The sequence below is a fragment of the Centroberyx gerrardi genome, chromosome 9 (genome assembly GCF_048128805.1).
Source record: "Centroberyx gerrardi isolate f3 chromosome 9, fCenGer3.hap1.cur.20231027, whole genome shotgun sequence".
Taxonomy (NCBI): domain Eukaryota; kingdom Metazoa; phylum Chordata; class Actinopteri; order Beryciformes; family Berycidae; genus Centroberyx; species Centroberyx gerrardi.
In genome coordinates this window covers 16,587,446-16,723,105 of record NC_136005.1, presented here as the reverse complement: position 1 = coordinate 16,723,105, position 135,660 = coordinate 16,587,446, and the positions used below count along the sequence as shown (strand labels likewise).

Below are 135,660 nucleotides of genomic sequence, written 5' to 3'. Positions count from 1 at the left end.
TTTCACATCTACCAAATCACATGAGAGCAAGCTAATATCAAAGCATATCATCCAGAAGATAATTAATGAGAACTTGAGGCTGACACAATTCAAATTATTCAACAGTTTATTATTCCCACCCCACCGGTACCATAACATTGTGTGTGTGTGCGCTAAATATTATTGAAGTGATGCATCTATTCAAACAGCAGTCACCAATAGTGTGTGGCTACAGGTGTTTATGGTCCAGCTACTACACAGCAGAGCTGCTTTTAAGTCTTTTGGTGCAAATCCAAGTCAAGTCTCAAGTCATTCGACGCAAGTCCAAGTCCAGTCAAGTCTCAAGTCAAGTCTTACTGTAAGTCTTCATAATTGCAAGTCAAGATGCAAGTCTTACAGGTCTGTGAATGCTGACCATGCCCATCACAATGACATGGGACCAGTTCTTGTGTTTTTAGACAGTGGATAACACCATAGCAATGATCCCGTGTACAGAGATGGGAGTTCGGCAATTAGAGGGTTTTTATTTTACAACTTTAATTTTGCTGGTTAATTTGATGCCCAATGGGTTCAGAGGTATCAAACAAGGCAGAGTCCAGTTTGGGATGAGGTTGGGATATTATTGGTATGCTCGGTGATTGATGACATGTGGTTTTGCTAGTGAATGTCCCGTATCACAAACAACTGAATGATGACGTGGCGTATGAATTTGGCCGAGCGCCAGGATACTGTGCGGCGGCCGTATAGGATTTAGCAGACATTGATCTGACCGTATTTCTTATTGCAAATGATTGTAATGACTCAACTTACATTGGCAAGAACGCAAAAAGACAATCAATTGTTAAACTGAAGATCCAGATTCACTCGAGGCCGTCAGACGCGACAACCTCTTCCTCTATTCACAGCGATATTCTGGATGTGCGTTACGCGCGCCCCGTATCCAAGCTGCTTATAATGATTGCGCAATTGGGAAGGACAATCAGAAAGGGAGGAGAGCATGTGACGGCCGCGGAAAAAAGAGACTTACAGGAACTTCTTCACACAAATATTGCAATTATTTCAGACATTGGACAAAATGGACTACTTAAAACTCTACTCATATACATTTATTATTTTCTTAACTCAGCCACACAATCTAATTTCTCAGAATTGTTCGCCGTTTTCATCCCAGTGCTGGACCGGCTGGAGGCTTGGTGGCGTGTTTATGCTTCAAGGCTGTTAGACAACATTTAGGCCTATATCGCGCACACACACCTCTAAGAAGCATGTGACATTCAATTGCACATACATTAGTCTTGACTTGTAAATGCATGCATCTACAAGCCTACTCCAAATATAAATAAAGTTCTCCGTAATAGGCTAAATATTTAAAATAATCCAAACTCATTTTTGGCATTCAATCGGCGGCTTGGCCCGCTGTTTCTCCTCCACCAATCAGAACACGGCTTCGCCATTTCGCCAACAGATTATGCCATCATTGAATGGAGCTGGAGTCTGCTCTACCAATCAGAGCCTGTCTCAGCTGCACTGACGACATCACAATCAGAATTCTGACATGTTTGGTCGCAGCAGCTCAGGGCATAAAAGCCCAGCTGGAGGTCTTGAGCTTCATACCTTACCAAGGTATGAGTGTGGTAAGGTATGAACTCCCCTGGGCGCTGGTAAAGCTGATGCTTGGACCACGGCAAGATGCTGTCTTTGGGAACCTTTTTATATGGTCCTCATTTCAGACCAGTAGCTATTGGACGGTTGATGGGCGTGTTTGGAAACTTTCGTTTTTCCTTCTAGTTAATTTTGACAGTTTGGACGAGGTGGAGTGGCGGCTAGCGAACATGGTTTGTTGAAGAGCTGGTGGTTGGTACGAAGAGGCGCGGTTCGCCTCCTGCTGAAGCAAACCCGCCACCCAGTCCAAACTATCAAAATTAACTAGGAAGGAAAAAAAAAAAAAAAAAGTGTGCTGGTCCGAATCGGTTTGACGCAGGAGACATGGAAGGTCGGGTGAATCCTTTTGAGGTTTCTGGGGAGCTGTAGGCATACAGCAAAGGGGTTAATAGCCTTTGACACAGGAAATGGGCCAACAAACCTGGGAGCCAGCTTTTGTGAGTCCACACGTAGGCATGGGTGCCTGGTTAGGTTTTAAAGATGGGGGAGCAAACTTGGAAAGATACATAATTGGCGGGGGGGGGGGGGGGGGGGGGTCTGGGGGTCCCCAGGACCCCCAGAGTCAAACAGCCAAACTGAGTACAATTAGCTGATAATTAGCCTGATGAGCCACCGTCAGTAATCAATACAAACACATTAAACCATTAATCAAACCAATAACTAACAGCAGTCAACGTCGGACAACCTTATCATACTTTAGCAGTTACCTAGTGTTTCTGTAGTGGTGACAAAACATTAAAAAAAATATATACATATTAGCAGTTTGAATTAAACTGAAGCTCCCTGCGCTCTCGGGGAAAATATTACGCCAAACTCCCTTTAAGAAAAATGACATTAACAATTCCTTACGTGTTCGTAAAAACAACTCTAGAAACACAAGATAAAAAAGGCGTCATATGTAGACAGTCTTGTCAATTTGGCATCAATATAATCCATAAATATAAACTGTATTTCTGTACAAACTTTACATTTTGTCACCTCAACTCGCTACCAGCCTCCGTTGGTTAGCTGCGCTATTTTTAGTGGGAGAAGACCGTGGGAATGAAAGGTGAACAGTTTCAAAAATTAGATTTCTCACTGAAATAAGTGCTGGTTGGGGGATCAGATACACGCCGAATTAAACACCGACTCATAACACTGTTAATTCACCGTCTATCATGTGTGTGACGGTATTTGAGGAGTTTTTTCGGCCGTTACCAAAGTAACTACCCGGTTTGCTGCTTCCTGTTGGTGCTGGAGAGAGCGCACCTACCTTCCGATAATATTAAACATGTTTGATTGGCTGGCAAAGTTAGCTAACGTTGACTCGCAAATCGGTACAGCATTTCGGCGACAGTACAATCCTACTTTTAGCTAGTTTTAAAGTTTGGCTAGAGTCAGTGGGCCAAGCAGGCTCATTCAACATACGCTAGCCTATCTTTTCCTATGTTCTATTTTCAGCCAATGATCGCAGTTAAGCTAAATGGCATGTTTCTTACCTTTGTAACAGACTCCTGTGTGGATTCATTGACAGACTGATTGACAGCCAAAGCATGCTGTGGCAAACGATCAGCGACAGGTTTGACTGAACCAACTCAAGGGTGGTCCAAAAATTTGATTTTTTATTACTATATTATTAGTTTATTATTATTATTATTATTATTATTATTATTATTATTATTATTATTATTATTATTATTATTATTATTATTATTGTCAGTTGCTGAAAACAGTAAAATGATCATTGATATAGGCTGCTTAAATATAATCACCTGATTGCGGGGACTGTATGATGATACGTTTATTTTTAAAAAGACAAAAAGTGGGGTAGCAAACCCATAACTTTGCTCCCCCTAATTGAATAATGGGGATGCATTTGCTCCACTGCTCGGGCGCCTATGCACTAGGGGAAGGTTTTCCGTTGATAGTGAGGCAGTTCGCGTGTGGGGATGCCCAGTTGTTTCAGCAGTGCTGAGTCGATCATGCTCTCGTCCGCGCCGGAGTCCAGCAGCACGGCTATCTCCAGGTGTTGGTCCCGCCCCAGCAGGGTAGCTGGTAACAGATCGTTTAGTGGGATTCAGAAAAAGGCAACATGCTCACCAGTAACTCCCGCTCTACTGGCGAGTGGCAATGAAGTGGCCAGGCTCGCCGCAACACAAGCAGGATCTAGTGGAGATGCGTCGCTGTCGTTCCACTGGAGAGAGTCGGGTGCGGTCCAGCTGCATCGGCTCGATGTCTGTAGAGGAAACGGTGGATTCAGCTGCTGCGATCCCGGGTTGGGCAGTGACATTCTGCAAGAGAGACTGGGTTCTGCTGGTTAGTCTTTCCCGCTGAGGCAGAGTCAGACGAGCGTCAATACAAATGGCAAAGTCAATGAGGGCTTCGAGTGACGTGGGAAGCTCCCTGGTAGCCATTTCATCCTTTATATAGTGTCTGATAATCCATTCAAGAAAGTGTCATACAGAGCATCAGCATTCCAGGAACAATTAGCAGCCAACATGCGAAAACCTATGGCATAATCAGAGACTGACCTTCTCCCCTGGCGTGTCTGTAACATTACTTGCGCTGCCTCTCTGCCAATGACCGACCTGTCGAATACCTTCTTCATTTCTTTGGTGAAGGAATCCAATGAAGCACAAACAGGCGAGTTAGCCTCCCAAACTGCTGTTCCCCACTCCCTGGCTCGCCCTTCCAGGAAGGTGATGATGCAAGCCACTCGGGACCGGTCCGTGGGAAAGGTGGAAGGCTGCAACTCAAAAACCAGAGAACACAGAGAGGAAGGAACGAGTACCAGGCTCACCGCTGTAATGGCCCGGGAGGAGGCAGACGGAGCTCCTTGCTGGTAACTGAACAGGTGGGTCGGGTGCCAGAAGTAGTGTTGCCACAGCAGGGTTAGGTGGAGCTGTAGCCTGGTGTTGCTGCATCTGGGTGGCCAGGTTCTCTACGCTGCTAGCGAGAAGATGGAGGTTATGGGTGACGGTAGCCATATCTCTTTGATGCTGGTTCAGTGCGGTTCCCGCTGTGTCAACCATTGCGCACAGATGCTGAAAGGAGACAGAGGTACAGTAAAAGCATCAACTTTACTGGGAGGATTAGGCAGATCGTAATACAGTCCGTTCCAAAAGTCAATTCCAAAGGTCAGTCCAAACAGGCAAAGGTACAGAATTGCGAGGCAAAGAACAAAACCGAACTTACAGGCAGAGATCATAACAGACAGGAACAGAACTAAGCAGGCGGGAAACATATCTGGCAAGCACAAATGACGATCTGGCAGAAAACTGGTGTACAAAGACTGGTATATAATGCTACTGAGACTAATGAGGAAACTAGGAACAGGTGTGTGGTAAAACTGGTAGGCAGGCAGGCGATTGGATAACAAGATGATCAGAAGTGCAGGTAGGTGGAGCAGGCAGGTTGGCGGGAAACAGGACAAACAGGTGACAGGTGGACTGACAGGTGGGCGGGAACTACATGATCTACACGGAGACAACCAGAGCACAGACAGACACAGAGAAACACACAAAGAGAGGGAGAGAGAAAGAGAGGCTGCGGTCGAATTGTCTTTTTTTGCTTAGGAAGGTTCCTATCTGAGTGAAATGACCCGGAAGTATCTAAGTGGCAGCCATGATAAGAGCTGTTCGAATTCTCTAAATGCTAAGGAAAGGCGCTTCAATGCTTCCTTACTTAGCTTCTTTAGCATAGGATACACTGGACCATCCTTTACGAAAGGAAAGGAGATAATGCCGTCCCACAATTCCTTGCGGCAGCAACATTTAAAGCGACACACCACGCCGTTCACGAAAACAAACGATCAACATGACCGACAAGGAACGCAGATCATCATGCAAGTTACCGTTGCTTATTAAGCATTTTCCATCCTATGCCATACCTTGCTAATATGCTTATATGTTTTGAACTTTCAACAATATGTTAAACCCATAGAGGCTAACTATGAACGTTACGCTGCTGTTGTAAAATGATCAAAGTGAAGTTAACGTTGTAGCGTAACCTATGCTCAGTTTGCATTAGTTATTTCTTCATTCTGAGCGTTGTTGTATTGCCGGCCTTTAGGAATATCATTAATTAATTTTACTTCAGTCACAGATGCTGAAACCCTTGCCTTAATAAAGGCCTGTATCAGCCATAACAACTTCAAAGCACAATCAAGTCAACATTTCAAGGTGTTTACTGAGTTGTGTGGTGGTTCTTAAGCTATTATACGCATAGGCTTACAATCAGATCATAATCAGCATATTAACCATAACACAGAAGTCTGTCTTTCAAGAAAAAGGGATATGAGACGTTTTTAGCCAGATGATGTTTTTAATTCAACATGTTTGACACTTAAGAATGATGATATGTACAGTAGTAGATTTGTAGGCCTAACATGTTATGCCTATCTTGCATGAATTTAACAATTATTTTCATACAATCATACTAATTGGGATTCATGTCGATAAATATGAGTGGACAGGAGGGTGAGCGTGAGCGACCATTCTCAATGTGACAATCATTTCATTTCACTTTTGTGACTGGTAGCCTATATTCCTTTTTTATTTCAATTCCAACCTTGGTGATGAAGCAATATTTTTCATCGGGTTGTCCACGTTTATATAGCCTGCATGAAACAACACGGTAAGAATGCACGGGGTGAAGTATCTAACATGCGCTTTTAGTAGTCCATCTTCGGAACATAGAGACCCACGTCATTAACATCCGCCGTCGCATAATTACTTAGCCTAGTGTAAGTGCAGTCGGATTCTCTTAGCACCGCGGTTGTCTTTTCCTAAGCCCTTATGAATTCTCCGTCACATCTTTCCTTGACCTCATGACGTTTTCCAACGAGGTCAAGGAAAAGTGGTTAGGAATAGGAGTTAGGACGTATTTTTTTGACTATTTGACCGCAGCCAGAGACTAGATCGAACTGGAAGCTCTGGCGGAGTCCATGACAATAAAGTGCTATCTTATCTTTTCTTATCTTATCTTATAGGGTTGTAGGCCCTTGTGAAAGTCCACAGTAAGAGCTTTACCAGGGGTTCCAGGGAATGTGCTGGGTGCTGCCGCTGCTGCTCCTGCTGCTGCAGCAGTACCATTAAGCCAGGTAGTAGTTAGTCAGTAGTGGCAAGCAACAACACTGCTGCTGCTGCTGCTGCTGCTGCTGCTACTACAGCTGCTGCAGCAGTATAGGCCTAGTAGTGGTAGTTCCAGTACTTCTCATTACAGATATCTTAAATATTTTAAAGTAGCATTTTGCCTAATCATAATGTAATGAGAGATATTGTAACTAAGCATTTATGACATCTCTCATTACATTATGATCAACCAAAATGCTAATTTAAGATATCTCTCATTACATTATGATCAACCTAAATGCTAATTTAAGATATCTCTCATTACAGTATGACCAGTCAAAATGCTAATTTAAGATATCTCTCATTACATTATGACCAGTCAAAATGCTAAGATATCTCTCATTACAGTATGACCAGTCAAAATGCTAATTTAAGATATCTCTCATTACATTATGACTAGTCAAAATGCTAATTTAAGATATCTCTCATTACATTATGACCAGTCAAAATGCTAATTTAAGATATCTCTCATTACAGTATGACCAGTCAAAATGCTAATTTAAGATATCTCTCATTACATTATGACTAGTCAAAATGCTAATTTAAGATATCTCTCATTACATTATGACCAGTCAAAATGCTAATTTAAGATATCTCTAATTACATTATGACCAGTCAAAATGCTAAGATATCTCTCATTACAGTATGACCAGTCAAAATGCTAATTTAAGATATCTCTCATTACATTATGACCAGTCAAAATGCTAATTTAAGATATCTCTCATTACATTATGACCAGTCAAAATGCTAAGATATCTCTCATTACAGTATGACCAGTCAAAATGCTAATTTAAGATATCTCTCATTACATTATGACTAGTCAAAATGCTAATTTAAGATATCTCTCATTACATTATGACCAGTCAAAATGCTAATTTAAGATATCTCTCATTACATTATGACTAGTCAAAATGCTAATTTAAGATATCTCTCATTACATTATGACCAGTCAAAATGCTAATTTAAGATATCTTTTATTACATTATGACTAGTCAAAATGCTAATTTAAGATATATCGGTAACACTTTACAATAAGGGTCACTAAGTTAAGGGGTAGTTAATGCTTAATAAGCATTAACTAACCCTTAATTAACAGTTAACTAATGTGTCTGGTAATCATTTACTAATGGTGTTCATGTTAACTAAGGTATTAATTTATACATTATTTAATAGTCATCTTTATAAACTATTAAATAATGTATAAATTAATACCTTAGTTAACATGAACACCATTAGTAAATTACACATTAGTTAGTTAACTGTTAATTAAGGGTTAGTTAATGCTTATTAAGCATTAACTAACCCTTATTAAGCATTAACTAACCCTTAACTTAGTGACCCTTATTGTAAAGTGTTACCGATATCTTAAATTAGCATTTTGACTAGTCATAATGTAATAAAAGATATATTTTATTACATTATGACTAGTCAAACTGCTAGAGGTATCAAACACAAGGCAGAGTCCAGTTGGGGATGAGGTTGGGATATGATTGGCATGCTTGGTGATTGATGACATATGTGGTTTCAATAGTGAATATCCCGTATCACAAACAAACTGAATCAACGATGACGTGATGTCATCGCAAGCAACAACACTGCTGCTGCTGCTGCTGCTGCTGCTGCTACTACAGCTGCTGCAGCAGTATAGGCCTAGTAGTGGTAGTTCCAGTACTTCTCATTACAGATATCTTAAATATTTTAAAGTAGCATTTTGCCTAATCATAATGTAATGAGAGATATTGTAACTAAGCATTTATGACATCTCTCATTACATTATGATCAACCAAAATGCTAATTTAAGATATCTCTCATTACATTATGATCAACCTAAATGCTAATTTAAGATATCTCTCATTACAGTATGACCAGTCAAAATGCTAATTTAAGATATCTCTCATTACATTATGACCAGTCAAAATGCTAAGATATCTCTCATTACAGTATGACCAGTCAAAATGCTAATTTAAGATATCTCTCATTACATTATGACTAGTCAAAATGCTAATTTAAGATATCTCTCATTACATTATGACCAGTCAAAATGCTAATTTAAGATATCTCTCATTACAGTATGACCAGTCAAAATGCTAATTTAAGATATCTCTCATTACATTATGACTAGTCAAAATGCTAATTTAAGATATCTCTCATTACATTATGACCAGTCAAAATGCTAATTTAAGATATCTCTAATTACATTATGACCAGTCAAAATGCTAAGATATCTCTCATTACAGTATGACCAGTCAAAATGCTAATTTAAGATATCTCTCATTACATTATGACCAGTCAAAATGCTAATTTAAGATATCTCTCATTACATTATGACCAGTCAAAATGCTAAGATATCTCTCATTACAGTATGACCAGTCAAAATGCTAATTTAAGATATCTCTCATTACATTATGACTAGTCAAAATGCTAATTTAAGATATCTCTCATTACATTATGACCAGTCAAAATGCTAATTTAAGATATCTCTCATTACATTATGACTAGTCAAAATGCTAATTTAAGATATCTCTCATTACATTATGACCAGTCAAAATGCTAATTTAAGATATCTTTTATTACATTATGACTAGTCAAAATGCTAATTTAAGATATATCGGTAACACTTTACAATAAGGGTCACTAAGTTAAGGGGTAGTTAATGCTTAATAAGCATTAACTAACCCTTAATTAACAGTTAACTAATGTGTCTGGTAATCATTTACTAATGGTGTTCATGTTAACTAAGGTATTAATTTATACATTATTTAATAGTCATCTTTATAAACTATTAAATAATGTATAAATTAATACCTTAGTTAACATGAACACCATTAGTAAATTACACATTAGTTAGTTAACTGTTAATTAAGGGTTAGTTAATGCTTATTAAGCATTAACTAACCCTTATTAAGCATTAACTAACCCTTAACTTAGTGACCCTTATTGTAAAGTGTTACCGATATCTTAAATTAGCATTTTGACTAGTCATAATGTAATAAAAGATATATTTTATTACATTATGACTAGTCAAACTGCTAGAGGTATCAAACACAAGGCAGAGTCCAGTTGGGGATGAGGTTGGGATATGATTGGCATGCTTGGTGATTGATGACATATGTGGTTTCAATAGTGAATATCCCGTATCACAAACAAACTGAATCAACGATGACGTGATGTATGAATTTGGCCGTGCGCCAGGATACTGTGCGTCGGCCTTATAGGATTTTGCAAAAATACGGGAATATCACCTTCGTTTAGATGGTGAGCGATTCAAGGCTTATTTCAGGCTTTCAGGCTATGTGACATGCGGTGCGCTTGCAGAGTTCCAAAAAGTTTCGATATTTTTATCGCATATGGTCTCGCTTGAAAAAAAAGACACCTCGCATCGCGTGCACGACGCTCTCGTCTGCAACGCGGCCACATTGAAAATAATGGATTTGTGCGCGCAAAACACGTCACATGTGAACCGTCAATTTTACTGGGGGGGACAATTTTGCCTACTTTGAACATTGGGGGGGACGCGTCCCCCTGTCCCTCCCGCCGATTACGCCTATGACATTAGTCATTATTTGTGGGCGCAGATGAGCTAAAGCTATTCCGACTTAACACTGCTAAACCCAGATCGACACAGCCTCAAGTTCAGTAAAGTGGAGGTAACTCAACTCGAAGATGGGTCAGCCAAAACAGGATGGGTTTCACCTACAACTGACCTTTACTGACAACCAAATCCCCTTACTGCATCCCTCTGAACAGATTAAGAGTCAAATCCCCCTCCGTGTGGCAACTTGCCTCATTCTCTGACAAGACAAATGTGTGACCATGACAGCCAGTGACATAATAGGGTTTTGCGTGTCTAAGCCTAAGTGTATGAAGTCAGTGTTTGTATGCCTGTTTTCCTGCTGTAGGTGGCTGTGATTACTGGCCATGTCTTGATAGGATAGAGTTGCTAGTCTTTTGATGTGTCAGCCAGACGCCCAGAAGAGCTCCCCTGAGTGATTTATGAAGGTGCACACACACACACGCACACGCACACACACACGCACACACACGCACACACACACACACACACACACACTGCCTCCCTGCAGAGAGGCAGAGTAGTCGGCAGGACACTGGCCAGGCCTGTGTTGTTGGATGGTGCAGACTAAACAGTAAACAGACACCTCACTGGCAGAGCAAAAGTTTACACAACTGCCTAAGACCTAAAGAAACAAACAAAAAACACACATGCTCACATACCTTCCACATGCAACATAATCACAATTATTCATATTCACAGAAAAAGAGGAAGAAATGCTGCATCCTCAAATTTATTTCCATATTCATTTATAAACATAGCTCTGTAGAGCTGTGTCCTTAAATATAGACAACTATAATTTATTGAGTATCAAATGAAAATATATCATACATGATTATCTTTAGTTTGTCGAGAGTAATGATGTAATAAATAATAATTAATGGTACACTGACACATAATCTATAAGCCCTAAGTGGTTTTCACTTTATATTAAGCATGTGTCATGTTTAAATGTGTACAGTACATCTGTGTAATTCTTATGTGTAATGTCCGTCAGCATGGTCTATGTGGTGTGGGGTGTATAATAGTAGGATCTGGCTTTATAATGGGAACCTCTCTCTGGGCCCCGGCCCACTGCCAGGAACCCCAAATGCCTCTTATTGGCTGTTGGTTTAGCCGTTGATCCCTGGAAGTGGTGGTGGAGGATCATAGCTGTAATGGCGCTCACATAAATCACAGGATATGGTTAGTTTTATTGTGGTTGATATTTTTTGTTTTGTGTACATCTCCAGAGTGGCCTCAGCCTCTCCAACAAAGCTGAGATACTTCTTACCCACGCTTAAAATAGACCTCTAACTGTCTTCAGATAGGCCTGTAACTCAGGAGGCCACAACACAGATAACAGTCGCATCTACATCCTCACTGTTGGTTTTGTCTTACCCGTTGACAAGCCTCGTTCTTGTGCATAGCGGCGCCCGTAAACAAAGTTCCTCTCCAGTATTCTTCTTATCCATTCATATACAAACCCCCTACACACAGACACAGACAGACAGGCGGGCACACAGACAGAGAAGAGCAGAGATTATAGCTATGGAGTCTTGTGCTCTCTAATCAGAAGCAGAAGTTAGTTGCAGCCAAGGCAACCCAAATGGCTCTGGCCGGTATAGAGAACATGACAAATATGTGTTATTGATTCCTTTTTACAGAGTGGAATTTGTACTGTTAAGTTATTTTTCATTTTCTGAGTTCTCAGTAACTGTGCTTACATAACACATCTTGCCATGCTGTATGCAGCCCTCACAGTACAAGACTTACATGGTCACCCAAAGCAGATCTCCGTTTTGCGCATTTAGATATAAAATGAAGGAATTTCAGTACTTTCCTCTGACAACTCAAAAGTGAAAAGGGAGCAGAGCAACAGTTTTGAGTATAGAGAGATGTCATCCCACAGAGAGATCTCCTCCCATCAGGCCCACAGCTTATCCTGCATGTAGAGCTGTTTCGCTGTGTGGGGGCGGCAGATACACCACCCACCACCCCACCCTCGCTGTAATGAAAAGTGTTATGAATGTATGTGTCTTAATTCTCTTCTACTCATGTCTGTGGGTGGCAAAATTAGGGTGGGCTGTGCCGGGGCCACTTAAATAGAAAACCGTGTCCAGTTTAACCGAGCTGCTCTAAGCCGATTTTTTAAGGTCACATTGGCACCAATAGGGGATTAGTTTGGTTCAGATCAATGTCTGATTGGGATCTTTCTCTCCGCCATTGCCTCCCTCTGTCCTGGGAGAATGCAGCCAAAGTCTTGCGATTTGTACTTGGGGAGAAGAAAGGCTCTCCCCTCCCATGGAGGACAAAGACACACATTAGCTCAGTTTTGCTGTTTTTTCTCCTCCAGCAGTAAAGCTCCCAGCCAAAAGGATCAAACGTATGAAGACATGACCAATGATGGCACCCCTCCCCAGCTGCTGGGTGTACAGCTACTGTTCCAGTGTGTGTGTGTGTGTGTGTGTGTGTGTGTGTGTGTGTGCATGTGTGTTGTGTAACTAAACAGGTGGCCTCAGCAAGTGCATGCGTGTGTTGTGAATGTACGCCTGTAAACATTTTTGTGCTTATGAATTATGTCAGATGTGCAGCTATGCCTGTTGCACAGTGTGTGTATGTGGCAGTCTGCTGAACAAGTGGTGTTCACATTGGTGGAATGCCTGTCATGATTTCCCACGGGATTTTTAGATAGGAACCAAACCTCCACTAAGGTTGTTTTTATCTTCCACAGATTTAGAGAAGATCACTCATGTTGTTATCTCATCTTGTTTAGACAACTGCAACTCTATTACTGCCTCACTCCAAGTCACTCCAAGTCTCCAGCCTGTTCAGTATGCAATGACTAGGATTTTAACTGGAGCAGTTAGGGGGTTAAGTAGCTTGCTCAATGGCACCCGGACAGTAGTTGTTGAGGGAGGGGAGAGTGTTATAATGCTAAACCCACATTAGTTTAGACAAAGGGCTACAGTTCATCAGTGGGCCCAAAGTATGGAGTGATAATTGCTGAGATACTTGGAGAGTGAAATGTTTCTTTGTTCATCTATATCTCTTGGTAAAGCTCAATGTATCATTATCCAATTCAAGAGGAACAAACAGAGCGGACCATAATTGACGATGAAGCTGCTGGCTTAGTCAACAGCATTGTAATCAGTCTTCCCTTCTGTTCTCCCACCAAAACCAACGGCACTACCTAAATAAAAGACTCAATCAGAAATGTGTCAGCTCTCACTTTTCTGTACACAATCATATAATTTATGCCGGCGCGAGAGAGCGAGCATAAACAAACTGATTTACTCAGAAAGGTTCCCAGCAAAAACTGAAAACGAACACGGAGGAAACTGCAAACATCAACAAGATTGAATATTTGATAACAATATTTCTGTCAACATAAATATTGGCTCTGAATAAAATATTTACTACTGTAGACACCTCACTTTGAGTTGTGGAGCTGAATTACATTCCTCTTTAAATCAAACTTATTCTCTGAGGGCGGCTAAATCCAAGTACATATTTCAACTCTTGTAGATATTTTTCATCATCATTTGAAAAATATTGTAAAAGGGCAATTTCATGCATGTATGAATCATCGTTATCCACTTCCACAACAACCTCAAGTGACTTCCTAAGAGTGTAGAGGAGGTCTTGAGCCTCACTACATATAAAAAGGCCCGACTGCTTCCAGAATGGATTCTCCTCCCCTCTGATTAAAACCCATTGAGAGCCTCAGCAGCTGGGAGTGTTTGTCCCCTAGTACACTGGTGAGGGTTAGTTAAATTAGGGTCAGAGGTCAGAGGTCAACCCCAGCCCTGGTGTAGAATAGGTTTAATTGACACAGTGCCAACCACCTAAGGCATTCACCTGTAACCTCAACATTGGGCAGCCAGCCTCCTTACAAACTAGAAAATTGAAAAACACGGATACTGGCAGACGGTTATATCGTACGGCTGTGAAATATTGCTGCATGAGTGCGGCAGTTGCTCTTAAAAATATCTTTGACGCATTGTTCATAATTATCTGGAATGATGGAGACAGCAAACTTCAACCATAGACTGTAAAAACAGATGGACGTAGTCATTGTGACGTCACCCATTTGTTTCTGAAGGGCCGTTTTGAAGCCAAAAGATTTAACCTGTCAATCACTAGGAAAACAACACAGTTTTATAACCGTTATATCCCGTTAATAACATTAGAAGAAATGAAATTAAACTGAGACCATAACCTCTGGTCGAAAAAATGTATTGTCTTTATATTTTGAGTGAGAAGTTGGGTTGTGGTCCCATTGACTTGCATGGAGTTGGGCCGGGTTTGGTGTCTTTTTGGAGCCAGCCCCTAGCGGACGTTAGAGGAACTGTCTCCTGCCGCCACTTCCTTATTGGCTTCAAAATTCACCTGTGGTTTTGGTCGCTTGACTTTAACGTACCTTCCCTTATTAAAATGAACTGAGCAAACTCATCAGGACAGATGGCTTGACTTCATACATTCAGGGTTAAGTGTTGCAGTTTCCCCCTCTGGCCGTATGTTTGCTTCCATAATGTTGCACACTGTGGCATAGCCTCACTCAAGGCGGCCCAAAAGGACTTCCACAGCTGCTTGAAGTCGGAGCACTTCTAGAAACAGCAGCTCCTGCTTCAGGCAATCCCTGATTGGCTAATTACGTTAAGCGCTGATGTAGATGAAATGGCCCAAGAGGTCATTATGCGTGGATACTTTTGCAATCCTCACACAGCTGCAGGGCAGGGGCAAATGAAGCTCACTCTCTCTCTGTGTTTGTGTGTGTGTGTGTGTGTGTGTGTGTGTGCGTGTGTGTGTGGGCGAGCGGGTGAGAGACAGTTAAGAGAGAGGGAGAGGAAAACAGAGATGAGGCAGAGGTAATGTGATCAAAAAACAGAGATGGTACATTCAAGGTTGAGATGATACCCTTTCCTTAATTATCCAGACTTCACAACTACTGATAGTGAATATCAAAAGGTGTGGTGCTATCAGACTATCTCAGCCAACTGATGCTCAGAAAAAGTGTTCACAGTCCTGTGTGCTAGAAAAGGGCAAGGCAGGATCCAAGGTCCAGAATCTTAATTATCAAACTGACTTAGAGATATAATGACTCATCCAAATTTTCTGGACCTGATCATTATATCACAGTAACATCTTTTAATATACTGAGACAGAAACCTACATTACGTCATTTAGCAGATGCTTTTGTCCAAAGCGATTTACAATAAGTCTATTTTGTCCACAGTAAACCAATTGTGAATCACAGTCTTCATCAGCTTTAAAAGGAAATAGGACCAACTATTTACCAGCTCATCATTTCACAGTTCACCGTGAACCATTATCATCAAACTACATCAGCATTACTCACATACGACCCCCATAACTCTGTTGCCTGTACTCATTTGTGCTTTCTTCCTCATGATTGTAACCAACTGTACTCTAAAGGTAAAGATGTTACCTAGATGTCATGATCAAAATTTTAAGAATCCATTTTGGTCTGCCTGCTGGAAGTTTTTTTCCCCCCATTTTCTCACTGAAGGCAAAACATTCTGTTTGTTTTACTCCTGAGTAAGGTTTTTTGGTGTGAAAAGGAAAGATTGACAGTGCACCTGTGGGCCGTCAATGCAGGGTCGACCCTGAAAAAGAGAGAGGGAAGAAGAGGGGGAGTGGCTGCCCAAGAGGTTCCTAGGCTCTGCAAACCACTTCAGTTCTCACTTGAGTGCCTCTCTTTGGGCCTTCACCCACACAGACCCCCACCTAACCGCTTCAGATTGAAATTCCTCCACTCGGCAAGACCCCGCGCCCCCCTCCTCCCCCACCGCTCGGCACACACCAAGGGGCATTCAAAACGCATTAACACCAAATCAATGGGAAACAGTGAAAAAAGCAAAAAAAGAAAAAAAAAGAAAAATCTCCTTAGCAACATAATCTAGACGGCCTGACGAGAAGAGAAGTGAAAAGAAAAGAATAAGAGAGGGGTGGTGGTGGCGTTTAGGGAGGGAAGAAGAATTGGACACAAAAGCTGGGCACACAGACTGCAACAAAATTGAAAATTAACACAGAAGAAACTGTTCCTTTTTTCATGGCAGCACAATCAGCTACATTAAATCCTAGCCGGGCCCCTCCCTGCCTGTCTTCCCCAGCCTTTAGGTGGAGGCTCCTAGAGGCCCACAGACAACTGAGAAAGGTAGCAGAAATTAACCAAAGAGAAGCAATTTTCCTTTTTTTTCCAATTTTCTTTTTTTTTTTTTTAAATTAGACATCACTGATAGAGTTAAAAGTCTTTGCAATTAAGGTCAACAAATTTCTTTAGGTCAAACATGTTTAATTGAGAAGAATTATACATGTTTAATTTCTTCCTAATCTCATCTATTACGTGTTTGTTTTTAACCATCAGATAATGTCTATCCTATCCTACATGGTTTCAACATATTATTCTGAAAATATGTAATTCTCTTCTGTTCCTCATAATACTGCAAAAGCCATTTTAAAAATTAGATTGAGAGAGACTGAATCCTCCTGCAAATCAAACAGAGTAGCTACCTGTATGCAGACCTTATCTGCAAGTCCACAAACACTTGTTGGGGATTTAGGTTGTCTCTCGTCTAGCCGTTAGACAAACACTCGGCCCGGCTTAATGAGCTCATGGTCTATTTCTCTGGCAGCACAATGCAAAACGCTCAAGCATCTTTGAGAGAGAGAGAGACTGTTTAAGAGCGGGAGCTGAAAGAGAGGTGGTGGCTGGTGATTTCATTCCATCTGAGTTTAACTTTTGTTTCATAGAAAATAAATAATTAAATAAATAAATAAATAAAAATCACATGAAAGAGTTCTACTAATTTGCACAGATAAAGAATTGAAGCACAGATAATGTTGTATTTTAGAGTCTATACTCTCCAGAAATGCTGATGTGTTGATTGGTGTTTACTGGAGGGCAATTAGCATGGAGCAGGAACTCTGGCCACCAGCAGCCCTGTTAATGACCTCTGACCTTCACTACATGATCAGCCCATTGAGAGGTTGGCCAGCTTTAATTAGGAGGTCATTAAGAGCCAACCTCAGCACACCATGGGACCACATAAAGCCAGCACACACACTCCCACCTGCAATCAGATATGTAGACTCCAACTCGAATACAGTTGACTACTCCAAGACTCCACATATGGTGATGATGATTCAAATAATTTCAATTCAAAGTTTATTATTATGCAAAATACCGTTACCTGAAATTGTTCAGTTATCGACTGAACATAACATGATGGGCTTTACCATGATTTAGCTTATTTTCTCAGCCTCTACCCCTCACTCAAAATGCTGTATTTAACAACATAGGATAAAACAAAAAATAAAGAAAAAAAAAACAATGGCTACCCACAAAAACTTGGTCAAAAACTGGGGTTTCCTGGCTTTCTCTAGGTCTCATTATAAGGAGCAACAAGTTATGTGAATGGCTGAATGGCAGAAAGAAGGTAACAATCCTACCCATTTTGGCAGCGTCTACTAGGATGAAGAATAGAGGAAATGAAAATAGAAAAACAGGCAGAGGGGGGTGAGCAACAGAGAGCAGAATAGAGTCTAAAGAGAGGTGAAACAACAAAGTCAGATAGAGTATAAAGGTGGGAAAAAATAGATGACAAGGGAAGGAGAAAGAGTGATTCCAGAGCCCTTTTTATTCAAGCCTCTGATTTCACACTTGCACAAAGAGCTTTGGGGACGTTTCATCCTTTTCACGTTTCTTCTGCATTTATTCAGTGTTATTCTGCAGTGCGGTGTCTCCTATGGGAGAGGGAGCACTGCCTGGAGAGGAGTCAGCTCCATTCACAGCTTTATAAATCACCTCAGCATGCGCGGACCGTGGCCAATCGGCCAATTACGCCCCCCCGACACACCGGGGCTGATAAAGAAGGCCCAGGACAATGGGATCACAGGCCAGATAAACGACCCTTTAATGAAGTCGCCCACAAAACAGGCCAAAACCGCGCGCCCCACTTACGTATTCCATCATGCCGTTGCCCTCACATTTCCTCTTGCTCAGCCGCCACGGCAGGCACAGCTGGGGAGAGGGAGAGCGAGAGAAAGAGAGGCAGAGTGAGAGAAAAAGGAGAGAAAAATGACTCTGTGCTCTGACACTGCTAAGCCCCCCACCCAAGGCCCCTTTCAGACTTTTGGCCGAACAAAAGCATCTGTTGCCATACTGTGCCGCTCAGACCCCCCTTAACACACACATACTCAAGTCGGGCAAGGAGCCTTGCAAGAGCTAAAAAAGGCAGCACTGGGCCGTATGCAGCTGAGGCTGCTCACCTTGTGGCACGGCCTATTGTGCTGCCATACCAGGAGCTTCTCCATCCATCTTCGTGTCTGGGGGACAAATGAGAGAGAGAGAGAGAGAGAAAGAGAGAGAGAGAGAGAGAGAGAGAGAGCGAGAGAGAGAGAGAGAGAGAGAAACTTTGTATGAGAGAGTGAGAGAGAGGGGCACAAGACTGCAGCTGCAGAATGAATAGGAGAGGGAATGAAGGGATGAGGTGGGAGTGAGTGAGAGAGAGAAGGGGGCAGCTGCAGGGTGGTCCCACCCCTCCGTCCCTCCACCTCTACAGTGTTGTTTGGCTTCTCTTAGGATTCAGAACACAAACAACTTACTCCCCGTCCTACCCACTCTGAGCGCAGACTAACCCGACACTGACAGAACAGACAGGGGAGAGAGAGAGAACGAGAGGGACGTGCATCAGGAAGTGGAGAGCTGTATATGTTTACCTACTGTATGTGCACAAGTCAGTATGAGATGGAGAGGGAGAATTTCTATTATCTAGGTAAAGGGTACAGAAGAGTAAAGGTGAGATGGAGTGAATCAGAAATAGATTTATGGGTTAATAGACACGTGCACACACACATATACACACACATTATTAAAAAGAAAAACAAATGGCATAATTATGCAGTAGCTGCATAACACAAATGAGAATAAAGTGAATATCATTAAAAAGTTAATTTGCTGATTTATTTATTAAGCAAAGCCAGATTTGTTTACGTTTAATATATATTAGCATTCTAGACAACATATCTACAACTCAAATATGCTGTTAAGAATAAATGCCAGAAGTAAAAGGAAAGGTGAATAACAAAATAGCTTGGAGCAAAACAATAACCATTACCAAGCAGTTTTGTTCCAATTATTCAATGTCAATTTCTTGCTTTTTTGAGATGCTTGCAATTAATAAAGATTTGGGGTATTTATATTGTTCAATTTTTATATCTAGGAAAACAAATACTCATGAGTACCACCAAGATTTTATTTTTAACAGTTTTTGTTTAGCTGATTATTACAGATGTGCCGCATCAATCATCCCATCTTAGTAAAAACCAAAGCCTTGTGCTTCTACCATGTTGGCAACAGACAGCATGGAATCCAAAGGTTACCTACCACTTTTTACTGTAGATTTTCAACATAATGATAAATAATTATGCTAAACAAAATTTCACTAAATATTACGTATACGTATAAGTAGCAAAGTACAAAACTCATTAGTCATACTGCTTGTCATTCAAAAAAAAAAAGGGGAGACCAATAAAGTGAGAGAGTTATGGTACTTTGGTGAAAGAATAAGCTGATGATTACCACAGCTGCAGGTGCAGAAAGGGTGTCACCAAGTTCAAATCCCTCCTCCCACCCTCCCCTCGCCCTCCACGGTCGCCTCCCTGGAGCAGAGCGGCGGTGTCCAGTGGTCATCCTCTCCCTCATCAGACACTTTCCCCAGGCCGACCGTGAACCCTCTACCTCCTTACGCTAAACACCTCACTCCAGAAACCCACTTCTTTGTACTCTGTATATCTAACCTCTCTCCTGAACAAAACTTATTATGGATTACACAAAATTACCCTTTCGTCAACAGATACTTCTTTTTGATAAAGTGCCATAGCCTTACTCTAAAGGAGCCTTGAAATCCTCTCCTTTATCAACATGAGGCTTAAAGCCTTTTTAGAGAAGATCCTCCACTGAGGTTTGTGTGTTTTTCTGATTTATATGTAGATAAGGTCTTGTCCTAAGTTACTCCTACAGTATCATCATTGTAGAGATATCTTTTCTTTATCCACAGTTAAAGCACGCAAACATCTCTCACTCATACTTAAAACAAATTTACTCTCTTGGGTATTGTCAGGCTTCAGAATGAGACTTTTAAGAGTGTGTTTAGCATTCAGGTTTGGTCATTCATTCCCCCTGTCCCAGCCAAGAAATCTTTGTTTGGCCGCTCCTCTTCAAACCTTGGAGTGTCAGGAGGGGCGGGGGGATCGATTTGATTCTAATCGGACCATGAAAAGAACATGATCTAACTACTTTCAGGCCGGAGTATATTTAGGCCCACTCTTCTTTACGCTCTCTCTCTCTCCCTCTCCCCCACTTTATTCCGCACACAATGAAGCTGGCCAATTTAAAAAGCTTTGAATGTCTCGTCAATGACTTTGTGAATACAGGGGAGAGAGATTTGGAGAGGGAAAGAGAGAGAGAGATAGAGCGAGGGAGGGAGGGAGGGACGGAGGAAAAAAAGGGGAAAAAGAGGAAAAAAGGGCCAGGGAGCAGACATAAAAATTCCAAGAGTTGTTTAAGCGTGGGTGGGTTCATTTGCATGACAGCGCCATGTGAATAGGAGTGACCTCTTGGACCGCCCCAGCGCTAGGCCGAGCTGCAGCCTGACGTGCAGGCTTTGACCCAGCTCATTGACTCTGAATGGATACTCTGTCAAAGGGAGGGACCTTGCAGCTCTCAGCCGGACAGGCATCTGCAGACCTCCTGTTTGACACCCAGCTACCTCTATTTCTCTCCCTACCACTATCGCAGACAGGCGTGCACACCCACACACACACACTGACAAACACACACGCACAACCATGAACAGACAAACAGATTACAATTAAGCTGATCGCCTAAACTCTCTTATCGCTTACACTCAGGCCTATGAGAAGAGTCACAGACAAAGAGAAGACGTGAATAGAGAGAAGTAAACATTCATAGTAACAGCTAAAAGAAATTTAATTTGCAAGGACTTTTCTCTGCGTCTTCCTCCTCTCACACACACACACACACACACACACACACACGCACGCACATATAAGACAGGTGCAGCAAAGCTCTTGCACGTGCAGACACATCAACACGCTTCACTTGATAGCTCTATGATTTACTGCAACAGGCAGGTGAGAGGACACAGAGTGGACCAGGGGGGTGGGTGAGCGCTGTAGTCTGCATACAAATCTTAGTGGTCGCCCCCCCGCCCCCTCCCTCCCCTCTCCCTCCGGCTCCATTCAAAGTTGTGACTCTGTGCAAACACAAAGCTCAGACAGCTTACAAACACTCTCCATTTATCTGTTTGGCACAGAGCTCGGATGATGCAGGCATGAGCTCTTGGCCCTGACCTCGACTGTCCGGATACATTCAAAACAATTCTAAAAGGAGCCCGCCGCACTGGGACCCGCTGAACAGAGTGCTGAAATGAATGCTGAAATTTGGCATCTCTGCTGAGGAAACACTTGTTAAAACTAGTGTTAAAATTTGTTAAAACTGAATTTTCTCTCAAAGAAAAACTGTAAGGTGTTCAGTGTGATGGACCTTCAGAGTCACATAATGCTGATAATGACTGGGGTGAAGGGTCTTATGTGGCTTCACTCTGAGATTACTGTTTATCATGACTGCTTTGGCTCGGTTTTCAATTGTTGGAGTTTCAATGTGCAAAACTCGAAATGCAGTGAGTCAAAAGTCTTACTTTAACACACAAAAGGCTGTGCTTACATACAAAGTGTTCAAAATGCTTATTCCTTTACATGCAGTATACTAAATCAAATCAACATGTATTTTCAATCATGCCTTGCTATTTCCAACAGCATTACCCAGGTGAATAGCACTGCAACACAACTGCCTCACTTCACCACTACATAAAAGGTAGAAAGCCTGTAATGCTGTTTCTGACTATAGATTGTGGTTGAGATTGTGAACACAGTCATGGCCAGTGCCTTGGTCATGTGGTTACTGCACAACAGAGACTTTTATAGCACTTTTTATAGTGACTTTTAACAGTACTTTTGGTTACTATTCAATTTTTACTTTTGGTTTCTTTGGGTTACAGTTATTGTAAAATGCCATAATGTACAGTACTGACTTGTGTACACCTTACAGTGTTGTGCTACTATAGAAAGGGCCACAGTATATTGTACAATATTGTACATAGTGATTACAATAAATTTCAGTATAGTAATGAAAATCTAAAATACAATCTATCTGGGTGATTCAACCAAAATTGCTCAAATTAGGGGTTGGAAATTAGTTGAAATTTGTATTCCATTTCTCCCTGGACAAAAACTTTGACCAGACATATCTTATCTTATCTAAGGCATACACATCTACTAAAAGTACAGTGGAATTTCATATTATATTGTCAGAATTTTCATCATTCACTTTTTTTTTTTTGCAAAGTAAGTCACATTTTAATGAATTTTAAAACAAATTTAAACATCTAATAACTAAGATTAGTTAGTATTAAATTTGAATATATTGATTTCATAAAAGTATTTAGGAAAATACATGTACAACTACTTTATAACTAAAAACATTCAAATTTTGACAAAACAACAGGTGTTTCAGTAGTGACTGTACTCTTTTGGTAGTGACAACAGTATTTTGTTTGCAAGATGGAAACATATTCTCTACTTTTTTTTGCTTAACCTGATAACATGGTAATATAATCAGAAAATACATTTTATATTATGTATCTTTTTGATATTTCACTAATCTCTTATCAATAATTTCATCACATTCATAAACATATTGGAGTAGATGACATAATTATGTTAATTTCCTTGAAAGAAATCCATCATGTCACTACCTGTGAGCATAAATCAAAAACAGCTGCACAGGGCAGCAAACACAGCTATGGACAGTTGTACAGCTATGGATATAATACTTAAAAACGTTATAAAACTTTTTTACTTGATTAGATAAATTATGTGTTTGGTAATGACAGTTCTTAAAGCCACACACTGTTTTTCAAATTACTCTTAATGAATATCTAAAATCCGTTTTTAAATATTTGTCTGCAATTTGAACCACTTTGATAGAATTGCCCATAAATACAGTATACAGTATGTGTCTATATCTATATCTATACAAATCCAGAATAACACAGAGAATGGTCACTGTACATAATTTCAATTACTTTAACAATAGAAGTTGAAAACCTTTTGCTCATTGCTGTTTGGATCATCTAAATGTTAGAATTATTAGGATTATTGTGTACTTTGTTTTCATCAGAATTATTTTTTCTTTGAAAGCATGATTTCATAATGTTTCATTTTAAAATGCACCAATGACTATATTTCAGCAAGGAACATAGCCAGTGTTCTGATGTGAGGGATAATGTTTTGCATAATGTATTACCTTATTACAAAGACCTTTTTTTGTGCAAGTTATTTAGAATTCTGAGATCAACATTAGGAACATAGAACTTTGTATCAACAGTTTTGCACATTGAAATTCTGTTGTGAAAACTGAGTCAAAGCAATTGTGAAAAACGTCAAACTAGTGACAGTAGGAAGCCTCATTCTCCCCTCTGGCACCCATTTCTCCGGAGGGTGGCTCTGTGCTGCTGCTGCGCCTGATGACTCACAGAGCTGGAGGTTGGATGCAGCTGCTCACCAAACCCTAGCCAGTTCATGTGATGTCCCGAACTACCTAGCACACAATTACCCGCCTGTTGTATAATAAGCTCTGCAGGGCTTAAAACACTTCATGACTTTCTATGCTATTAAACCTTGTGATGCCCTCAATCCAGTGGCTACCCCACTGCTAGTGATGGGTGGAGGCAAAAAAAAAAAAAAAATCAGCCACTTCAAATGACATTCCACTTTGACAAAATATTTCCTTTTGGCATGTATGCCCCCGTTTGAGTTCACAAACAGTCAAACACCAATATTGGCTTCTACATGAATTCATAGTCATACCACACACTTTGCTTTTAAAAACCTAGTCTAAAATTCCCAGTGAACTGCAGGCACAATTTCTAAAAAGTAATTTTCCTTTTTTGCAGCTACTGATAATGAGTCAGGGAAGAAATAGACTCGACGCTGGTGGCAATTACACATCCTTGGAGCAGGTAATTTCAGAGGTTGACTGCTCATGAATTCATATCTTGAGCATTCCTCAGAAACAATTCTCCAGTTTCCTTTGTGTTCACTGTACATGGCAGATGACATTGTCACCCATGTGCACAACATGTTTCACAATCCTCAGACCAAGCTGAATTATTGATCACCAAATGTCAAAAATGAATATAGTGAATATAAAAAAAAACACTAGTTCTTCACAATTCATAAAAAGCTGACTTTTTGGAGAGTTTTTCCAAGTTAATGATGATATGGAAATGTGCATGGTAAAAAACCCCAAAAATCAGCATAGTCACCAACAAATTCACCAAAGTGAAATACTGCTTGGAAACTTGTCAGGTTAGATCTAAACTGAACCACATTATGCTTTCATCACTCAGTGTAGTCTCTTAATCCGGTATCTTCTATTTAAACACTCAGTTAACCCACTACCTTTACCTTGAGTTCACTTTATCCCACATCACTCCATGCATGCAAGTACTTAACCAATCTCCAACATGCAGCAGAGACAGACAGTGGATCAAAGTAAGCATGGGTTCTATTTCAAGTATACATGAAATTGATTGTAATAACTGTGCAAAGTCAGTGATGACACACTAGAACCTTCTGTATCTGCAGTGTATGAGCATGTCAAAGTAATCAATATCAAAATGTTGGAACTGTTTGAGACTGAGAAGAAAGTGGATTTTCTCTTCAGGAAGAGCCAGTACATGACTAGTTGATGCCGCCTTCAGCCAATTAAGATATATGAAGCTGATAATCCTCTCTAAGTGATAAAAAAGGAATCACAAGCCCTTACTGGAAGGAACACGCTCATGATTGTGGAAAATACGAGGAGGATTTCAATTACAGTATAGTGGCTGGTGCTAGCAGAGCTGAGGACTGAATATAAATGAACACTGAAATGCCAACAGCTTTAAAGATGATGGGAGCAAAAAAAGAGAGGAAAAAATCAGATCGATGCACTCTTCATTGTCCAAATGAGCAGAGTAAAGCAGAGTCTCAGAGAGTGGCTGCATCCTGACAGCCGGCCCTCCACCTCCCACAAACTTCAGCATATCTTCCAACGAGTCCCATTAGAGGAACACTATGCATAATGGCCTGAAAAATGTGGACATAATCTCAATTAAGAGATGTGTAAGTTTGCCTATTTGGAAGAGTGAAGAGTCACTAGCTTAGAGGGGCGCATGGCAAAGCCTCTTATTGACCTGAAACACAGAAACTCACAATGAAAAACAGCGATAAGGTTGGAGGGACAAGCTGCTGAGAGACGCTAACTGGCAACGATGAACATCAAAATAATGAAAGACTCGACTCAACATGACACTTTCCTTATCAATATTTAATCTGAGGAGGGAAATCTGCACAGAAAGAAAAATACATCAGAAATATTTATTATTTATTTTGATATAAACTCCCTCCTCTTCAGAGTCTTGTGCCATTTTTGTCTTCAGAAATCCTGACCCATGAGAGCCTCGGTCTGTGCTTATACACATTCTGTACATTTCTTAAGAATTGTGGAGAACAACAGTAGAGAAAAATCCACTTGAGAAAGAGAGGGACGTTAATTAAAATCAATAAAAGCAGCAGGTTGCTGGCTTCGTTTCCTACATGCTGCTTACAGCTAGTCCTGGATAAAAGACTTTATTCGGTGGAAAAGGTATTATTGGGCAGGTTTAATCTCTAATGGCCCATCAGACAGGAAAAAAGTGATTGGCAGGTATAAGGTACTGGATTATGGTAATATGCGGATGAAGCATTCGGTTTGTTTGCTTCTCCACAGTCTGATAAACAGCGGACAGAGAGATTGTAGCCCATGTCTATTCATTGCCTGCCTGGTGACAAAAGACACGGCCTGGCCACACATTCCAGTCTGCTTCCGCTCCAGCACACAAGCTCAATCCCAGGGATTTCCCCTTTCAAAGGGAGAACACGGCTACAATATCACCTCCTTTAAATTGAGCGAGAAACCGGTCGGGCAACTGGGTGGAGGGACTCCTGTCATTCACTCTTTGAAACACTTCCTGATTCAAGTTACACAGGAAGTCAGAACCTCTCTGTTCTGGGCTGAGGAGGGGTGAGAACCTATCAGATTTGGTTAAGGCTCTCCATGGGGGAGCTGATTGGATTCCATTCATAGCCACAGCTGTTTTTAATGTGTGAATTTTGCACAAATAGAGAGAAACACAAAGAGGCAAATTTTGACCAAATCAGTAGAAATCAATTAATCAAAATCAGTGGAAATGCTCTGCATCTTATATTGATGGGCACAGGTACAGATGAAATTTCCAGCCTAAGTCTAAAACATCACTTCTTTTAAACCCAAATAATGTAAATGTTTTGGTAAAAGGCCAATCATTAACGAAGATACAACAGCATCTTGATCCTACTGAGAAACCAGTGAGGGAGAGCAATAACAAGCCCTTAGCTTCAACAACTGATAACTGCTGCCATGAGAACAGGCTGGAGATGCTTTGCAAAGCGACCAATGAAATATCTTCACATTACAATAAGGATGGAAATTCAGGACTGTTTGACAACTCAAGCAAGAAAAGATTGAAATAAGGGCTGCTCTGTGTTCTGCGGCTTATTTTGTCGCTGTAATGGCATTTGCTTAGTCTTTTGGAAACAACAGAGGAGGCAGAGGGATAAATCAGGGGCTCTAACAAGAAGCTTTAATAAAGACACTTCTCTGGGAACTTAACCACGATCAGCGTCACTATCAGTCGGTGTTTATCTCGTTTTCTAGACTCGTTAATTGTGTGCACTATCAAACGCAGACACATACACATACTCCTGTGTATGCGTGTTGAGTGTGGACATCCAGACACTCATTGGCGGAGGGGCACACTTCAGTCTGGAGTGTCTGGTCTGAGCGGCTCTGTGAGACTGAGAACCGTCTCCCTAATTAGAGGGAGCCTGGTGCAGGACATCTCTATAGCCCATCGACAGGGCCCTCACTGGCTTTGTTCACCAGCCTCTTCTTGGGCCGGGGCTGTCACTTTACTTTTCTATAGGACTGAAGCCTATTGTCCCAAATAGTGTCGTCTGTTCCCAATCATCGAAAACATTTTTTTACATATATTCAAGGACAATGTATAAATGTGTCCTGCGTGTCTCTACTCGGCAATCTTGAAAGGGAGATACTGTAGTTCTATATTTAAAGAAACAGATGAGAGCTGAGAAGCATTTCCTAATCAATTTTTGCAATGACATTTCATGAAATGTCGATGTTATGTCATGAATCTTGACAGGCGATTTGGAGGAAGCGAATAAACTTCTGGTGAGAGGCACTTAAAGGGAATGCTTTTCTTTGTTTATCTGGCTAAGTTGTCACGGTCTTTTAAGATGTAATTATTTCAAACTCATTTTTGCATAGAAACCTAATTATTCACTGAGATATAAATTAGATTCCACATTCATGGAGACCATGAACCCCTAACTCCTGCAGGATCCTATTCACTGCAAGGCTCTTTCTCTCCGTTCTTCTTTTCTCTGGAAACCATGAGATGGAGAGTGGCCACTGCAGCTGCTATTCACATGAACGAGATAATTGTTAATGAAAAGTCATTGCTTGGCATTATGTTGTCCACAGGATCATTGTTCATTTTCCCATCGCCATTGAAATCTATATGGAGGACCAGAGTGTTTCCTTTGAGTTTTGGTATTCACGATCTGTTGCCTGGTAACTAATAAAGGGGCAAATCATCCACTGTATTGGCCAAGATGGGCCGCAGACTGGCCTTGCACAACAATGCAACGTTTGTAAAAAGGCGTTGATACAAGTTAATGACGCTTGTTCAACAAAACATTAATGGACTTCTTCACGGTATAATATGGCATGGGATGCGATGTGAATAAGAGGGGGGTGCTTCAGCACTACACTTTAACAAATTTGTGTGTTTTTGCTACTGGGAGAAGTTGCATGCATGCACGCGCACACACACACACACACACACACACACACACACACAAACAAACACACCTCTCTTTTTCTCTGTAATGCATACTTGCAAGCACACAGACAGACACTCTCCCTCCCTCCCTCCCTCACACACACACACACACACACACACACACACAAAACAACAAACAAGCTGGGAAACTTTGTTTTCCACTGAGAGGAAAAAATGTAACCAATCTTTAAAGAGAATTAACTTTTCTTTTATCCACTGTTATTTATATTTAATTTTCATTTTATTGAATAGGCCAGTGATTAATTGCCCATCAACCTGATTTGAAAAGGGGTGAATAGAGGAGGCTAACTGCTGAATTATGAAGTAGAAAGCACACAACATTGGAGAGAGAGAAGAGGCAAGTCAGACGTGGGGCCCTGAGAGCTTTATACATTTCTGAAATTCTTTTTAATCTCGGACGTTTAAACAGGAGTAATTTTGCAACAGCCCCATTTGTTGCACCGGCTTCTTAACCGAAGCGGACAAAACTGTAGTCCTGTCACCCCGAGCAGAATAAAAGGAATCAAAGGATTTTTCCCTTAAATGGACTAATTTTCTCCTTGAATTATGAAAGTAATGGCTAGGTAACAGCCTGTGCTCAGTACCCGACGGCTTAATGCCTCCTAAATCCTTCCACGTGGCTCCACTAGTCCTGGCAATTAGGCCTCATTATAGCCTCATAAAGGATCTCATTTGTGGGATTACTTAATAGACAATGAAATTTTATCGTGCAGAATTATGGAAAAATAATATTAGAGCTAGCATAGTGTGATGAGGGCGCGCGCCACGCATCATTCCGCCTGGTTTGCTCTCTCTCTCTCTCTCTCTCTCTCTCTCTCTCTCTCTCTCTCTCTCTCTCTCTCTCTCTCTCTCTCTCTCATATCTGAAACGGTTATCCGTACCATAACAACAACTCTGTGCGTCTTCCTTGTCATACGCTGGGTTCACTTTATTATAGCAATTACAGACTGCGTGACAGACGTGTTTGTTTTTTATCATTATTATCGTCGGGATTTAAAGAGTTTCTAATTCTTTCAAATACTGCAATTAAAGTCGTAGGAGTATGAGTGCACCGTTGCTCATTGGGGGCTCACATAAATAAGCTCAAGAATGGGGAGTATTGGATATAGTGAAAGTGTCAAAAACAGTTATTGACTTATTAGAACTTGGGATCCAAAAGTCAGTCAAGAAAATAATACATGGTTGTGTTGCACCTGAAATGTTGCACCATAAACCTACTGACGGCGCCTCTGTCTGAAGGTCCGAGGCGTTACTTGGCAGATGAAAGCAGAAGCTAAACCTACCGGTGACCCGCCTGGGGATCAAACTCGCTAATTATTGTCACAAGATGAGGGATTAACGCATTTCTGAAATAACTGCCTGTTTACCCCGTACAGACCCACCATAATAAACACTTTCTAATTGAATCCTAATCGCTATCAAATAGCCACAGCCCAGACTCGGCAGCAGTTCATAATTCTTTAATTGCTGGACGTGAAACCTTGACCAAGCGGACGCAAAGTATGATTAGGCTGCACAGCAATTAGTTCTTAGTCGCGTGCACAGTTTGGAGCCTTAAAGCGCATTTGCACAATTATCTAGACTATCGATAAAACTATATCTGGATGTCCCTCATATAGCCCGCTTTCAATATACAGCATTATGCCGGACTAATTAAACAGTAATTCCAAAAGAATAGGCTAATTCGAATTAATCTAAATTTTGAATCGGGGAAAAAACAGAATGATTAAATCCCAATAATTCACTTGCAATGTGTAAATCCTATTATATCATGGGAAATCCTATATAGTTTATTTCTATTTCAGTTGCCACTGCACCTGATCTAATGCTTTTATTCCTTCTGGTCCCATCACTGCTCATATTTGATCTAATTTGTTCAAGGCGGGTTTAAGCTCAGTGAAGTGTTGATTTGGTGATAAATGTGCTGATGTGTGTAGCGTTTACATGATAACAAGTATTTCCAAAATATCTTTGCAAACATTACAAACTATACTATTTCAAATTGATATTTGGCCACTGTCAGTTGGAATAACTACTGTGGTTACAGTTAGATGTGAATCCAGTTTGCACACCCTGAATGCCTATTTTAGCAGCAGCATGAATGACTGTGCAAAATTATTTTTGATGTTTTATTTTTTCGTTTTATTGGACATTGATGATGAGGCAGATATTGATTACAAAATGGCCCTGGACCAGCCTGTTACCTGTTTAAGAAAGTTCTGGAAAACAAACAAACAAAAAAACAGTAGTTGGTGATGTTTTCCTAATGTCCCAGACTTTTAGAGATTTTGGGATAAAAAGAGTAAATCTGCAAGTTGTGATTGGAGGGCCAGGGAGACATCACGTGGTTTGGGTCACTGGCAGTATAAACCCTTGGAGCCGGGTGCGCACGTGGGTGACGCTGCAGGGCCAGCCCTCTTCGGGGTCCCTTTTGTTGAACCATCAAACATAAGCACCTTTTGAGATCCCGAGGGGTTCAGATGAGAAACAGCTATCATCTTGCGCAAGGAGCGATCACTTATCAACGGCGCAGCAATGTCGAGGTCCTTCTACGTTGACTCTTTGATAATCAAGGATACGGTGCGACCTGGACCAGCTGAGCATCCAGGGCAAGACTTCCTTATTCCCATCAGCATGCACTCTCCAAGCGTGATGACTGTCACCGCGCCGGTGTGCCCATCCAGGAAAAACGGGACTTTCTGTGTTTGCCCGCTGTGCGTCACGTCCCACATCCACTCTTCCCGCAGCGGCATTCCCATGCTGAAGAGTCAGTTTCCAGGAGCGGAGGCACAATATTGTCAGAGAATAGCGCATCAGCAGTCTCCAGCACTGGCGCACCCTGGACATACACCTGTCTGCACGCCCACTTTCAGCGTCACAGATCCCCGGAGATACCACTGTCTTTCCATAGGTAAGCCACCTGTTTGCCACTAGGAGCACTCTTCAATACGCATATATTTGATTAGTCTTCATTTCGTAACGCACTTTAAAAAAACTCCGAAAATTGTTATCGCTCTGGTTTTACGCACCATCACGCGCAGGGCGATAGTTTGTGCCATTTGCATCGCTGATGAAGTGCAGACTTGTAGTGTTGACAATAAACTAAACGTTTGACATGAATCATGTTTTTCTCCAACAGGCGCCTCCGAGAGTAGCCACATACAGAATGGCAAGAGAATGCGCACGGCTTTCACAAGCACGCAACTCTTGGAACTGGAAAGGGAGTTTTCCACCAACATGTATCTTTCAAGGCTAAGAAGAATCGAAATTGCCACGTATTTGAACCTCTCGGAGAAGCAGGTGAAAATCTGGTTTCAGAACCGCAGGGTCAAGCACAAGAAGGAGGGGAAGGGCACCCAAAGGAGCGCGCACAGCGGTTGCAAGTGCGCGAGTAGTCACACAGACTATCCAAGGTCAGAGGACGAGGAGTCTCTGTCCCCGGCCTCTGCTTCGGAGGAAAAAGAGGTGTCACCCATCTGAGAGCAACACTGAAAGACTTCCCTTCCCACTGCTGGCACTTACTCTGCCCTGCTTCCAATATGGATTATGGCATCATGCAACCTCAGGGCCAAAAAACTCCTGCGTGAAGTATGAGAAGAAATGTTGAAAATGTCACCTGTTCTTAACTTCATGTTTAACCTACTGTAAAATGAGCAAATATTGTGAATAAATGTTGAAGTTTAACACCGTCGTGAAATATTTGGAAATATGACGTGATAGCCTGCTGTATTTTGATCCTTTAAGGGTTCTTACCTGCATACCAAGGTCTAGTTAATTATCCCCAGTAATTGTCATGAAGTGGTCGGTGTTGCACTCCTGTCATTGAGGTTGTGTGGTGATGAAAGCCCTTAGAAATAGCATAGGCCTAACCTGTGTGAAAACCTTCACGTGAATTTGTAAAATATGTATATTTGTATTTATTGTAATAAACATTGGCGAGTTGCACCTCAGTATTTATTTGTCAATCTATTTTCTGATCGACGAGACATATATTTATAATTTAATGACTGTTATTGACTATTATTATGTGATAGAATCAGCACTAGAGTGTAGAGAGAAACAAGAGGGACTTAAAAGACACCAGACACATTTGAATTTCTATTGCTTGAGATAGGAAAAAGTGCAAAGGTTGTTAAACATTGAGAAACTCTCTCTCTCTCTCTTTCTCTCTCTCTCTCTCGCTCTCTCTCTCTCTCTCTCTCTCTCTCTCTCACACACACACACACACACACACACACACACACACACACACACTGTCTCTCTCAGTATAAGTTAGGCTACTCCATTTATAAAGGCCTAATGAAACATAATGGTTATAGCTTTCAGTGATAACATTATAATAGGGCCTTTATTCATTATAAACATTATAAAGACATTATAAAAACTTACAACAAAGATTATTATAGCCCTCATATGTATTTCAACAAACACTGTGGCATTTTCGAAATTGCTACATTAAGACACTACACATTATGATTATTTTGTCAAATATATTGTCAGGAAGCGACACTGGCCATATATTTGAGGAATTTGGGGTTTACAGCCTAAATGTACAACAACGTCCTTTCTTTCCTCGACGAATGGACTTTGCATTTTGCATTGCACATTTTGCCACATTACTTTTCCTTTTTTCTTTTTACAAGTTCAGTGACAACTATTATTATCATCATTATTATTATTAGGCAATCATTAGTAGGCTATTGGTGTTATATTTAATAGACTGTTAAGACTGAAGTTCTTAACCTACTGCTGAGATTGGGCTTACTTTATTAAAACATTATATAGGGTAGCTACTTCCATTTACATCATATAGGCTATTTGATTCAAAATGGTTGGACTATATGAAAGTGTAGCTGTAGTTTCTCCTAAGATCTGACCACAAAAGGGTACCCGATTACGCCCCTGGGGAGCAGCCAATAGTCCATTAATGTTCGCTTTTGAAGAGATTTTGGTTGTCCAAAGCGAGTTTAATTGCGGTTTCGGTCCCACGTTGGTTGATTATGCTGCTATTCCTTCAAAACCACAGAACAAGGATATATAGAAGTGGGCAAAGGCTTTGACAGGTTAGATTGTCCTGCCTTGGGACTCGCATTTAGCTGTAGACCCCCGACGGCTGTGGGCTCAGAGGGCTTTGAAGAGACAGCTACAGGGTTCCTCCGAGCGACAGAGAACGATTTAGTCACTGTTTCATTAGGCACTATTTGAACCTTTCAACTTATGGTAAATTAAGGGGGCACACTAAAATGGAAAGACTCTGAGGAGGGATTACGTAGGAGGGGCCATTGGAAATTAGCTGACGCTTAATTTAACTCGTTTCTGTCAGAGTTTGGGATACATTCCTAATTGAGAGGGGAAGCAGGTGAAGTTTTGGTCCCACGCAGACCCATTCAGAGCAGAAATAAATGGTCTCCTTTCACATCCCGCTGGTGATCATATATTATTGAGGGAAAGCCACCTAATGAATATATATTGAAGTTCCTATTAATCGAATTAGAGTTCACCCCTCGCAGGTGTGAAAGTGAAAGACCACCGTCCCATTAAAACCGATTAACAATGGAGTTAACCGCAGTTTTGAGAAAGTCTCCCCCTTTTCAACCCCGCGGGACCTGACCTCAGACTGTCAGGCCGCTATAATGGGCTGAGGCTCATTTTGAGAATCGCTCTATTAGTCCAGATCGAAGAGCTAACTCCTCCCAAAATATCACATTTTCGAATGAATCTACTCAAAACGCGACAATATGTTTCTCCATTGGCTTTACCGCATAAAATGCTTCAGGCTGCAAGACAGACACTGCGGAATGTAAATTTCAGATGAGAGGGACTATACCTACAAATGCACGGTGGAACAAGACCACTCCAAAGACGTCAGGCCTTGGCTACCATTGAAAATGTGGCAATTACGCATGACAAAAGACAATTAATAAGAGCGCTTTTCAGCCGGTTGCAGCTGCTGTCTCATGCGGAGATAGAGGCTAGGAGAAACTGAAGTGCCAATGTGGAAAAGGGGGGAAACGGCGTTGTCTTTTTCCGAAGAGACCTCTGCTTTGTTCATAAATCTGTACAAGTGCAATATCCGTCCTCATCTAAATCCTGGGTGACCTATACATCATTACAGCCCGTGTCAGTGTGGAAGAGTCCTGGAAGAGGAGTGTCCGCTGAGATTTCCATGTAAATTCTGGAAATCATCACTGCTGTCTTTAAAACTTAATCTTGCAGGAGCATTGGTTACCACGCATTACATCACGACCGTTTGACGTTTTAGGCCTTGTTTGACACTTTAAACACAATTCTTTTGTTAAACCTTAAACAATCACCTGCATTCAGACGCTGATTTCTTATGGCTCTGTTGCAAACTTGTGATAAAGGCCTAATATCAACAAGCCACCGATTTCACTGTTCAGGATTAACTGGTCTGGCTACTATAGTGGAAAATAAACATTCATTTTGTGAATAATTGCGGGCCTAATTTGCGAACATCCTGTCACAGTCTTGAGGACTTAATTTCCCCCTTCCCATCTAGGCCTACAAAGTGTGTGTGTGTGTGTGTGTGTGTGTGTGTGTGTGTGTGTGTGTGTGTGTGTGTGTGTGTGTGTGAATAAGTGAGTGAATGAGAGAGAGAGAGAGAGAGAGAGAGAGAGAGAGAGAAAGAGAGAGAAAGAGGGGAGTATAATGGTTATAAATTAATCATAATAGTTACTTTGACAAGCAAAAGTCAAGTAGGCCCATTTCTCTGTGCATAAATAAGGTCAGGTACAAGGCAATGTTTTTGTTCAGAAACTGAAAGTGAAATATATGTTATATTGTCCTTTGTATAATTGGAGCCATGAAATGTGCTTTATAATAAAATGATTTCCATTTCTGTTCATTTATTTTGGTTAGGGGATTATGAGTTTTTCATTGTTTCAGATTCAGAGGTTTCTTTGTTCAGTTTGTAAGAATTCGCCTGTACTCAGTATGGTTTAAGGCGGAGATTAGAGTTACTTTGATGACTGTAAGTGCTCAGAGACCTTTTGAAAAGGCCTTTGAGTTTCACTCTGTAAACTGCTTTAGGTAGGCCAAAGATCATGGGAAATGCAGCTTTGGGGAGCTGCTGTTTTATAAAGATAAGCGGTATTTGCGCTGGCATGAGAGACGCACTGCCAAGACTAACGTGGAGACAGTCACATTTCAGCACGCTGGACAGCTCCGGTACGGGGACCGCCGCCCGGAGACCTGCAGCCTTTGGGAGTCATCTTCAAACGCTTATCACTTGTTTATGACTACAGTTCGACTGGTGTTTAGGCCCGTTATGTGAATTTGTCATAAGATCTCCCGAGTATATTCTATTATAAGTGGGAGACTGACATAACAAACAAATTAGATTATCGCGGTATTTCATTTGGGCCCGAAATAGCAACTTTTCCATTGCAAGACAAAGTTGATTTGCCAGGGACAGGTTAAACTCAAAACGGTTTTATTAGATTTTAGAAGTATTAAATAAAAGTCAGTGTATGACGTCAGTTTTGATACAGATGCATAGCAGCCTATAACTGTAACTCAACTTATCTCAGAAAGTCATGATGGCCAAATAATGCTGCCATCACTACTATTTTTATGCACTAGACATGCTTGAATTGTAAACCTGTTACTGTTGGATTCTAGGCAAAGGTTACAATAAAAAAGGTAAACCATGTGTCCTAATATTTAAAATAGGCCTACTTTACTAGCTCAATATACTATCAAGCTATATAAATTGATGTATCATAATTGTTGATTTTTCTCTGTAAATATATATGCATATGCCTGTATATATATTTATTTTTTAGATAATTGGCTACATTTTTCCAAAGCCCCCTGGTGGACGCTTTGACAAAGGATGGAGGCAGACGAACTGATCAGTGGATGAACATTCTTGGCAGGCAGTCCTCTCTATTTAATAAGCATTGGTGTGCAAACATCTAAACTGTATCATAGAAGTGCATCGGCATCTAACATGTTTACAACAAGAACACATACCGTGACTGTAATAGGCTGCCTCTACTGAATACAGGCACAGTGCAGAGATAACATCATCTCAAAAATGTCGAACCAGCAATTTGCATCAGCAAGACTAAGCCAACCTGTGTTTTGTGTTTTGTCTGGTCATTACATAACATTTTACCTCGCATAGGGCTGTACAATATCTGCAGCAATTCTTCCAGTGTTAATTTTTCAGTGACACTTATATGGAGTTGACAAGTTGTTGGAGTTGTTTGTCATATAGAGCTGATATGGCTCTGGGGCGCGTGTTCAAATCTAAAAGTGTTAAAGTAACTCTGATGGGTGTGCACTTATACAGTATAAACACAGGCATGGTTTTGCTTTTTACACTCTCAGAGTTAAATTAACACTGGCGATTTTGTTGTGTATGTTGAATGTACTCAAAATGCTGATGCAAATTGCCGTATAAGGTATTTTTCAGCAAAGTTTCCCAAAATCAGCGTTCTCGGTGTGCACCGTCTACAGCAATTTACCTGGATGGATATAATACACTGCATATAGCCTCCTAATAGTCTACTATATTATAGAATTCAGTTCTAGGCTAAGGTTAGGGGAAACAACCCTCAAAAGTGAGGGGAAACAAAACTCAAAAGTGAGAACCTCAACTAGTTTGAGGTAAGCTTGCCCTTCCAAATTTGAGTTCCTTTGTTTGGAGAACAAGGGACACTGTTCTTTTCGGCAACATGTGGAAGTAATTGCGCCGGGCGGCTGGAGCTGTGTGTTTCTCTGCAGCTGAAAGAGGGGAGGGGGGTGGGGGGCTCAGCCCCGGGGCTCTGCTCCACACACCGGTCCGATGCCCCGCTTCTCTGCCCTGAGATAGGTCATTCATACGGGCCCATTATTCTACTGTTGCCCGTCAGGAGAACCCCGGGGTAAGTGGGCTGGGGTAAAATAGTGGCTGTGAAGAGCCGGTAAACAGCTGACGCATGTGTGCCAGTAAATAGGGCCCCATTTGTCTTCTAGCCTATGCTGTAGAAAAAAAAGAATGCTTTCCATGATGTTTGTCTTTCTAATTTTGCTTTAGAGTTAATGTATGTGGAGATAGATAGATAGATAGATAGATAGATAGATAGATAGATAGATAGATAGATAAAACCTGTTTATCATGTGTGCATGTGGCTGTGGAGGGGAGACAGAGAGAGAGAGAGAGAGAGAGAGAGAGAGAGAGGCGGGTCGTGGTATATGACGGTGTTAGAGCGCCCTCTATGAGTTTAGGGCTTCAATGTTCCCAATTTCCAACTGGTGCAAAAGAACTGGACTCACCCACTGATTTGCCATACAGTATGCGAGAAACAAGTACGGAAAATAATTTGCCAGACAACATTGCTCCATAATTCAACATGCACATTTTCATTAGCCTATTAAGTCGATGGGTGATGTAAATCGCTAATAAATAGCATAGGCTAAAATCATAGGTAACAAAAGTTAGAAAAATTCTCCTTAAATACATTTTAATCTTAATTTCTTCGAAAATAAAACGTTGTATGCAGTATGGGCTCGTATCCAAACAAAACCCCGTGGAAATGATATTCCTTTCCTTCATTTCAGCAGGGAAATTCGAGTCTCACTGCATTTTCCCTGAAAAGGGGGGACTCTTATTTTGAAAAGAAACCCAGCGCTAGAAGGGAGGAGAGGGGGTGTCATTTCCTGAGAGTTATTTACTTTGAGCCAGATGATTAGTTTTTTTGGGAAGGATGGACTGTAGCATTGAATCAATTACAGGTCGCTGTAGCTCAAGCGCATTTGTGAAGGCGGCCGTGGATGCAGACAGAGGGGCGCACATATGCTCTCACAGCACAGGGTCTCTCTGAGGATTACTGCCGCTGCAAAGGACCCTTGACTGCGCCTTTTGGAGCGCTTATGCTCCCGTCCTATTGATTGTGGATATATTTAATCGAAAGGAATACAAAAAGGGGATTACAAAAGGTAATTGAAAGGTTGTTGGAATCCAAATAATGATTGAAACTGAATACTTTTTTATACTCCTTTAAAGTTTTGGGTGTTTTATCGATTAAGTGTGGGGGGGACTAAAACCTTTTAGCATCAGATAGAATAATTTATGTAGTTCTAATAGGAATTCAAATGCAGACATAATTGATCTACCGAATTATTATATTATCGACTTTTTTTATACGTCAATCTCCCCAGCCCTGGAAAAGTTTATTGAAAAGTTTTGTTTAATAATTTGAGAATCATCTGCTGGTCTGCAAGCAGTCTGCAAGTTCTGCATTAGGCAATGCATTATTTTTTCGGTAAGAATTGTGCTCCCCGTGCACCATATGGTCTCACCCCCGGACGCCGAGCAGGGAGATGTCGCTGACTCGGCTGGATGAAAGCGCTCGGTTTCGGCCTCACAGCTGGAGGTGTCACCTCGAAGACTGAGGCACCATTGTGGGATGCTGCCTGGCATCTAATGGGAAACACATTGGAAATTGTATTTCAAGTTGTTTTCTCTTCTGCTCGTGGAATGTGTGGAATTAAAATGGAAAATCAGCACTGGAGGCACTGGATTGGTCTGAGGCTTCAGAGCTGCAGCTGAGTGGACATGAAAAGAAGAATTAAGTCTGTTCGGGAGCCACGACGCATTCTTCATTAACTACCAGCCCTGCCGGGCCATCAAGGGATTTTGCATAGGAATACTTCTTGATTGTGGGCGAAATGTCACATAATTAAATCTTAAGGCAAAATTAGGCTCAACTTTAGCCTTACGCTGCAAAATAGATCATTCAAAATTTTCTTGAGTGCATTAGCGCTCACTTGGATGTCCCTTTCAGTGGGCTAATTGCATAATTACTATCTTTAGACTGTTTCTCTCTTCGCAATCATTCCCATGGAAATCAGTTGTTCACATGTGGGATTGAATTGAAGCATTTAACCATCCGTGGAGGACAGTAAGTTGAGACAAGCCATTATCAGCTGTTGCTCAAATGTATCAAGCCCAGCAGAACGGCACATTTGGTATCTGGCACATTTGTTGAGCCGCTTGCTGGGAGCGGGGGGACAAGAGGAGAGGAGGACATGCTACCAGTTTACTACTCCAGTCTTAGATTTACACATTGTGGCTGGAATATCCTTGGCAAGGCGAAAAGCCCTTACTGAAACGAGCTGTTTGAAACAAGGCGTGTGCACTGAACATGTCAAAACGGATTAGGCATTTTGTCAGAGGATTCCCACGCGAATATTTGCTTTACAGACTGTTGTGTGGAGTGGGTTCACTAATTATAGAGTTTCACCAAACCCAGGTTGGCCATGGATAATTAGCCTGTCCCGGATGAGCCAGAGCGAACAGCCACAGGGAGCTTCGTGAGGGCCAACATTTTGTAACAGTGGTTTATTGTTTGGGGACACTGTCCAGTGGAGATTCAAAATATCCATATTGGCTTTGACCTGCGAAGTTTCCGCAGTAGATTATGAACATGAGAGACAGAGAAAAAGTCCAACCTAGAATTTACAAGTCAAATATAAAACTGTATATTTTAAGTTCAATTATTCTGGCTGACACTGGATGTTTCGGAAAAAAAGGCTATCCTCTCGTCGAAGTGCTTAAAAGTATTTCCGATCGCCAGTTTTGCGCACCTCCAGACTGCTTAGGAGCTTCTCAGTCTGCGTGGCCCCTGATGAAAACCAGGGTCCGACATCAGACAGACAGATAGATAAATAGAAAGATAACACACACACACAGACCAGGGGAATGTCCTTTGACAAGACCTCCATGACCAAACCCAGCATGATAAGACTCGTTTGATGAGTTTTTAAGAAGCCTAGTTTAAATCTATATCTTCAATTACCGCGGATATTTCACTTTCCACATTTTTGGATTGGCCCACAAGAAGCTTTAACAGGAAAAAACAAATATTTACATGTAACTTTAATGAAATTAGAAGACCTAGTTCTGTGTGGACTGTGACCACTGAACAACGAAAAGTTAACAGTTTTTCCATTTGAAGAAAAAAACTTCAGAAGAGCGGCGGAGCAATTAACAGAGTATGTGATCCGAGGAGGCTTGATGCGCTCAAAAGGCGGACTGTGTCGCCCTCTAACGGCGGTGCCCCGCTTCAACTCCAGCGCATCTGGAGGAGAGAGGATGTGGAGGCGCCAAGCGGATCCAGCCCCGTCCAACAACCCATTCATCAAACGTCCTTAGAGACCAAACACACAGCATTGTGCTCAACAAAATGTGAACCCCCTTTTACGAAAAATAATTCTAGTAATCCTATGACAAACTTTAGATGGATGTAAATATCACAGAAGTCAAGAGGAATAGTGTGGAAGTGAGGAGACAAATACCACAAAAATACGACAAAGTCACTATAATCTCGCTGTTAAGTACCGCAGTTGCACTATAGGTCATTTTGGGAATATTATAGTGATTTTTGTGTCATAGCCTACCTGAGCTCTGTTATGAGTCAGTCCAACTGCATAGGCAGGAGATTAAGAAGCCGATAAGCCATTGATTTATTGATCAAATAGCAATGTTATCCAAATGGACTGACCGTGGAGACAGTGGTATCATACCACCGCGAAGTAAAAAAAAAAACATCGTGTTTACTCTACAAGCCTAGGCTATATGAATGACGTGCTTGTTTTCTTTCTAGGGCCAAACATCCATAGTCATGGATGGGGTGAAGACGTATCTCGTCTTTGGGGGTGTCTTGCTGGGGCTCCTATCAGGTGAGTAGCCTATTGCTTCTCTGTCGTGATCTATTCTACAGTAGGCCTACCTCCGCACATTTTTTGCGCAATCAGTGGATTTGTTGGTGCAATTGACGAATCCCTACATTGTGATAAAATCTTCCAGTTACCTCCGGACTGTCGCCACCAACCGTTATATCCAACGAAGACGAGTTTGTCCTCCAGCCACTGTCCGTGTTCAACATAAGCTGTACCGGTAAAAGAAACGTCGTTTGGGCTGAACCCCTGCCGGACAACACATTCGTTTACCCAGGATACTACACTTCAACTCTCTTCATCTACAACGCATCTGTTGCACATACCGGATATTACATCTGCAAATACGAGAGCCAAGAGGGAGAACTGGAGGACGAGGATGAGAATGAGACCGGAATATACGTCTTTGTCCCAGGTGAATACTAGTTTTTAAAATTTTAGGGCTGTGATGTGAAAAATGTAAAGGTAGTTCAGAATGAAATAATGAACTGTAGCCTAGATCTTTGTATTACAAAACAGTATTTCCTTAAAATAAGGGTACACAGGCTCATAATCATGCTCTTCAATAAAACCAAATCCCATTCTAATATAACACCATGATTTTGTTCCTCTGTTTGCCCCCCTAGACCCCCTGGTCCCATTTGTTCCTGAGGAGTCCGGTAACTTGGTTGTCCCAGTGTTCACTGATGGAGTCATCATCCCCTGCCGGGTGTCTGACCCCCACTCTCACGTCATCCTGAGGAGCGTCCCCAGCGGAGAGGAGATCCCCGCTCCCTATGACAACAAGATGGGCTTCTTCAGTGGCCTGTCCCGCGGGCAGTACCTGTGCGAAACCACTGTGAACGGCCAGACAGTCGCGAGTGTCACTTACACTGTAGAAGATACCGGTAAGACCAAGAAGAAGATGCGTGGATGCCATAGGATGTTTGGGATGTGTACCAGAGGAAAGCAAATGCATTCTTAAATTTTGTATGCATGTAACATTTTCTTCAACAGATACACCACAGCACCCGATGGGTGTGTTGTGTGAAAAGACCATAGAGTCTGGCTAGGGACTGCAGATGAAAATGAGATTCTTTGGCTATCTTTGGCACATATACAGAAGTCTTTATCAATATGTATTATCCCTATGATGTGAACTAATATAATAAATAAGGGAAGTAAAAGAGAGAGTCAAGCTAAATAAACAATTTTTCTGCATAAGGATATTTTAAAAAATCACAGAACGCTATTGAGCACAGCTGGTAACACTCCCAAAGTCTGTTTACCACTAGAGAGGGTTGCAGGGTGATCTCACTGCATGAGAGCCATGACATTATGTTATTATCACTGGGGGAGATGACTTCACACGCCTGTTGTCACTGTGTGTGTGTGTGTGTGTGTGTGTGTGTGTGTGTGTGTGATGATGGCATACAAAGCCACGGCTCAGAGATAAATGAGCTCATGGTAATCAAGTCGTCACTGTCCTGGGAGCCGTGAGATGACAGTGCTGATTTGTGCTCTCTGGTGGTCTCTCTTCCCCTCTGCAGAGATGGTGGACTTCCATGTGGAGGTAAAAGCCAGTGAGGAGACCGTGAGAGCGGGGCAGCCTTTCAACATCACCTGCGTGGCTCCGACTGGACTGGCCTTTCAGCAGCAGTGGCTCCATCCTAGAAAACAGGCAAGAAGCACATCTCTCTTTCTCTCTTTCTCTCTTTTTCTCTCATAGTGTTTGCAGTCCGGTTATCTCCTTGTCTTTCAGTGCTTTTCTTTTAATTTAGTCTCCTCTCTGAGCCTCTGTCTTGTTTCAGAGTTTCAGGTTTTATTACTCTTTTACTTGGCTCCTGTCCCTCTTGCACTAAATTTCCTTCTATCCCTCGTCTTAGTGTCTTTCCATGTCATTTTCCTACCCGGCAGCACCGAGCCTTAAATTAGTGAATGATGGTTTTGGACCCAAACTTCGCAGGGGCAAGTGGAATATAACTCTGAGGATGGCCCTTAGTGGTTACGGAGTACGTGTTGGGAAAGCAGGAGCTTGAATGTTTTGTCTTTATTACACGGACTCCTGCCAAACAGCCCTCGCTGTAGTTAACCCCGTTTGAAATAGTGAGACACCGACGGGAAAGGTGTTGGTTGAAGTTCCGGACAAATGGCTTGGAGGGAGGAGGCAGTTCAAAAGAAAAAAAAGATAGTAAATCACTTGACCCCAATGACTTTGGGATGTGTAGGACAGATGTGTGTCCCACTGAACCCCAAAGACCCCAGCAAAACATTTTGTGTGTTAGGTGTGTAAACTCCATGGAGGTCAGAGAGTACAAGATGCTGATGATTTTCTGTTTATTTATATTTTTAAGTAGATTTTGTGTGTGTGTGTGTGTGTGTGTGTGTGTGTGTGTGTGGGTGTGTGTGTGTGTGTGTGTGTGTGTATGTCCTGCCATAATCCCTACAGCACGTTGTGACAAACCGTCTGTTTTAGTGCATGGGATTCCTCTAAGCCCTTTTCCAGAGACAGAGAGGGCAGGAACGCAGGACTCCTGACTCCTGGCTTTGGTCTCAGTTGCAATTACAGCCTTTTAAAAGGCTCTGTGATCCTGATTTATTTCCTGTGGCCTAGCAAGTGTTTTAGACATCAGGCTTCACCAGCACTACACACCAGCTCCGATATATAGACCATAACTCTATACCTGCAAAAAGGAAAAAAATACAGAGAGAAGGAAAATCAAAATATCTTATTACCAAGACGTAGAAAGAGATAGGTTTTTTGTCGAGTAGAATCTAAAACTTGTACATATATTGTTCTTCCAGGCGGTGGGTGCAGTTCAGATGAAGCAGACTTTGCCTGACCGAGTCATCTACACCCTCAGTATCCCACAAGCCACCTCTCAGGACAGTGGCATCTATGAGTGCTCCGTCACCCATGACACCAGTGGAGAGATCAGAGCGAACAGCGTGGCTGTCACCGTCTTTGGTAAGTCTCCCCTCTGTTTGTCCCATCACAAACTCTTCCTCAATATCTTCATGAAGTTGCAGTATTGCAATAATTTGAATGAGCGCTCATATCTTTTAGTTTCAAGTCACTTAATCCACATTTATTTTATTCTCATCATCATCCAGTCAGGTAAATTTGTCATGGTTTCCCATATGTGCATGAGGTGCTTTTAGGGGTGCATGGAAGTAGTTTTCTACCATCCGACAGTAAAGGTACACCTCTGCTTTCAGCATCAGCTACTATGTTTTATGGGATGGCTTCAGCAGATGTGTGTCAGGCTTTCATTTCTCCTCATCTCTCTCTCTCTGTCACTGTTCCTCCACCTCAATCTTCCTCTTGCTCCACTTTCCCTCTGTTTTTTTGTTGTTTTTCATCCTCTCATCCTCACTTTACTTGACTCCCCAGCTGAATCTATTTCTTTGCCCCTTTTCCTCCATGACCGCCCGCTTACTCTTTTCTTATTTTCTATTTCTCTCTTCAGAGGAGAACTCCTTTGTGACCCTGGACCACAGTGGGATTGTAGCGGTGGAGTTTGTCAGTCTTTTGGAGGAGACAGAGTTTACTATCCTCATTGATGCCTTCCCTGCGCCCAAGGTGACATGGCTGAAAGATGGCACCACCATGCCAGAGAACTACTACTTTCTCACCAAAACTAGCCACCTTGAAGGAAATCGGTGAGGCTGAAGATTATGATTTTTAGTTTACTTAAATTCACTAGTGAAGTTCCATCTATATCTTAGTGCTTGCTTAGTAGGTGAGTTTTGAGTTCTGAAAGAAGTTTAAAATCCTTAACAAAGGTGTGTGTTGGTTTTCATCTTGCAGGTATCAAAGCATACTGACATTACGGCAGCCCCTAGAGAAAGACAGCGGGAATTACACCATCACAGCGCTCAGTGGCTCTCGCACTGCCAAATTCTCCTTCACCCTCAAAGTGAAAGGTAAGATAGATAGATAGATAGATAGATAGATAGATAGATAGATAGATAGATAGATAGATACAGTTTTTTAAACCTGTTGATTTTGTATATCTGTGACTGAATGCTGTACATGTGTGTTTTGTCCAGCCCCCAGCACAGTGCTGTTCCTGCCCGCCTCGGCCCCGGTTCTGCTGCCCCAGGAAGAGGAGATGGTGGTGACCCTCCACACTCCTTTCACCCTGACCTGCCGGGGCGAGACGGAACTGGCCTGGGGAACCCCGGTCTACCTGTCTGAGCAAACCCAGGAGGACAACAGCGGCCTGTTTGTCACCACCATCACTGTGGACAACGCCACTGCCGCGCACACCGGCCTCTACACTTGCTACTACAACGGAGGAAACTACACAGAGGAGATGGAGGACAGCAGCATCTACGTCTACGTACCAGGTATGGAGTCCACAGCAATCATGTGTTTGTGTGTGTTTTTCTGCATTTTGTTTTAGGGTATTAGTTTGGATCGGTTCTGTTTAGATAAGAGAAAACTAACTTCTCTTACTCCAACTCAGATCCAGATGTTCCCTTTGTGCCCTTAATGGTGCCCTTTGGCAACCATGTCCTGTCCAACCATGAGGAGATGGAGATCCAGTGTCGAGTGTCAGATCCCAGTGCTAACGTCACCCTGGTCAATGTTGACGCCCAGCAGCCTGTGCCTAGTGTGTATGACAGCAAGAGGGGCGCTGTGGGAATGTTCACTGCTGGAACCTACGTTTGCAAGGCCCTCATAAACGGAGAGGAGCACTACAGTGAGGAGTACATCGTCCATGGCTGGGCAGGTGAGTGTGCATGTCTGAATGTGTGTGTCACCTCGCTCGAAAAGAGGCATTGTACCTCTCCAATTTGTCCAGTGAACTAGACCTGAAGGCTGACAGGGTTTTTGACCTTGTCTGTTTTTGCGCGTCAGGCGGTCCTGAGCTTCAGGTCGAGCTGACGGCTCAGCGGACGGCTCTGCTGGTGGGAGACACCATCACGGTCAACTGTGTGGCTCGGGGGTCTGAGATTCTGGAAGACCATTGGAAATACCCCGGCAAACTGGTGAGGAGCACACACAAGTCATCCCATGCAGGACATGAGGTCTTATTTCATTTCATTTGATAGCATGTTTCAGTTGAAGTCCCCCAGAGGTTCCCATCCTATTGCTGTCTGGTTTATAACTTGAGGTACCTGATGTGTTCTTGTGTTTGACAGGCTGATCGTGGCATCAAGTCAGTGCATGAGAATAAGATGGATCAGGAGATCCTCTACACCCTGACAATCCCTCAGGCCTCAGCCAAAGACAGCGGCATCTATGCTTGCTCCATCACGGATATTATCAGCAACGAGAGCCAAACCAAGGAGCTTGCTGTTACAGTCTATGGTATAAATCATTTTATCAACCACAAAGTTATAGTTTGTTTACTTGGATTAAATAGCGTCTGACATAATTTCATAGACTATTATATTGCCTGCAGTGATGAATGAATGCTGATTGGCCGTCGCCATATGAATTGTGGTTCTCTCTTTCTTAACAGAGAGTGCGTTTGTGTCCCTGTGGCCCGAGTTCAGCTCCCAGGAATCAGCAGAGCTGGATGAGGTCAGGGAGTTCAGAGCCGACATTGACTCCTTCCCCAGCGTCCGTGTCACATGGCTCAAAGACGGCCTCCCGCTCAACGATGTGACAGCGGAGATCGCCGCCAGCCTCCGGAAGCTCAGCGAGACCAGGTGAGACTCCCATCACTCAGTGCGCCTCCAAGCTACACTGTTTAGCTAATGACAAGCTCAAAGGAACATTCCCACTCATCAGCTCATAGGCAACCTGAACTCCTGGGCCTATAATTAGGGTCTGGTGCTATTGTGGCACTCTGCTACTGTGTGATTATGGCAGTTGCTGTTATGGTTGTGTTGTTTTGCGTAGGTACCAGAGTGTTCTGACCCTGATCCGGGCCAAGGAGGAGGACAGTGGGAACTATACCATCCGAGTGGAAAATGGAAACCAGAGCCGCAGCCACAGCTTTAGCCTCCAGGTCAAAGGTCAGAGAGAGGAATGCTCCAAGCCCTTCATTAAGCTTTACTTTTATCTCCCTTGGATGCTGCTCTCACAACCTCTTACCCTCTCTCTCTCTCTCTCTCTCTCTCTCTCTCTCTCTCTCTCTCTATGTCTCTCTCTCTTTCTCACATACACACACACACACACTGTGTTATACTAACTCCTGTCTGTTTGCCTGTGTTACAGTGCCTGCAGTCATTGTGGATCTGATGGACCTCCACCACGGCTCAGCCACAGGCCAGTCTGTGGTGTGTATTGCTGGAGGGCAGCCCACTCCTGAGGTGGAATGGTTCATCTGCAAGAACATCAAACAGTAAGTCCAGCCTTCTCAGACAGTTTCCTTCAGTACATCATTAAACTGCTCAGCAGCCAAGCCATGTCTCAGGACCTCTCATTGGACGTACTTGCAGAGTTATTAAACACTGCATGGCTCCGTGTTTGAATTGTATTCGCATAATCACTGCCTGATCTCCGTTTCATAACACAGTTTCACAGAGCAGTGTATAATTGTATCACTCGTCTTTTGTCCCCCATCCAGTTGTGCCAATGACTCATCTCAGTGGGTGCCGCTCCCTCCCAACTCCACCGAGATCACGGTGGACTCGCACATCGACCAGGACAATCATCTGGAGAGCCAGGTCATGTTTGGTCATCTGGAAAATACACTGGCTGTCCGCTGCCTGGCCAGGAACGACATGGCTGCTGTCAGCAGGGAGGTCAAACTGGTGTCTAGCGGTAAGCACGCACACACACACAGACACACACACACACACACCTCCACACACACACACCGTTCATCCAACATTCACGTTTTACACTGTTGTTTCTTTCCACCTTGTTTCCTCTTAAGTTCCTTCCCTTTCTGACGCTCAGAGTGCGAGAGGCTTTGTAAGTGACTGTGTTAGTGGCTGAGCTGGTGCTGTCAGTGTTGTAGCAGCTGTCAGATGAAGTGTTTGCGGTGAGACAGCTGATCTAGCAGCCTGTGCATCAGCCATGTGGCAGGGACTCTTATTCTGACGGCTAAGTCGGAGAAGCCAGACATGCTTAGGCCATTTGGCCCTTCCAGCTGAGCTTCACACCCCCCTCACCCCTAAACCCCTGCCCCCACTGCTCCCCCACCCCCTTTGTCCCACCTAATCTCCTCAGCACACCTTTTGGTCCTGGTAATCTGGACACCCTACTGGTTCCAGTAATTGTCTGTGAGGCTGGCATGGGATATTTCTTATGCAACACTGTAAAGCACCAGTGAATTAACGTTATCTATACTCAGATGCATTTTCATGACTTGTTTCACCACATGCATTTTATCAAATTACCATACTCATTATGTTGACAAAAATGTGTTGCATCCATCTTGTGTGTATGACCGGTGGCTCTCCTCCTGAACAGGCCCTCACCCTGAGCTGACTGTAGCTGCTGCTGTGCTGGTGCTCCTGGTCATTGTCATCATCTCACTCATTGTCTTGGTTATTATATGGAAACAGGTACTGCTGCATCCTGCCCTCAGTCTCACTCATTCACTCTCTCACCTACTTATTCACTCACTCACTCACTCACACACTCATGCACTCACCCACTCTCTTAACTCATCTTATTTTCTCATGGATTCTTTCACTTTTCTAGGAGGATGAAATTTGCTTCTCTCTCTCCGATTAAGAGCAAGCCCTTCTTCTTAGACTTATTGAGGACTGGATAGCAAAAAATGACACAAAATGACAAAAAATGTATCAAAAAGCTCCAAAATAATGCTTTTCTTATGATGGGATGTTAAGTTTTCTACTAGTTAAGAAGCAAATCATTATTATGGAAAAAAATCAATTGTATGGTCTGATTGTATTTAGATAACCAAATGACATGTTAAAAAACGTACAGAAAACAACTTACTTTTTCCCATAATGGAACACTGTGCTTTCATTCAACATAGAAACATATCAAAAGTCACATTTGAAATATCAGAACCCGTATCTGTATGGCATCATGTCCAACAATAACCAGCCTAGACTTGATACAGATTAATTAATCAGCTCTCTGCCTTGTCCTCCAGAAACCGCGCTATGAGATCCGCTGGAGGGTGATCGAGTCTGTGAGCCCTGATGGTCATGAGTACATCTACGTCGACCCCATGCAGCTGCCCTACGACTCCAGATGGGAGTTCCCCCGTGACAGACTTGTGCTTGGTGAGTCAATTTAATGCGCTGTGCTAATGCTGTGGTCTTGTCTCGGTGGCGGTGTGGCCTCCCTGTAGCGATATTCTGGTCAGGCTGCGGCTGTGATGTCTCACTCTGCGTCTTTGAAGTGGGGCAGTGATAAGCTCATCTGGCCAGGGGCAGTGAGAGGAAGGCGGCTGGGGTTTGCCGGCTTGGGTTTGGTTTGACTCATTGATCAAAGGGAAACTCAGCCACTGGAGAGGTCGCAGATGAGAGGGCAGAGGCATCCGAAGTGCGCGGATGTGTGCGCATGCTTGTTTGCGTGTGTAATTTTTGTTTATCCTCCATGTTAACTGATCCTGTGCTTCCTATCTCTTGTGTTTCTTAGGTCGTATCCTGGGCTCTGGAGCCTTTGGGAAGGTGGTAGAGGGCACGGCCTATGGACTCAGCCGCTCCCAACCTGTCATGAAGGTGGCAGTGAAAATGCTGAAACGTAAGTTTAACAGATTACAATTCATGGGAACCATTTATAAGCCACATTGCCGACAGTCATCTGAAATGTTTCGTGATAAAAGACTAAGTGACAAAATTAAAGCAAATAATACACCGGATGGTCTTGACTGACTGGTTGGTTGATATGGTCTGATTGCATGTGATGATGGATTGACAGCTGTGGTTGAGTGATGGCCTGTGCTACACTTGTTTTTCAGCCACAGCACGCTCCAGTGAGAAACAGGCGCTGATGTCTGAGCTGAAGATCATGACTCATCTTGGACCGCATCTCAATATTGTTAACCTTCTGGGAGCATGCACCAAGTCAGGTGAATAATACACACACATACACACACACACACACACACACACACACACACTTTTATGCATAGATAAACGCATACAATAACTGTTTATTTTCAGTTTACTCATATTTTGCCACTCCCAAGCATTTTAGTCACGACACTTTACAAAGACACACGCAAACACAACCACGAATGCATGTGTGGACATCCACACGTGCATACACTCACACACACACACACACACACACACACAGGCACATATGCATGGATGCAGTTCAGATATGGCAGTTGAAGACATTTACAGCTCTAACAGCCAAAAAAGGTTGACAGTCCTGTCTTAACTGTTGGTGGGTGTGGTATTTTAATAGGGTTTTTATGGGAGAGCGGAGGCTTGCCCTCTTGACTATGCTTTTAGCCTTTACGAGCCTCTGATAAGATTAGCCTGCAGACTGACGCCCATGCATGTGTCTTTATCTGCTGTGTTGTTCCCAGGCCCGATCTACATTATCACTGAGTACTGCTTCTACGGAGACCTGGTCAACTACCTGCACAAGAACAGAGAGAACTTCCTCAGCCTGCACCCAGAAAAAAACCCCAAAAAAGACCTGGATATCTTCGGCATCAACCCTGCAGATGAGAGCAGCAGGAGGTACCGGATATATGCTTCTAAACATGCAATCATGACCACATGCTGTCATATTTTAAATGTTCTAATTTCATCCACTGAGTTGAATTATAATTTACAAAGGTTCCTCATAATTCAGAGATTCAACATGGTTAAGGACTGTTAAGAATAAGGGCAAACACACATTTATGCACAAATATATAGATACAGCCATTATATATGCTCAATTCACTCCCCCTTTGCCACTCCCAAGTATTACAGTTACTGACATAACACTACACAAATACACACACACACACCATCACCCCCTCACTCCGTAACCCCTAACCAGTAACTGTATCCCCATCTTCTCCATGGCTGATGAGGTTGTCTGGCGTCTTCTCCTAATCTAATCTCAGTCTGAAGTGATCTCAGCTTTCAGGCTAACTTCATTATTATGGAGGCACCTGTTAATTTCGTCTGCCCAGGCATGCATGGTGAAACAGCAGCCGTCTCTAGAGCTCATCTGTGTTGATGGATGACTCACAGTGACCACACCTCAAAATGACCATAACATGATTCAACCCTGACCACCATGTTAGCCTCAACCGCATCCTCCTCTGACTCTCAGCCAGAGACAGTGAGGGGATTTAAGGACACACACACACATACACACACACTTAATAGGGAACTGAATAGCATTGTAACATAGTAAATGCAAGTTAATGCATTGTCACCAAAGGCCTTTTCTGTAACACTTCGTCATCCTCAATATTACCATAGCACATCACCTCATTACCAACAGTATTCCTCTCTCTTTTCTTTGCGTACAGTTATGTGATCCTGTCCTTTGAAAGCAAAGGAGACTACATGGACATGAAGCAGGCAGACAACACTCAGTACGTGCCCATGCTGGAGATGAGCAATTCCTTCAAGTATTCTGACATCCAGAGGTCCAACTACGACCACCCGCCCTCCCAGAAAGGCTTGAGCGGTAAGCACACACAGTCTGTGATCTACCTGTCTCAACACAGCGCTCTCTTCTTTACAATCTTGTCTCTCTGCCTGTCTTTCTCTTCATTTTATTCACTCTCTCCTAAGGGTTATTGGTCTGTGCTTGCTTGGCTTTAGTGCTTTTAGTGTTTGACTCAGTGCTGGTTGAGGGGTACACCCTTGTCAGCATTTAGGCCTGGTACAGCCCTGTAATTATATGGAGAGGATAATTGCAGCACACACATAATAATGCCCGGTTTCTCCCTGCCATTAGGAAAAGCCAGGTTTGAGCAGCCAGTTCTATATTTACTATACATGACAAACATACACTCTTGGACTGCCTCATGATATGTTTTTTTGTATATCTCTGTTTTCTTCATCCAGAGAACGAGTTGGACAACCTGCTGTCAGACGACAGCAACGAGGGCCTCAGCACCACCGACCTGCTCAGCTTCACCTACCAGGTGGCCAGAGGCATGGAGTTTCTGGCTTCCAAAAATGTGAGTGAGACAGCTAATGTCCTCAGATAACACTATGTCGACTGGCTATGGAGGGACAGTAAATATACACTACCAGTCAAAAGTTTGGACACGCCACATTTTTCTTTATTTTTACTATTTTCCACATTTTAGAATAATGGTAAAGACATCAAAACTTTGAAACAACAGGAATGGAATTATGCAGTGACCAAAAAAGTGTTAAACAAATCAAAACTATCTTATATTTTACATTCTTTAAAGTAGCTACCTTTGCCTTGAAGGGAGGGCAAAGGTTTTGGAAAGAAATTCATACATAGGCATCAACTTCACTATTTATATTTGTCTAAGAAACAAATTTCAAGCATTTAAGCATAAGCCTTTAGGTCAAAATGGCTTTAAGATAATGAAAAACAAAATTTTGTCCAAACGTTTGACTGGTAGTGTAGTGGCATTGAACTGTCGATGACGAGGTGCTTATGCTGAAAGCTGAATATTCCCCTCTCCGTTCATGCACAGCATAATCACTCAATGCTTGTAGTGACCTTAGAAACTGCAGGGATAATGTTTGTGACTTCCAGTCTCCTACTGACCAAAGACAAGTTGGTGCCGCTGGGGTTTCTGACCTCTGCGTTGGTATCCATCACATAGTGGGTTGGACACCACATACATTTTACCGCCTTGTGTTCCACTGGTTACCGCTGCACTGATGGCAGGTTGTGGATTTGCGCTGTGTCCTGCATGATGACAGCTGTGCTGGCCAAGAGGGCTGAGTAAATCAGCGGTTGTGTGATAAGCAGTCCTGTGTAGGCTGAGCCCACTCAGGAGAGAAGCCAGCAGCTGAATATAGCAGCACAGCCAGGCTAGAATTACCAGGCACAGACACACTGCAGCCAGAAGCCATTCATTCAGCTTCATAGTTATTATCCCTGAATATCCAGTGGTCACAGCCATCCCTCCAACTGGCATGTTTACACAAAGACCGTGCTTTATAAGGCAATATGAAATGGAATTATAAATGAACCGAACTGAAATGAACAGAATACAGAAATAGATGTACTCAGTGCATGTGGGAAAGAGCTGTCAAGTGAGTGAATTGAAATTTATCACTTTGGGAATGAGTGAATGGGAGAACTGGGAGTTGAAAACAATTGTATAAGATGCAATGACCTGCTAATCACTTTTTCCTGTGTCTCTCTTTTCCTCTGTGTAGTGTGTGCATCGGGACCTCGCTGCCAGGAATGTCCTCCTCTCCCAGGGCAAGATAGTGAAGATCTGTGACTTTGGACTGGCCAGAGACATCATGCATGACAACAACTATGTCTCCAAAGGCAGCGTAAGTCTCTCTTCATAAGACTACTACATGACATACTGTATTTTCTGCTGCTAAAGCACTTGTTTTGCAAGTGTTTGCCCAGTGTATTTGAAAGTTTCCCCTATGTTTCTTCAACACACAGACCTTTCTCCCAGTGAAGTGGATGGCACCAGAGAGCATTTTTGATAACCTGTACACCACTCTCAGTGATGTTTGGTCCTACGGCATCCTCCTCTGGGAGATATTCTCCTTAGGTGAGTGTCTACTCATCACCAAAAGTCGTGTGATAGGAATTGGGGTGCCTTCATATATGTTAATAACTTCTAAATCGAACTGAGTTTGAGACTGGAGTTGCTTGATGCACTGATGACAATATGTTTTGGTTTGCAGGTGGCACCCCGTACCCAGGCATGGTCGTGGACTCCAGCTTCTACAACAAGATCAAAAGTGGATACAGGATGGCCAAACCAGAGCATGCACCTAGTGATGTGTATGTGATTGTTTACATTGTTCTTATATATGATGCTGTGGACAATGACTACATTCGTTATGAACAGTTGTTGAGCATTACATAAAGTTTCCATGTCAAATGAGGAATGCTTTGGGCTGCAGACTGTAAACTTGGTGCAGTTTGTTACTGAGCTGTGATATACAGCGCATGACAGGACTCATGGCTTAATTACAAGGTGCTGATCTCCTCAGGACAGGTTGTACTGTTCTGCTCTGCGGTAACACTGCTTGTTTTTGCTTTTTGACTTTTCCAGGTATGAGATGATGATGAAGTGTTGGAACAGTGAGCCAGAGAAGAGGCCGTCCTTCCTGGGTCTGAGTGACACTGTAGCTTCTTTGCTGCCCTCCAGCTACAAGAGGGTAAGTCTCCTTCTGACCTCTGACACAACTGGTTGTTCTATGGATTCTTAACACCTGCTTTCTGATTTACCACCTCCTCATTCTTGACCCCATGGTTGGACCATCACAGTCTGTTTCTGTCTTACTTTATTACATTGCCTTGTTGATGGTCATGTCTTTTTGAGACCCCATCTCTGTATTTTCTCCAAGTAGCCGTTCCTGGCGTTTGTGCTTGTGACAATTCTTGGTTTTTCATTGCATTGCCAGGCAAAAAACAGGTTGAAAATAAATAGAATATGCTATTAAAATAGTGAGGCAGTTAATTAAAAACCCCACTCACAATCTCCAGCCACTTCCCGTGCCAGTGCTTTCAGAGTGTGTCACTGTATTTCCGCAGCATATAGCAGAAACACTACCAGTGATTAGAGTGCTAATGCACCAGCTGGAGGTCAGAGTGGCTGGCCTCAGCCTGGGTAATGACGCAGCCCCAGGTCTCGCCTCCACCAGCCAACCATAATTAGCCCATTAAACATCACACCACACATGGCACATCAAACCGCCTTTACCTCTCCCTCTTCCACACAGTTTTAATGGCTAGGGAGAGAGGAGGAACCGGCTCCTGTTTTAGCACCTCAGGCTTGGATGGGATGTGTGGTTTAGTTTGAGTCTCACCACCCAGCTGGCAACACAGCTAGTGAGAACTCACACACACACTCACACACATGCACATATACAGAGCACACATGGACACACTCAGTTTACACTACAGCTAACTCTGTTGCTGAGAAAATACTTCAGTTCTCCTGCAGCTCTGCGGAGTCTCATTTAGAAAAGGTTCTTGCTCACACATTCTGCGCTTGCACCCAAATCTACACCGATCTACACTTTTCTCCAATTTTCTATGATATATCAAAAGCTGAAACTAATTTCTATCATTAGCCAGTTATAAATGAGAGACATTATTTATTTTTTATCATTCCTTTGAATCCTTTGAAATCATACAGTGAAATCTAAGATTAAGTCAAAGGAAATCTTTGTACGTAAAGACCAGAGTGCACATCTGCGTCTGTGCAAACAAGTAGTGGAAGGCAGTTTACCCACCTTTTCATTTGTCAAATAGAGTTTAAGACCAACATAAATCTTGACATTTCTTGTCATAAATTATAGTGTACATAGTAAATAGTATACAACTGATGTAAGTTATATGAAGATGGGGTCTTTTGAGGAAAAAAGCCAAAGTTAATGCTTTTCTGAAAATATTGATTTTTGTTTATATTGGTGGTTGTTTGCCTTATGATGATCACCAACTGGAGGTCATAGTTTACCGACCTTTTTTTTTAACACAACGTCATTGCCTCTGATTTCTAAAGTATCCTCCTGTCTTGTGCAGTCTTATGAGAGGGTGAACCATGAGTTCCTGAAGAGTGACCACCCCGCAGTGACTCGGGTGTGTGTGGAGAACGACGACGCCTACATCGGCATCACCTATAAGAACCAGGGCAAGCTGAAGGACAGGGAGAGCGGCTTCGACGAGCAGCGCCTGAGCTCCGACAGCGGCTACATCATCCCCCTCCCCGACCTGGACCCTATATCTGATGATGAATACGGAAAGAGGAACAGACACAGGTAATACAAACTGACCTCCCTTACGTTTACCTCCACTATGTCTGTATTATGGCACTAACCTGGGTTCCCTGTGTGCCATGCAGCTCTCAGACGTCCGAGGAGAGCGCCATTGAGACGGGCTCCAGCAGCTCCACGCTGGCCAAGCGCGAGGGCGAGACTCTGGAGGACATCACGCTGCTGGACGAGATGTGTCTGGACTCTAGTGACCTGGTGGAGGACAGCTTCCTGTGACGGCTCCGCAACCCGTGGAGCTTACTGACACGACAAGGAAGAGGGGTGTAAGGACACGGGGAACTAGTTAAAAGACCTGTAAATCAACCAAAGACCCTCTTCACTCCCAGTCCCCCGTCCTCCCTTAAGCCCCTCCTACACCTCCTCCTCGACAGCCCTTCCAAAACCACTTCGCTGTTTGGATGAGTCTGTGGTGATATGATGGTGCGCCCCTGACTCCTCCTGGGACACCGCCCCCCCGTGTTGGGCTGGAGGGGTTAGTGAGCATTGGTGGAAACAAAGACATCAAGGACTTGCATCAAGAACCGCGGTCACAGAGTCTGTTTGGAACTGTGTTGGATGGGACTGAAAACACATGAAGAGAAAACAGAGCAAGATTGTCTTTCTAATTTGCGGAGAGCATTATTCTATCGGGCATTCTTATAACAGCAATATAAGCAAGAAGGGACGGATCAGACGTGTTGGTCAAAGACTCTAAACGAACACCACAGTATGTCACTCAGCCATATTGAACCACTACAGATACACTATTTAAACTAGCTAAGTCCAATACTAGCAACGCGATCGGTAGGAAACTCAAGAGAGCGTCTCACTTCACACTCACCTACCTACAGGATAAGCACCTGATGCTGGTACAATCAGTAGCAATACTTTAAATTAAAAGCACAAAATCTGGACTATGTGTATTTTTTGTATGTGACCATATTATGTTGTCAATGGCTAAATAAGTGCAGCAATTCAAATTTATTTTTTTACTTCATCATTATGTAAACATGTATTATTTGTGAATATTGAGTAGAGGTTGACCATAGCTGTTTGAATGGAGAGTGCGACTATCCGAATATGGCTTTTAAGTTGCATGCGTCTCTGCAGTTTCTTACTTTGCCCCAAATACACTATGTGTTCAATTTGTCCCTCAAAAGACCTCAATCATATCTTGTCATAGGCCTCTGCTAAAGGAAAGTCCTTGTGTGATTGTAATGTAAATAGTTCTAGAGTGGTTTTATAAAGAGAGAATTATTGGGATAAATTTCAAGCATTTTATATTAGCACATATTAAGCTTCTGCACCCTCAGTCAACCCTGTGAAACTAATGTTTGTGACAAAGTGAATTCAAGCAACCTTCCCACAGCAGGACTAACATGAAATATTGGCCAAAGTAGAGCATAGTATACAATAATTCTTGATTAGCACATTAACCTAAGAAAATGTCTATCTCTGCTTTGAACATATGCCATTAATAGTAATAACGGGTTTATCCACTAATAAACCCGGGGAACTTCAAGAATGGATTCAGAGATAAAGTCAGTTCATTATGAAGGATCATCTGACTTAATTTTATAATTGTATTGATAACTTTTATGAGTCTCAAAGACAAGAATGTCAATAAATACGGCAGTATGGCATTCAATAAGAAGTTTACTACCAAATTAGAGGACACCATCCTGTGTTCTTTCTAACCAGGAGTGTTAACTGTATCTAACAGCAGTGTTTTAATAGCTCATGTCCTCCAGCCTCATCTTTTATCTATAGACAGAGTCTAGTAGGTTCTACCTATAGTAAGACACTAGATGGACTAGACATTCATGTTGACCTGATGTCATACATCAGTTTTGTGTAGACTTTGTAATCCTCCAGTATCTTCCAGCTACTGTACCAGCTGTGCCACTGCCTCTCACTCACTCTTTCTGTCTCTACTGTTGACTGTGATATAATCTGCAATCATTTTAAAACTTTTGCACTTTTTTCCTATTTTTCCTTTTTTTGGATGTTGCAGAAGATTTAGCTAGGTTGAGCTAAGAAGGTCTTAATTTTGGCTTTAGTTGACTCCCTGTCTATGGCAGCGGGGGTGTGAATGTTCCAGAGTGCTTCAGAGGAATGATGTATTGTTGATGGTACAGTATCTGTAATTATAGGTAATTACACCCAATATGCTGATGTTATCCTTATGTTTCAGTATGCGTTATGTACATTCAGATGATTTATATTTCAATAAATGATTTATAATGTAATAAATGCCTTATTCTCTTACTGTCAAAGATTTTAGTAATACACATACACATGCACACATGTAAACATGCTCAAATGCATTTGAAACATGTTTGAAATGAAAAAACAACAACAAAGATTATTTAAAGAAACATTATTTACTGTGATCTTTGTCCACATAGATAACAGTAAATAATGAGGATCCAAAACATAGATCATCATAGATATATGCCATCACCACAGACAATTAGTAAATAAATGGCATTTAAACCTATATTAAGAGTACAAAAGCAATGCCTTCTCCACACGCACACGTGCACACACACACACACACACACACACACACACACACACACACACACACACACACAGTCATTGATTTCATAAACAGCAAACACTATAAAACATAGTAACAATGACTTATAAAATCTTAATCACAATATTCCATTGTTGCAGTGATGCTCTCCACTGTCTGATCATTGCAATTGCAATCTAAAAGATTACCATTAGAGGGCAGTAACATCACTGTGAGGTTACTAATTAGTTTGACCACAGACAGCACAAACTGCTGTATTGAGAAAAAATGTGCCACTTCAGCATCTCCTGTCAGTGCTGTGGTGGCGGTGTGTGGGGTTGAGGTTGAGATTATGTAATGACAATTCAACCAACTGAAAATCCCAAAAAGGCTCCACATCATTTGCAGAGTCTAACACTGTCATTGCCATTTGTTTCCACTAGAGGGAGGTAGTATCTAGAAAATACTATGTGCCTTTTTGTTTGGCATATAGGCCTGGGAGAAAAGCGGTTTGAAGCCATTTCATAAGGCAATGTTGATGTTTCAAACTTGCCAGAGCTTTATTCTTTCTGAATAATGAGTGACATGATGTTTACTAGAAGATAATCATAGAAGAATCATAGTTAAATAGATTATGGTAAAGACAAACTGCTGTTTTTGTCAGTTAAAAATATTTTAATTACATCAATATATTGTCCATCATTCTTATAATTTCTTCATCTGCACATTTCTACAGTTAAACATTTTTTTTTATCTTGTATTCGTCGTACGCTATCTCAGTCTTGTTTTACAGGTTTGCTTAGCTTAGCTTTGCTTCAAATTTCTTTCTATTTGCTCAAACCGTTAAACCCCTAAGGCAGACCTATGTTGCTACAAAGAGATGTCAGTACCTGATGCATACAGCTACAAGGGAGAGCCAAGAGGAGCTTGCACTGTATGTGTGAGTTGGACTGGTAATGATAGTCACTATTCCAAGAACTGTGCTTGAGGGTGCTGGTAAATATACCTGCTCTGCTAAGGAACAGCAGTTGAAAGTTTACAATCAGTTTTTCACACAGTAGAAATTCTATAAACTGCTGGGGTAGGGAACTGCTATTAAATGTCTCTGCAATGGGCATTTGCACCTGGGCCAAAAATGAAAATAATTTTTACATTGGGGCTCAGTGAATTAATTGAGAGTGAAGCTGTCGGTAAAGCAGGCAGTAAAGCAGAGTGAAGTGTTTTCATGGGCTGAATTCCACTCAGCTAGTAGGGGCCTGCAGAGGGCACTGAGCAGGGGAGACCTCTATTACGTCTAAATATGACAGAATAATAATTTTTCAATGTTTTGTATTCATGTAAAAAGGAACAACTGTGCCAGGAACCGCTCCCTGGGACCCTTTTTTCCCAAAGAAAAATAAAATTCCTCATGGTGTGCAGGTCATAGGGATGATCCCTCCATAATGAAAACAAATGCACCATGCAATGAACTTTGCTTAACGTGAGACAAGCATGCAAAGCATTGTGCTTTGCAAGATAGGATGCAGCAATAAAATAACTGTAAGTTTGACTGAACTGCTGTATTTATGGATGTTTATTCCAGAGTTGTGCATCCATCCAAGATTTATTTCCTCAATTACATCCAAAGATTTAAAGGCCAGCCTCAATCCAAATGCAATAAAAAAGTTGCTCTGTCATCATATATCAAAACATGCAATTGGAGACATATAAAAACTGCCAGCATACACAAGAAATTAAAAAACGGAATTGGAGACATTTTTATTTATCTGACTGCTAATACTCACAGGGAAATCAAAAAATGGATTGGAGACTTTTGGAGACAGCCAACACCCATTTTACACCACAAACACACACACACACACACACACACACACCTACACACACGCACGCACACACACACACACAAACACACACACACACACACACACACTTAAATTTAATGCTATGCAAATCATCCTCCTCACAAATGCTGTAATACTGTAACGATAACATTCTTGCTAAGGGAGTGGGGGATGAGACAAAGAAACACATTAGGCTATTAACTGTGTCAACACGTTTATTTATGGGGTGATGTGATGTGCTGCTGATGTGGTTCACCGAGTTTGTTTCATTTCTCAAACAAATGCAATGAGATGCACAGGACAGTTGGTGCCCTGGAGTGTTACGGCCTCTGTCAACTGGTGTCAAAAGTGACCTGAAACAAATCTATAGTAAACTGCTGGGCAAGTTAGCACAAAGAAAAAAAAACATATAGTTGTTCTGGTTGACCCTACCTTACCTTAGGAGCAATTCATTCTTTGAAATGCTAATGAGGGCTGAATACCCGATATGTTTTGTAAACAATGGACCGGCCAATAACCTGTGGTGCATTTACAAAATGTTTTGAGAACCTAACTGACACTGGATTCGATTTAAAATGAAAAATAAAGATCTCTTTTAACAACATGGAAAGACTGAGCGAGACCTTACCAGATCATAACTCATGAAAGAGATTGCGCGAAATTTGATTGTATCGTGTTTTACTTTATGAGAGTGAGAGGGAATCTGATTTTGATATATTTGGCTGGATGAGTGAGTGTGAGACAATTAGATTAGTAATCTCTTTGGTTTGTTTGATATGTAACATCAGTCTCCTTTGTGAAACTCGACGCCATGCGGCCGACCATGCGGTCTCCATACTCCGCTCCGCTGGGAGAGTGCGTCCTGGGCTGGCCGGTGTTTGGACAGCTCTACTGCAAAATGGATTTGTCTCTTGGCCCCAGTGTGTCCTCAAGGCCCGTATCCCATTTCAAGCCCCTCTCTGCGGACCCGTGCTTCCCAGGCTTTTGTTTAACAGGGGGCATCATATCCAGATTAAACACCACCTCTGTAAGAGATACCGCCATTGATTTGTCACACGAGTGCAGGAAAATAAACAGCAGTCACAACAAGCGAGGCAACAAAAGCACTACTATTACCCTTTAACCTCCTAATCTGCCTTTCCTTTACCTGTCCTACATTTGCTGCATCATCGTGTGAAATTATGTTTCCAGGAAGAAAAAAAAAATCACACTATGAAACACACAAATATGCACATGCACACACACACACACACACACGCCAAAACACCATTGATCTCTGTTGATTTGTAGCTGTATAATTGTATATAGGCCTTGTTGTGTTCAACTTGCTGCAAGCCAGTAGCCTAACCTAAGAAAAACTGCTAACTCATGACTGTGAAGAAGGTTTGCTTTCAGTATCATATGAGACTGCTCTACAGGCCTCCAAACCATCTTGTGTTTGGTCTAGTCTTTGCTTCAAAAATACATGATAGCCTACAAGAAAAGCAATTAAAATAAAAGTAAGAAACAGGCTGATATCTTATAGTTGTTGGAATATCAGATCTGCCCATGTACATAGCTGATATTTCATGCAGGTTCTTATGGAATTATCACTTCCTAAATGTCACCTCTTATCTTTTTACAACAGACATGTGAATATGTTTGCTCACCTGATTACTATCATGTGTTGTTTGCTAAATTAAATGGCCACAAACTGTTCTTCTGAAGCTGTGCTGCGGATGTCAAAACAGCCAGAAGTCTTCTGTTCTTTATTAGTCCCATGTCTGTTTAGGGGGAAAGGGCAGCAGTCACAGAGCAGGCCAAGACTCAGACCACAGGTAAGAATCTGTCTGTCTTGTGGAGGACTTGACATTTGTTTTCAATTAAAGAAATCACATAGAAAAGAGGCTAGAGTTCAACTTATTTTGTATATCTTTCAGTCTAATCTTTCACTGCTCTTAGGTGAATACTTAGTGATTCAAAATGATCACATCAACCATTCAGGATTTACAAAAAACAAGTTTATTTTCTGTTTGGCAACCATATATTTTTGAAATTATAGTTTTATATCAATTCTGTGTGCCCAGATGTCATAAACCTCAGCTCATAAAATTTTAATTCAATGTTCTTGGGATACCATGGAACTGAAATTAATTGAAATAGAGGCCCCCCCACAGCTCAAATACCAGGCCTATAGGGTTTTTTTGGTCAACAATTATTTATTGATTTATAGGCACCAAGGGAGCTATTAAATACATTTGTAAATAAGTAAGATAAGGTTAAGTAAGATAAAGCAACATAAGAAGATACAGAAACACAAAGGTATCATCGAGAGCTAATAACAAAGGCAGAACAAAATTAAAGAAAAAACATAAATACAAATTTAAAAAATAAGGTTAAAAATGGAGAAGGGAGAGGACAAGCATGTAGAGACTGCAAGACATGAGTAAAATAAAAAAAATAAAAAACTACAGGGTTTGACCAAAAGATCATTCCTTTGGTCTTGGTCTGGTGGTGACTGTTGAGGACACAAGACACCCTGCTATTCAGTTCCATGGTTCCCTACACCAATCCAGCCACATAGTGTATACTTAAACATTCATGTGCCCAGTATGCCTCATATTACAGTATTTCCCCAGTTCTGATGGATGGTTGGTACTGAATCAAAAAAGGACTGTATTTTTTCTAACTGGTTTCACTTTGCCCCGTCTGCCCTCTGCCACTGTTAGTGGACAAATAAGCCAAGCAGACTGAAACAAGCGGACACACCCAGGCAGCGGGGTCACACATCCTCTGACCTCTGCCTCCACAGTTACCCAGCTATAGCTAAGACCTCATGCCATTTGCACACTAACCCTACCCCTACCCCCGCACCCCCGACCCCACTCCCCAGAGGACACACAGGCATCCTGGGAAGATCTGGACAGAGTGAGAACTGTTTTTTTTTTTTTGTTTTTTTTTGTAGTTGCCCCTTTCCCCATGTTATGTCTGTGGGTCTTGAACACTGTGCCTCATTGTCGCTTCCTGGGGATTTGACCTGGATCCGAAAATGTTTACTCAAAGCAATTCTGCGTGTGTGTGTGTGTGTGTAAAAATCGTGTTTTCTTTGCGTGCTACTGAGCCTGTGTAGTAGTCATGTGCTTTTCTGAATTTGTAGCCATGGCCTGGGGATGACACTCTTCTATTCATGTGATCAGTGACAGTGGGCTGTCTCAGTGGTCTGTAGGAGCCTAAGGCTTAGGGGGGATGATACACTCCTTTCATATGCCAGACTGACAGAAATATACTCTCTGGAGTCGCCAGCTGACCAAGTGCATTGTCCCTCTCCCAGATTCTTTCAAACCATGACCATCATATGCCCTCTGTGTGGTGTGAACCAAACATATAACAACTTCTCAGCCAGAGCAACTTCATCCATTTGCCTTGGGTGGTTTAGGACTTTATGAACTGATCTTGGTTGTGGAGATGATTTTCAATCCTGCAGAGTGACCTGGCACATTAGACTGCATGGCAATGCCAGTCATGCTGCAGCTTTAGTGATTTAGCTCAGGCAGCGCTCAGGCTGGGGCTCCGCTCATCAAACACATCGTCATTCTTCCCATCCACACAAGGGAAACGATGCAAAGTAACACTTGAGTATCATTCAAGTCCTGGTTCTATAGCTCAATAAGAATGGGTAGAGATTGGCACTAACAGTAACATGGTTAGGGATTTGATTGCTACTGAGGCCCTGCATAACCAAAATGCATGGTACTGTACATCAAATGGCATATGCTATTGTATGTGAAACATACAAGTTCAAAACATATGAACATAAACACAGACATAACATGAACACAGACTTATCTCTCTCACACCTGCACCTGTACCTGTACTTGTACATTGGTCTAGATAACTTGTGTTTTGTTATTATTGGAATCTTTTTTTAAATATTCATCCACAACAAAACTAATGAATTTAGTGGTTTGCAGGGTGTCAATTATCCTTTCACAACTGTAAAATTGCTGAGCGTTTTGCTATGGTGGTTGATCTATCATTACTTAAACCTTGACATTTTTTTTTGTTGTTTTTTTTTTGTTTTTTATATTCATGCCTCAGCAGTCATCCAAAGCAATCTTAATGGTTAAGCTTTGATGGATAATCTTAGTGTAAAAAGTCCATGAAATTGTTTAGGCATCTTTGTTACGATGTTCATTTACTATCAACTGAGTGTTGTCACTCACAGATAAACACAGCCTGACTGGAAAACCACTGTGAATAACTAGATCAAATGCCCTGGTATTAGGAGTCAAATTCTTCTTCAGCATTTCTGGGGTCATTGTGATATTGGAGGTGTGTGTGAAACTGAACTCAAACCATATGCATATTTGGATACCAGTTTCTTGCAGTTTAGCAGTTTAGAGCGAAAGAGAAAACGTTTCTTTCTGTATGTGTAACGCTGCATGTGTGTGTGTATGTGTATATGTTTGTGTGTGTGTGTGTGTGTGTGTGTGCGAGCATGTGTGCATTCAAGTGTGTAAGACAGTTCTTTACCAATCATCCAGTTTGGCTGTCACTTGGATCTGTAAACATGTAGTTTTGCAGCAAGGATCATTCTAACCAGTTGAGCAGCTCCTAATCCCTCCGTGATCCACAAACCGATTAACTCCTCCACACACACACACACACACCATTTTCTCATGGACTGTTGACTTTTTCCAGGGAAACCGAGACTCCACCACTTGGATCTATTCAAGAAAGAACGTGGTATCCTCCTTTTCACCCAACATTCAACAAGGAAAAGGTGGTGATGTCAACCCAAGTGCACTGGGATACATTGCAGTTCAAGGGACACTGGCTTTAAAATTTTTAAGACAGCAAGTCACCAGTAGAAGATCATATACATAAGACTCACTAAGATGCAGGTCTGATAATAAACTGTAATATATGGGAAAACAAATAAAAGCAGTTTTTTACCCTTAACAATGTTTCCCTTTGACATAAACTGTGATTATTGCACAAGAATAACTGGGGCATATGCATGAATAATCATCTACCAGTGTGGGTGAAGGGTTTGCAAGTGTGGATAATGAATATACAGTAGGCTGGACTATAATGTCTTCCCTGTCTGTGGGGAAAGACCGTGAAATTTCCCTTCTGTTTCAGGCTAATTTGGCTATCAGCTACGATTTAACTGACAAGAGTCACCGCATACTGTACTTCAGTTCTGACATTCATTTTCATACTGTAATGGGTGGTTTAATGCTCAGAAGAAGTTGCTGCATTGTATTTATATTCCTAGGTTGTTATACTGTACTTACACTGGTTGTGTCAATATTGGTATAGGCAGACTAGGCCTGTAGGGACTGCTGCAGGGGCACTTTTACAGCTTATTTTCACAGGCTGCTTTTCACCTGTGTGTTCTCGAGTTATTTAAAACAAAAACAAAAAGCCAAGGAGGGAATTATATAATTATCTGTCTCCGGTTCATATCCGAGCAACCTGTCTTCAGCAAAACATCAAAACATCAAAACATCCATGGCGGAATAAATCATCCAGCTAACACAAAACTGCTTCCTCTCTCAAAGTCACAGTTTCAATAGCAATATCTCAGTCATAAATGCGTCTAAAAATGGCCTCCCTCCCTGGGAAACTGGACTTGATGTGTGCTGGGTGATACATCACTGACAGATGGACCTCCCCGCTGTAGATGTGGAGTATCAGACAATATTATAGTGCAGAAGTGTCAGACCTGGCACTTCCTCTCTCGTGGCTCTCTGACATGTTCATTGCAGTCTATTAGTACCATGCTGATAGTTTTATGGCACATAACAAACAGGGCATTCTATTTGGCAGAGATGGCAGTAAGTTCATGCGATATGCACAAAATTGAAGGAAGTGCCAAGTTGACAATTCACACCATAGAGTACTACAAGTGATATGTTTTTTTATTGCGACCTCTCTATTTAACCTCTCTTTTAAAAGAGAGGTTCCGAATGTGGGGTCCTGGGAACCGCGAGGGGTCACAGGATCACCAGGAAAATGAAAATTAATTTTGCTATTTTTCCATTTATTAGAAGTTGTGTGTATACGAATGGCTACTATGATCAAACATTTCACTCTGTCCATTTTTGTTTTCCCACCTGCGCTTTCAAGGTTAATTAGTACTGCACTCTCAAATTAAAAACTAAAATTATAAATCTTCTGACATGGCTTCTTCTGACATACAGTACTGTATATGGAAAACTTTGAGAAACTTTGTGTTAAAGAATGTCATCTAAACAGTATTTTGCCTCCTACAGTATGCTTTAATGGTGTCTATCTACTGTTTTTTTATTTTTTTTTTCAATAATGTTGCCAAGAATGGCCCTATCATTCTTGTCCAAAAAGAGAGAACAGCAAATATTGTTGTCTGGTATTGATGTTGTTTGTGTTCATGTGATAGCCCGCAAAGACTATAAAGTTTCCAACTTTCTGTTGTAAACAAACTCTTGCCGCTTCGTTGGTCTTAGCGGATGTATAAAACAGATTTGATACTGTTTAGACATGGTGGGGGAACAAAGGCTAGTTGTGATATGAGAGTCTGGTACGGAGTTGAAGGCTCCTAAGGGGTTGTTGACTGAATCACATGCAGTGAAGTTATAACAAGCTTCAGTACCCTAACCCAACCCCTCTCCCTCTCTACTTCCCCTTGTGCCTTATTGAATAGTGCTATTATATTACCCATGTACACTTATGATGCCGCTGTTACTGATGGGCTTGCTGGCCGGTCTGGTCTTGACGGGTCAGGCATGGTCAGTCTGGCCAGTTCATCAAAAGTGACAGCAGCTCCTGTGCATGTAGGAGCTCAGGTTGGACTCCCACGGAATCCGCTGCTCATAGGGGAGTGGGCATGGACAATAGAGATTAGGGAACAGCGTGCACAAATCAGACAGGTTCAAATGTCAAAGAATATATCTTTGACATCTTTTTAGAATGGGTGCAAGGTCCAACAGATACTATATATAGTTTCACTGTGCACCACTAGGCACAACAAGCTGATACCATACAACAAAATTAACCCAAGAATGCAAATTTGTCATACAATATTCAGAGGTCTACCTATAAGCCTCCATTCTACAAAAGCGCACTAGGTAAACATCTTAAAAGTTAGTAGGTCACAGAAAGCATCCCAACCACAATTCTTCATTCAAACTCCTCAGATGTTCAGTTTGCAGGTCTCAATCACCTCCCCATTTCAAAGGCTTCACTAATTCTATGCCGTGAAACCTTAAAGATCCAGTGCAATGGTTTCACCTCAGTCAGGAAAAGTTTGATGTTGATGTCTAACACAATGAACATCATTTTTTTCAGTTTTTGATAGTTAGACGGTACAAAGCTTGTAGAACTGAGTGAGAGCCGAGCCTGCCTTATGATTGTGCCTCCACTGCATGACAATATTTCTATTTTTGGGGAACAAATATCCAGTGTTGGAACTTCGGCACCCAGCAACTACGGAGGCACAGAGATTTTGGTTAGTTTGGGAAGTAGCTGGCTGGGTCTGACAGACTATCGGACACCTGATTACCTATGCATGCTGTCCAGCATTCATTAAAACCTGGGTGTAGGTGACATCATTTATACCAGGAAGTAAATTGGAATTCTAAATCATTCTGTTGACAACCAGAGGGAAAGTTTTTCAAAGGGTGTTAGTCAAATTTCAATGCTGACAGTTATAATCATTTGGATAACTTTACATTAACAGGTCCTGTGTTATTTTAAAATTATACCATGAAGTTGAGAAATGCAATTTTCATTGCACTGGACCTTTAAGGAACAAACCTCATGTCCTGCAGAATTAAACTGTCCTGCCACTGGGTATTTTTCATCATGATTTCTTATAGTTTATTACTTTTATTTTCAGATATTATGACTTTTAACTCCCTTTTCATTTTGCCAACGTAATAAAACCCACAAGAACATCTCAAAACATACACAACATGCTTATTCCCCCTCTGACTTTTTTCTCCCTGTATGCAGATGTAATAAGCCATCCCCTTCTATCATAGCATTATCCATACAATTATTGCATGGGAAATTCCCTGGAGGGAGACTAGACAAGAATTGTTGATGATCCACTTGGCAATCTGTTCTTACCAAACTGTCTCCCAAATCTATGGCATGATTATATGCAAATACTGGCGGATTAGAGAAGGCATGGCCCACACAAGAATCACCTGATAAAATGTGCCAGTGCTTCTGGACAACATTTTTTGATTTGCAGAGAAGAGGCAGAAAAGGTAGCAACTAAAATGTTACTTTGATCTTTGGAGGGAGGGGGTCTGGGAATTAGTGACCCAGCCCGCTCTGAGTTACAGGCCCTCTGCATACACTCTTTAAGTACTGTGTCCTCATGACCCTTTCAAGAAAAAAGACTGTTTCTCAAACAGTTCATCTGTACGGTACTGACTCTCAATAGCTGGCTATAAGGCAAACCTTTCTTCAGGCTGGATGATGATCAAGATAGTTATGCTTATCAGTTTTCTTGCGAAATACAGATGTTTGGAGTCAGCTCAGTGTTACTAGCCTAAACATCCAGAAAAGCCTCTGCTTCTCTACCGCAAACATTTTATAGAGAGCATTCTTGAGTTGATACAAACCTTAAAATCCTCTAATTGGCCCTGAATGCCCTAAAAAAATGAATCTAAGCCAACATCTCAATAATGGAGAAAATGTGGGGGTTTTTTTTGTTATACACATAATCTTCAGATTTTCCCAGAAATTAATTGGCATAATTAGGCACACATAGGCTCACCATAATGACTCTTTGGCTTTGTAGAAAAAATACATTCTCAAATTTAAAGTACTAGTTTTGTGAGTCAGATCCACCAAAAAACTTGTAGGTGGTGTTCAAAAAAATAACACAAAGCATCTAATCCCTCCTTGTGAGGCACGTTTGTATAAGCTTGCAACATCCACAGTATAATAAGGTTTCATCTTGAATATCTTTGATAGCACTAATTTCATTCAGTGGTGTGTCTTAAATAGGAAGGCAACCCAAACACCAAAGATTTAATATGGCTGTGAATTATATTTGAATACTTGATTGATTGATTGATTGATTAATTGATTGACAGCTTATGTGTCTCACTACCTCCCAGTGCAACCAGACACTGATGATGGCAGAGGGCTGAAACCTGTTTGTCTGTTGCTGCTGCTGAAGGCATATTAGTGCATATATTTGGTGTGCCGGTCATTTCTTTCTAAATTCAGTGGTATGGACACACACATCATCATTCAGCATGAAGATGACTATTATGTTACAACTTCCCTCTCACTCGATTTCCTTATCTTTATGTTTCTGCCCTCCCTTGCTCTCTTCCATCATGTGTATACACACACACACACACTCACAGTCATGTGAGAAGTTTAGTGATTAGTGTTTTATCACCTTAGGCACTTGTTGTGTGGACTGAGACAAAGTCAGAGCTGTGTTTTTGAGGTATAGAGGGAAGAAGACAACATAGAATAGAAAATAGAAATAGAAAACATTAAATCTTATTTTGTCTTTTTGTGGCTGGAGATGGCGCACTGATTAAAGAGAAACCACTAAATTTCAACTTTGTTTATGCCCTTCGTATTGTTCAGACTCCATTAATATCTCCCATAGTTAGATATAAGAGAGTGGGGATGGTCCCATTCTTTAATATATTACAGCAATGTACAGGTATGTAGAGACAAATTAGAAAAAAAAAAGATGGGCATGGTGACTGTGACAGTATCCAGGATGATTTTCTGGGAACAAGGGTACATTTGTAACTGATATCAGTACTGTATCACATAGCACATCTGTTTGTTTGAGTTCACAAATTCAATAGCTCAAGGCTATACATTGGTTTGGCACCACCCACTAGTCTTGGTTTTCTACCTTTCGGAGGTAGCCGTTCTCATTAATAAATAATGTTTGGGCTATGCAAGTGAAAATAACACATGAATTATTTTATTAAATTTTTTCCCTCTTCAATAGCTTCTGGAGCCGCACCTATCATCCCCTCTAACCCTTTAAAAGTCATACTAGAGGAGATTTTCACAATACCAACAATAACAAATCTGCAGCAAAATATTTTCAGGTGTCAAGTGGAACTTTGTGGATTTGACTACAAAATGAGGTATTAGCACATGTTGATCAGACAAAAATAATTCTCTCTTACCCTAAAAGACATTTATGTAAATGGAAAAATCAATGCGTGATAATTTATGGGTCTTTTACAGGAGTTAATGCTTTGAGGTAGTTAAATTGGAGATTTGGTTTCAGTGCGTGAGCCATCTGAGCCTTTAAGAGTGGTCTGTGGTGCTCAAGTCATCGGAGCTGATTCTGGAAGATATTAGATGGCAGAAGAAATCTATTCAGCCTTGAGTGCATGGTGCATACCTTTGAGTAAGGTGTGGCAGTTTTCAAATATGAGCAGCATGTTTTACACAAACGCCTTACCTGTCCAAAACTTGGTGATTCTCTCGAGTGGGCTTTGTAGAAATCATGAATAAACAGAAAAAGAGCACACACACTGAGTGCCGCCTCTGTCGAGTTTGATTTCCACACACCAACAAAAGCAATGTGCTGCTCCATGAGTTTTACAGGATGTGACACCCAGGTTGCTTTCATACCATCCACTGGGGAAACCATGTCAGATGGCAGGAGTCTTGTCTAGGAATAGAATAATTCAATGTTAAAAATGATGATCCTAAAGATGTAATATCATTAAAAGAAATCTGTGTTAACATATGTGCAGGACTCCTGTAGGAGAGGTTACAGGAGGGGTTTTATCACAAAATTCAAAGCCAAAGTCATGCAAAAATGTGGTGGTATTCTGAGTTCTCTTTTGATTTTTTCCAATCTCCCCCTTATGAAGCTGTTTGACTTTTCTGTCCCAGGCTAATCGCACCATGACCAGCTTGAAAGAAGTGAGCTGCAAGTGAAAATGTATCCCCATGGATATTTTGTTTAAATAATGTTTTGTTTTGTCTCAAGCAAGTGACAAAGCATTATGTTTTCTTTTCTCACCAAAGCCATTATTCGGGGTTTATGGCCGTGTTTTCTACTAGTGTTGAAATGAGCACAGGTGTATGCTGTTTAAGAACAAAGAAAATGAAGACAAAACAAAAATACAGCAGAAGCTTTATTAACTAACTATAATGTCACTTTACACTGTTACATTTTAATTCTGCTCTGAGAGGTAGACATTTCTTCAGAGCTGTGATGATGAAACACTGAGATGTTTTTCAGCCTTGAGTGCAGTAGTGCAGTAGAGTGAATACACAGATAAGGGTTATCCCCACCTTTTCCCCTAGACGTGCTGAACGCACATGTTCCAGGAGAATGTGCACTCAAGTCATCTCAGTTACATTATGTCCTGAATATTCAAATGCAGTTGCAGTGAAAATGATGAAATGAAAATGTAATATAATAGGGCTATCCATGGATAATTGTGTATCTGTGACTTGATCTGTCTGCCTGCCTCTGAACTTCTTGTTGGGAAGTCCAAACAGGTTTATGGACCTCCCTCTAACGTGTGTGTAGCGCGTGTGCGTGCCCCGCTGCCTCCTATAAACATGTTGTTGACGCCAGAGTCTCGGTGATACCTGTTTCCCTCCCTCGACCCCCTGGCGTGCCCCGGCAGAACAGCATGTTTGTGGATAGGCGACAGCGCTGCTGCGGACTGTAGCCTAGCATCACTGTGCCTTTAAAGACTTTTAAGTGCGCCCGTATCGTAGCCCTCAGTCAACTTCCCACAACTCAGACGCACTCGGCGCAAGGAGTACCTCAACCATAAAGGCACAGGCTCACCTTTACAGCTAGACCCATGGAATTATAAGTATGGAATACCACTGGATACTGTTTTCTGTCTGTTTACAGTTAACCTTCCATCCAGGTAAGCTTGCTGAAAATTAACACTCGGTGCATCAATTTACAGAGGCAACTTGTTGCCTGCTTTTAACTTTGTCGTAATGTTTGGATATGATCGGCTACCTTTTGGTGACCAGAATGATGAAGTAAGGTGTTGCTTTGAAGGCGTAGTCCTTATTACAAGTCCTTATTATATTTCATTAATTTTAAACCATTTGGCTACCTTTGTTCAACAGTGCTTGCTCCGTATAAGCTACCGCCTTTTTTTTTGCTTCATTTCTTCACAGTTTTCTTGTTCTAGCAAGTGGTGTAGCCAAATGTAGGCTGTTGACAACCCAACCTTAAGTCACTGAAACCTAATGAGGAAACTGGATATTTGTGAACTGGGTGCCAAGTTGCGCTCCTCTCAATAATTCATTTTTATTCTGAGGGCAGCGAAGAGCAGCATTCGCAAAAAGTAATCAAACAATGAAGTAAACAGTATGGTCGTGTATTAAAAGATATTGGGCTACACAGTTTTACAGACTTTTTTTTTGCTCCTGTTACAGTAAACTCGAGCAGGTTCATGCGGTTTTCTTCGAGGCAGAGCGCGGAGCCGCTCTCCAACTGTCATTATGGAAATAATGATAGTTCCTGGGAAGCATGCAAACGACCAGCTGATTTATCTAAGGCTTTTTTGCATGTACTAGCACGATGTCTCATTTTTGGAAACATTTTGTCACATTTGTTAGACTGAGCAGTGTAGACCAATATGTTTTTTTTTCCCACAATCAGGGTTGGTTTAGTTTTCTTGGCTAACTCTCTGGGAATGGTTAAAGCCATTGACTGGAATGTTTAACATACATTGCAACTTTTATGGCATCAGCTCTGGAGTCCACCTGCAGAGGCCTGATCCTATTAGGAAAAAAAGATTTTGACAGACAGAACACGAAAATGTAGAGAAAGCCATCCTGGCAAGCCACACCACCATGCAGGTTAACCAAAATATGCGCTAAACCTCACTGTCTTGCTGTTTAACTTTGCCCCTCAGCGGAGCATCAGTCCTGCTGGAGTCAGGTGGACGTTATGTCCATGGTATATTTATTTTGATTGGCTGAATAACATATACTTTAAAATCGATTTAGGGGGGTTGTTGATATTGAAGCCAAGTCATTATCATGAGGGAATGCTGCAGGCACACAGGCTTACCTGTCATATGATGCAATAACGCATGGCATGAAGTTTGCCTCAAGCCTGTTTATGTATAGACCTCATTCTTTTCTTGTTTTCTTTTGCTATTCTTTCATTTGTTACCCTGATTACTTAAACAAACAACAAATAATGTTTCCCCTCCCCCCATCTCATTAGCCTCATGTTTACGTTAAATTTCACAGAGGTTAGACAAATATTTAGGCAGACAGGCAGAGGCTCTGCAAACACAGCAGTCATTATTATTAACCATATTAACACTCTCTAAATAGTCTTTGCAAGTTGTTATGCCACCACAATCTTTTCACAACATTGTCTCCTTCAAGACTTCAATTTACATAATGTCTTGGGAGGGAGGGGGCATATTATTGACTTTATACTTAAACTAAATGCTTCAATGATTTTTTACATCTTTATTTATCGAAGGTAGGTTTGTTGAGCACGCATGCTCTTTTTCAGCAGCACCCTGTTTCACACTCATGTAGTCACACGCATTTACAACACACCCACAGTCTTCTGCTGTTGATCAGCTCTACTGGAGAAAGTGGGACTGGAGCACCTTGCTCTTGGGCACCTTGGTGGTAGTTTTTGAGTGAGGGGCAAGCATTACTCATTCACTTTCCCCGCCTAAATTTAACCAACTGATCCAGCAAATTGAACCTTGAGGCTACCTCCCCCTCAGAAACTGCCCACTCAACAGCACCCACCCACCAGTTCCAAGTCATGCTACACGCTCATTTCTTTTCTTTGCACTATTTAATGATTGATGAAATGCTGAAGAATAAATTCCCGCTGTAATATCAGCCCTGTTTATGTTTCTTTACCTGAGAGGCTTCTGTGTCCAGAATTGATGCGGCTCAATGGCCTTGCGATTACAGTGATCTGCTCGGATGTCAAGAGGTTGAGGGTTCAATCCCTGTGGTGTCACACCAAGCCTCTTTGCTTGGCATCGTAAAGATAGTCTGGATTTAAGGCCTTCTAATGCACTTGACACTTGTGGGGTTTCATGTATTGAAACATCCTGCACTCACAGCGGTGAGGAAATCATTCAAAGAGTTACACCATCTACCATTTAGATCCTATAGATGGAGCTTGTCTCACTTTTAAAGTTAAGACTTGTCAAAAAATGTTTCAAAGCCTTCAGTCTGATTTCAAAAACAGTTCTTTATATTTCAGAGCACTTACTTATTTTTTCAGTACACTAATCTATAAACATCAGCAATCTAAAAGTACTACATTATCCTGTGGCCATGATCATGCATTATCTTTTCAGTCAAGTGCAATGAACTTCTTAAAATATTAATAACTCAAATGGGTTTATCATGGTTTTTTTTATTTTGCTATACAGTAAAATCCCTTCTTGTCTGCCATTTTCTCACAACTTGCCCCAATTATGTTACAGGCAACACCAGGCCCACTATCACCCCCATCGACCCCCACTTTGTCGTGCCGCTCAACGCACCCTTCAGCCTGCGCTGCCAGGGTGAAAAGGTGATGCACTGGCAGCGGGAAGACCGGCGGAGGGTGCGGGGGGAGCTGAAGAGCGACGGGGTGTCCAGTCTGTACATCTCCAGGGCGCAACCTGTCCACATGGGCCGCTACTTCTGCCTGGAGGAGAGCTCAGGGGAGCAGACCTCCATCTACGTCTACGTGAAAGGTAGCTGCTGCATCTGTGTGTTTAAGCGTGCTACTGTGTGTGTGGGCATGTGTTTAATATGAGTGTGTGTGTGTGTATGTGTGTATGTGTGAGTATGTTATGTGTAATTATGTGGGTAAATGTGAGAGCATATGTGATTGTGTGAGTGTGTGTGTGTGTGTGTGTGTGAGAGATAGAGAAAGAGAGAGAGAGAGAGAGAGAGAGAGAGAGAGAGAGAGAGAGAGAGAGAGAGAGACTGCAGATTACAGCAGGGGGAATCTGTCTGTATTTCTCTCTCAGTTTAACTACTGGTAGCCTAGTTGTAATTACAGGGAGCAATATGTGCGGCTGTGCTTGTAGATGAAGGTGATAATAAGTATGACAGGTACAGCAAATAGCTATTTATTGATTGATGAGAGATTTGCTTTCTTCCTCTGTGCCTCCACATCTCTTTGGCTTAATGCCATAACTGTAGGCATGTAGACATGTTTGCATGGTATAACGCACTCGTTGCACGACATCAGCCCCCAGTCTGTGTTTTAGTGCGTGTGCATGGGAATGAGAGTAAAGGTTTTCAGGTATTTTGACACTGATACCAGTTGCTTAGGTCTTTGACATGGAATTACTGTGCCATCACATAGAGATCATTCATATATTCAAGGCCAGTAAGCACTTTTACGGAATGTGCCGATTATTCACTCCACAGATACAGAATCTACCCAACAAAGGCAACAAGCAGTAACTACTTTTTGTGTGTTTGAAAGGTTGAAGATTAGGTTTAGATATAATGTCAACAAAAAACTCCATATTCCTCTACTTCACTATTCAAACAGTTACTGCCCTTTGACCTTGTAGGGTAGACATTTCTGTTGCTTTGACTAAGGCTAGGTGACATACCACCTTTGATGTTAGATTGCATTTTTGGCAGATCCTGACAATCCCTTCAGAAAATCGATGGTGTTCAACATCCTGGCCCGTGTGGGAGACACCGCTTCCATTCCGTGCCTGGCAACGGATCCAGGTCTGGTCAACCTGCACCTAGCGGCATGTTCCGGTGGAGAGCTGGCCTCTGGTCTCCAGTATACCTCCAGCCTGGAGAAAGGCGTCAATATCTACAGCACGCAAAAGTCATACGAGGGTTGCTACGTCTGCGCAGGAAGACTTGGGGAGGCCGACGTCAGATCGCATCACTATGATCTGACAGTGAGACCAGGTAAAAGGGTGTGCATGCCTGTGCCTGTGTGTGTCTGCATTTGCATGTGTGTGTGTGTCTGTGTGCGCATGTGTGTGTGCGCACCAAAACTGGCCTGTTTTAAAACCCTTTTCTGTTACACACCTTACCTGAAGTATCTACTGCACACAGATTGATAAGAATATTAATTAAATGTGCTTTTGTTTCCTTACAGTCCCTGATGCCCCTCCTGCGATTGAGATGCAGGCGCCCAAAAGGATTATTCTCACCCAGGGCCAGAAGCTCTCCATCTCCTGCAGCACCACCAACGTCAATGGAGACATCAAGCTGAAGTGGGTCTCCCCACCTGGCTCGGTGAGAACCCGTTTCCCTGTTCTTCGCTCTGTGCTGCGCTGTCTGGATCTGATCTGTCTGCCTTGGAGACAAGCAGTGCACCATAGAGATTAAGGTGGAAAGTTCTTGGTGGATTCATTTGTAGATATGAAGCTATAAGAAAATCTTACACTTTGAGTATTGTTTTAAAGATTTGAATGGGAATGTCAAGGGCTATGATGAATTCAAAAAGATATTTCACTTATGAGTTCATGAATAGTAAACCACTAAAATCAGCTGTCCTGAGGATTTGTAGCCACTGCCTGTGTTTTTTTCCAACTCTCCGTTTTGCTGGAATGTTAGACCTAGTTTACAAATTATACTTTAAATACATTTAGGAACCACTGGGACATTGACTCAGTCATAGTTAACGGAAAACCTTAGCTGGGTGTTCTTGCACACTGAAAAACTGACCATAATGATTAGACAAACCATGACTCCTCGGTGCAGTGGTGCCAACTTAGCTGCTGCAACTAATGACAGTTGAAAACCGCTGGTCTTTGGTGTCCCAAAATGCTAGTGTGAGTGTGTTAAGACAAGTGTTGCTTTCAGCCACTCATCATAAACAACTTTGTATATAAATGTATATAGACTGATCCATTTTCAAAATTAAAAATGGATGGAATATTTTTTTTATAGAAAAGGCCTTAAGCAAGCCAACAGCAATTGGAATTTACTGTACTGTAATTTCAGCAATCTATCAACAAACTAGCAGCATTAATTTGGAAGAGTTGATTTCATTTTGGAACAAAACCTTTTTTGCATAGCAAATATAGACAAAAGTAGCATTTATTTTGGCTTGTTTAGATGATATGTTTTGTAACTTAGGGTAGCCTCCTTCAGAATTTGTTTTGGTTTGAATACAGTGAAGAACAGTGAGGGTGGAGGAGAGAGACGCAGCAGCAGAGTACGGCTGTTCATATGGAAGAGTGTGAAAATCTTCTATCCTGTCCTGAAATTGTGTGGGAAGATGATAAGATGAGGGTCAAAGTTTATGCTGCCTAAGCTTCAGGATCTTGGCTGTATGTGTATGTGTGTATGAGTTTGTGTGTGTGTGTGTGAGCGTACATGTGTTCGCATGCCATGTAGGCGCCCGTGTGTTTGTGTGCGCTCACTGTATTTGTGTGCTTGGCGAGGATAGACATGCAGACGGGGTTAATCTCTAGAGATCTCTGGGCGTTGACAGGGTGCCGTCTGGTATCCACAGCAACCAGCAAAGGTTGACAGCGCTTCACGTATCCTGACTGAGCCCTTCACTCACGTGCGCAGCGCCACCCTGACCATCGCTACAGTCAGACCAGAAGACACTGGGAGATACCAGTGTGAAGCTCAGAATGAGAAGGGGGTCAGCTCAGAGTCAGTGTGGCTGGATGTTTATGGTAAGTACATGTATAGATCTCCTACATATTAAGTTTCCCATGGTACATAGATATTGAATGTTGAATGTATATGTAGTGCAATTCAGTATGTGTTGTTGGGTCTTTCATCATCTCTTTGTTGTCTTCATACCATGCGTGTTAGGATGTGCTGTGACCTTCTGAGTTGTTGATAAGTCTCACACACCTGTGCCGCCAAAATCATCCAGTCCAATAATAATAAATCTCACTTCCCTTCTCTAAACCATTTGAGAATATGTCAACTTCTTTGTTTTTCAGCTAAAGGCTTCATCAGCCTAACCCCCACAGAGAACAGTACCATCCACGTGCGTTCAGGGGAGAGCCTGTCCCTAAACATCGATATGGAGGCTTACCCAAAACCGCATTCCTTTTCCTGGAGCTTCATGGGCCAAGCACTAAAGAACACAACTGACCATGTCATCACCACATACAACAATGCACACAGGTACACAAGCGCACAAACGCACGCTCGCTCTGTGTCTGCTCGCCCTGGGCGAACCACGCTGATGAATGTGTCCATTACACCCTCTCACTGAAATTTAACACCTTTAGTTTCGAGTTGGCCTTAGGTCAGTGGAGGTGGCGGTTGCACCTCACTGTGACAACCAGCCTTCCCTACAGCAATATGCTACAGCGACACACGTCACAGCTGCCTGAATAATACAGTGGAAATTCATTAACACCCCAGGGTGCTCTAGTGAAATGGAGTTCAGTGCTTTATAACTGTGAGAATACAATTGGCTTAAAGGGAAGTTAACCATGAAACATCTGCAGTATGGCCTCCGTGTTGCAGATAGAAACCTTCATTAACATTTACTAATGCTGCATGTTCAGCATAATGCATTTTTAGCTCACGCTTCATGTTAACATATTCTTACACAGGTGTTTGTGATGAGGCTTTTTTTTACTCTTCATTCAAGAATTGATTTACAATTTGATACTTGCATTGAACATAACGTAGTATGTTTTCACTATGATTGAAAAGCATTCATGCCATTGATCCTAAAAAGTAATTTTGATTTTGTTGTTTACATGTTCAGGTACAGCAGTGAGCTGAGGCTGGTGCGACTGAAAATGTCAGAGAGTGGAGTCTACACCTTTCAATCCTCCAATGGCGACGCAACAGCCAATCAGTCATTTACGGTCTTTGTGATCAGTAAGTTGTAGCATAGATTTTTTTTAAAGGTTTTCTGTTCCCTGAAGCCATATAGTGAATTACTCCACATAGCATAAATCTTTAGTGAGTGACATGTGGGAATGGGTTTTGTTTACCTCTGTTTGAAATGAGGTCCAGCTCTCCACCCCCGCCTCACCCCGCAGTTATCTATACCCCCATCAGTGTTAAAAATAGAACGCGTTGAATTATAATCCCTTGTACTTGTCGTTCACTGTTTCTCAGCTGACGTCTTCTAACATTCACCTGTCCTTAGGTAAACCTGCGATTGTATCTCACGAGGGCCCGGTGGACGGACAGGTGCGCTGTGTAGCAGAGGGGTTCCCCGCACCCCAAATCACCTGGTACTACTGTGAGCAGCCGTACATTAGGTGAGATCATGAGACCAACAACAGAATCAGACAGTGTCCTATAGGCTCAAGCAGTCAAGTCTAATTAGGGAAGTGAAGCTTCACGTTACAATAGATAGTACAGGGAAGTGTTCATACATACTGGTCAGCGGTCTTGCAAATACAGCATCATTGGATAAAAAAGAAATGAAACAAACACTTTTGTGGCCAAAGCCACAAAAGTGAATCAAAAATGGCTTTGTGCCATGTACTGACTAACAAACAGGAACGATGCTGTATAGCGATCCAACCAGTAGAGTTATGTTTGCGCAATGAATTTCAAAGCTTTCACGCCAATACTTGTATTCATGGTAATGAGATAAACATGTCAGTGTGTTGCACTACATGCAACATTTGGTCATTTATTTTGTGATATTTTAGCAATTTTAATGATATTTTAGGCTATGAATTTATTAATTTATGAATGGATGAATTTAGACGGCTTTTTATTTGGCACCCGCCTTTATTTATGCATACACACAACACTCCCTGACTACTGTTAGAGATCCGGCAACCATTCAGGATCTGATATTTATTGGAGGTTTAACCATATTTACTTTCAATGCAGGCAAACTTTCAGTAGATCTATGTGAAGCGCATCTTTCTACAATGCCACTTCATTCTCCTCATTGTCCTAAATAGCATTACAGGAAGAAGCAAAATAAATGCAAAATATATATTCAAATCCTTCACCCACAACAAACAACAAAGGCCTTAAGGTCCTAAAGGTCATGCTAGAGACACATTGGATATAGTTATTAATGATGATGGTGGTGGAATGTTGGATTGTGGGATTTGAATGGGCTGACTTGTGATTGGTTGACTGTGATGACATGACTCCCATGTGACAAGGGATTGGACAGAAATGACTTGTGATTGGCGGGAGCCCGGGACATCTGCCTGGATATAACTGGCCTGACACAGTACATTGTGTGTCAAACATAAAGCATATTGTAGGAGGAGCACCTGGTGGCCATAGCAACACCAATCCCAGGCAGCACAGGCAATGAATCATAAGTGATTATCCAAACATTATCCAATCATTTTTTAATTATAATCAAATCTACTTAATACTTACAACATACAGGAACACAAACATACATACACCAACAGAAAGGTGGCGAGGTACTTTAAGGTGTGATGTGAGTGAGCCTGTGACCTGACAGCACTTAGAAAGCAGCTGCTATTTGCGCTATGGTGCTGTGAAATTTAGAGCCTTGGGCTAATTTTACTCATTGCCATTTATCAGCATAGAAGGAATTCCTCAGCTTTTGTGTCTTTTGAGGAAACCAACATAACTGCTGGCATCATACTGAAACATGAAGACATTGAATAGAAATACGCAATGTGGTGAAAATCCATTTACTTAGGGGGAAAGAGAGCGTGTGAGTAGAACTTTGCCTGACGTTGCAACCACTCCTGTCATTAACGATGGGCTCTGCGTATTGTGCACTGGTATGTGTGTTTTTACAACTCAGGAGGAATGTAGTTTGTACAGTGAGAGGGAAGAGATAACACAGAGATATTTGATGAATAGCTTGATGATCCCATCAGCCCTTTGTCAACACTATAATTTTCCACCTTAAGGTGTTCCCAGCAGGTGAATGCCACACAGGAGGAGCAGGACGTTGTCACCGTCACAGTGTTCAGTCCCATGTTTGGAAAGACGGAGGTGGAGAGTCGAGTGAACGTCAGCAGGGGACGGTTCCATACTCTGGAGTGTGTGGCTACAGTGGAAGGAGAGCAGGCCTACACCCTCTTCTCTATCAGTGGTGAGTTGAGATATCACACACACACACACGCACACATAAATACATTAAGATATGTAAGTAGGGGGGTGTTGGTGTCAGCCTGTCCCACGTTTTGTTGCTAAATTGATATATCATGTGTTAAACCCCTGATAGAAGAAACACTGCTGCTTACAGTGGGAATTTCAATGACCTTAACAGTTCTGTGTGTGCCCGTAACCTTTTAGTCACCTGCTTATGACTCCCTGCTCAATAGACATGGAAACAAGGTTATCTCCCCTCTTTGCAATCCCACAACTCTGCAAACCCATGAGGTTTCTTCAAAATATTTACCAAAAGCATGAGTTTGACATGGATTAACCCTCAGATAAAGACACGGGTTTTGAACTAGGGGTTAGGTTGTGTAGGGTTCTATAATCTGTTATGTAAACATTTGCAAGGAGAGATACCTCAGTTTTGATTGGCTATGATAACATGTCGCCACTTACAGATAGGAATTAGCATTAGTCCATTGTTTACCTTATGACCACAAATCCTCCCTGTTATAACGGCTTCTCCATCTGCTGTATAATGCCCTCAAAGTGGTGTCAGTCTAGGAATTGAAAGTAAAGCAAAGTTGTTTTTGCCTGGGCCTGGAGGCCTGGGATGGTGCGGGAGAGGGGGTTAGGGTGGCCACAGCGGGTATGTGGGCGAGCATTATGAGAGAGGAGTGTGTGCAGCCAGGCAGGACAGGCCTTTGGGAGCATGTGCCCAGGCTTTTTGTGCTTCACAGAGTAACAGCAGACCAGGCGGAGGCGCTGAGAGTGTGGAGCGCAGTAGGAGTCCTGGCGGTGTGGGGAGTTCTGGGGCTCTGGGAGGCTTGGAGGTGTCAGTGAGCTGCAGCAGAGAATACAGAGAGCTTTAGAAACCACTGACAGGTTTACAGAGGATTAGTTCCTGCAGACTCTGCATTCTCAGATTTGAAGTGGAGAGAAAGCTCCTTATCGCTAAAGAGCTTATTACACCCCACTGTACAGAGGAGCAAAACAATAAGGCATCACAAACAGCCAGACACAAAGGAACAGAACACTGATTATATATAATTACTCCCTGCCACAGCTGTATAAGCAACAGCAGTATAGTAAAATACTGTATCATCAAAAGGGATATTAGCCAATTACTTGGACAAACAAGGTGCAGAATTTGTAACAAAGGAAAAATGTTCTGAAACAGAGAATACTATATATACAATTAAAAGGATTACTTTGTTGTGATTAGTAAGAGACAGTGAGCTTCACCATGACTTAATGCTCTGTAGCAGTCCCTTAATGCCCCTGCGCAGTGTCCTTTATGTAAACATGCCAAACCAATGAGAGAGGCTGGGGCTTGAAACAAACCACACATTCTAAAGGTAGCCTGTTTTGTTTGATAGCATCAATTTCCAATGCTTTTGTTGCATGCTGTTTTGTTGTGGTTACTGTTTCTGAGACTTATGGTGCTCACCGTTATTTTCCTTTTGTTGTCTCCATCTCCATATATTTCTCCCTGTAGAGAGAACCGTTCCCCATGAGTTGTTCACTCCTCTGCTCATTGGCTCTGTGTCAGCAGCAGCCATCCTCTGCCTCATCCTTATTGTGCTGTTCTACAAGTACATGCAGGTAAGACAGCTCTGCACTGAAACTGCCTGCATGGCACACCCTCTTTCACTAAATATTGATGCATAACAAGCCAAGAAAGCATGAAGTTTTATCAAACGATATTGCTATGTTTTCAAGCTGGTGAGCAACACGTGGAAGCCCCTTAACTTAATTTGTAATAGTGATTTATGCTTCTCTATTATTCTGTCTATCTTCTTGCCAGAAACCCAAATACCAGATTCAGTGGAAAGTTATCGAAGGCATCCATGGAAACAACTATGTGTACATTGACCCCACCCAGCTACCGTACGACCACCAGTGGGAGTTTCCTCGAGACAAGCTGCGTTTTGGTGAGCACCCTTACTCTTATCACTTGCTGGAGTCACCTATATATCAAATGAGCAGGGATGTATACTGTTTCTAGGCCTCCATAATGCCATTAATCCATCATTTCTGACACACGACTGCACAGAAAGGTATGTTTTGGTTGTCATGTTTTAGGTGTAAATCAAACCCCAGCAACAGAACGATGTTGAAATAAATGTGGTTTGTCTCACTAATGGAACCTAACAGTGCAATCACAATGACATCATCTCTGCCACCCTCAGGGCCTTTCATGGTGATTGATAGACGCTCTGTTTGCTGTGTATCTGGTCACAACATTAAGGTTTTGCCATGTCTGTGGTCATCACGGACTAACCAGTTCCACTGCTCATTAATGAAGAAACCCCACTCCCTCATTGCAAACACAATATTGTTGACATTTTATGGGTGTTGTTTTCACCAAACCATCTTAAACAGGATCCTGCGTGTCCTGGTGCCTACGCTGCCCGGGGGCTCAAACTGGTGTTGTCCTAGGAACCCTGGCACGGGGCCAGGATGTGGGAGGGAAACAGGATGGGGAATAACAGTTTTGTGTTGATCTTCTTGTCTTCAGGGAAGACACTGGGATCTGGGGCGTTTGGTAAAGTGGTGGAAGCGACCGCGTATGGACTCTCCAAAGCAGATTCAGTCATGACCGTCGCTGTGAAAATGCTCAAACGTAAGCATTAACCTTGTCAGAACACATGCAAATGGAAATAAGATGAACAGAGCATAACAATTTGACTATATCTATTTGACTATGTGATGAATGTGCACAATTTCTGGTAAGAGCTTGTGAATGCATAATGAATCATTTGCCTGCCGGTATTTAGAGTGGTTTAGAGATAGGCAAATATCGTGTGGATATTTCAGAGGTGGAATGCACGCTCCAGCCAAATCAACATAGTATATGCACCTCTTTATTTTAATTGCCCTCCAGCAATCACCTTTTTTTCTCTAGTGAATGCCAGAACATTAAATGTAATCACAGTCAGATTGACATGAGTTCAGTTTACGCCTAATCCTTTTTGACATGCTGGTTGTGCTCCGATAACTTTTCCGCAGCGAGCGCCCATGCCACAGAGAAAGAGGCACTGATGTCAGAGCTGAAAGTCCTCAGTTACCTGGGAAACCACATGAACATTGTCAACCTGCTGGGAGCCTGCACCGTCGGAGGTGAGGGGAGCTGCGGTGCCCTGAGTGTATTCACAGTCTCATGAAGCAGGAGACTTCGGAAATGGTTTAGAGAATTTAAAAGAAGATGAATTAATGTTGCTGCGTCACTGCTGTATCATCAATGTGTTTCAGCCATGTGTGTTTAGTTTGTGTGTTTGTGGTGCTTTATTTCACTATGTTACTGATGCCTTTTGATATTTTGTTACTTAGGCTGTTTAGTTTGGTGTGGTGTGTATTTGCGAAGAGATTCTCATGAGACATATTTGTTTGTCTGCAGGTCCCACACTGGTGATTACAGAGTATTGCTGCTTTGGTGACCTCCTTAACTTTCTACGCAGGAAGAGAGAATCCTTCATTTGCTCCAAGCTGGAGGAAAACTGCTACTACAGGAATGTCATGCAGCAGAGAGACACAGCAGGGTCAGTTTCTTCTCTTGTGTACAAAGAAGGGACAGGGACGGTAGTTTATTGTGTTCTGCCATATTTTGCATACCTCAGAGGTGAACGCCTGCAAAGATTTTCACGTTTTTTATTACTTCAGAGCAGATTGTGCTTGGAGGGAAGTGTGAGGCACTAAACACGCTGAACAATCCTACTCTTTCTTGACAGAGCAGGAGACAGTAAATGCTTCTGAAAGGTGAAAGCTGATAGTATTGTGGTGTGTAAAATGGAAAAGAGTAGTGTGGAAGAGAAAAGAGACTACTAGTATTTACTATCCAGAACGTGCGTAGGAGTCGGGTGTTTGGACGGCAGCATGCCTCTGTGTGGCTGTGCTCAGCTGAGACCAGACTGCTCCTTTCCTCTTCACAGTGACAGCAGGAACGGCTACATGACCATGAGGCCTTCTGTCGCTGGCGCGCCGCCATCTAGCTCATCCTCTGAGAAGAGACGCTCACTACGCAAAGGCAAGCTAGTCATTCATCAAACTCGACAGACTTGAAATACATGCTGTTTTTACACAGATAACAGTTTGAATAAGGATGCATCCTCAGTACAGTAATAATAAAAGGTCTTTGTTGTGTTTGTCTCTCAGGTGGGTCCTACATCGGTGTAGATGTTGTGAGCGAAATGCTTAATGAGGATGGTCTGTCTCTGGACACTGAAGACCTTCTCAGCTTCTCCTATCAAGTGGCCAAAGGCATGGACTTCCTAGCCTCCAAAAATGTAAGTATCTATTTCAGTGTGCAGATTGTAAATGACAAATACACCGATTGATCATATGTTTAAGACAAAAAGCTGGTGTGAAGTTGCTTTAGTGAAGTTGCACAGCCAAAAAGCAGACAGGACTTGGTTGAATGAATTGGACTGCATCCTGTCATTCCATCATCTTTTTTTTTTTTTAACACAAAGCATGGATCCTATTTCCACGGCTAGTAAACGGATCTAAAACGCATGTTTGAGCGTGCTGTTGAAAAATTGATTAGTTGTGGAGGCAAGCAGATACTGTGCCCAGCAAGCCCATGTATCAGTGTCAGTGTTTGTGTGGTACAGATTCAAGTGTGGAAATTCAGTACCACATTGCATAGCCTAAACCTTGTGTTGCTTGCCTGCTTAAGGCATATATTATTAAATGGTACTGTACATAATGTGCGTCGTCAGATATTACAGATAGTGATGTGCCTTGTTTTTCAGTGCATCCACAGAGACTTGGCAGCCAGAAATATCCTGCTGACTCAAGGAAGAGTGGCAAAGATCTGTGATTTTGGCTTGGCTCGAGACATCACCACAGACTCCAACTATGTAGTGAAAGGCAATGTAAGTCTGCACCAGTGATCTACTACTGGAGAATATGAGATGAGTTACAGTACACATACATGGAAATCCCTCATAATGCCTCCTAATCCCGTATCTATCCACCGTAAATACTCTAACAGATATTGCAGCCTATTCTCTAATCTAATGATTTAAAGCACAAGAGACAGGTGTATTGCAAATTTCTATCTCTAAAAGAAATAGTTGTATTATCTACTGCTATTAGTTGGAATGGTACCAAAATTTGAATTTTCAACAACAACTCCTCTCAAGGTTCAAAGCAATAGTTCACTGGTGACTAAAATTGTGGGAGTTCTGCAGTGGCTTCATTTGTATTGTCTGATTTGTTTTATCATTTTAAATACAGTAACTTAGAAACTTGTAAATTGGTAGCCTAAAGACAGAGCATAGTCTACATGAAAACTACCAAGGGTTCTGGCTCTAGGCATGCAAGGACAAGGTATGAAATGTTTTCTGACAGGCGATGAGCTCAATGCAATCTGTCACATGAAAAGAGTGTGTGTGTTTTTGCATTCTTTCATAAGTCTCAGGTGTGGGCCTTGCAGATGAGCTGCGCTGTAGGCATTCCAACTATTCAGATCCTTAGGAAAATTCTGTGTGCATATCTGAGGTTGGGAACAGTGTGTTCGTTAAACAATCCATGATCTAGTGTATCACTCAGACGGCAAAACATGTCTGACCCTATAGCCTCAGTGAAAGGGTTTTGCTTTGAGATTGGATTGAACCTTTTTGTACTGATATACTGTATACTCCTTTCAGGCTCGTCTGCCAGTGAAGTGGATGTCTCCAGAAAGTATCTTTGAGTGTGTGTATACTTTTGAGAGTGACGTCTGGTCCTATGGCATCTTGCTCTGGGAAATCTTCTCACTAGGTATGTCTGCCCATATAGTGTGTCCCTGTGTGTGTGTGTCTGTTTTATTAAGCTGCATAATGTAGTTATGTCTTTGGCTCATTGACTGTCTCCACTTTGAAACATAGGAAATAGCCCATATCCTGGTATGCCTGTGGACTCCAAGTTCTACAAACTAATAAAAGAAGGATACAGAATGGATGCTCCAGAGTTTGCACCCAGTGAAATGTGAGTTTTATATTTGTGTGTAAAAGAAACACGTCGTGGGGTTGGAGGGCTGGAGGTGGTGAGAGTATGAAGGGAGATTTGAATAGCAGCCCACTCTCATCCTGTTTCATTTGGCTTTTAACAAGCATCGCTAAAACTGGGGACATGTTCAAATTCTTAAGTGAAATAGAGAGTATAAAAACACACAGACAAAAAAGAAGAAGATATAGACAAATTGTAGGCAAAGAATGATAAAATAGCTTTGTGAATGGCGGGCTGTGACAGTATATGCTGTTCTACAGGTATCAGATCATGAGGTCCTGCTGGGATGCCGACCCCTTCCAGAGACCCCCCTTCAGGAAAGTCGTGGAGAGGATTGAGCAGCAGCTGTCAGATGCCGCTAAGCATGTAGGTTGCACCACTTTGGTATTATATACATTCCGTATACAGGATTTAAACAGGACAGGACATTCCCTAAACATAAGTACAACTTTGTCCCACATTTTGCCCTTATATCTCGTAAATGGAAGGCAAAGATGATGAAGAAGCGAGATGTGTGACTGTTCCCTGTTACTGTAAACCCAATTGAAATTATAGCTGCTGCGCAGCAGTGTCGGGGCCGGGCATTTTGAGGAGGAAGAGGAAGAAGAGGAGGAAGAGGAAGAAGAAGAGGAGGACGAATGAGAAATATGTGAGGGTCCATCAGCAGAACTGCCCGGACCATAATTATCTTGACTTGCAAAATTATCTTTTAAATTGACAAAACATCATATGTGTAATTCATGGCACAATTCAAACGGGATCAAACAATTATTTGTCTCTCGCCGTTGACTACTGTACATATTTTTTCCGAAATAAGGTCCCATGGTGGTCCACCGGAAGGGGAGGGACTTAGGCTCTACTAAATATGCTGTGACTGTCACGTGACACCACATCCACTAACGCCCCACTTATTCTCATCTTCAAAAATAAGAAAACAGGCCATTCTCCATGGTAATCAGATAAAAGATAAAACCGACAGGAGTGCTCACACATGGGAGTAGCTGATGTGACATTGTTAATGGTTTACCTTTGACAGCCCTTTCAACTCCTCAAGTCTCTGCAAAGAAGACAGAGAAAATGTTAATGTCCTGTGCCACAGCCAACTGTGGTCGTGCGTGTTTAAACATGTCTAGGACAGGGTGAAAATTCCTGTCACTGTCAGTCATGTCGTCAACACACACACACACACACGTCCACACATACGCGCACGCACACACACACACAGTCCTCTGAAGATGCCAGATGAACCAAGATTCATTGACAATAAGTTTATTTCATTCTGAAAACTCCCATGCTTTAGTCCTTGGTTTGGCTCTTAACTTTACTTGCTCCTTGTCATTTCATTCGCAAATAATTAACAACTGTTTATTATTGATGTTGTTCTGGGATTAATTGCACAGAAATAACCCGAACTAACCCTAACCCTAACCAACCCTAACCCTAACCCAGACTGATTAATTGAAGCAGTACTTTTTCTTAGTACAGTCTGGGTGTATTATGACTGAGTTCCTGAATGAATAGTGTCAAGCGCAGAGTGTGCAAATATGCTAGGTGTCTGAATTGCTTCTGGTGGGGAGATAGTGTGAGGTCAAACCCAGAGTCCACTCACACACAGCCAGTCCTGCCCTAACCCACCTCACACCTCTGAGCCCTCACTCACAGCAGCTGATGTGCTCGTGGGCTCAGCTGAATGGATTTAACGTTGATGCATCCAAGTGTCTCTACTGTTCTCACGACTTTCCTGTCACACCTCAGCCCAGGGCGCAACAATGTCATCTGTTTAGTTAGTAACAGCTTTGTCAGTGGTTATGGCATAAGCAGAAGTGGGAGTAATCATGAAGGTTGCACACTCTCTATTTAAGGTCCAGGTGGACTTTCATTTTCATGACACCCTGAAGAAGGCATAGTGCCGAAACATGTTGGTGATCTAAAATAAATAAATATTTTCATATGGAGAGAAGTGTGCAACCTTCATGATTACTTACTCTGACTTTGGACCGTTGGTTTGCACCTTTTTATGGGTGTGCGCTCTACTGCTAAACTATAAGCAGAAGTGGAACATAATACCAAGCATTACAACACTGTAAACAATATCCATCTTGACAAGTCATTTAGCCTATTATTGAGTCCTAAAATCGGAATTTTCTTTAAAAAAAGTGAACGAAAGCTGCCAGTGGGGTTAGATAATTTCACTTGTTTCCAATGCAAATCAACTTGTTTCAAGAATTTTCTAGAATCAAGTGTCATTTTCTTGATAGTAGTGCAGTGATCTGCCTTATTCTGAGTTGTTTCAAGATACTGACAGTCATTTCTAGAAAATTCCTGAAACAAGAGACACTGCATTGGAAACAAGTGGAGTTATCTCACCTCATTGGCAGAATTTTTCCTCTTGTTTTAAGAAAAATATTTAGAATTTTGAATTTGAAGGCTGAATATGAGACTAAATGAATTGTTAAGATGGATGTTTTTTGCAGTGAAATTTTAGAACATCGCTCATTCTCTTTCGCTCTCTTTCTCTCTTGCTCTCTCTCTCTCTCTTTCCTTTTCTTTAGATCTATCTGAACTTCAGCTCCAGGATTCCTGCGACGCCGGGAGCCAGGGAGGAGCAGAGTACCCAGAACGCAGCGTTTCACCGTCTCAACCCGGTCGGCAGTAGCAGTACTCCGACCCAGCCCTTACTGGTCCACGATGAGGTCTTCCTGGAGGGGATAGGCCTCAGAGCCCACCGGGTGTAAGGACCCACTCAGTCCAGCCGGCCGCCCCGCAAAGTGCCTGTAAAGTTCCGCCACAAACCACCCAACCACTACACCCTCCCACCACCCCAGTACCAATGGCGTTTGTTGCCATCTATTACTGCAACCACACAGAAAGAAGGACTGCTCATGATCACTATTACTGCCTACTGATTACAGGGAGGACAATTGGACAAATGCTCCCCTCATCATGGGACAGACCTGTTAAGGCGCTGGGGTGTGGAGGGACAACTTTTACTCTAAAACTGTCATACAGTCATATAAACTCTCCATTGCTAAAATACACTGTTCTAAGCTTTGGTGTTTTCAGTTTTTCCTATACATTTCATACTACTTTTTGTTTTGTTGCTTTTGGCACTCAATGTATAACTGAAATATTTCTTTCTATCTATTGGAGGTTTTTCTTTTTACATTTTGTGTTTGTTGTTTTTTTGTTGTATTTCTCTCATGAAAAGTTATGTAGCATTTTTCTTACGGTTGGAGGACTGCTCTTGTGATTGTTGGAGGAAAAAAGCACTCGGGCACTTGAACTTCACATCATTCCATACACCACACGATGCTGATGTAGCTTTCATTTCTTTTTTTTTTTTTTTTTTTTTTTACACTGTTTTATTGTCAGTATTATTACCACTAGTTCAGCTCTGTGTTTATATGAAGGAGATACTTTTGGGGGCCAATTTAAATTGAGATACTGAGATACTGGTAAATAAGCTAGACAGCATGGTCAGACATGCTTAGAGTCCATAAGTGCTCCAAGCTTATTAGGAGATATGTAATTATTCCTGCTCATTTTATTTTAGACACCACTACCTGGACAACAATTAACATACTTTACTGTCTTTACTGAATCTGATTAGCACATAACAACATCTATCAATACAATGGCTCAGCCCATGATTACGTTACACACACAGTTGTCTTTACAGGCTGATAGCAATGTCTCAAATTGATATGGTATAGACATGGTACTTTAGCTTTGCATTTATGCACTTGTTCACTGTATATGTGTATATAACTTTAGGTAATGATAGTAGTTGTTGCAATGATATGACGAGGTAGGCGGCACCAGAGTTATACATTTCACAAAGAATACATTCTGTGAAACCTGTAACCCTGAGGAGCATTAGCTTTCGTCTTAGATTTGCTATATAACCAGGTAATGCAGGTGTATAGTTTCACATTCTGACAGCTGGACTGCAGGAGAGTTCCACTGTAAATGTGTAAATAACTGGTTTATATGGTTTCTCTCCTGCCACATCCAGTGTGTGATCTTTGTTTACATGAGACAGGTACTGCCATTTCTGAGATATGTTTTCTTGACTTTCCACCTTCCATCCCATGCTACCACCGTAGTTCTCTGTTGCACAGGACTCGATCATGGATAAAATCAGAGTAATGTTGGATGCTCATTTGAAATGCCATTAAGTGGACTGCAGTATGCCCCTGAGACGACAGCCAGAGGAAAGCTGAGAGTTTGAAAGGCTCTCTATTCAGGTGTCTACACTAGGCTAAGATCTAAAGTGTCTCAGTACCCTGTGGGTCATCTCATTGTACTCTGGCCAGTAGCTGGTTTCCCAGCAGTCCTTCTCTTCTTTGTATCCAGCTGTTTCCTCCATCAGAAGTGGGACTTCCAGCACCTCTCAGCCAGTAGTCTGTATCAGTCCAGACCATTATGATTTTCCTCTTCCCACAGGTGGATGTTGTTGTGAAGAGCACCAGGAAAGTGTCCTGTTTGTGTGTATGTATGTGTGTGTGCCTGTGTGTGCGCGTGCATGTGCACACATGTCTAACTGTATTTTTGTGCATGAATGTATGCTTGCAGAGTAAAAAGAAATACTGTTAAGAGGTGCCACTATTAAAGACTCATCAAATTGTATAGGCTACTAAAATCCCACAGTCTTATTGCTCTGTCTTTTTGTAAATATGAATGTGCGTATATTGTAAAGTAAAGTTGATGCTTTTGAAGATGTTTTATCTTAATGAAGATATGGTACATTGATGCAAAATTTTATTATGCTGTATTTTCTGATGCGTGCACAGATTGCAAACTGTAGATGAAACTGGAAAAGCTGCTTGTGTCTCTGTCACCATGGTAACTTAAAAGGAAGAGATTAATTTTGGCTAGTGTTTTGAAATTCATCGTTTCAAGCCTAATGCCAATTCCCTTGGCAATTGCCACAGCATGCTATGTTCTGAAAACAGGCTGAACTGTTCTTAATAGTCATATCTGAATATCTGTTAATATTCAAAGCAGTATCATTAAAAGTGGTATTACTGCATGTTACAAGTTTAACCCGGAAGTGATCTCTCAGAATAATCCATTTTTCAATTTGGACATTTTATTGTTTCCCTTAAAGCTAAGAGGTTTGTTTTCATGCATTTTGCTGCATATTTATTAAATCTGAGGCTATATAGTGTTATTGTGTAAATCTGATATGTGTTGCTATTTCATGTGTCAATGTAAATAAAATTGTGTATATGGAATTCACAATGAATTACTCATTACTTTTTTTGCCCCGTTTTACACCCATGTTCATATAAATGCAAAATGATCAACATACTGTGATTTTGTGCAGCTATGGCCATATTAAACAGCTTCTCTTCATCCTGTTTGGAAAAACATGCAAATCTCTTCATGCCTTTTACCTGACATATGACACGTCATTCATTATAGCTTGCAAGCGTGCTGTCAGCCATCTGTGTGTGAATCCTCTGAGCAGGTTGTTCCCTCAGGCGGCTGTCGCAAGAGATTCCTGCTCACTTGCTCAGATCGTCTCTACTGTACTGCGGAGTGGAGGTTAACTGGATCTGAGGTTTGCCAAACACTAATGCACAGTACAGTAATGGACGATACACTATCTGATTTTTCAGCCCTTCTTCCTACTCCACACCGGGCCTTTGGCTGCAGCCCAGCAAGGGACATCTGGTCGTAAGGGGAAAGCCATGAGGACAGCAGCTCTCAGAGCGGCCCCGTGGACGGCCCGGTGCACGACTTTGCGTGGGCAGAGTCCATTGTTTCAGCATCTAACTGATAAGAGACAGGCAGGAAATCCCACCATTGAAGCAGAGTGGTTGAATGAGCATGTTTGTGAGTCAGACTTGGGGAACTTTTTAAGGGAAAAGAAAGAGAGAAAGAGAGGTGAATCTTTGTAGTAGTAATAAGGTCAGCAGGCAGCGCAGTGTAGACACTCATCACAACTCATTACATCATAATGTCAGAGGACTATGGACTAAGGTTTTGAAAACATTAAATGTCGCACATGCTGTACTTGCTAGAACAGGTTGTTCATAGATTTAACTCATTTGCAGTCATCAAATGTTTACATGACATAAAATGTTGCCTGTAGATGAAACTCCCATAGCATTTTAATGTCAGTGAAATATGTATCAAGCCTAATCAAGTACAGCTTCATCACTGTCACTGATGGCTGTAATAAACATAATACTGTTATTTCCCTGAGGAACAGTCAGATAGCTTTCAATCACAGAATGGTTAAGTAGTTCAGTTGCTCCTTCCATCATCATACACCAGTTGAGTGTTTACAGGTTATGGATGTTTTTTAACTCTGATGTACAAGATAAAGGCCAACCAACCCTTTTCTTCATACCTTTGACAGCCGTACTTGATTGTGTAAACAATTTTAGCTCCAAGTTTTCTTGAGGGCTAATAGGTGTGCACTCTACTGACAAATTAATGTCTTCAAAAGTATTAAAATGTTCTTGTTGAAGACAAGCAAGCACAAGAACCTTATAGACACAGGCATCAATATGACGTTTATACGATTTTTAAATTGGCTAACAGACTACAGCCATTATTCATCTCTTGACACTTATTTCTCTCTCCTCTCAGCCATCAGAAAGGTGGGGATTTGAGACATAATCTCATTCCAGAAGAGTAGACTCATTTATTTTCTGTTAAATAAGAAAATCGTAAAATTTATGATAGTGTGCGCATTTAATCCCTGTGTTTTATGCAACAGCTCCCCTGTCAGAATGCCTGCAATTGCTCAACTTGCTGAGGCTGCTTGCTGTGGTTACACGTTTGATAAGCCTGTCACCTTCCTTCCTATACTGTTTGTGGTAAATCTAGCAGTTTAATGTAAAACAAACTCATCTCAGGGTAAGAAAGAGAGAGAAAGGGTGGTTTACTGAGGGCAATACAAAGATTAGAGGACAGCAACTGTGGACAGGTACACGGTTTTTCTGGTTTACCATTGCATCGTCTGTCTGGGATGCAAGAAAACATGATATTGCAGCACATACCCACAAGCAAAACTCTCCGAAGCTTTTGTGAAACTGCGTCACCACAAAATCATTTAGAGATAAGGAACACTTAACAGTACCTTCGGGGTCTCTATTCCATTACCTTACTGGACCAGGTCAGAATGTCTTTTCTCGGCATCATGTGAGTGTGTGTGGGCTTCATGCTTTGCCATGTGATGCTTGAGCTCCACCATGTCATTTTCAGTACTATGTAATTAAGATAGCATCAAAACCTTTAGTTAGAAAAAGAGGTTTTCTTATTGTACATCAGAACACATTATTACCATGAATTGCTACCCATTAGCCTCCCTCAGAGTTGGTGAGCTGAATAACAGCACTCTCAAAGACCGTGTCCTACCTCAGCCTGCATAACACCTTCAGTCAAGACTCCTCTTGGAAGAATTGCTAAACTGGTAATTTGGGAATGACATATTTTACAGGTAAATGAATTGTGCATACTACCCTATAGAGAATCTCTCATTTATTTCCAGTGCTCACTTTTTAGCAGTTAAACGTTGTAGAAGGGTGAGAAGGGGGTGCAAGGTGGATGCCGCATATGGGCTAGTTTGTGGGTCACCACCACTTCCCATATTCGCCAAGCTGCTCAGGAAACATGCCCCCCTGTGTGGGGACTGGCAGGGTCAAGGAGGGGTGCTGCTGTGGCCCGCCAGCCAGACGCTCTGAGATACAGAGACCACAGTGGGAGTAGGTAGAGATGGTTGGGTGGGGGTGGGTAGTGTGAGGGGGGGGGGGCGGGGGGGTGCCTAGAGATGAGGTGTGGAGGGGGGAGGATTTTATCTAAGGTACACTGCACTTCCTCATGCGGTAAGAGCTAACCTTCTGTTCCCGGCCCTGTGTGGCAGGTCAGCAACAGGCTAACAGTCCCAGGCAAGCATAACTCAGAACAGCAGCAGATGGCTGGACGGATTCTGCGGTGGATATAAAGTACTGAGACTACTTTTTGAAAAAACTTTTTCATACTTTGATTTGTAATGATCTATAGTGTTTGCTCATAGTTTGGCAGACATCAGAGTCATTTGCAATCTTGAGTTTTGTTAAATTGCTTGAAAAAAGTGGAATATGAGTGACAATTTTACAATGTTTGACTACAGTGTTATGAGGAGACTCATACACCTGATCTCCTAGTGTCAGTTTACAGACTGGGAGAGCTAGTTGTGTTTCAGTTAGGTGATGATTAGACATGTCACCATCCTTGTGTGATACAGGTAATCATTAATCTGACCTTTCACTATTCACCTCAGGCTTGATGTCATATTGTTTGTATAAACACACAACGGGGCACCATGGGAACCCCACTGTCTTTTGTAATCGGTTCATATTTCTGGGTGTGAGCCTATCATTAGAGATTGGATTAAAGGATCACTTATAACTGGTATGAAGATTGTGTTGACAGTTGTAATTCATCTCAGGGAAATGTTATGATGCATAGTTTTATGGAGGTTATATCTTTACTGTTATCCAGGTGTGTCACCCTTAAAGGCCTAAGTTACACAAGTTATTACAAGTAATAATGCTGGGTTAGGTTTCAACATACAACCTTCCAGACGTGAACGTATATATATCATCCCATTAAAAAAAAATCTTCATTGTATGTTTACTGTAATTTAAATAATTGTATTATTTTTCATAGCTTTAACAATGCAGTTCCACTATAAGCAGTTGTTCTTTACTGAGTTAGGAGGAACACACAGTAGGGGTGACGCAGGATGGATGGTCCTGGTTCTGGTCCTGGTTTTGAACCTTGTTTTCTGTTCAATAGAAGCAATTTTGGACTCTCCTGTGAGTTTTTCCAGAGCCTCATTGTGCACTGGGACATTCCATCGGGCATGGGGATATCACCTGTCCATTCATCAAATATTCAACTGCTGGTGCAAGGCTCACATAAAACAAGGTATTCAGTTTCATTTTAATCTCCAATTTCCTTGGATGTGACATACGGATCATCACTTTTACCCAGACAAACATGCCGTTCATACCATTTCATAATCTACAACACCTTTTTGTAATTTAGAACATATTCCAAAATGTTGATTGAAAAAAAAAAAGATTTAAAAGACTGAAAAAAATGATATATGTGTATCGCCATATGTTGCAACAGCTCTAGTGATGAGTGCACTGGACTGTGGAATTCAAGCAAGCTGTTTCTCATGGTCCCTCAACCCCTTCACATATGGTGTAAATGAGAGTGGACGCACAAGGAAAGGGCCTCAGAGAACATGCATGGCTGGAGTCACGAAGCCAGGCTGTAGAGGGCTTTGGCCGGATGATATACTGTATATGACCAGCTCTGCTTCACCTTAAACCCCACTCTGTAACAGACTTATGAGCATGTGAAATTGCATAAACAGCAGCGGTGTGACCAAGTCAACTGTGCTCAAGTCCCAAGTCAGTCTAAAGTCTAGAGGCACAAGTCAAGTCCCAAGTCTAAATGTACATTACCAAGTCAAGTCCAAGTCAAGTCCATGTCATTAATGTCAAGTCTCAAGTCTAAATGTAGAACACCAAGTCAAGTCAGGACAAATCAAAATATCTAGGACTTTTTTCAATACAATATTGCTTTAATAGCATAAAAACATGGTAAGAGCATCATGAGTTTGATTTCTATAATCAGTTTTAACTTCAATAAATTCAATACAAATTCAGAAAACAGAATTTAAATTCAGTTGTCTGGTGGAACAAATCTTATCTCAACTTTAGTAATTTACACAAGATCTTTTGTCAAGACTTTAGAAACCTTTTCAAGTCATCAAAGTACATGCCAAAGTCAAGTCCAAAGTCACCAGAAGCCAAGTCAAGCCAAGTACTCTCTTCATACATCAAGTCTTGGGTCTGACTCAAGTCCAAGTCATGTAACTCGAGTCCCCACTTCTGATAAACAGTGAAACTCATATTCTTCTTATCCATACGCCTTCACCATAAGGGCAGTGTGAAGGGGCAGGGATCATTTTCACCCATTTTGCGGAAACGTCAGGTAGAGATTCGACAAAAGGTGGTATAGAAACAGAAGAGCGAGAAACAGGGTTAACACACAAATGGTTACTTGCCGCTAACTGTACCATTCCTCTTCTGACAGCTGTCATATATCATGACATTTAAGAAAAAGCATGGTGCAGCTATCAGTACAGTGTCAAGATTGTCAGACTATGTCTAGCTGTTTCTTGAGGAGCGCAATTATGTGTCTCGTCTGTGTTGTCAGACGTCATTCAGGGAAACGTGTTTGTTTTGGTGGAGAGAGGTGGTGACATTCCCTGATGAGTTTGGTCAACACGGCCAGTCTCTTCCTTTATTTAAGCACTTGTAGCTGAAGAAGATGATGCCATATGCCGAGGTCAGTGCAAGCCCCTGGGCAGCTGCTCTTGTCTCACTACCTTTGAATAAATAGATAATGACAGATACTGACAGATTTTTCTTCTCACAGGGCATCCATCCAAACTCTTAGACAGGGCAAAAGAAATAAAAAAATGAACAGCCAAGCTCCCTGTAAGTAACAGTGAAGGATGAGACTAGGGCTTTCAACACGTTATGACCATTCATTATCATCACTGGGTCTTTGGTTGGTATGCTGAGAGTGAGTTATAGCGAAATACAGATCTGAACAATGTTCTGGGGAATTTGTCAACCATAGCAAGCAAGCCGATACATGTCTGGGAAGAAACAACAAGGAATCTGTTTTCCAGATATTTCCCAATTATTAAACAAACTTCAATTACTAGATAACCACAAGGACTAGGCTGTGTCTGTTTTTGGGGTTAGCGGTCAAGTCATTAAAGTGGGATCCAGAGGCAGTCTGAGTCTCAAAGCCAATGCCAGTACAGGAAAAGCATAGTGTCAGTGAAGACTTGCCCATGCCACTTCGGGTCTGAGAAAATCAGTTACAGATGGAGATGTGAGGAAGGACTGGGGTTTAACTCTGTGATCTGCTGTTTACATTGCAGTTCCAGGATCCATGGTTAACCTGTTGGATTTCCTGTAGGTTCTGTCATCTGCGGCTGATTATAGTGCTTTATGTGAATGTTTGTGTCCATTGTTATTCTATGGAACCATGCTTAACAGCTATTTGAGGATATTAATGCTATTAAAGGTTAGGGTTAGGGTTAATTAGTTTAGAGGTCACCAGCCAGGAAAGGCAGCTCTCTGCTTGCTGCTATAAAACCGGTCCTGATTAAAACTCTGTTTTAGTTTAGTATAATAGGAATTTGGAATATACCAATAACAAATCCAGTTAACCAGTTTTAAGATGCTGTAGAGAGTCAGTTTTCACTTAGGCATCTTTTTTTTCTCTGAACAGTGCAATTCAAGTCTCTCTTTGGACACAACCAGTAAGAGAACAACTTGTTCTTAAAGTGAAAAAATCTGCCAATGCTGAGAGAATGGACAGAGTACACGTCTTCACTTGTTTCCAGTGGAAGTCCACTTGTTTCAAGACCTGCCCTATTCTGCCTTTTGTCAAGATATTGACACATGCTTCTGGAAAATTCCTGAAAACAGTGAAACTATATTGGAAAAGGTGCATTTTTCTCATTTTCCAAAATCTTCACAGAAAAATAAGATGTCAAGACTGACTTTGAGACTGAATGACTTGAGAAGAACATATTTTGCAGAATTCCTACTCACATACTGTACACAAAGATGTTATCTCTTCCAGTCTTATAATACTGTATCTACCAAACATCCTGTTTCTTCATTCTGTATTTTGAGCGTGGATATCACTCTTCCTTCCCTTCCAATCCAACCTCCGCATTGCTGTTTACAACAGCTAAATAAACACACATACACACACACACACACACACCCACACACACACACACACACACGCACACAATGTCCTCCTCTGAACTGTATATTGTTCAAATTCAAATAATTATTTCACTCAACAAATCTCTTTTGTCAAAGGAACGAGTGACAGGACAATTTATACTGATTAGCAGTTACTGTAATATGTTTGCATACTCAACATAAACTACTCAACAATGGGCTCTCTCATCGTATGCACAAATAATTATATTGACATAAGTGATCAGCAAACTGGCTGTACATGAATCAAATTACATGATTGACATACATTGTGGTTGCTGAAGGGATCAACCGTGTACATCCTGGTTTATCATCAGGTGGTTTTGTGGTTTTCAGTTACAGTAAATCGCATTACAGCTTGTTATGAGGAATTGCGTTGTGAAAAATGTCATGAAGGAGCTGTAAAGGACGTTTTCTTCTATGTTGTGTCGTGTCCCTGTCACCGCCGCCGTTTCCCTGCCTCGTTTTCCCTCTGGAGGCAGAGAAAACACACACATCTGCAGTGGAGCTGGGGAGTGACGTGTGAGTGTCCGGTGAGAGCGCTGATAACCTGAGAGGGTCTCCTTCCTGTACAGCTGTGCTTGACCGGCACAACAACACTCACTAGTGAATTATTCACCGAAGACGCATTAAGTCACACACACACACACACAAAGAGATACCGGTGAAATAGATACTCCTCTTTTCCTTGATATCTACTTACTGTACTGTTTGACGTTCCTTTTTTGGAAGGAAGGAACTCATGCAGTGTTATCATGACAAGGAGAAAAACATCCTGAGGTTCTCCAAATAATAACACTTTCTTGCTCTCCCCCCTCCTGGTTTTTAATATCAGCTTGAGTGACCTCATGAGAAATTTGTGAATGGACAGTCCAGTCGGTCATGGCCAGCACTCTTATCTGGTGCTGCAGATTTCAGCCCCTTGCAGGACTATGAGACACAATAACAGTGAGGCAGCACATCCTGCTCCGCTCAATGCATAATGGATAATTGTGCAATGAATTGTTCTGAATATACAGTGTAATTGCATTGGGATCATTCAGTTCATGCCCCGATAGCAGCTGCAGATAGCTGTATTACAATGTTTGGCTGGAGTTGCTCCATTTTGTTTGTGTTTATTTTTGAGTGTAATATTTTGAATGGGGGCTAAGTCTAATTTTTAATTCCGAGTCCTCTTATACCACTCTCTTCACTAACTTTTCCAAACACAAAGTGATGGGGGTAAGAAATACAATGGGAAATCCGAGGCTCTGCACCTAATCCGATGGTAATTAAATAAACTAGCACTAAACCAATCTCCTGACATTGTGCTCATGGTTGTGCTTATATATAATTCACTTTTCATGATGCATCTGCGGGTGTGTTATCATCATTATCTGTCAAATGTCATGATTTCATGTCTTCTGACTTGGCTGAACAGTTTCATTACATCCATGTTTTTCTTTCCCACAATAACTGGGGAGAAAACTCACAGATTAGGGTTTTTTTTAACTAACTTTTTGTGAAATATCTCTTTTCCATATTTATCTGAATGGCTATTTGATGTTGTTTTTTTGTAATATTCCAGTCCTTGCTTTTCATCAGATACAATACATTCCAGCATGGTGATATTTATGACCCATATAAATAATGCAATCTAATACAAGGGGAACAACATGTGTCCTCTTTAGTACCTGCTTCTATTTACTATAACAATCCATTTCAGTACAGATGAAAAATACAATAATAGAACCATTACCTCGTCTCCTTTTCAAAAAGAGCAGAAGAACATCCTGATATGATCCACCTCCTATTGTTGTGTGTGACTTTTTCCTGCAAATAACAAAATCAGATTGAACTGCAGTGGTGTTTTAATACATGGATACAACAAAGCAATATCAATATGTTTCTGTTTTTGACAGTTCTTGTTGATATTAATCAAAATGTGTCTTGTTCAGAATAAACCTGGGTGTTTACATAGAAAAAAAAACATGAGTTCAAAGCATTCCTGTTCCTGAAGCACACAGTGCACAGCAATATTTCAAAATATTTGCATTTTTATTTGTCAGATGGGTTTGGACCTCTCTCTGTTAAATTATTACCAAAGTGTCACCACCACTTGAAAGCTGTAAAGGGGTAAACATCTGGTTGGAAAAACAACTCAGTGATAAGTAGTCACACCTGCAGTCAAGTCTGTCATCTCCCTCTCCCCCCCCCCCCCCCCCCCCCCCCCCCCCCCCAGCACCTAAGAAGCCAGAAGCAGGGGATCGGCCAATGGGAGGTGTTCGTCACATCACTAACGCTGTGATGGATTGCAGACGTTTACAATCCCAAACACACAGCAGACACTGATTGATGGATGGGCGGTGCTGCAATCAGCAGACTTCCTGCCAGAGACAGGGAGATGGATCATTGATTTCTGATATCTGGTGTCACTTATGACACCTACTCCACCCAATGATCACTGCATAGTTTGGAGGGAAACTACTTCATAACATTTGGTAGTTTCTACTCTGTGGTCTATATCAGGGTGGAGATTTGGTTGAGATGATATGAAATCTGCTCATGCATTTAACAGTCATCACTTGAGGTCTGCAGTGCCCCCTGTGGGTGATTCAGAGCTTCCAGAAAGTGGAGTCAAATGTTGAGCTCAGTATTCATGATTACCATGATAAACACATCCTTTGGATACGCTAGTCAAAGACAATTAGCCTTAAGCCAGAGCAGACATAATGAGTTAGTTTAATGTAGTATTTATTTGCCAGGGACTATGCACAACACTGTTATACAGGATGTAGCTGTAGAGCTCTTTTTAATCCACAGGTCCCTGGGTAGAAAATATACAGATGTAAAAAGAAGTGTCATATACACACAAAATAGAGTGCCATATACACACAGTAATATACACAATGCAATGCAATACAAAACTAAAAATACACAGACAATGCAGTACCATACATATCATGTTATGGGTAGCAGCAGCAATATTTAGTCCACAATTTGACATGGTGAAGGCAACATGTCTGCCTCGCTTTTAACCAAGTCTTCATTTGAGCTTTGAAGCTCATGAAGGTTGCACACTTTCTGATAGTGATTGGTATTGTGTTAAAGTTTATTGCTCTGACTGAGAATGTTATTTGACCAGATGTTGTGCATCTGAGCTGTGCCTTGCAGTCTCGTCTTACAGGAGGTCTTGTTGTTTTGGTGTTGTGGAAACCAGCTTTTAATGCACTGTGAAAAATGTGATAAGATCATTGAATGCATGCAGATTAGTGCCACTTCAGTGGATATTTGGTTCCAGATACATCTAAATTTGGCCAAGTTGTGTCTGACTGTTAAAAACCTTTTTGACTTGTTTTTTAAAGGAAAGATTTGAATGGATTATAATTCTAGTCTTGCTTCTTTTCTGCTGAAACAGCATGAGGTGGTTCATACAGGCTTTTATTTCTCATAGAACCGCTGCAATACATGATGACAGGTGTCAAAAAGAATTTCCAACAATCAAATTGCAATTTTCCATAAATCGGCACTATCATTAAACTGTCAAACTCACAGCTATGACCCAAAAATCTACCAATACCAAAGCATGTATGAACAGTTGACAAAACAACTGGGTTGCCAGGCTGTAACACACACACACACACACACACACACACACACACATACACACACATACAGATACACAGAGACTCACAGGCACGCAACACAATTAAACTTCATTGTGTGCATGAGGGAGGAGAACTCTCTTGTGACCCAGCAGCATATCCTGTACTGGCAGTCCAGACTGACAGGCTGATAGGTGCAGTGCTCACAGTCTGTGCCCAGAGGCTCTAACAGAACTTCCCATCACCTGCCGCTCCTTCTGCCAGACCTCGGTTCTCTTTCCAAGAATTACCTGTCTCACCCACAGTGAAATATTACAACAGACAGTCATCCCCGGGCTTCATGTAACTGCTGTAAATCAACCACGTTGCCCTGCCCATGTTATAATTATCATTGCTTGTTCATGATAGTTCATTTACCTCTAATGGCTGGTAATCAGTCTATTACTGTGTGCTAGTTGCATGCAATCTTGTCTAGGATTAGTACAAACTCAATTGTTGCTGCTGATAATAATCATATTATTATTATATCTCTCAGCTGCCACATTCAATTGAGTTCTGATGCACAGGAGAAATTAACACAGCTCATTTGAACTGAAATCCTGACCCTGAGGTATCATCAGAGCAATACCTGTGCATGTTTAAACAGGCCAGCTGCACACCAAAAAACTAGACCAGCTTGTCCGACGTTATTATTTTCAATTTTTTCATAGCAAGCTAAAACCTTGGCGCTAACTACATCTGTGTCTAGGCAACAAGCCCATTTATTTGTATTGGCTTGAATGTATGGCATATGATATATTTCAAAGACAGTTTCCATTTGACCTCTTTCTTGGAAAATTCAAAAACATATATATATTATTCTTCCTTTCCTGCTTCTGAATTTCCATGCAGCAGTTGCTTCCCTGGAGTTGATTTGCCTCTAGACTGGTTGTGTATCACAGAAGTCAATCTTGACTGCCAGCAGGTGAGTGACAGGCTTGTGTAAGCAGCCTTTAAAAGCTCGGGGCAAATGACAAGAATATCAGATAAAGCTGGCATAGGTCTGTCAGTGAAACAAGCGTATCTATCCGCTGAATAATTGTGTGTGTGTGTGTGTGTGTGTGTGTGTGTGTGTGTGTGTGTGTGTGTGAGCTGACCCCCCTGTTGATGGTGTTGGTAGTAGTTGTTGGTTTTGAGGCAAGTTATCTAGTTATTTGTGAACTGACAGTCTAATGAACCTGGGAAATTGTAATTTGTTAACTCTGAGTGACAAACTGACAGCTAAACAAGCCCATCTATCAACTAAACACTTATGTTTTGTGTGTGTGTGTGTGTGTGTGTGTGTGTGTGTGTGTGTGTGTGTGTGTGTGTGTGTGTGTGTGTGTGTGCATACATGTCCAGGATTTTGTCAGCTAAGCTTTGCTGATGTGATTAGATGGATGAATGGAAAGATCGAGATAGCTTTTGCACGCACGTTACCAGAAGGCACTATTATCCTGTCTCATTTCCTTTAACATACCAAATGCCACATACCATGTGGACCATGGAGTGTAAAATTTAATGTGTACTCTGTTCTGACACAGCAGACACAGAATGCTCCACTTTTTTGAGATTTTGGGAGTTTTGAGAGTTTGGAGAATCAATTTTAGAACATTATTACCACTTGGCGGGGGAGTCACAGGTTAAATAGTCATAGGTTAAATAAAATAGGCAAGTCAGATAATTTTTCTCAATCAGCCAATGCATCATTGTTAAAGATCACATGGTAATATTTGGGGCAGAGGCGTCCATCATAAGAACTTTCTGTAGTTTTTATAGTATAGGCCTGTTGTATATATACATCTGTGCAGCAGTGCAGGTATGTTTTCCCTGGTTAACCTACTCCAAACTGAACAACGTCAACAATGTCTACATTGACCTTTTGACCCCTCTACATTAACAGCTGTTAACACTGAAAACATAATTTACATACTCTGGAATGTGCATGCGTGTGTGTGTGTGTGTATATGTGGTGGTGGTGGTGGTGGTGGTGGTTTGTCTGTCTATTTGTCTGTCTGTCTCCGTCTGGCTGGTTGGCTGACTGGCTGGTTGGCTGGCTGTCTGGCTGTTATATTGAGAGTGGTAATGTCTGTTTGTGAATGCCAAGGTATTTCCTCCCGCTGCAGCTCTCTGCCCTCAGCCTGTTTGTCCATTCCAGAGGAAATTAGACTGAGCTTCCTGCAGTGGAAGATGTGCCGTTCCTTTGTTCCAGATAGAAGTCCTGTGTCTGTTTCCTAAATACATCAGCAAGAGTAGATGACTAGTATATATGTCATGTACTAAATGCTTTTATATTAACTCTCTTAACTGTGAATTTCACCTTCTGTAGGTATTATATTTTCCCTAGTCCTCTGACGTACTGAATTACAATACAGTATATTGGTCTGTGTAAGAGAAAAAAAACAGACATGTGTAGGTCCACCACTGTAACGGCAGAGGTCCCTGTTGCTCAGTTATCCCCTGAATTCATGGGACGGATGGAAACATGAGCAATACTGACATCTGCTGAACAGTGAGGGAAACCTTCACTGTCAGTAATATTCTTCCATTGATTCTGAATGTTGCACAGACCATTTCTATCCATTCTCAGAGTATGACGATGGCGTCTTAAGCATAGTTTGACCTTATATCGGTGACCATTCAAGCCCTTAGCTTGGCTCTCAGTTTTATGGATGGATAGATGAGAATTGTTAGAAAAATCTCTGGCTTGACTGACAAAGAGCATCTACAGAAACATTATGCTGTACCTCTAGCCTCCTCCGTATGAAGGGGCTCACCTTAAATGATAAATGGCAATGTTTATTGATAGAAAGTGGTAGTAAATCATGAAATCGCCGTAGGATTTATCAATTCACTTGCAAGTTTATCACTCAATTTCTCAACTCACATGCATTTTCATCACTCTTGTTTTCAATTCACAAGCATTTTCATCACATCTATTTTTATGATTTAATATTTGTTACTTCCACCCCTCGTACCTCCGGTGGTGATGGAGAGGAGTTTCTAAATTTACCCCCCAGTAAGGCGTGTGGAAGTGTGGAAGCAACATCTCAGAAGCTCTCAGTCATTTCCTCCAGTATGCTATAATTAGCCAGTCTGTTGTCCTTGATTGCAGACAAAATATGTTGTGTACTCATGCATTATCACCCACTCAGACAGTCACCTCTAAGGTTTTAGGCCCAACATAAAGGCAATTATCAAGGCTGTGTCCATTCACTCTTCTTCAGTGACTGTGTGTGTTGGTGCAATGGTGTACATGAATTGTGTGTGTGTGTGTGTGTGTGTGTGTGTGTGTGTGTGTGTGTGTGTGTGTGTGTGTGTGTATAAGTGTATATAAGCTGATAAAATCCACACCACTTCAACAAAAGTACCGCTGCAGCTCTGGGAAGGTTGCAGAAGGGTTCTTGTCTTTGAACTCATCCTAAATTGCAGGTTGTGATACATTGCCTGATGATGTGTAGCCGTACTTCCTGGCACAGCAGGAACCAGTGTTAGAAACACAGCTGAAGCCACAATATGAAAGCCTTCACCAAACAAGAACAAGGTAGTGACATAATGTTATAACAAAGGTCATCAAGGCATTAATTTAGACAGCTAGGCCCAACTGAGAACGATTACTACAAAGAGGAAAAAAACAAAAACTTGCCCTCAACTCCCTGGGAAACTAAGACTTAAACTAAAGGTTAGAGAGTTTGCCAGTTTGAATTTGTATTGGGCAGCTTTCAGTTGTGAATTAACTGTATGATTTTGAAGCTGGGACATGTTGAAAAAGAGCATGAGAATCCTTTTTTGGATAAAAAGGTTAAAGGCAAGAGCTCTCATGCTGACTTTTAAAATGTGCCCTTCAGTACAAAACCCCCTCATAGTGTATTTACCCAGCCCACACTGGCCTTGGTTGGGCTATTGTGGGCATGTATTCTGAGCTGAATATACCTAAGAAAACACCCAAGGTTGGAGGGGTATTGTTCCTGTTGGAAACACACACACACACACACACACACACACACAGTATAACCAAGGCTGAGAAGGTATTGTTTTCTTTGGGCCAGTAAGACACGGAGAAAGGAAATGAGAGATGTAACATACAAAGATACACACACACAAACGGCAAAAGAGGGAGAGAGATAAATACACACACACACACACACAGAGAGAGAGAGAGAGAGAGAGAACTAAGTTTATCTCTGTCTGTTACAGAGGGTGCCACATCCAGCAAGTACAAATGATTGGATTGAACATTCAATGATATTGAGTATTGGAGACTCCTAAATTGATATGCTGTATCAAACAAAAGCTGTTAAATCTTGAAAAAGCAATGCACAGGAAACCTCTTAATCTGTGAGTATACTGTATTTATTTTATAAAACTAGTTACATTTATTGCAGGTTTAGTCGATACGCCTTCAATAAAATACGGTTAGTCATATGAATAAAGGAACTGTACAAATAAGGATCAAGAAATATCATTCAAATCGATCTGAGAGAACAGCTTCTTTACCAAACGTTCAAACGTGTGCCACAAGTGACCAAAAAAAAAAACGAATGGAAAAAAGAAAGAAAACATTTGCTAATTCAATTATCTAAAATTCCAGTTGCCATTTCCTGCAATAGAGGAAGTGGGTGGATTGCCTCTCAGGAAGTAGGTGTGTCCGCATGTCTCGGCTCCCCAGACCTTCCACTTGCTGTGTAAACATGATAGCGTTCCACTGGCTGTCCAGAGAGAGCTGCTCTTACAAAGATCAATTATCTTGTGCATACAACCTTCATGTTTCCCATTGAATTATTAAGTTATCTCTAGTGAAAATATCTCAACATCACAATGAACAAAGCTCTATTGCATGTGATGTCGTTGCTCCTAAAAAGGTAATACCTGCGGAAGGCAAACAAACTTCTGTACAGTGAAAAGACTTGGAAGGTTTAAAGGAGAGAGGTACTGGGGAGGATGGGGGATGGGGGGGGGGGATATTGGGGGTCAGACAGGTGGCGTGCTGTAGCGGACCTCAACACTGAACTTGTCGGCTGTCTTGGGCAATGGAGGCTTCTTCAGCATATTGTGCTTCATGATGACCTCCTCGTTAGCGTAGATCGGGGTGTCCGTGTCGTCGGAGTGGTACCCCGACTGGTATCCGCTCGTCTGATTGGACGACTCCGAGGCCAGAGACTCCTTGCTCTTACAACGCAGCAGTTGGCTGAGGAGAGAAAAAGGGAATGGGGACATTTGGAATGAAAATTGATATTGAGAATGTCTTTTAGAACTATAAAGCTACAAAATCAAGAAATGAAAGATTCCCAAGTGGTTATTATGTGAGTAAAGGGTTGGCAAAAATGTAATATGGGTTATATACAGGTGATCAGTCCTCACCTGAAGTTGGGTGTGCGTGGCAGCCGATGATCCAGACCCTTCATCTCCTCTGGTGATAGGCCCATGCCACTGTCTGTGTGACCCTCCTGTAGGAATCCCATGAAGAGAATAAACACCATTGGTTGGTACGATGGGGAGGGACATTGTGTGTTTGTGGATTTCAGAGACACTCACCATGACGCTGCTGTGCTCCACCGGGATGTCCTCAAAAGTCTTAACACTAAGCGGCCGACTGCACCTTTCACTCTGTTGGGTCAGCCTGCAGGAGGAAGAGAGGAAAAGGTCGATAGATGAGATTCACCGGTGAGTGCTGAAACCGTTGGAGTCGATAGCTACAGTGTAGAGTGAGAGGTGAAAGCATCATGCTGACCCAAGGGGCGGTGCGTTGTCATAGTGGAGCTGCGCATCCAGGATTTCCCCACTTTGGGGCCTGTTGTAGGGGTTCAAGGTATCAGGACTCACTGGGGATTCCTGCACCTCACCTGCTGTCAGAGGTATGTAGTCTTTCCCATCCTAGAGACCAACATAGTCATTAGCTTCTCCACCCCAAAATAAAACACAAAAAACACATTATCTCAAATTCAGACTTCTTTGCCAACATTAAAGGAAAATCCACCCTCCACCCTCAGATATTCTCAGATCTCAGATAATCGGTGATGTTCAATGCACTCCAGGAGTTATTCTGTGATAAAGTGCTGTAATTTACCTTTTTAGTGTACCCGTTCCCTTAACCTGCCTCATCTACTTCTACTAATGATTTCCTACATTTCCCAGAATGACGTTCAACAAACCCCAGAGAACGGGCGTGAACTTGTTCCATTCAGCTGTAGGTTGATGTTTTAGTTTTCTGCAATCAAACTCCATTGCAGCTGCGCTGGAAATATCTTAACATGACGTCACATCATCAACATTTGGCCAACTGGGACCAGAAATGCATGGTACTGCAATAGCTGTTGTTGAATAGTGTTTTGGGTGGATTTTTCCTTTAACAAGAACTGGTATTGGAGAGAAGCAATAGGCATTTGTTTTAGCATAAACGGACCTGCTGAGCACTGGCCTGTAGCAGGTTCCCCAGATGTTCTACCAGCTCTGTGAACGTTGGTCTGTCTGTGGGACGATCCAGCCAGCAGTCCAACATGGTCTGGTATCTATGAAGAAAGGTAATTTGGGTCACAGTAAGACAATGGATCCAAGTACATTTCTGTGGTGTGCTATATGTTACTGCATCATGTCAACTGTCCACTCACATCTCAGTGGTGGCGTAGTCTGGCGCTCTCATCCTGGTACCTTCCTTAAGCCTCCTGCAGAAAGATTCATCGATGCAAACGCCCGGATAGGGAGAAGCCCCTATAGCAGAGAGGACAGTGGTTGGATTGCGGTACTACAGAGTGGTCGATGTTACTTTGTACTAGTGATTACTACTAGGCTTACCCAGGGAGAAGATCTCCCAGAGAAGCACTCCAAAGGACCAAACATCACTCTGGGTGGTGTACACCCGGTCAAAGATGGTCTCAGGAGCCATCCACTTCAGAGGGAGACGCGCCTGTAGCAATGATAAAAGGTTAATACACACTTTATTATATAGGAATCTGCTTTACAGCCCTTAATAGCACCATCTGAAGTCTACATGTCAGTTTAAGGTGACTCACGTCTCCCTTGCGGACATAGTCAGGGTCTTTGTAGACATCTCTAGCCAGGCCAAAGTCGCAGATCTTCACCACATTGTTCTCTGAAAGCAGGATGTTTCTGGCTGCTAGATCTCTGTGGATACACTATGGAGCACACAGAAATAGAAGAGTCAGCACTCACATACAGTAAAAGCCTTCATTTGACAGACAATCATTATCCTCAGTTTTGAAAGCCCACATGCACACGTAGATTTCCAGGTAATGGTGTTGTGTACAGTAGGTGTATGAGCTTCACCTTGCGAGAGGACAGAAACTCCATGCCTTTGGCCACCTGGAAGCTGTAGCTGATCAGGTCCTCCATGGTCAGATGGTCATAGTCTGAGCTCTCTGTGGTCACATGATGCATTTCAATACTTCAATACTTGAACATTCACACAATATTATAGATATAGATGTTATACACTACCAGTCAAAAGTTTGGACACACCTGATTGAATGTACTATGTTTTTCATGATCTTAAAGCCATTTTGATCTAAAGGCTTATGCTTAAATGCTTGAAATTTGTTTTTAGTCAAATATAAACAGTGAAGTTGATGCCTATGTATGAATTTCTTTCCAAAGCCTTTGCCTTTCCATCAAGGCAAAGGGTGGCTACTTAGAAGAATCTAAAATATAAGATTGCTTTCATTTGTTTAACACTTTTGGTCACTGCATAATTCCATTTGTGTTCATAGTTTTGATGTCTTTACTATTATTCTAAAATGTGGAATATAGTAAAAAATAAAGAAAAATGTGGTGTGCCCAAACTTTTTACTGGTAGTCTAGATAGATAAATTAGACAGGAGAGCAATGGCAGACATCAATGATGTGTACATAAGCAATGAGCTGGGAGCAAAGCTGAAAACTGTGCGTCATCCTGATTTGTTTTCCGCACCTTCCTGGCTGTCCAGGTTGCTGACTGAAGCCTCATCTCCCAGTCTGGAGCAGACAGCTGTCCCTGTGCAGATGTCCAGCTGGGCGATCTTCCCCAGACCCAGATCCCCTTCAGTCACATCCTCCTCTACCTGCACCCACTCCTGGCCACCCACACGCTTCCTCTGTTACCATGGAGGAGCAGGGATGTCAGTTTAGAAGACGAGGACAGAAAAGTTATAATCATAATAACAACATTTTTATTCATGATGCATGTTATTGTTGATAGGTACTACGATTTCGTCAGTCTTGTATAAGAGGCTGAAACCATACAGCTGACATCAGTGGGAAAGCTTGAGTAATCTCCAAAACAGCAATGGACTGTATTGCTGTGTAATGGTGTGTGATCAGGGGTGCGAGGGCTGTGTGCAGTCGTATGGGGCGAGTGTAACCACATCAGAGGCTGGCTGCACTTCACGGGCTGCATGGGGGTTACACATCATTTACCTTGAAGGGGCTGTACTCTCCACGCTTGCCCTTCAAGTAGCTGGAGAGGTTTCCGTGTTTACAATACTCTACAATCACCATCAACGGCCCTGAGCAGAGAGGGAAGAGCAAAGAGGTTATGGATCAAAGTAAGAACGGTCAACAACTCAGAACTATACATTACAGGGCCGCAGCATACATCTATAGGCTGTTCGAATGAGAAATGTGAGGCATATTAGAGCGAGAGGAGAATAAATACCAGCCGCCCCAAGTGAACATAGCTAACTTTGTGTTTGAAGCAGATATGTAATTAGGTCAGGGAACACTCATTAAATTCCATCACTAGCTCTCATAAAGAAGACAATTACTCAGGAACGCTATGTGCTCATGACACAAAATGGGGACAAAGTAAATGGGCCCATCTCGCTGACACAAAATCAAGGGTTGAGGCAGAGAACAAACCAATGTAGTTACAAGTATGATGTATCTATGATTTATGCATGATTTATGGATGATGATATATGTCTGCTGTATGATGACTCACCCCCTGGCTTAGTACAGGCTCCCAGCAGGTTGACTACATTGAGATGGTGGCCGATGTGGATGAGGATTTTCAGCTCTGACATCAAGGCACGATACTCGCTAGATGTGGCACCCTCTGAAACAGACAAACTTAGAAACTTAGTTCTCTGTGTATGTGTGTGTCGATGTGCATGTATGTGTTTAGAGAAAGAGAGGACAGAATACTAACCCTTGAGCATCTTGACTGCAACAGTAGTACATGTGGTGGCTTTCTCAATGCCAAAGGCAGCTGCCTCTACCACTTGACCAAATGCTCCTCGCCCCAATGGGTCACCTATGGGACAGAACATTTGTAATCAATATAAAGCTCGAGTTTCACCTCGCCTTGCGACCAATAACATCATTGCCGATATTTTTGTCTCAGATTTAACTGCATTGTATGTAAACTCTGTGTCCATTCTAACGTAATGTGATATGATACTTTATTGATCCATTTAGGGAAATTATCTTCGCGTGCCCAAGGAGGTCAGAGGTCAGGGTCAGCTATAGAACAGGGATTCAACATCTCATTCAAGGACATTTCAGCAGGGCAGATGCTTGCTGACATTGGCTAAACAGTCTACCACCCTGCTGCCCATTCCGTGTATTTCATAAGATTCGTATCAGCGATCTTTTTGACACCTCACCTAGCTTCAGCCGGTCCCGAGGGAACTCCCACTTGTTAGCATCATAAGTGAGCCTTTCGCACTGCTCATCCATGGGCATGTCCTCTGAGTCCAGGATCATGGACAGGTAGCCTGTCTTCAGGTCACCACCATTTGGCTGAAGCAGAGAGAGAGAGAGAGAGAGTATGAGAGACAAAGAGAGATCTGATGTGTGAATTAATGACATGCTATGTGTCTCTATGGCAGTGCTCTCCTTTCCCTACAATGTAACTGTATATGAGTTTTTCCAGTGACTCCGGTGCCCCTTGGGTAAAAGGGGCCACGTCAGTGTTGTGGGTGTACGTGACTTATGAGAGCAGAAAGTGGCCCTGTTGTTCCTGGATACAAAGGAGCCCGGCCAGAGAGAGCCAGGCCAGTCAGCTCTAATCAGTCATACACATTCAGTGTGTGTGCTTGTGTGGGTGCGTGCATGTGCGTGTGCATGCTTGCTTAAAGGGTGTGTGTGTGTGTGTGTGTAGGTGTGTGTGTGTGTGTGTGTGTGTTAATTGTTATTTTTTAATTCATTATAACCTCCTCTGTGTGTGACTGCTGGGAAAAAACAAGGAAGGAAAAGCATGGCAAAGGGAGGATGAGGAAGTTCTTACTCTCTTTCTTCCGCGGATGACAAAGACGATCAGTAACCAGAAAAACATGGCAATGACCACTGACCCAATAGGAACAATCAGCTCCACATTGGTCTTTTCCTCTGCACCTAGAATAAGCACAACAATATAATTTGCAAGAGTTATTCACAGCCCACTTTTGTCTTCGGCCTGTAGAATTATGAAAGTATCAAAGAATTAGATTATTCAACTGATACAAATTTGGGGCACATTCTTTAGGAAAAACTTGGAATAGTCACTCTGAAATGTGGAATATAATGTTCAGTGACGTGCCTTGGCAGCACTCCACACACAGCTCAGACAGGTTTGTCTTTGGCGTGTGTATTGTATATCTGTGTGTCTGTGTTTGGGTTGGAGGAAGGAGGCATTTGGAATTTGGACTGTAAGCAGACTGATATTTTATCTAGTCATAACAAATGTTCACAAGTCAGCAAGAATAAGTGCTGCCAAAGGCAACTTGGAAAAGGGCTGTCACACGCTACAGATCCTTACACCCTGCCCATTAGTTAGACAGGACCGTCTCTCCCTCCTCTCTCCTTTCTGACATTCTAACACACTCTAGTTTTGACTCCCTCACTTCTTCCCCCATATGCGGGGAGCTCCTCGTTAGAGCAGGATCTGTCCTTTGCCCTCCCTTGTTAGCAGGGCTGGCTGGCGCCTGAGCAGCCTGGGAGCTAACGGGGGGACAGGCTGGTGGCGGGGAACAGGTCACGTAGGCCTCGGTTCCAGTTAGCACATTTGTTTGTTTGTCGCTGTGTCTCTGTGTTCAGTACAGAAAAGGGCGGAGAGGAGAGCGAGGCTGGAGCTGGGGCTGGGGCAGGCCGGCCTCTCCCTTTGTCCTGCCGTCTCCTCATTGTTTTGGATTTAGAAACTCCCAGGAGGATGTGTGCTAACAGGGCCAACTTCCTGCCACGCGGAAGTTAAGTTATTCTTACACTTCATCTTTGATATCAGAAATGTCGTATGTGTGATGTGAATCAGGGAAACCTTGAGGCCAGATATAAATACATGGTCTTTGTAAAATTACACGTGTACACTGAGAGGTTAAGGGTAAACTCTTTTGGGTAAAATAATGGCTATACTATATTCTTTATAATACCAGCAAACAGGAAAGATTACATCATTCCACACTACAGCATTTCAGTTGAATAATTAGCAGCATTTCCTGCTTGGCACAAATATCTAGTTTTGCAGTACGGGCAGAGGCTGACCTTCAGTAGTCAGAAAGGCCTGTGAGGCGTCACAGCCGCGGCTGTTACAGGCAGTGCAGATGTACAGACCACTGTCCTCCTTCTTGACTCGCTGAATCGTCAAATTCCGGTTAAGATGGCTCAGAATCACACCTGAAAAAACCCACATTATAGTTTAGCAGCTGTCCCAGAGTACCAACTTATGAAGTGAATCGATTTTCAGTGAAAAGCCACGCACTCACCTGAGCTCTGCAGCACCGTGTGGTTGTTTTTGGTCCACACCACAGTTGGGCTGGGCGTACCAGCAACATCACAGACGAGAGTGGTCGTTGCACTCACGTTTACCTTTTGGTCAGTTAAATTATTCAGGATCCTTGCTGCTTCAAGACCTAAAATAGTAGTGCAGAGTCAAACGTTATTCATTTCAAAAACACTTAGTCATTTAGTATTAAGTCTTAAAAACGTATTTCTCTTAAAACAAGTGAAAAAATCTGTCAAACTGGGATGATTTTACTTTCCAATGTAAATCATCTTGCTTCAAGAATTTTCTTAAATCAAATGTTCTACTCTTGATTGAGTAATCTGCCATATTCTGCCTTGTTTCAAGATGCTGACACTTATTTCTAGAAAATTCCTGAAACAAGCGAAATTAGCTTACCCAACAGGCAGAATTTTTTACTTGTTTTACGAAAAATAGGATTTTGAGACTGAATATGTACTGTATGTCCTGTATAATCAAAGAATTGATTTTGGCAGAGCGAATAATTCGTTTCTAGGTTCTGAGAGGCGTCATTACAGTCGACAAAGTTAACGAGAAGAGTGAGAATTTCTTCTCCAGCTGTGGTTGTACCTCTGAGAGAGAGGTGGCGCAGCAGGCAGGTCCTGTCCCCAGTTTTGATGTTCTCCACCTGACAGGCATACAGACCCTCATCCTGACGGGACGCATTGGGCAGCTGCAGCTCCAGGGTCACGTTGGCGTCCTGCAGGCCGGACAGCACGGCCTGAGGCAGAGGGCGCTGGGGCAGGGACAGGGAGCGGCAGGGCTGCACCAGCGGCACCTGCTCAGAGTCTGAGATGTTGGACAAACGGAACCAGGTGAGGTTCCCATAGATCAGCCTGTCTGCCTTACACCTCAGAACCACATGGTCCTCCTCCAGGGGCTCACTGGACGGAGACACACTCAGCTCAAGGCCACCTGAGAGGGTACAGATGAACACACAAGCAAGAATGAGAATTGCATAATAAAAATTGCCATGCAGTAATGATCAGAAAAAAGAAAAAGGAGAGTATGGTGCTTACGTGTCACATGGAAAAGGATGATGCGTGAATCCTCTCCTGCTTTGTTGGCAGCCAAGCATCGGTAGAGGCTGTGGACCTGAGCTTTCTGAATCTTCAAAGAACTCCCAGTTTTCTATGGAAACGCATTTACCTTGTTAATCATTATTATTAATTTAACTTTAATTTAAACACAGTTCAACAAAAACCACAGAATAACTGGTAGTCTTTTGAATTACCATAGAGGTGAGATTGGGTTATGTTCTGTGTGTAGGTGGTTGTGTTGTGGTCAAGAGGAATTTACCTTTTGTGCATGATCAGTATCAGTGATAATTCGGTCAATAGGGTTCTGACCAGTGCTATTGCTGATGTCTCTCCATTTAGTACACTCCTCCAGCCTGACCTCAGACTTCATCAACCATGACCTGTTGAACGAAGATAAACACAATCCAGATAAAACATCACAAACCTCTTAATGTGATACTTTATTCATCCCTGTAAGGCAATTCTTCTTCCCCCTTTCCCCTTCCTGTAGCCGGACACTTCAGTTGACACATGTTGCTGTAGGTGCAGTACCACACTGCTACAGAACTCTCTAACTCACACATACACATAAAAAGAAATTGCAAACCCAATGTAAATAGAGAACTACGACTTTCTTTCGAAATTACGGTAATGTATTAGTTTTTCCCCATTTGCACAAAAAGCGGAAAGAATATTTTTGCTGGGTTAGGCAATTTATTTTGAGTTGGGGGGGGAGGGGGGCATGTCCACACACACACACACACACACACACACACACACACACACATTGATTGCTGTCGATCCAGATTAAAAAAGTAAAGATAGAAACACTTCTGTAGAATACAACCTACAGGATGATTGAGGGAACACAATGCATGAAGGAAAAGCAAAGAGAATGTAGATAGTGTTGGGTCCATGATAATGAGGGCAGGAAGGCATACAAGCAGAGAGGCAGCTCTGACAGGAAGAAGCCCTTTTTGATAGAGAGCACAACCAGAACAACAGGAAGCATAGTGCAGGACTGAGGAAGTGCTCTGATGTGCAGGCTGGAGATAAGACTCCGCTGATGGTCTGCTCTGGTCAAAGCCTGCCCCCTTTCTATCAACAATCTTCAAATCACTGCATACCTGAGGAGGTTGTTGTGTAATCAATGTTGCCAAGGCCTCCTATATGCCCCAATCCTTATAATGCCTTCACAGTGCAGCTATCTAGAACACTACCCATAACACAGCAGAATCAGGGAGGCAAGCATAGTGCATGTGCTAAGAATATCTGATCGTACACATGGAGAGGTATTTAGCAATCGTATTCTGAATGTGAATAATTGATGTTTTCCTAAAAATGGACAATGTGAAGAACATGAATCACATCCGCTGATCTGCATCGGGTCACAGTTCGTTCTCATTGTCTCTTCTCGTGTTTTTATCAACATCACGAAAGCTGCTATTCCTCCACTAAATCAACAACGTGTTGACAATGAGTGTCTGAGAAGCATGTGAACACTGAATACACAGAGGGAGGTTCTCTCTCTCTCTTTCTCTTTCTCTCTCTCTCTCTCTCTCTCTCTCTCACACACACACACACACACACATACACACACACATACTGAAGAAAGGTGACTTACTGGAAGGCATCTGGACAGTCCTCTTTGGACATCCACTGCCACTGGATATGTGCAGGTGTGGGGATTCCACGGGCGGTGCACCTTAGGGTGGGGCTGCTGTCATACATGTATACATCAGTGTCTATAGCCACCTCCTTCTCAATGATGTGGGGAGGCACTGCAGGAGAAGACATCAGGAGTTAAACAAGGTGGGTGCTTGCTGTCATAGGGTGCTTACAGATGAAGGAGGGTCTCCCAACTCACTACACCACCCAGCTGCCCTAATGTTGACCAACAGGGTCAGGGAGCTCAAGAAGGAACGGGACAGAGGGAAAAGGAAAGAGCAGAGTATACTTGCCGTTGACCAACAGTTGCAGAGAGCGTCTCTGTTCCTGCTTAGTAATCTTATTGGTTAAGACTACTGTGTAATTCCCTGCATCCTTTTCTGTGATGCCATGGATCATGAGGGCATCGCTTCTCGGTCTTATTCTGTAATCATCCTTACGAAGTGGATGGCCATTCTTAAACCTGCACAAGACAGAGGAGGGTCATGTTATCAAATAATCCGTAATATATCTGGGGAATGACAGATTTTATTAACAATCCAGCATCCATGTAAGAAGACCACAGTGGATAAGTCATTTCTGTGTTTGCCCGCACAAGAAGCGGCATGTTTATGCATGTTTAACAGTCAGACTATTATTACTACTGCTGCAACCATTACTTCTACTGTGAACATACCATCTTACAATGGGCTCAGGGTAGGCTGAGTACCTGACAGGAATCAGGGACTCAGATGTTTGATCGCCCACATTTATCTCCAAAACCTTCATCCACGGCTCCTTCATCTCAATGAAAGGCTTTTCTGGAAACAGGAGAAAAATCACAAAATACTCTTAGACACATAAACCATCTATATACATTATAGGTTTATGAGTTTTGGGGCCAAAGGTGATGTCTCACTCATCTACAGACTTGTCATTGCCCCCGAGAAGATTGTTGACACCTGTGGTATGTCTTCAGTGTTTGCCCAATTACTGCAAGCAAAATAATACTAAACTACATGAACAGGACCATGTGGGTTTTTTCATTGGTTAAATTTTTCCCATGTTTTTAGCTGAATTAACTGAAAGTTGATAGTAGATAAGGAGTTGGAGATAGTTTACTACTACTATTTACTAATCAGGTAGCCCTGGATGTGCAGGTATACTGTTTCCTACAGTGCTTTGAAGACTCACACAGCACATCCAGAGAAAAAAAAGAAATAAGCCATGCTCATATTTATCAGAAAAAGAGGCCTAACTGAATGCAAGGTTTGTGCATTCACTGGTTATGGAAAAATAGGCAAAAATACGAGGCATGAGTGAATGCAGCATGCAAAGCATTTAAAGACTGGAGCAACTTCTTGCGGTCCTGCTAACAGCTACAGTCAGATTGAACCACAATTGTCAAACATTGCAACGTCCTCCACGTCTGTATGTGAGTGAAACACCATATATAGGTCCAAGAATCTCTAACCTATCCTTTAAAGAAAGTAAAATCATCGTTATTAAGGCATGACATATTCCATGGAAGGGACCCAGTTCAAATAAACAAAATATTCAGGGTTTCAGGAAGGGAGGAAAATGTTTGTCAGAATGCCTCAAGAATGATTTACTCAACATAGCCACCAAACGTACTGTGTGCTGTGTGCTATTACAGTATTTTTTCTGTGTACCTACCATAAACCTTGAGAAATGCGGAGGTGCTTTTGTCCATCTGACCGCTAGACGCCGTGCAAGTGTATTCTCCGGTGTGATTGACAGTCACATTCTTCACTATGAGTGTGTTGGACAGTACTAGAGAGTTCCACAGCTTCGTCTTGTGGGAGGTCGTGTTCACTGAAGTCTGACAGAAGGGGAGACATGTGAGGAATGCATTGTATATTTATCTGTTAAAAAAAAAAGTACAATTCATAGGTCATTTGGACACTTAAGAATAATTGTGAAAAGTATGAGGGGCCAAGATCTACTGCAGTGATTCTCAACCTTTTTCATATCAAGGACCCCTTATTTAGTCCACATTAGAGCCACAGACCCCCATTTGATGAGATTTTGTCTCCCTGACCCAAATCTGAGAATATTTTTTTTGTTAGATATGATTTTGTCCAGAATTCCGTGACTATCTGTATTGTAGGTAGAGAGATAACAGTGGAACTATGATCAAAATAGTCATTTTTCTATATTCTTTAATTGTGTTAACTTCTTGTAAATGAAATAATGAAGTTTAACAATTCATCAATTTTCTGGGGACCCCCTGGAACCCCGTCAAGGACCCCCGGTGGTCCCCGGACCCCACATTGAGAACCACTTATCTACTGTATAGAACAGAGTATGAATTTCTTAAAAAAAGAAAGCAAATACATTGGCTTTAGTCCACCAAGCTGATTTCTGTTATGTAAGCAACAGAGTCTATGCAACCAGAACATGAAAGAACACATCTGGTCAACTTTGCACTTTGACCTGGTGCGGAGATAAGTTGAAGGATTCCTGAAAGCAGGAAGGGAGGAATATTTGCAAGGAGAAAAGGAAGTAAGAGATATGGTATTTCTGATATCTCTGCCCTGAATTTACAGTATCACGTCTAAATGGTTCGTTTCAATATCAGATAAACATCAGTGGCATCTTTCATAGAAGCATATAGCAGAACAGGCTTGGGCACTGACCAGGGCCTGACCAGAGTGCGTCCAGTTGAATTCAATCGCCACGTTGAGCTCGGTGGTGGCGGTGCAGCTGAACACCAGCCGCTCCCCCACAGACAGCCTCACTTGCGCGGGGGTCAGGGTGAGGTCATGGATCTTGTATCCTGCGGAAAAGGGAGGGAAGACACGGCAAGTGAGTCGACGGCCTATTGTTCTCATGAGACTACAGACTCTCTCTCTCTCCCTCCTTTTCTCTCTCACTCGCTCAGTAACTCTCTTACTTACTCTCTCTTGCTCTCTCTCTCTCTCTCTCGCTCTCTCTCCCTCTATCAATTTTTTTCAATTTTCAATTTCATCTTGCTATTATTGGCATGACATGTGAATACATTTGTGTTGCCAAAGCATATAGAGAGGAAAATAATAGATACAGAAAAAGAATGGTAATAACAATAACATCCGGTAATGACAATAAAAGAAAAGCATTAAGTGACCATAAAAAATAAAATCTGATCAAATGATTAAATACACAAATCTATCTCTCTCTCTTAGACACACACACTCACAAAATGAAGGATCCAGACATGGTCCTTGGCCTTACCAACAACAGCAACAATGTAGAGAGGGGACTTGAACGTCTCATTGCCTATCTGAGTCTGGCAGAACACGACTCCGGCGTAGCTGATCAGATGACTGGGAACAGTGAAGCCCGTCTTCGCATCCCACAGAGAATCCTTCCCATCTGGATACAGTTCCTTCAACGGATAATTCTGACAGACACAGAAAATTAGAAATGTGTCATATAATTGGGTCTCATGTTTCAATTTTTTACTTGTCAATTCTTGAGACAGTTTCTTTGATGCACTTTGTCTGCGTGACGTCTAGAATTAAAAATCACTTAGGAATCTAGGAGAATCTATCAGGATGTTTTTGTTTTTTTTAATGAGCAGCCTGTATCTGGCTTACTATTGATTGCATTACTATTCAAAACACCACATTAGGTAAAAGAGCTCAATAAGACTGATATGACCTGTAATGCCAACACTAGTTACTGACAATAATACTCCTGAGTATGTATATTTCAGTATGTTAGCTTGTGGTTGTTTGAGCAGCCAAACGTTGAAGTGTTTTTTTCCAAATCACATTGAACTGAATGACACATTTTTTTCCAAAACCCTTTGAGTTAAATGACATATTACATAAACGCCCTTTATTCGTTGAAATTATAACTGTTGTGCCCAAAGGGTGGAGGTAGCCCAAGTGGGAAATGGAAACTCAATTGGTAAAGTACATTTTCCCCGTCTCTTATGAGACAATGAAACCTTTTATGTTCAAAACCAAAGTTGCTATCTGCTGGTATGCCTTTCATCCTGCAAAACCTTTCTGATTATGCAATATGTCATTATTGTCAAGTTAGCTTAATAACAATTACTTAATAACAATTCTTCCTTACAGTGTGGAGCGTAACGTTGAGATTCTCCACGGACCCACGGCACGGTATGACCACCCACTCTCCTTCACTGATAAACACCACTTCATATTCTTTCTCAGACGGCACAAATGGCACCTTGTAATCTAAAATCAAAAACACATGTAAATTATAAGACAGTAATTACGTGAAATCAACACAACACCACATGATAACACAAGACACGACACAACACCAAGCAACACAACACAACACAACACGATGAAACCACAACATACAACAAAACACAGCACAGCACAGCACACAACACAACAAACACAACAAACACAACACAACACAACAAACACAACAAACACAACACAACACAACAAACACAACAAACACAACACAACACAACAAACACAACAAACACAACACAACACAACAAACACAACACAACACAGCACAGCACACAACACAACAAACACAACAAACACAACACAACAAACACAACAAACACAACAAACACAGCACACAACACAACAAACACAACAAACACAACACAACACAACAAACACAACAAACACAACACAACACAACAAACACAACACAACACAGCACAGCACACAACACAACAAACACAACACAACACAACACAACACAGCACAACACAACACAACACAACAAACACAACAAAACACAGCACAACACAAAACAACAAACACAACAAAACACAGCACAGCACAGCACACAACACAACAAACACAACACAACACAACACAGCACACAACACAACAAACACAACACAACACAGCACAGCACAGCACACAACACAACAAACACAACACAACACAACACAGCACACAACACAACAAACACAACACAACACAGCACAACACAACACAACAAGCACAGCACACAACACACAACACACAGCACAACACAACAAACACATAACACAACACAACAAACACAGCACACAACACAACAAACACAACACAGCACAGCACACAACACAACACAACACAACAAACACAACACAACAAACACACAACACAACACAACACAACAAGCACAGCACACAACACACAGCACACAGCACAACACAACAAACACACAACACAACACAATAAACACAGCACACAACACAACACAACAAACACAACACAACACAACACAACACAGCACAGCACACAACACAACACAACAAACACAACACAACACAACAAACACAACACAGCACAGCACAACAAACACAGCACACAACACAACAAACACACAACACAACACAACACAACAAACACAGCACACAACACAACACAACAAACACACAACACAACACAACACAACAAACACAGCACACAACACAACACACAACACAACACAACAAACACAGCACACAACACAGCAAACACAACAAACACAACACAACAAACACAACACAACACAACACAACAAACACAACACAACACAACACAACAAACACAACACAACAAACACAACACAACACAACAAACACAGCACACAACACAACACAACAAACACAGCACACAACACAACAAACACAACACAACAAACACAACACAACAAACACAACAAACACAACACAGCACAACACAGCACAACACAACACAATGCAACATAACACAACACAACAAACACAACACAACAAACACAACAAACACAACACAGCACAACACAACACAACACAACACAATGCAACATAACACAACACAACAAACACAACACAACACAACACAACAAACACAACACAGCACAACACAACACAACAAACACAACACAACACAACAAACACAACACAACACAATGCAACATAACACAACACAACAAACACCGCACACAACACAACAAACACAACAAACACAACACAACACAACAAACAAAACAAACACAACATAGACAACACAGCACAGCACACAACACAACACAACACAACACAACATAACACAACACAACAAACACAACACAACACAACACAACATAACACAACACAACAAACACAACACAACACAACAAACACAGCACACAACACAACAAACACAACAAACACAACACAACACAGCACAGCACAGCACACAACACAACACAACACAACAAACACAACACAACACAGCACAACACAACACAACACAACACAACACAACACAACACAACATAACGCAACACAACAAACACAACACAACAAACACAACACAACACAACAAACACAGCACGCAACACAACAAACACAACACAACAAACACAACACAACACAACACAACACAACACAACACAACACAGCACAACACAACACAACACAACACAACACAACATAACGCAACACAACAAACACAACACAATAAACACAACACAACACAACAAACACAGCACGCAACACAACAAACACAACACAACAAACACAACAAACACAACAAACACAACACAGCACAGCACAGCACACAACACAACACAACACAACAAACACAACACAACACAACAAACACAACACAATACAACAAACACAGCACACAACACAACAAACACAACAAACACAACACAACAAACACAACAAACACAACAAACACAACACAGCACAACAAACACAACACAACAAACACAACAAACACAACAAACACAACACAGCACACAACACAACACAACACAACAAACACAACACAACACAACACAGCACAACATAACACAACACAACAAACACAACACAACACAACACAACAAACACAACACAACAAACACAACACAACACAACAAACACAGCACACAACACAACAAACACAACAAACACAACACAATGCAACATAACACAGCACAACAAACACAACAAACACAACAAACACAACAAACACAACAAACACAACACAACACAACAAACACAACACAACAAACACAGCACACACAACAAACACAGCACAGGACACAACACAGCACAACACAACACAACACAACACAACAAACACAGCACACAACACAACAAAACACAACAAACACAACACAACAAACACAACAAACACAACAAACACAGCACACAACACAACAAAACACAACACAACACAACACAACAAACACAACAAACACAACACAACACAACAAACACAACACAACAAACACAACAAACACAACAAACACAACACAGCACACAACACAACACAACACAACAAACACAACACAACACAACACAGCACACAACACAACACAACACAACAAACACAACACAACACAACACAGCACAACATAACACAACACAACAAACACAACACAACACAACACAACAAACACAACACAACAAACACAACACAACACAACAAACACAGCACACAACACAACAAACACAACAAACACAACACAATGCAACATAACACAACACAACACAACACAACACAATGCAACATAACACAGCACAACAAACACAGCACACAACACAACAAACACAACAAACACAACAAACACAACACAACAAACACAACACAACACAACAAACACAACACAACAAACACAGCACACACAACAAACACAGCACAGGACACAACACAGCACAACACAACACAACACAACACAACAAACACAGCACACAACACAACAAAACACAACAAACACAACACAACAAACACAACAAACACAACAAACACAGCACACAACACAACAAAACACAACACAACACAACACAACAAACACAACAAACACAACACAACACAACAAACACAGCACACAACACAACAAACACAACACAACACAACAAACACAGCACAGGACACAACACAGCACAACACAACACAACACAACACAACACAACACAGCACACAACACAACAAAACACAACAAACACAACACAACAAACACAACAAACACAACAAACACAGCACACAACACAACAAAACACAACACAACACAACACAACACAACACAGCACAACAAACACAACACAACACAACAAACACAGCACACAACACAACACAACAAACACAACACACAACACAACAAACACAGCACAACACAACACAACAAACACAGCACACAACACAACACAACAAACACAACACACAACACAACAAACACAGCACAGCACAACACAACACAACACAACACAACAAACACAGCACACAACACAACACAACACAACAAACACAACACAACAAACACAACACAACACAACAAACACAGCACACAACACAACAAACACAACAAACACAACACAACAAACACAACAAACACAATAAACACAACACAGCACAACACAACACAACAAACACAACACAACACAACACAGCACAACATAACACAACACAACAAACACAACACAACAAACACAACACAACACAACAAACACAGCACACAACACAACAAACACAACAAACACAACACAATGCAACATAACACAACACAACACAACACAACAAACACAACACAACACAACACAATGCAACATAACACAGCACACAACACAACACAACACAACACAACAAACACAACACAACAAACACAACACAACACAACAAACACAGCACACAACACAACAAACACAACAAACACAACACAACAAACACAACAAACACAACAAACACAACACAGCACAACACAACACAACAAACACAACACAACACAACACAACACAGCACAACATAACACAACACAACAAACACAACACAACAAACACAACACAACACAACAAACACAGCACACAACACAACAAACACAACAAACACAACACAATGCAACATAACACAACACAACACAACACAACAAACACAACACAACACAACACAATGCAACATAACACAGCACAACAAACACAGCACACAACACAACAAACACAACAAACACAACACAACAAACACAACACAACACAACACAATGCAACATAACACAACACAACACAACACAACAAACACAACACAACACAACACAATGCAACATAACACAGCACAACAAACACAGCACACAACACAACACAACACAACAAACACAACACAACACAACAAACACAGCACAGGACACAACACAGCACAACACAACACAACACAACAAACACAACACAACACAACACAACACAACAAACACAGCACAGCATAGCACAGCACAACACAACAAACACAACACAACACAACACAACACAACAAACACAACACAACACAACACAACACAACAAACACAGCACAGCACAGCATAGCACAACACAACACAACAAACACAACACAGCACAACAAACACAGTATAGCACAACACAACACAGCACAACACAACATAACACAACAAACACAACACAGCACAACAAACACAGTATAGCACAACACAACACAGCACAACACAACACAACACAACAAACACAGTATAGCACAACACAACACAGCACAACACAACACAACACAACAAACACAGTATAGCACAACACAACACAGCACAACACAACATAACACAACAAACACAACACAGCACAACACGATGCAACATAACACAACACAACACAACACAACATAACACAACACAACACAACACAGCACAACACAATGCAACATAACACAACACAACACAACACAACAAACACAACACAACACAACACAATGCAACATAACACAACACAACACAACACAACAAACACAACACAACACAATGCAACATAACACAGCACAACAAACACAGCACACAACACAACAAACACAACAAACACAACAAACACAACACAACAAACACAACACAACACAACAAACACAACACAACACAACACAACACAACAAACACAACACAACACAACAAACACAGCACAGGACACAACACAGCACAACACAACACAACACAACACAACACAACAAACACAGCACACAACACAACAAAACACAACAAACACAACACAACACAACAAACACAACAAACACAACAAACACAGCACACAACACAACAAACACAACAAACACAACACAACACAACAAACACAGCACACAACACAACACAACAAACACAACACACAACACAACAAACACAGCACAGCACAACACAACACAACACAACAAACACAGCACACAACACAACACAACAAACACAACACACAACACAACACAACAAACACAGCACAGCACAACACAACACAACACAACAAACACAGCACACAACACAACACAGCACAACACAACAAACACAGTACAGCACAACACAACACAGCACAACACAACACAACACAACACAACACAACACAACACAACACAACAAACACAGCACAACACAGCACAACACAACACAACACAACACAGCACAACACAACACAACACAACACAACACAACACAACAAACACAACACAACACAACACAACACAACAAACACAACACAACACAACAAACACAGCACAACACAGCACAACACAACACAACACAACACAACACAACACAACAAACACAGCACAACACAGCACAACACAGCACAACACAACACAACACAACAAACACAACACAACACAACACAACACAACACAACAAACACAACACAACACAACACAACACAACACAGCACAACACAGCACAACATAGCACAACACAACAAACACAGCACAACACAACACAACACAACACAATACAACAAACACAACACAGCACAGAACAACACAACACAACAAACACAACACAACACAACACAACACAACATAGCACAACACTGTCTGTCACAGCAGTGATTCTCAAAGCGGAGTAATAGTGAAATGAGGAATAGTGAAATGAGTAATAGTGAAATGAGGAATAGTGAAATGAGGAATAGTGTCATTTCAGTATAATCTAATTCACTAATTCATTCACTTATACAGAATGTATAAGAATGACAATTCTAATCATAGGTTTCACTCTCACTACTAAACAATCTTCCCACATGCAGTCCGCTCGGACAAAATCAAATGGGGGTCTGTGGCCTAATGTGTGTCTGTCTGTGAGTCTGTGGCATGGAACCACTGTGTTACAGGATCTTCTCTGCATGTGTCCATAATTGCTTGATTATACTGTAATATTTCTCACTGTTCTGTGCCTATGTGCCAAAGCAAAACTGCTATTATGTAATGGACGTTTTTCTAGGTCTAACACAACACATCACAACAAAACGCAGCACCACCATGCAGCTACACACTAAGGCTGCTGGGATATAACTGAAAACACCCCAGATGCTTTTGTCACGCCAAAGAAAGGTTAAGATGTGCTATACCATGGACAAACACAAAGACAGCCGCTGAAGTCTTGCCATCCTCAACCTCTAGGTCTTTGTAGGAACACTGATACTGTCCCGTTTCATTGGCAGTCGCATTGGAGATCCGTAGTGTTGTGCAGAAGAGTCCCGATCCACTGCAGTCAACTGTGGAGAAGCGACTGCTTGTAGAAGGAGTGGTCCACCTCAGGTACTGCCGACCACTGCCAAATCAACGAAGAAAGAATTATGTACTGTATGTATAGATGGATGGATGGATGGATGGATGGTTAGATGGATGGATGGATGAAATGTAATGAGGTATTATATTTAGATATTTCACCTGCAGGTGAGCTCCAGGTTGTCAGATTTATTCATCCTCTGGATGCCATGGATGTTCAGCGTTGGGGGATCAGGCATAAATCGCAGTTCTATGGCTGGAAGAATTATCAACAGAAGTCAAACACCCTAAAGACTGACTGAATGCAACAAACAAAATCAACAGTGATGACATTAGTCAATGTATGGCCCTGACAAATGCCACTTCCATAGAGGGTTCAGAGGTCAGATCACTAATGTTTCCCAAACACACAGTATGGTCTTTTAATGGAAATCAAATCAATTCAACAGCACAAATCCTACTACCAAGATCCCTGCCATGATAGAAACTGTAAGTGAAATATGTTAGGTTGGCAAAAAAATAGCAGTTATTGCTTCTCAAAGTCTCAAGCATGGAAAGTAGAGTCAGGGATGAATGTTTTGTAACTGGCTCTCTGGCTACTCTGGGCCATTTTTCCACTGCTGCAGCAAATGGCGGAGCTGTGTCAAAACAGGAAGCTGGGGAAGATGGGCCGGGTCAGGCTCAATAGCCCGGCACTGTATCGCCTAGGTGGGGTTCCTGTTTCTGAGGATACAGGCCCGGAGCCCACCGCCTCCCTGTGAGGCCCCACCGCATAGTCTATGGAAAAGCTGAACATGTCATGATGAACAATGAAGTATTTAAAGACACCATTAAATAATGTGTCTTGGTTTAACTTAATGTATGCTAATCCTTTATGTTATACTACAGCAAATTTAGGATTATGAAATAGTTGCCACTACTCCAGCCTTGGTCAAATGGGCACTGATTTCTTTTATCTTCTCATATATTCCCCTGTGCAAAAGAGAACAGAAGTTCTTTACTATTATACTGTTCAAATTTAATCTAATGCACATAGTACTTATTTTGTTTTTCATAAACAACAAATGTATTCATCATGCTCTGGCTGAATTGCCAAAGCAAATATAATTGATCCATCAAAGCCACAGTTGAAAACTACATGAAAGTAGTAGAAGTGTAGTAGTAGCAGTAGTAGTAGTAGTGTAGAGAATACATATCTGATAGTCTACACGGAGAATGAGTTTTCATGGAAGACAGTGGGCTACACATAAACATCTGAATCTATTATTCAACTTAAGTTAATAGTTTAGCTATATGACATAGTTTATTTGTAAGTAAGTATTTTATTTTCTCACCAACGACACAACTGATTTCCAAAATAATGCCAAGGAGTGGAATGACGGAGATTGCCTTAGCCATCATCCGACAAAAGAGGTGGACAGTCCCCACATGAACATCCAATAAAAACGTTCCCTCCAGCAATAATCCTACACGCTCATTACTTGTCCATTGACCAGCGGTGCTTTATATTCCCTTCAACGGTTAGTCTATGAAAGTTATAGCCGCGCCACAAAATTAGAAAAAACTTCCCAATGAGAAATACTGAAGCCGCGCCAGTCCGCCAGTGATCTGCAGCGTGTAAAGTCTCGCTCTGGTCCCCATGGAGCTGAAGGTGCTGCTGAGGAAGGATGGAGAGCGCAGCAGGGAGGAGCGTCACTCTATCGCACTCAAAACAGTAAACTTTGACCAAAGAGTTGTGAAGAAAAACACAAGTTCTAACTAGTTTGTTTGTTTTAAATGTCCTATTGCCAAACTTCCAATCACATCTGTCCTTGCAGCACACTAACTGATCCTGCCGGTCTGCGTTGAAAAGTGAAGCACTTTGTAAATTTGTTTCTAAAAGTGCTATATAAATTAAGTATTATTATTATAATAGATGTAGGCTACTCACTGGCCTATAGTCAAAATTAATAGTTTAATTTCAAAAATGAGACATCCACCATTTGAAAACATTGACACCTCCTCTAACAAAATGATGGCTTACTGTAAAGTCCAATATAACAACTATTAAAGTTAGGAGTCATCTTAAGACCTTTACTTACAAAACAGTTAAGTTTCTGTGGATAGAATGATATGTGATTTTGAAATACTGACTGATGAAATTTAGGAAGCATTTTTTTTTCCAAAATGGATAAATTGCGTTTTGGAATTAAACCATTCAAATGTATTTGATGCAGTTTTCTGAATCTGAAAAAAAAAAACAGTATATTTTTTTATTCATTGAGCACTTCATTAAATGAAAACAAACAAAGTCAACCTCAAAACTTAAGAAGGTAGTGTTTTGTTTACAAGGTCCCAAATGGAAAATCCAGTGTGGTCCAATCACTGACACAAAGTGTGCTTGCATGATTATTTTTTTCACAGGCAAAGACTGACTTTTATCCTGGACATGACGGATGCAGTGTTTCAGCTGGAGAGGAGCTGCCTTGGGTTTTGATGTTGGCATGGGTTCTGGAGGGTTTGGGGAGACAGGGTTGAATGTTATGTGCTATCTCCACATGTTTCCTGTCCTGGTCACTTCTACAGGGACTCTCTGCCCACTAAACCGCCTACCCTCCTCCAAACCAGCGCTTCCTGCAGGGCACTCTGATACCAAGTGCATGTTTGGAAAAGCTGGAAACAAACATTTTCCATTTTTCTATCTGCTTTTGTTTTCCAGATTCACAACATGGAGTGATTGCTTTGAACTCTGGCCCACTCAAAGACAAAGAGCAACATAAAAGCAGATTTTAAAAAAGTATTTGGGACAAAGAATGAGGAGAAAAGAATAGACAGGAACATTTCTGAAATGGGACCTTTAACAAAAGAGAAAGCATAGTTGCGTAGAAGATAATTATCCTTTATGTTTATGAGGTGTTTGTAACTTTGGGGTCTTTAACAGAAAAAAAAAAAGTCTGACGTCTGCTAGATATTTACACCACACTTTTAGCCTAATCTTTACAGCAGGGTTTCTCAAAGGTTAAAAAAACAGGAGGAAGAATGCAGGAATTTTTAAAAAAATGTCTTGTTACTGATAGAGAAATGAAAGCACAGTCGCAAAGCATAAACCACGACCGATTGAGTGTGATAAAAGACAGGAGTTCTGGTATATCAGCTGCTCTTTAATCAGAATATGTGAGGTGACACCAGATCAGCAACTCTATAGCCGCGCTCCTATTTTGAAAATACATTGCTAAAGGTAGCTATTTGATCTGATAGAGTATGCATTAAAATGAGACTGCATAACTGAAAATCCCCTAAATTAAGCCTACTCAAGACTCTTTACAAGTGAAAATCAGTGGATTGTATTAGTAGCGTTTGTGTTTATGCTCTGGGATCACAAGAGGGGTTTCAAATGTCAGTATCTCACTATTCAACACAACATTGAATAGGCACAAAGCACTGGGGCATGGCTGAGAGAGAGAGAGAGAGAGAGAGAGAGAGAGAGAGAGAGAGAGAGAGAGAGAGAGAGAGAAAGAAAGAGAGAGAGAGAGAGATATTGAGTGAGTTACTAGATGAGAGAGAGAGGGAGGGAGCGTATTTATGTGTGTGTGTGTGTGTGTGTGTGTGCGTGTGTGTGTGCGTGTGTGTCCACTGCAGTTACTATAATTTAAAGCAGCAAATCTCAGAGATAAGCATTCATCTGAATCCAATCAACAAAGGATCTCAAAACTCAGCTGTATGTTAATATATGACACAGTTGGGTAAAACTTAGCTTGCAAAGCCCATGCACTTTTGCTATATTTGCATTCATTGCACTGATCATCATCTTTGTCACACCACTGTGACCTCTCCACCCAGACGAACACACACACACACACACACACACACCGATTGCACAGATACCAGCAATGTACTGCATAAATTAACAAACACTTGTGCGAGCTTGAACAGCCTGTATATCTGCTTACATGTGACAAGTTGATGGTTTACTGTACAAGCGATGATAAAACAGAAAATTACTGCATGTAAATATAGCAGATGACTTTACTACACATCATAGATGTATCCAGTGGTTTACAAGGTTTACCTAGGGAATGTCCTCTATGAATAATCAACTTGGCTGAGGTTCCCTGAGCTTTCTGTTTTCCACCAATCAGGGTTTGCAGGCCGTTCACAGCTCACAGTTACTGCAGTTAACGAGAATACATCCAACTACAAAGGACAAAAGACACATTACAACAAGATAGCATGAAGCAAAGACAGATGGTAAGATACAGGGAAAGAGCATAGGCCTCTCGATCATATGCTCCAGTGTGTAAGAAACAAAGGGGAGTGAGTACTCTCTCGCTCTTGCTCTCTTTCTTTCTCTTTCTCTCTCCTCTCTCTTTCTCTCTCATACATTTGTGCCACCAACCAATCCACCAACACCCTCTCTCCGGTATTTTGGATTTTATTTCTTTTCACTCTGATTGTGTCTGAATCTGTAGATACTCGTTTGGGTTTTCCCCCAAAGCTTATGTTATACTAGTGTGTCTGTGGAGCACAAATTGATTGCAAGAAGAAAATGATCTGCAACCTATGGGCCAGGCTGGGGGCCTAATGAGGTTCCAGTTCTTGGCACAGTAAAGAAGAGAGGAGGGACGCAGGAGGACAGGGAGGGGAGGGAGGCAGGAAACAGTCCACACTTCCTCAGACAGGATACTGTGCTCCTCTAAGAGGCATCCTGGAATCAAATGCCTCAAAGGCGTTACTGTGTCTTCCACACAAACACACTACTTGCCTTTGACACATTACTGCATTGTATGCAGGGGAAACACTTAACCACAGAGGGACACATTTTTTCACATATAGATCACTTTTGAACAAAATGGCGAAAAGAAAGCTCAGAAAAAGTGGTCATGAGCGAACTGTGGAGGCTGTGAACTCAGTTTAATGTCTTGTTTGATCGCACTGACCTTCAGAACAATCTATGATAAACTGATGCAGATTTTGAATCCAGACTTAAACAATCAATCACACATAATACACCCATGCACTCTAGTAATACACACTTTTGCCAGTGTCGATTGTTCTGCCCGGTGTCCTGCAGTAACCAAGCCAGTTCTGTTGCAGAGTAAATGTAGGCGGAAGAAAGGTTATATTTTGGTAGTACGTTTCAGTGGCAAGTATTTCAGGAAATGAAGTCATCTCAAATAGTGTGAAGTTGATCACTGACTCAAAACACCACCTGACATCACATCAATGATAACCCTAACAGGTTATAGCCTATTCTGCTGTTCAAAGTCAAATTACATTTAACTTACAAAGTCATGGGAAGCCTGCCAGGCATATACAGTAGGCCTTTTGTCAGATGGTTAGCAGTGTGGAGAGGCAACTGGTAACTGGTTATTACATAAAACATCAACCAACACAAGTAAAAAATATACGCCTACATTCCCATTTCTCATTTTTGATGGCCAGGAAAAAGTCTAGATAGGACTGCAAAGAGAGTAAACACAAAATGTTATCTACATAGTGAAAGAGTAATGCCCTTATCTGTTGAAATCAATTGCGACTAGTAGTCCATGCCTGTGTGTTTATGGTTTGCATGTGGGCACACTCCACTGGACATATTACATGGTTGAACAGATCAGGTGCTGCCATCTGCTGTACCCTTTACCTAAAGCTGTCTACATTCCTATTTGAAAGCTCCTATTTTAACCCTAACCCTAACCCAAGACATTGCATCGTATGCATTTCACACGAACAACTGTTAATTCATCAAATGTTTACATTTAATTAACTACCGTAATTGGCATTTCCTGTCGCCACGTCTCACCCGGAACCTTTGCACGGACTGTTTTCCAACGGACCCTTTTCCATGTTGCACAAAACAATGTACACGAACGCCGAGCAGGAAAATGATCTGGAGCTCAATGGGATGGAGTGCAGTTGATGTTCTGTGGTCATTTCTGTCTTTATGTTTTCTTTCGGCTTTTTGTGTTCACAAAATCTCACTTCGCTTGCCGACAAGATTTGAAAAGTCTCACGTTCATCTGTTGTTCCAGGATCTTATTCGATACGGAAAAACTAAGCAAAACTTACAACGAGACAACCGGCTGCGTGTCTTTGATGTCCCAAAAAGGTGACTGACACAACCTGCAAACCTAGTAAAGGAACAATAAACGATGTAGTTAACAGAACTGCATAGTTTGATTTTGCTGCTCACCTCGCTCAAACCTTTAAAATCTCACTAAGTGATTGATTGATCGAGCAGTCATGATGATGATTTATTTATATGCTGCTTTTGTTTTTGTCCCAATCAGATGGTTCTGGCACTTCTATGCAGTCTCTGTAGGCTGGAATGGTCTTCTACTGCTCCTGTCCCTTAACTTTACATTACAGAATCAGCCGTACCCATCATGGTTGACTGGCATATTGGGATTTTTGACAGGAGTGCCAAGGTCTGACAGTCAAGGTAGGCTACACTCCCTCTGCTCCATGTTGGTGAAGCTCATAACTTCCTATTCAATGCATGCTTTCATGGTATCTGATGTTAGTCTTGCCTGTAGCTCCACAGGTGTCTGTGCTGCTGGTGCAGCTGCTGCTCTGGGTCCACTCCCTCAGGAGGCTGTTGGAGTGTCTGCTCGTCAGTGTTTTCTCTGATGGAGCCATGCATATGGTCCAGTATGTATTCGGCTTGGGGTATTATGTCGTACTGGGGTTGACTGTCCTCTGCTCGGATCATCTAGGTGTTGGAAAAGGTGAGACTGAAATGAGTCCTCTCTGAATCTAGAATCTGGTGTTTCTCTGTGGTGTTTATGTGTGTGCTGCTCCTTTCAGAGACTGGCACGCTCCTCTCCCAGCTGGACTGGTTGCATGTGGCCGGCAGTGCGCTTTTCATCTGGGCCTCTCTGCTGCAGCACCGCTCCATCGTCCTGCTGGCCAGGCTGCGCACCGGAGATTCAGGTAAGGTTGTGCAGCTTGTCTCAGCTCAAACCAACACAGATACATACTAATCATGTGAACAGTAACATAAACCACTGCAGCAGAATAAAATATAGCTAATATCGCAATTCATTTTTCTGCCCCACGATACATATTGTCACATTTTCATATCACGATATATTGAATTTCAACATATCATCCCATCCCTATGGTGAAGTACCATGGGCTTGCTTTCTCTTTTTGACTTTGTTGGTCTGCTTATCTTTGTTCTTTTGTGGATATGATTATTGCGTTGGCTCACTGTTCCTTCATTTTATTTTGCAATCTAACATGCTGAGCAAATAGCAAATATTCTATGTAACCAAACGTTTGCACA

The 135,660-nt window shown here is 41.8% G+C and overlaps 5 protein-coding genes across 6 annotated transcripts in view; 4 read left to right on the top strand and 1 right to left on the bottom strand.

Moving 5' to 3' along the window:
• The first annotated feature begins 30,953 nt into the window (after positions 1-30,953).
• On the top strand, positions 30,954-31,898 carry gsx2 (GS homeobox 2). The gene is made up of 2 exons (XM_071895692.1): positions 30,954-31,329; positions 31,558-31,898. Exons 1-2 carry the CDS (start codon positions 30,954-30,956, stop codon positions 31,896-31,898), a joined length of 717 nt encoding a protein of 238 aa, XP_071751793.1.
• Positions 31,899-38,211: 6,313 nt separating this feature from the next.
• pdgfra (platelet-derived growth factor receptor, alpha polypeptide) lies at positions 38,212-58,041 on the top strand. Its single transcript, XM_071895591.2, has 29 exons — positions 38,212-38,363; positions 41,033-41,108; positions 41,236-41,520; positions 41,732-41,992; positions 42,635-42,765; positions 43,890-44,052; positions 44,555-44,747; positions 44,896-45,011; positions 45,138-45,437; positions 45,557-45,823; positions 45,952-46,082; positions 46,236-46,404; positions 46,559-46,748; positions 46,942-47,057; positions 47,260-47,386; positions 47,612-47,808; positions 48,463-48,557; positions 49,118-49,250; positions 49,609-49,713; positions 49,931-50,041; positions 50,510-50,666; positions 51,455-51,615; positions 51,999-52,114; positions 53,304-53,426; positions 53,548-53,659; positions 53,796-53,895; positions 54,170-54,275; positions 55,645-55,880; positions 55,964-58,041. The coding sequence occupies exons 2-29, from the start codon at positions 41,051-41,053 to the stop codon at positions 56,109-56,111; spliced, it is 4,407 nt and encodes a 1,468-aa protein (XP_071751692.2). The 5' UTR covers positions 38,212-38,363; positions 41,033-41,050; the 3' UTR covers positions 56,112-58,041.
• Positions 58,042-71,875: 13,834 nt separating this feature from the next.
• kita (KIT proto-oncogene, receptor tyrosine kinase a) lies at positions 71,876-91,829 on the top strand. Of its 2 annotated transcripts, none has more exons than XM_071895576.2 (21): positions 71,876-72,103; positions 74,669-74,923; positions 75,831-76,115; positions 76,309-76,448; positions 77,674-77,845; positions 78,122-78,308; positions 78,904-79,019; positions 79,294-79,408; positions 81,014-81,198; positions 82,705-82,811; positions 83,014-83,140; positions 83,728-83,832; positions 84,219-84,329; positions 84,607-84,748; positions 85,139-85,233; positions 85,362-85,492; positions 85,961-86,083; positions 86,861-86,972; positions 87,080-87,179; positions 87,461-87,566; positions 89,753-91,829. In XM_071895576.2, exons 1-21 carry the CDS (start codon positions 72,049-72,051, stop codon positions 89,933-89,935), a joined length of 2,952 nt encoding a protein of 983 aa, XP_071751677.2. In that variant the 5' UTR covers positions 71,876-72,048; the 3' UTR covers positions 89,936-91,829. The 2 variants fall into 2 exon arrangements, with proteins under 2 accessions (XP_071751677.2, XP_071751676.2); XM_071895575.2 differs by having other exon boundaries at positions 77,653-77,845.
• Positions 91,830-106,964: 15,135 nt separating this feature from the next.
• Positions 106,965-130,010, bottom strand: kdr (kinase insert domain receptor (a type III receptor tyrosine kinase)). Its single transcript, XM_078285699.1, has 30 exons — positions 129,731-130,010; positions 128,559-128,652; positions 128,237-128,439; positions 121,093-121,214; positions 120,241-120,409; positions 119,667-119,806; positions 118,684-118,849; positions 117,704-117,827; positions 117,321-117,490; positions 116,984-117,140; positions 115,640-115,760; positions 115,360-115,471; positions 114,911-115,255; positions 114,303-114,449; positions 114,082-114,213; positions 112,853-112,959; positions 112,230-112,365; positions 111,773-111,877; positions 111,566-111,679; positions 111,043-111,131; positions 110,558-110,720; positions 109,918-110,009; positions 109,644-109,766; positions 109,426-109,537; positions 109,242-109,341; positions 109,037-109,142; positions 108,365-108,507; positions 108,169-108,253; positions 107,995-108,080; positions 106,965-107,821 (listed from the first exon to the last, which is right to left on the bottom strand). The coding sequence occupies exons 1-30, from the start codon at positions 129,795-129,797 to the stop codon at positions 107,605-107,607; spliced, it is 4,047 nt and encodes a 1,348-aa protein (XP_078141825.1). The 5' UTR covers positions 129,798-130,010; the 3' UTR covers positions 106,965-107,604.
• Positions 130,011-134,233: 4,223 nt separating this feature from the next.
• srd5a3 (steroid 5 alpha-reductase 3) overlaps positions 134,234-135,660 on the top strand; it is a 2,257-nt gene continuing 830 nt past the window's right edge. Inside the window, exons 1-4 of the mRNA XM_071895666.2 lie at positions 134,234-134,481; positions 134,663-134,814; positions 134,909-135,100; positions 135,180-135,305. Coding sequence (XP_071751767.1) covers positions 134,258-134,481; positions 134,663-134,814; positions 134,909-135,100; positions 135,180-135,305 — 694 coding nt within the window. The 5' untranslated portion in view covers positions 134,234-134,257. The remainder of the gene's footprint in view (positions 134,482-134,662; positions 134,815-134,908; positions 135,101-135,179; positions 135,306-135,660) is intronic.

Excerpts from the sequence above, each read along its gene's own strand:
- kdr (XM_078285699.1), bottom strand. The coding sequence starts at position 129,797 with ATGATGGCTAAGGCAATCTCCGTCATTCCACTCCTTGGCATTATTTTG. Across the intron at positions 118,850-119,666 it reads CGCACTCTGGTCAGGCCCTG|ACTTCAGTGAACACGACCTC; the intron begins GTCAGTGCCCAA and ends CCCTTCTGTCAG. Across the intron at positions 115,472-115,639 it reads ATACTGATCATGCACAAAAG|AAAACTGGGAGTTCTTTGAA; the intron begins GTAAATTCCTCT and ends GCGTTTCCATAG.
- kita (XM_071895575.2), top strand. The coding sequence starts at position 72,049 with ATGGAATACCACTGGATACTGTTTTCTGTCTGTTTACAGTTAACCTTC. Across the intron at positions 76,449-77,652 it reads GGGTCTCCCCACCTGGCTCG|GGTGCCGTCTGGTATCCACA; the intron begins GTGAGAACCCGT and ends GGGCGTTGACAG. Across the intron at positions 77,846-78,121 it reads AGTGTGGCTGGATGTTTATG|CTAAAGGCTTCATCAGCCTA; the intron begins GTAAGTACATGT and ends TTTGTTTTTCAG.
- pdgfra (XM_071895591.2), top strand. The coding sequence starts at position 41,051 with ATGGATGGGGTGAAGACGTATCTCGTCTTTGGGGGTGTCTTGCTGGGG. Across the intron at positions 44,053-44,554 it reads CGTGGCTGTCACCGTCTTTG|AGGAGAACTCCTTTGTGACC; the intron begins GTAAGTCTCCCC and ends TTCTCTCTTCAG. Across the intron at positions 49,251-49,608 it reads CCGTGACAGACTTGTGCTTG|GTCGTATCCTGGGCTCTGGA; the intron begins GTGAGTCAATTT and ends TGTGTTTCTTAG.
- gsx2 (XM_071895692.1), top strand. The coding sequence starts at position 30,954 with ATGTCGAGGTCCTTCTACGTTGACTCTTTGATAATCAAGGATACGGTG. Across the intron at positions 31,330-31,557 it reads ATACCACTGTCTTTCCATAG|GCGCCTCCGAGAGTAGCCAC; the intron begins GTAAGCCACCTG and ends TTTCTCCAACAG.